Genomic DNA, 132,913 nt, shown 5'->3' with positions numbered 1-132,913 from the left:
CATGCAGTGTACGGCTTCTCCTTACAGTTTCTAGCCACATCTTTGTTATGTAACATGGCTCTGGCCATTGTTGAATAAACCTATTCTTCCTTTCTACCACACCATTTTGCTAAGGCGTAATAGGAGCAGAGAATTCTTGAGATATACCTGATTTATGCAGAAAGACTCCATGTATGAGTTTTAAATTCTTTACCATGGTCACTTCTAATTTGATCAATCTTTAAGCTCTTTTCATTCTGCAGTCTTGTGCATAAAGCCTCAATGTGCTCAAAAGCATCAGACTTGGATCGTAGTAGAATGACCCAAGTGTATCTGGTAAAGTCGTTTATCACAACCATGATGTATCTCTTACCACCAAGAGACTCAGTTCTGGTTGACCCATAAGATCTAAATGTAAAAGCTCCAATGGCCTTGATGTAACTGATGTCTGAGTACTTGGATGCTTAGCTTTCATCTATTTCCCAAGCTGACATGGTCCACACACCACATTGCTCATTCTACTAAGCCTTGGTATCCCCAAGACTGATTCATGCTTAGATACAATAGATAGATGCTTGTAACTAGCATGTCCCATTCATTGATGTCATAGATCTTCATTAGGCAAAAGAATGCTATTACAGACAATATCAGCATCAGGAACCAATCCATAACAATTGTCCAAAGTGCGAACCCCACTAATGAGCTTCTTTTCAGACTCATCCATGACAAGATACTTTCCCTTTGAGAATAGTACTATGAAGTCTTGATCACATATCTGGCTTATGCTCAATAGGTTCACTCTTAGACCTTCTACATAAAGAACATTTTAATGTCTGGTAATCCTGGTAGAGATATGATTCCTTTCCCTTTAATCTGTGACTTACTTCCATCACCAAAAGTAACATTGCCACCTTTCTTAGACTCGAAAACCTTGAAGAGAGATTGATCTTTAGTCATGTGTCTTGAGTAACCACTGTCAAGGTACCACAGACATGTGTCCATAACTTTGTATGCAGACTTCATCATGAAACACACTTCATGTTTAGATGACAAATCAGAGGAATGGTTCTTTCACTCAACTGCCTTTTATGAGCTAAGCCTTAACTTTCACTATTCTCAGATGAACTCTTTGCACATTTTCATTCTGAGACAGTCTAGTTTCTTCTTAGTTAAACTGAGATATTTCCAATAGTCATCATAAGAGAATTCAAATAACTTTTAGACTTGTATTTTCTGAGACACTCAACAAATAGTGATTAGAAAAATAAGATGTATTTGAGAACAAAGATCTTTTCAAGCCGGTTACAGCCATGACGACAGGGGTCAATGGATCAACACAGCAAAGATTGAACCTAATCAGAGTGTGCCTGCTCTTATACCACTTGATAGGCCACGAACTGAATGACTCCTTGTGATTAAACCAATTAATTAATTAGTCAAGTTATTAATTAATCAATTTAACATGCAAACGTGTGGAAGCACAAACAAATCCTCAATAAACTAATTATGCAGCGAAAAAAAAAAGACACAGTGATTTGTTTACAAATGGAGAAAACCCTACGGCAAAAACCCTACCGGGTGATTTTTAGGTCACCACTCCCGAAACTCCACTATTATCACAACAAGCAGTTACAAGTAAATGAATCCCAAGTACTTTACCAACCTATAGTTGAACCCTTACCCCAATAACCAATTGGACTTGTTCTGTAGTGATAGTTCCCCCTTTGATGCACGACTCCCAAGTACGTGACTAATCAATATGTGAATCCCAGTACGCGACTTCAAACACCAACTGAAAGAGAGGTTGGCTGCAAAGTTCTTCAATTCATCTTACACGATGAAGATTAAGAAGATGCTTGGTCACAAAACCCAAAAGTGCAAATACACAACAACTTCTTCAGAAGAGATGAATTAGGGTAAGAACTTCGTCTTTGATCACAATTTGCTTCAACAGAGTTTTCTCAATATTTGTGCAACTTGTGTACTATTTGAGGCCCTAAAAACAATCCTTTTATATGTCTAGGGTTAGAAGAAAAGAAGGCCAAAGACACATTCACCTAATAAATCATATCAGAATTCTGAATTTCTTAAATCTTGACAGATAGGAGGTGTCAAGAAGTTGTTGAGCAGGTGTCGAGCTTACGAGCTTGAGCATCTTTCTTAAAACTCGATAGATGTAGCTGTCGAGCTTTAATGAAATTGTACTATCAGCTTGTTTTCCTTGGACAGACTTGATGACTTCAACACTTGATCTTGAAACCTTATTTCTTGAAGTATTAAAAACACCTAGAACTACCCAATTACAAGTAAAGTGCGTTTTGTCAAAGGATTAGCCAATTACATAAAAGAATGACATATGTTCTTAATGAGTGAACTATATATGTCCTAACAAATATATTCAAGTTTTTTTTATTATTAAATTTTGTTTAATTTAGGTTTCTTAATGACCACCGTGAAAAATATTTCTAGAGCTGTCACTATTTAGAATACATAGTATCAACGTGCTAGCACTCACACAAGTCACTTCAATCCTGTAGACCTATTGCATTTTCTTTTTCTTTTCCATATTGCTTTTTTTTTTTCTCCTTCTTGACATCACTTTGCATTGTAACTAACTAGACCTAAACTAAGTTTCTTTAAGACCTTCTCCCCTCTCTCTATGTGTATGTATGTTAAAAATATTTAGTATTCTCGAAAAAGAAAAAATAAAATGAAAAAGAAAAAGAAAAACTAGACCTAAACTTCAAAATATCACACGTGCTTGTCATCACAAGACACATACCTACACTAAACTCACACCACTCCATAAATTTTTAGATATTTTTTCTTGTTCCTAACATATCCTTTACTTCACATTTTAAAAAATATTTTAACTTTTCCCACCCTAATACCATTTTTTAGGTTTTTATTTTAATAGATCCTTTAATTATGCTAATTTAGGAGTCATTGTTGGTTCCAGCCTTGTTGATTCTTGATCCTCTTTTCTTTTACTCTGAAAGAGAAGTACAAACAAGTTTAGTCTATGTAGTTCTATTTGATATAGACAAAGCACCATTAATTCCTATATCCGAGTAGCCCATTAACAAAATCCAGAGAATGCAAATACTTTTTAATTAACAAAAGTAGTTTTTGACTCAGTGCCACCGTTCAATCTCTCCCATAAATAGAATTTGGGTAAAAATACCCCCTTTGGCCCTCCTGCTTGTCTTAAGGGAGAAAAAAACAAGCAATTGATTTTAGGCAAAAATGCAAAACTGACCTTCTAACTTTTACCTTTTTTCATTTCAGTCCTCTAACTTTCAATTTTATCATTTCAGTTTTCTAACTTTCAATTTTTGTCAATGCAGAACTCCGTTAGAACTCAGCTAGTGGCTGTCGTTAGAACTCCTGGAACGACGCCGTTTTGCATTTTTTTTTTTTAATTTGGAATTGAAAGAAAATACAAAAAATCTTTATAAAAAAAAAAAAAAAAATTCACCTCCCTTCCCTGTTCTTCATCTTCTCCCTTGTGTACTTCGCCTTCGTTGACTTCTAGATCTACATCAGCTTCACCAACAAGCACTCTGTTCACCAAATCCATCTGCTCATGGTCAGTTTGCTGCTCATGAAGGCTCTCAATCTGATCTGTGCCACCGAGGACAAGCATTACATTAAGGTCACTGTCACGCCTCACGGTTGGGACGTGTTGTTCTATATCTTCCAGTTCATTAGGGTTGTGTTGCTATTCACTGGAAATGCTTTTGCTGGGTGAGTCCTTGCCGTCTTTGTCCCTCTCAACTTAGTCTCTCTCTCTCTCTCTCTCAAACCGGCTCTCTCTCTCTCTCTCTCTCTCTCTCTCTCTCTCTCTCTCTCAAACAAACCCCTAAATTTACACAGTTAGGGATTTGGGTGTTCTTTAGATTTTTTTTTTTTTTTAATAGATTTTTCTTATTTTCTTTTAATTCCGAATTAAAAAAAAAATAAAATACAAAACAGTGTCGTTTCAGGAGTTCTAACGGCAACCACTAACTGAGTTGTAACAAAGTCCTACATTGACAAAAATTAAAAGTTAGAGGATTGAAATGACAAAACTCAAAATTAAAGAACTGAAATGAAAAAATGTGAAAGTTAGAGGGCCAGTTTTGCATTTTTGCCTTGATTTTATCTTTTTAGCGATATTTTTTCCCCTCACAATGGAACTGGGTGAATTGTGGAGTCATTCCCTAGTTTGAGCCTCATAAATAAGCTGGGTCATCAAGCCAAGGCTATTGGGCATATGCATAGATTTAGCATTTAAAGTATAGATGGTCTGATATCCAATGATATTGTGGGAGTGTACCACGAAATAAATTTAGCTACAGTTTTGTGCAAATTATTCTTCCAAATCGTCCCATATTTGGGTTCTGAAAGGGATACAACTACAAACACATTTTGCCAATGGCCTTAATACTAGCTGAATAAATATACTTCCTTGTCTAATGGAGGGACATATCCAGCTCAAGTCCCCTCAATAACTTTTCCTATACAAAAAAAAAAAAAAAAAAAAAGGAAGCAAACAAACAAGTTTTATATAGTACTAAGAAGAGAAGTCGGACTTGGAGGGATTGGAATATCTACAGTCCCTTCTTGCATTAATAGAACATTTTTATTGAAGGACGAAGAGATCAATCATCATGAATGCACCAGAGTCCCACTTTAACCATTCTCTCCAATTGTTTTTGTCAACTTCCTTACCACTCACTAGTTTGCTTAACTCGTGAGCCTCAAAGCAATAGTATGCCAATTCCTCAAGAATGACCTCTTCTTCTAGAAGATCCCAAGGAACACTCTACTTTGATTGTCTCTGGCTGGTTTCAATGCCACTCTAGTACAACATATATACCCCTTTGTTTCTCGAATGGCTGTATTCGTATTGGTTTAGTCTGGTTTTAGCAGCTTCGCCATTCCAAAGTCAGAGATTGTTCCTCAGCATCGCCTTCAAATTCGACTTACACACTCCAATTTCCTATGCCAACATTACTGCCCCCTTGCTAGCGCTGCTTAATATAGTTTCCACCGTTTCAACACAGAGAGGGTATTGGATCCTTTTGAGTCTAGGCTAGCCATGACCTCTTCATTTGAACAGCGAATTACAATTAGGAAAATAATTCTATATAACATTGAATCAAATTTTTATGAAGAAGCTACTTCCATAAAATATATATATATATATATATATATATATATTTTTTTATCAGAGCCTATTTCTGTCATTAGCACTGTATTCGTACGTATTTTGAATAGTAGCACTCTTCTTTAAATATTGAACTTGATTGATTAATCATTAATGCAAGTATTTAATTATATGTTCCTCATATAAAGATATCGATAATGAAATGGGAAGCGTGGAATCCTTGCAATTCGACTTTGGCACTATTAGAGATGCGACAGATGACTTTTCTGAAGCAAATAAGCTTGGATAAGGTAATTTTATGGTATAATATTGTGGAGAATTGTATCATTCATCCATAAAAAATCTTCAAATTCTCTAACAGTGATAAGAACTTTATTCTTATATATCTTCAGGGTATGTTCTATAATGGCCAAGTTATTGCAGTTAAAAGCCTATCAACAAATTCTGGACAAGGAAATCTATAATTTAAGAATGAGTTCCTATTGGTTGCCAAACGTCCGCATCATAATTTAGTCAGACTCTTACTGTTTTGCATAAAAAAGAATGAAAGGCTTTTGATATTCGAGTTTGTACCAAATACAAGCCTTGATCACTTCCTTTTAGGTATGTATGCATTTCTCTTTATTAAGCTGTGTTCATAAATTTTCTTTTGGGTCGCATGTCTTATCAAAAAATTTCTCGACATATTTTAATTAATTAAATCAAATGCTTGATTTGTTACATAGGCCTTATCAAGCGTGTACTTTTAAATTGGGAAAAACGTTACAAAATTATAGGAGACATTGCTCAAGGGCTTCTCTAACTTCATGAAGACTCACGGTTTCAAATTATTTATCGTGATCTTAAAGCTAGCAACATACTTTTAGATGTAGAGATGAATCCCAAGATTTCAGATTTTGACATGGCAAAACTGTTTTTACTAGACCAAACTCAAGCAAATACAAGTAAAATTGTGGGGACTTAGGCTGTTTTTGGTTCCCGTAAAATATTTTCTGAAAAATAGCCTATTTTCCGAAAATGTTATTTTCGGGAAAGGAAAATATTTTCAAATGTTGCATTATGAAAATGCTATTTTCCTCCACCATCCACACAAAACCCACCACCACACAACAGGAAAACCACCAAAACACCACCACCCACACCACCACAACAACAACAAAAATCAAAATCACACACACAGAGAGATCGGTTCGTGGGTTTCCGGCGAAGTTGAAGGCTCTGGGTCGCTGGCGAAGTGGGTCAAAGATCGGTGGGTCGTAGGTGATGGGTTTGGGTCAAAGGCTTTGGGTTCGTGGGTTCGTTGCGATGGGTCTGGGTCGAAGGTCGAAGGCAATGGGTTCGTGGGTTCGTGGTGATGGGTTTGGGTTTGGGTCGAAGGTCGAAGGCTCTGGGTTTGTGGGTTCGTGGGTCGAAGGTCGCTGGCGATGGGCTCTCTCTCACCGTCGCGTGGAGGGGTGCTCGTGCGGTTGCTCTGGGCTTGGAGCGGCGATTCCAGCTTGCGGCTTGTTCTCTCTCTCTCTCTCTCTCTCTCTCTCTCTCTCTCTTCGTGCTCTCTCTCTCTATCTATTTTCCGAAAAATGATATTTGAAGGTAAAATAAAAACAGAAGTGATTTTCACCCTTGACTCACGGTCAACTGAAAAGAATTTTCGGAAAATTTATTTTTCATGCGCAGCCAAACACCTACATTTACAGAAAAGCATTTCCGAAAGTGATTTTCACCCAAAACAAATACAGCCTTAGTAAATATCTTGAGTGAGGAGATTTAGGCCCCGTTTGGTTTAGAGCTAACTCAAACTCAGTTCTCATAACTCTAACTTAAAACTTATAACTCAATTTTCACACTCAGGTTCACTCAAAAATTGTAAAACACATGTTTGGGTTGAGTTCTCAGCTACATATCTCTACCACTTTTCCCTAAACCCGTGGACCCCACCACTGACACTACCCACTGTTGCGTCTGTTGCTACCCGCATCTCTCCGTCTCTATCTCTCTATCTTCTCCCTCCCTTCAACCCACAGCCACTCACCGGCGCCATCAACCACTACCAATCCACCACCACTAACCTAGCCACTAGCCACCATCAACCACTACAAACTAATCCACCACCACAAACCTAGCAACCATCAACAAAACCCATTCATCAACAAAACCCAACAACCATCAAAACCCATCCATCAAAATCAAAATAAAATCGAAGCCCATTCATGAAAATCAAAATAAAACCCATCAACCGTCAACAAAACCTATTCATCAACCATCAACAAAACCAAAACCCATTCATCAAAATAAAAATAAAACCCAGCACTGGCAACAAAATCAAAACCCAGCTACGGTGATCATGGTTTTGGTGTTTCGAGGCTCTCGCTTTGATGGTGGCAGCAGAACCAGGCTAAACCAACACCAGCGATCATAATCTCGTGGTTTTCCTTTTCTGGGTCATTGACTAGTGGCGGCAAAACTGGGCTGAACCGATCTCTGGTCTCTGGTCTTGGCTCAGTTCGATTCACCGGCGTCCCTTTTCTTTTTTTGGTCTTGCTCTCTCTCTGGGTCAGTGAGAAGAGAGAGCTCTTGGTAAAAGAAAAAAAAATGAAGAAGGAGAAGTGACAGAGAACGGGTTGGAGAGAGAGACGTTATTTGATGGGAAAAGTCATATGGGTGGGCTCCACGTGGTCAAAAGATTTACGGAAATGCCACTAAACTCAAACTCAGTTTGAGGGGTTAAAACAGAAAACATTGCTGTTTTCGGTTTTCATGTTTTTCACTCAACTTAAACTGAGTTTGAGTTATGAAAATTGGTAGAGGAAATCAAGCCAAACATTCTAGTATTTAGTGGGTCCCACACAATTCTCAGTTTGAGTGATGAGAACTCAGTTTGAGTGATGAAAACAGGCTAAACCAAACGGGGCCTTAATGTTTATTTTCAAGAAATATAATCAAACTAATATTATTAATGTCCACCATGCAGTGGATATATGGCTCCAAAATATGTAATGCATGGCCAGTTTTCAGTGAAGTCTGATGTCTTTAGTTTTGGTGTGTAAGTATTGGAGATAGTGAATGGATAGAGGAACATTTTCTTTTGAAATGGAGAGAATGTGGAAGACCTTCCAAGCTACGTAAGTAAAATCAATTTGAGCACATTTCCTCTTTCTTGTGAGTGTAGCACTTGTGTACATACTACATACCGGTGAAATTGGAAAAATAAAAATAGCGATTAAGTGTGTTTCTCCCTCTTACATATGGTGCAGTTATAAGGTTTCCTCTAATTTTAAAGCCGAGCAATGTTTCTCCTTTGCCACTTTTTGTTAGAAATTCTATCAAATTTTATGGAAAAAGCCAAATTTTGTTAAGTATTTAATAGAAGTTTGAATTTTTGGTTAACAATATTGATAGAAATCCTAATCACAGGTGGTACTATACTTATTACCACTAGTTCAGTTAACTAAATTTTTAGTTTGTATTTTAGGAGGGACATTGCCGCTTCACCTTAGTTAAGGGAAGAAAAGTACGATTTGCTCATGAAATATTTGTTTTCTAATATCGTTCTTGCCCATTTAATTATATCTTGCAGGTATGGAAAAAATGGACGGAGGGAACTGCTTCGCATATTATAGATCCAACATTGAGACATAGCTCGACAACTAAAATAATGAGATGCATCCACATTGGTTTACTATGCGTTCAAGAAAGTGTAATTAATAGGCCAACTATGACCATGATTGTTCTTAATTAATAGCTACTCTATCACTCTTCAATTACCATCACAACCTGCATTCTTTATGCATAGTAATATTGAATTAGACCATAATTTGGAGGTAACCAGGTCAAATCATTCCAGAGGCAACTATGTCCAACACTCAACCAATGAGGCTCCAATTACTGAGCTATATCCTCGTTAGTGGTTTAAAGAAGCTACAATTGAGAAGGCATATATACGCCAATCGTTTAACTGGCAACTTAGGGTGCATTTGGTAGAGTTATTAAACAATTCATTTTTAGTTTTTAAACAACATTACACACTTTTTCACACACCTTTTTACTCACACATATTTCTAAATGCTACAAACAATATTACTCAAACTTTTTTACTAAACAAGCCCTTATTGATTGATTTTGTTGTATCCAAAGAAAATAAAATCCTTGGCACGTATACTCGACCCATTTTTCAAGGTGGCGCAACCCAATACACTTTTAACAACATAGCTGTGTATGATCATTTTAATATTGTTTTCGACTGTTTCAGTTTAATTAGCAATGTTTGATAGAATCTTTTATTGTAATTGAGAGATAAGTTTGTCTATACATGTCATGTAGTTTAGTTTAATTTAAAAATAAAAAATTTTCAAAATTTCTTTTTTTTATAAATATTGAGGTTGCAAATTCTTAATAGTAAAATCCAAAATGAGAATTAACTAAAACTTGTCAATTTCATTCACATTGTTGTGAAAAATATTGGTACCACACAATCATCTATTATGAAATATATCCAATTTCAAGTTAGTCTATGAAAAACCAATACATTCCTAGCCTCTGTCAAGCTTCTTTTTTTTTTTTTTTTTTTTTTTTTTTTTCCCTGTGGAAAAATTATATTTTAACCCCTAAAATTTAAATGCTATAATTTTGAATGTTAAAGATTATTTTTTTTTTTTTCCCTGTGGAAAAATTATATTTTAACCCCTAAAATTTAAATGCTATAATTTTGAATGTTAAAGATTAAATCTAATAAAAAAAATAGATTAATCATTGACTTATTTTAAAATCCAACACAATATCCTATCACTTAAAATACGGAGTTTTAATTTGTTAATTTTTAAAACCTTATGGGTTTAATTGATTACTTTTTCAATATTAAAACAATCTAGTTTATTATTTTTGAGATTACAAGATTTAATCTGCTACACTCTCAAAATATAGGGTTTAAACTTTAAATTCCATTTTCAAATCTTCAATTATTTTTATTTTGGTCTTAAATTTTTGTGAAACTATCATTCATTAAAAAGTAAAAACTAAGAATAAACATTAAATGTGCTGTATATCTCATGTATATGTTTATGTAAACGTAATTTTTTTTTTTTTAGAGATAATTTCAACCCAAATTTCTTATTTCACAATATTAAAAAATTAGTTGAGTTAACTGAAACTTATATACATTTTTTAAAATTAAATATTGTACTATATGTCTCCCTTTAAAATTACTGAATAATTTCACCCCAAGTTACCTAATTATCTTGCCAGTAATAATTACGCTTGCGTAAGACCAGCTCTCTCCATGAAAGAAGTCATTTGACAGAGCTTACAGCTTTTATTATTTCAAATTTTTTTTTCCTTGCCACAGGGAGTCAGGGACCAGAAATTCCCCGAAAATACTCTAGTTAACGCCAAAATGACTTGAGAGTTGAGACCTTGCCACGGCATTCTTAACTTTTGAATTTTTCAAATTTAGGGATGAATCTAAATACTAATCAGTTTAGAAATTATTTCTTATGGATAATCAGCCATAACATAAGCATACGTTCATGAACAAATTTTCTGTTGAAGCTTAGGGAGTATTATGTTTTTATTAGTCTTTCCTTTGTTATTATTTGCATTCTTTACGCTTAGCAGCTACATTAATTAATTTAATTCCCACCAAACGGTCCCAACCTGGCCTACAAGAAATTGCCACTTTTGTTCAGATCAATCAATGAAACTGCCAACGCCAACTACAAATTGGCCTCACAGTCCTGTTGGATTCTCTATCCTCTAAACCATTCCATAACTACAGCTTCTACAACGATAGCTCTAAAATTGGAATTTATTATTACGGCCTCTTCAGTCTTCATGTGGAATTTTCTGAATACTTTTTCTTCTGAGCTACCTAATTTTTACGCTCCAACGGGTTTATAATTTTCATCTTGAGAATGTTTGAATCTAGACCTTGACTCATGACTCATGACTCAAATTAATAATAATATCTCTCATCAAAAGTCTCGTAATTTAACTAATTAATAACTCCTAGTATGTCTATCACATCTAGGGTTTAAATCTTTCCTCCCATTGTAATTATTGAATTATCCATGATTTTGGAAAAACTAGATGGTGGACAAGATTTTGGGCACCCATGAGCTTTACTTTACTAGAACTACACTTTCTTGGAGAAAACTAGACACTATCAGTCTATAACGTGTGGAAAGTTTACACTTTCTTGGAAAAACTAGGCGGTGGACAAGATTTTGAAGACCCATGAGCTTTACTTTACTAGAACTACACATTTTGGAAAAACTATACAGTGGAGAAAACTAGACACTAACATGTGGAAAGTTTTGTCCAACGTAAAGCAAGCTTTAAAGACTTTAGAAAAGAAAAACCAATTCTCCAAAACACTCTTTTAAGACTTTAGATGTTCAAAGTCTTTGGATTATAAATTTGTAATTTTCAAAATATATATATATATATATTGAATCATCATTATTTGAACAATTAAGAGTTTAGAATTATCATTTTGTATTTTGATTTTGATCACAATAGTGGCAACATAACAGCCCCATTATGATTAGGAGGCATTTGATCTAAATTGGGTTTTCGAATAAGAGTCTTTCAACTAAAATTATTAACATTTGCGTTTATAGGTGTTATGTTGATTGTGTCAACTAATTTAGGTAATTGAGAAGAGACTTGGGGAATTCGCTACCCTAAGTGCTGAATTCCACAAAAATTTGGCATTGGTGGTTCCGAATTAGGGAGAAGAGAGGAGAGAAACTTTGATAGCAAATTTAGTACTTCCTTTCATATTACTATGCAAACTAGAGGTCTCCTTTTAACACACACACACACACACAAGTCCTAAGTCATCAATTAATTTGTTAAAAAATAAATAAATAAATAAACCATCAATGAATCTCTCATTTTCCAGATTCAAACTAATGACTTAGTTTAATGAAGGACTCTCCCTAATCACTTGTATTACTCAAATTCTTCCACACACACACAAACACAAATAAATAAATAAAATAATAAATAATAAAAACTTGTGTTACTTAAGAAGAATTCAAATAAGTCTAATGCCACACACACACACAAATTACAACTATTGAAAAGACAAATTATTATTAATAATTTGATAAGTGAAAACATGATATTGATGACATGCTCAGCTAAAAATCGATAAAAATTTGTCTAATCAGCTATTGTAAAAACTGCTGTGTTTAGAATATTCCTCATGCAATTAATGTCTTTAAAAATGAAAAACTTGCTTTTTATAGTGGAAGACTTCTTTTTTTGTAGTGGAAGACTATGCAAAAGGGTTTATGTTTTGTGACTTGTGAGAAAGATGATTGTGGTTGCTTTTTGCAGTCTAAACTCTATGAACATGAATCATGAATTGATTTAGAAATTTTGAATGCTTTCGATAAGACAAAATTATTATTATTATTTACTTTTCAATAAAACCCATCTTAATTACCGAATCTTAGGGTAGAAAAATAAGATCCAATAGATGATCCCTTTCAAATTAGTGTAGATCTTATGTGTGCATGACTCACATGTAGAGTGCACCGTTAGAGAAGAATTGCAAAGGTTAAAATCTCTGCCTTTTTTTTTTTTTTTTTGGTGAAAAAGAAAAGGAAAAGAAGAAGATATATATATATATATATATATCTTTGTTATGTTATTCTATATTCTATATTCTACAAGTAGTAATCGATGGCATTAATGTAAACGTGTTACGGGGTTTGGTCCGCGGAGGCAATAATTGAGTCGTGCATGGACTAAAGCGAGGAAGTCTTCATCTTTCGTTGTCATGGCTTCTCCTTAATTACTCGTCTCTGTCTCAGTCAAATTAACATATTTTATTTTTCTTTTTCTTTTTTTTTTAAAGAAAATTGATATATTTTATTTTCGAACCCTGACGGTACGGAAGTCAAAATAAGTTATGCATTATGTCCCTCTAACCCAAAAAAAAAAAAAAAAAGACTAATAAATAATACCTCATTGCATTCAGCACAACTTTTCAATTTTCCAAATTCAGCGATGAAATTTGTACCTGCAAAAAAAAAGAAAAAAAGGTCTCTATTTCATCGCTTCAAAAACAGCGGTATAGCTCCTTGACAATTTGTTTTTCTTAGAAAAATACAGTAACATAATTTTTGGGTTACAATTTTTGTTATAAGTGGCTAATTATGAGTAGTGAAGAAAAATTGATGGTTTATAAAAGTGATGGTATTGTGAAATGATAATATATATATATATATATAAAACAAAGTAATAAGAAACAAGAAATATATATTGATAAACTCTTATATTCAAGTGGTCATCTACAATTCTTTTGATCTCTCTTAGATGTCTATCTCATAACGGTAACGTAATCTCACATATATATAGGACCTTATAATGCTTGTAGAGTTTAAGGAATAAGGTTGTAATAATGAATACACTTATGGATATACATCTCCCCTATATGCTCAATACATTTCACCTTTTACACATCCTAAGTAACTTTTTCATTCCCCAAAGTTTACACATTCCAATCAGACTTTATTTCTAACACTCCCCCTTGGATGACCACTTTCTACGAATATGCCTCATTAAAACCTTGCCAAATAAAAACCCTGTGGGAAAAAATTTTGGCTAAGGAAAAAGAGTACAATATTTTTGTATATCTTCTAGTGCCTTAGGATTGCCTCATAAAAACCTTGCATAGGAAAACCCAGTGAGAAAAAATCTTAGCAAAGGAAAAAGAGTACAATCAAAACACATCTTTTAGAAACTTTACTCCCCCTCATGAGTATATCGAATATCCTTAAGTCGACACATATCAATGTTGTGCACCATCTTCTTAAAATTCGCAGTTGATAATGGCTTAGTGAACATATTGGCCAAATTATCACATGATCATATCTGCTTAACATCAATATCGCCACTCTTTTAGAGCTCATGTGTATAAAAGAATTTTGGTGCAATATGCTTGTTTCTATTACCCTTGATATATCCTCCCCTAATTTGAGTGATACAAGCGGCATTATCTTCGTATAATATCGTTGGACTTTTTATGATTGATGATAATCTACAGTTGTCACGAATATGTTGAATTACCGATCTCAACCAAATACATTCATGACTTGCTTTACGAATTGCGATAATCTCTGCATGATTTGAGGAAGTAGTAGAAATTGTTTGCTTAACAGATCTCCATGAAATAGCAGTATTTCCATAAGTAAATAAATATCCTGTTTGTGATGGGCCTTTGTGTGGATCAGAAAGATAACCTGCATCAGCATATTCAACTAACTGTGGTTTTGATCTATTTTGATAAAATAATACCAAATCAGTAGTCCCACGAAGATAACGTAAAATATGTTTAATTCCATTCCAATGTCTTCGAGTTGGTGCAGAACTATACTTTGCTAGTAAGTTAACTGCAAATGCTATATCAGGTCGTGTGTAATTTGCAAGATACATCAAAACACCGATTGCACTAAGATATGGTACTTCAGGACCAAGAGTTTCTTCATCATCTTCTTGTGGTCGAAACGGATCTTTCTTGGCATCAAGTGACCGACCCACCATTGGAGTGCTCAAAGGATGAGCTTTATCCATGTAAAATTGCTTTAGGACTTTTTCTGTGTACGTTGATTGATAAACAAAAATTCCAATTGGAAGATGTTCAATTTGCAGGCCAAGACAAAATTTTGCCTTATCAAGATCTTTCATTTCAAATTCATTCTTTAAACAATTTGTTGTTTTTGTTAACTCTTTTAGAGTCCCTACAAGATTTAAATCATCAACATATACTACAACAATAGCAAATCCGAATTCTGATTTTTTGATAAAAACACATGGACAAATTGGATTATTCTCAAATCCTTCTTTCAAAAGATATTCACTGAGACGATTATACCACATGCGTCCGGATTGCTTTAACCCATATAAGGATCTTTGTAGCTTGATAGAATACATACTTCGGGATGTAGGATTATATGTTTTAGGCATTTTATATCCTTCAGGGATTTTCATGTAGATATCATTATCTAATGATCCATATAGATATGCTGTAACAACATCCATTAATCGCATATCCAAATTTTCTTTTGCTACCAAACTAATCAAGAATTTGAATGTAATTGCATCCATTACAAGAGCATATGTTTCTTCATAATCAATACCAGGTCTCTGCGAGAAACCTTGTGCTACAAGTCGCGCTTTGTACCTTATAATTTTATTTTTCTCATTTTGTTTACGTACAAATACCCATTTGTATCCAACAGGCATTACACCTTTAGGTGTTCGGACTACAGGTCCAAAAACTTCATGTTTACTTAGTGAATTTAATTATGCTTGAATTGCCTCTTTCCACATTAGCCAATCATTTCTATGTTGACATTCATCAACGGTTCGTGGTTCATATTCATTATTATTACTTTTGGTAATATCAAGGGCAACTTTATATGAAAATATGTTGTCAACAACAATTTTATTTCTATCCCATATTTCTCCTGTATGTACATAATGTATCGAGATCTCGTTATTTTCAGGTACTTGATCCTCTTCAGGGGATAACTCTTCAAGAGGTTTATTTTCAAGAGATTTTTGTGCATAAGTTTTGGATAGATCAATTATTTCTATGACCTGTTTCCTGGGTATAGCCTCTTTATTGGTTGCAACTTGTTTTTCCTGTACTTTTCTCTTCTGGAGAATTTTATCTTTAACACCGATAGGTCGTTCACGCTTCAAGTATGGCTTTGATTCATTTGCTACAGGGACTTCAATTCGTGCTAGAGTATTAGTAGCTGGAATGTGAGATTTCACTATTCTCTTATTGTCGGTGAATATATCCAGTAATTGATTTGCAATTCCTTGCAAGTGAATAATCCTTTGAACTTCCAGCTCACATTGATTTGTACGAGGATCAAGATGAGATAACGTTGAAACATTCCAAGTAATCTCACGTCGTGCTTCAGGCAACAACTTTTCTCCCCCTAATGGTAGGAAGATTGTTTCATTAAAATGAAAATCCTCAAAACGTGCTGTAGAGAGGGAAAATTCCGGACCTATCACAAGTTGACACGTCACACTACCAAGTCTACAAAATATAGCCAATTACAAAGCGCCACATACTGCTGCTAGGTTTTACTATCACTATTCATAAGCCAACAGAAATTTGCCAAGTGTCATGCAAGAACCAATCACGCATTAGCTCGTATAAGCGATAGCATAAGCAACCTCGCACGTGTAAGTGATGATATAAGCAGCCTCGCACGTGTAAGTGATGACATAAGCGGACCAATCAAATTGTGACCAATCAGATTGTGACGTGTGTCACCAATCAAACTCTGCCACGTGTCACTCATCCACCCCAAAACTCCTATAAATAGAAGCATTCCTAAGACATTTAGAAGTCCAGAAGCTCTGCCGGAACCAAGCTCTAAAACCTCCAAGAACTTCAACTTCAAATACGAAGAACATTTGAAGAGAAATCATCCAAATCATCCGCCTAGATCCAAAAGTTTGCGGGAATCAAGCCTAAAGTGTCCAAAAGACATCAACAAATCACAAATCAGTGAAGCTCTATGGATCCAAGCTCTTAAAGCCCCGAAGAACTTCCACCATAAACCTTCAAAGACGAAGAACACACGAAGCACACGAAGAACGTGAAGAACAAAGGATTTCTAACAAGCTCATAGCCAGAGATTCATTGTAATTCCGTTTCAGCAATCTTCAATCCATCCTTCAACCAAATTGAAGGATATTTTGTGTTCAAGTCACAATCACATTACCACAAATCCAAATCAATAAGTCTTGCAAGGAGATCGAATCAGAGGATCACTCTTTTGTAATCACAGAGAATTATACCACACATATTCAATACAAATTCACATTTGTGCAACTATTTAACTTGTTTGATTTATTTCGAACTAGAAATTTAGTCGTCTACACATGCCTTAAAAACGTCACCAGTTTGAGGTTCAAGATATCTAACGATAGATGGGGAATCAAAATCCATATAAATTCCAAGTCTACATTGAGGACCCATCTTAGTGCGTTGTGGGGGTGCAATAGGTACATATACAACACAACCAAATGTGCGTAAGTGAAAAATATTTGGTTGTTGGCCAAGTACAAGTTGCAATTGTGAAAATTTATGATAAGCAGTTGGCCTAATACGAACTAATGATACAGCATGTAAAATAGCATAACCCCAAGTAGAAACTGGTAATTTTGATTTCATAAGCAAAGGTCGAGCAATAATTTGAAGTCTCTTGATAAGTGATTCAACTAAACCATTTTGAGTATGTGTATGGGCAACATGATGTTCAACATCAATTCCAATTGACATGCAATAGTCATTAAAATCTTGAGATGTGAATTCACCAGCATTATCTAAACAAATTTTCCTAATTGGATAATCAGGAAATTGTTCTCGCAACCTAATTATTTGAGCAAGAAGCCTAGCAAATGCAACATTTCTAGTAGAGAGTAAACATACATGTGACCATCTAGTTGATGCATCAATTAAAACCATAAAATACTTGAATGGACCACAAGGTGGGTGTACTGGTCCACATATATCACCCTGAATTCTTCCTAAGAAAGATAGACACTCAACAACAATCTTTGAATGTGATGGTTTGGTAATTAATTTACCTTGAGAACATACACTACATGGATAATCACTAGTTAAAAGAATCTTCTGGTTCTTTAAGGGATGTCCGTGGGAGTTTTCAATAATTCGTCACATCATTATTGATTCTGGATGACCTAGACAATCATGCCAAAGCATAAAAACTTTTGGTTCCGAACACTTCTGGTGTATTGCAACATTTGTTTCAATTGTTCTCATTGTAGTATAATATAACCTAGAAGAGAAAATAGATAGTTTTTCTAATATGAGCTTCTAGCCCGATACTGTTAAAGTAATATAAAGAAATTCTTCACTCCCTTCGTTATTGGTTTCAATATGATAACCATTATAATGTATATCCTTAAAACTGAGTAAATTTCTACTTGATTTAGAAGAATACAAAGCATCATCAATACAAAATTTTGTGCCCTTTGGCAACATGATAATCGCTCTTCCAGAGCCTTCAATTAAGTTGATGAACCTAATATGGTATTGACATTGACTTTGCATAATTTTAAAATTTGAAAATATTTTTCATCTTTAAGGATCGTATGAGTTGTTGCACTGTCTGCTAGATAGAAATCTTCTTTATTCATCTTGGAATTGATTTTACCAGTAGAACCCATGCATCTTCATATATGCAAAAAATAAATTAAACTTTATTACTTTAAACATAAATAAAACATATAAAAATACTTATTACAATGCCATTATATAATGAAAGAAAAATAATTAATTGGTATGGACATCTCCATCATCAATCATACTTATTAGAATATGATAATATAATAAAAAAAATAATTAATTGGTATGGACATTTCCATCACCAATCAAATTATCAAATTTTCCATCAACATCCTCAAAGAAATCAGAGACATCAAGATGAGTCATATCCACTCCATTTGGAAGGTCAAGATAATTCATAGGATCTTCAAGACCATTATGTTTAGCAAAGTTCATTTCAATTCCCTTTTCCTTTTCTTTAATGGAGGCTTGGTACAAATCTACCAAATGTTTAGGAGTACTACAGGTACATGACTAATGACCTTCCATACCACACCTATAACACTTAATTTCGTGGCCCTTCAATGGCTTTCAGCAACAACTCATTATTTTGTTCAGCCATTAGAAGATTAAACATTAGTTCATAACACTTTATGAACATATGCATTCGATATTGCTACTACAAGAGCACATTCGAAACATGATATATGTGTCTTCTATTATATAATTTTAAAGTGCCAGATTAACTCACTTGCACCTTTAGTTTATTGCAACTTTAGTCATACTAAGCTTTCAGGATGATCAAGTTCGTCTAGAGCTTGTAATTCTCATAAGGGGTCTTTTATATTAAAGTACTCAATTTTTATGTAAATAATAACAAATAAAACTTATTGCTTTTGAAGGATCCTTCTAGGATACTCTGTTGCCTTCCATAATAATATCTTCAGGATTTATTACATCAACATAGATCTCATCAAGATTCATTGCTTCCAGATGAATCTTAGTATCAAGGATCCATGATAAGGAATTATTGCCTAAGATGTCAAGGGCAACAAATTCAAGCTTTGTAAGGTTTGACATTTATATCAAATATATAATTACGTAAGTAATTAAATAAACAAATATTTTTATCATACAAAATTCTAATGAAAGAATGCTACATAGACATATATATTCAAAGTTGATTCATGCACGCTACATATAACTATTATTAAGTTGCTTTATCACAAACCATTTTTAACAAAATATTTTTAATCTATTAAAAGTGAATCTCATAACGTGCATCTCATAACAATATATAATAATAGAATAATGTGAATCTCATAAATTTTTTTAATCAATTAAAAATCACTAGAATTATCAGCATAAAATATAAAGACAAACAAATAGGATAATTACTAATTCCTTAAAAAGAAAACTTATAGTGAGATGAAAGAACTACACAAATAATCTTTGATGGTTGAAGAACAATGTGAGGACAACTTCCTTTCCAAAAATTGGGTAGAAGCTCGTGCTGATAACGTGTTGTGAAATGATAGAAATATATATACAACAAAGTAAGAAGAAACAAGAAATATATATTGATAAACTCTTATATTCATGTGGTCATTCACAATTCTTTTGATCTCTCTTAGATGTCTATCTCATAACAGTAAAGTAATCCCACATATATATAAGACCTTATAATGCTTGTAGAGTTTAAGGAATAAGGTTGTAATAATGAATACACTTATGGATATACATCTCCCCTGTAGGCTTAATACATTTCACCCTTTACACATCCCAAGTAACCTTTTCATTCCCCAAAGTTTACACATTCCAATCAGACTTTATTTTTAACAGATAGGTAGTTTAATCACAATATATCACATTAAAGTTGTGACAAGATTAAGGAAGCTATTTATTCAATATAATATCATGTAATTTTTTTCAAGTGTTTGAATTTTTTGGGTAAATTACAAATTTGGTCTCTTATCTTTCAAATGTGTTAGTTTAATCCCCCCTTTGGGTATTGTATCAAAATATTCCTTGCCATTAAATAATGAATAGAAAATGCTAACATAGTTAACAGTTAAAATAAAAATATTATTTTTATGCAACATCAGATGACACATGTATTGCCACATAGAATAAAGAAATTAAAATTAAATTAAAGAATTTGTTGAACTGTCAACAATAATTCAATTTATATTGTTGGTAATTCATTTGAGAGAGAGAGAGAGAGAGAGAGAGGAAAAAGAACAAGATCTGATAAAGTGCACAAACGAATTGAAGGGCCCAAGCTATTTTGAATATTGGATGCTCAAAAGTCAAGAAACAAAAGTTAAGGGCTTTCTAAAGGAATTTGAACAATGAACTTGAGGCTAACCAAATCAACTTTGTTAGGTTCTAAAAGTTTAGAACAATTGGTAAATCATGAATACAAACTTGTCTAGATATAGATCCTAGAGTCTACAGGTATTATTAGACAATACTTAAGGCGATTCAAGTCAAGATTCAAGAACAAGTAAGCTGCAAAAAGAAGACTTCAAAATTTTCCTAGTTCGACCGATTGAAAAGTAGGCTCGACCAATCGAAACATGTATCTGCAGAATTTTAAGCTGGCCCAAATAGCAGTTCAAGCCTATTAAGGATTAGGGTTTTAGATCTACTTCTTTTAGTATATAAAGGAAACTCTAAGCACGTTTTATTGTGACTTTGGAGGTGCTCTTGTGAGATCTAAAAGGTTTTGTGCCTTCTTCTATCAAAGTCACTACCGGATATCACTCTCATATCTTTAGAATTGGTAGATCTGAAGTCGTTGCATCAAGGTCAACAATAGTTGAAAATCTAAACCTTCAAGGGTGGTCTTGGAGTCACAAACAGGAGTGTTTGTGTTTTGCAAAGGCTAAGGAAAGAAGTAGTCCGTGGACTCGGAGCTATCATGAGGTCATGGTAGTAAGTTTTCTACTCGAGGTAGCAATAGGATGTTCGTGGTCTAAGTTCTATTGTACAAACTTCAATTCTTTCATAGTAGATTTTCCTTTTACCTTGAGGATAGTTAGGTTAAATTCTTTCCTAGTTTTTTACCAGTTTGGTTTTCCTAGGTCATCATATCATTGTGTTATTTATTTCCCGCTACTTTACATGATGTGATTGTTTTGTTTTAACCTAGATCTGAACAATAAACCTAAGTATTCACTTGGTTAATTAATTAGGTTAAACAATCTAGTTTACAGGGGTCTAAAAACTAACAGACTTTGTGCTTCCTGTGTCTAAGCTTCAACAACGCTTGACCATGTTGGATATGGCCACTTTAGCCATTAAAGGACAAGGACTAACTTCGTAGTTTACCCATTTTTATTTACTATTCAAAGATATCCTATTAATTAGGTATAAATTTCACTAAATTCATTTAATAGTGCCCAATTTATATGTACCCTTTTTTATAGTGCCTTATGCACATATTCCCTTAATTTGTTTGTCCGTCTTATAAATCTTAACGTTAAGAAATTATTTTATATATATATTGTTTGTTTGTTTTTTTGTTTAGATCCCATAGATTAGTTTAACCTAATGACTTAGTCAAGTATTTACTTAGGTTAATTATGAAATCTAGGTTAAACACATGCAAACATATTACTTGGTGCGGAAAAGTAAATTAGACAGTAATATAATAATCTGGGAAAACCTATAAAACCAACCGATTCAAGGTAAAAACTTGGGGAGGATTTAACCTAGTTATCCTTAAGGTAAACAAATCCACTATGATAGAATGAAAGATTACAATAGATTTAAACCCTAAATCTAAAGCAAACTCATGTAGAATTTACTAACACGACCATGTGCAGCTTCAACTCCACATACTCTTCTATCTTGGATTTTCTAGAACACAAACACCCATCTTTATGACTTTGAGATCCCACTCAAAGGTTTCAAATCATCAACTGTTGTTGATCTTGTAGTAGCAACTTTAGATCTACCAATTCTAATGATATAAGAATGATTTCCAGTAGTGACTTTGAAAGGAGAAGGCACAGTTCCTTTTAGACGTCACAAGAGCACATCAAAAGACATCACAAAATGTGTCTCAGGGTTTCCTTTAAATACTATGTGAAATAGATCTAAAACCCTAATCAATTAATGGGCTTGATGGGATGCTGGGCTTTAATTAAATTTTGTTGAACCCGTCTTTCGATCAGTCGAACTTGTTCTCTCGATCGATCAAAGCTGGCATGTTTTGAATTCCTAAACCTACAGTTTCCTTATTCTTGTACTAAGATCTATATATTTAGACAAGTTTGTGCTTACAATTTGTCAATTGTTCTAAACTTTTAGAACCTAAAAATCTCCCCATTTGGCAATTCGTGACAAAACTTATATACAAAATAAAATGCTCAAATACAAGAACAACCCAATTACAATAAAATGCCCAAATACATCACAAATTCCAATCTAAATACTTCTAACCCAAAAGTTGTAAGAAGTGGCAGAAGGTTTTGATCGGAATATACCTGTTTTTCTTGAAACACTCAAAAGAGCGCATCAACACATGTGCAGAAATAAAGACAGATAAACAACAAATAGCAAATATGCAATAGCAGCAAATAAAACATGCAAACTAACTCTCTCCCTAAGTTAGATATTTGACAGGAATTTAGACCCCTTAAACAACCAGATTGCGTAGCCTAGATTAATTAGCCAAGTTGTTACTTAGTCAAATTAAGCAATTCTAGGTTAAAACAATCCAAACAATCATATCAAGAATATAAAACAGCGGAAAATAAATAACACAAGATATGATCACCCAGGAAACCACACGGTAAAAACCTGGGGAGGATTTGACCCACCGATCCTCAAGGCTAACCTGAATTCACTATGAAAGAATTGAAGTTCATACAAAAGGACTACAAGCTCCCCGCTCGACTTCCTATTGCTCTTGTGAGATCTAAAAGGTTTTGTGCCTTCTTCTATCAAAGTCACTACCGGATATCACTCTCATATCTTTAGAATTGGTAGATCTGAAGTCGTTGCATCAAGATCAACAATAGTTGAAAATCTAAACCTTCAAGGGTGGTCTTGGAGTCACAAACAGGAGTGTTTGTGTTTTGCAAAGGCTAAGGAAAGAAGTAGTCCGTGGACTCGGAGCTATCATGAGGTCATGGTAGTAAGTTTTCTACTCGAGGTAGCAATAGGATGTTCGTGGTCTAAGTTCTATTGTACAAACTTCAATTCTTTCATAGTAGATTTTCCTTTTACCTTGAGGATAGTTAGGTTAAATTCTTTCCTAGTTTTTTACCAGTTTGGTTTTCCTAAGTCATCATATCATTGTGTTATTTATTTCCCGCTACTTTACATGATGTGATTGTTTTGTTTTAACCTAGATCTGAACAATAAACCTAAGTATTCACTTGGTTAATTAATTAGGTTAAACAATCTAGTTTACAGGGGTCTAAAAACTAACAAACTTTGTGCTTCCTGTGTCTAAGCTTCAACAACGCTTGACCATGTTGGATATGGCCACTTTAGCCATTAAAGGACAAGGACTAACTTTGTAGTTTACCCATTTTTATTTACTATTCAAAGATATCCTATTAATTAGGTATAAATTTCACTAAATTCATTTAATAGTGCCCAATTTATATGTACCCTTTTTTATAGTGCCTTATGCACATATTCCCTTAATTTGTTTGTCCGTCTTATAAATCTTAACGTTAAGAAATTATTTTATATATATATTGTTTGTTTGTTTTTTTGTTTAGATCCCATAGATTAGTTTAACCTAATGACTTAGTCAAGTATTTACTTAGGTTAATTATGAAATCTAGGTTAAACACATGCAAACATATTACTTGGTGCAGAAAAGTAAATTAGACAGTAATATAATAATCTAGGAAAACCTATAAAACCAACCGATTCAAGGTAAAAACTTGGGGAGGATTTAACCTAGTTATCCTTAAGGTAAACAAATCCACTATGATAGAATGAAAGATTACAATAGATTTAAACCCTAAATCTAAAGCAAACTCATGTAGAATTTACTAACACGACCATGTGCAGCTTCAACTCCACATACTCTTCTATCTTGGATTTTCTAGAACACAAACACCCATCTTTATGACTTTGAGATCCCACTCAAAGGTTTCAAATCATCAACTGTTGTTGATCTTGTAGTAGCAACTTTAGATCTACCAATTCTAATGATATAAGAATGATTTCCAGTAGTGACTTTGAAAGGAGAAGGCACAGTTCCTTTTAGACCTCACAAGAGCACATCAAAAGACATCACAAAATGTGTCTCAGGGTTTCCTTTAAATACTATGTGAAATAGATCTAAAACCCTAATCAATTAATGGGCTTGATGGGATGCTGGGCTTTAATTAAATTTTGTTGAACCCGTCTTTCGATCAGTCGAACTTGTTCTCTCGATCGATCAAAGCTGGCATGTTTTGAATTCCTAAACCTACAGTTTCCTTATTCTTGTACTAAGATCTATATATTTAGACAAGTTTGTGCTTACAATTTGTCAATTGTTCTAAACTTTTAGAACCTAAAAATCTCCCCATTTGGCAATTCGTGACAAAACTTACATACAAAATAAAATGCTCAAATACAAGAACAACCCAATTACAATAAAATGCCCAAATACATCACAAATTCCAATCTAAATACTTCTAACCCAAAAGTTGTAAGAAGAGGCAGAAGGTTTTGATCGGAATGTACCTGTTTTTCTTGAAACCTTCAAAAGAGCACATCAACACATGTGCAGAAATAAAGACAGATAAACAACAAATAGCAAATATGCAATAGCAGCAAATAAAACATGCAAACTAACTCTCTCCCTAAGTTAGATACTTTAAAAAAATAAAATAAAATAAAATAAAAACTTTTATTCTCTCCCCTTTTCAAAATCAATTTCATCTCCCCCTAAAAAAAAACAGTTAAAAACCTTTTCAACATGATTCCCAAATTTCATCTATTTTTCCCACTTTTTGTCATGTATTGACAATGGCAACTCAAAAAAAGAGTAGATAGAAAACATACACAATAGAGGATAAGAAAAAATAGAGAACCAAGGGAACACAAAAGAATTAAGCTCTATAGAAAATAAAGGCAACTCCCCCTATGAAAAGTTACAACTTCTCCTAAGAACAACATAGGTTTAGAAAATAGGTTTGGGGAAAATTTAGAAGGTGGGGAAAACCAAAAAGACACAAACTAAGCTTAAAAAATAATTTGAGGATACACATGAATACAAATATTCTCTCTTTGACCCATTAAAAAAATGCATGCAAACACTCTAGACACAATCAATTAAGACTATACAATATAGATCTCAATGATATAAAAATCTAGCATGCAATGTGATGATGCCAAAATCATCAGTTGGGTCACTCATCCAATCCGGAGCATTAAATGATCTCGTAATACCTGCAAAATAAAGAAAAGATTAATCGAAGTGACCACCAGGATGTACCTAGTGGGGGAGCCTCTAATGCTGAAGTTAGTATCAACCCATATCTTCTGTATATAAAAAGTATTTTATAGTAGTTTTTGACGTACCTTAGCTAGTGAGACAAATTGTCCCTTTTATAGGTGACTTAGGTAGCTATTGTACATAAATTATGGTGATTATTACCTTAATTGTAACGTTCTTCGTCTTGTGAAATTTTAAGACCTTTGATGGTCGTTATTGAATGTGTTGAATGGTTACTAATCTATCTTTGATGGCCTACTAATGACGCAATGATCGTCCATTAAGATGGATGATCTTAATGGTTTTTATGGACTCATCAATTGCCCCCTATTCCCAAGTCTAATTTTGCTTTATGCTAGTCAAGCTTAGGAAATGCTCTTGACTTGTTTAGATTCAGACTTCTTTATCTTCAACTACTTTCTTCTTCAGGAATGGTATTATTTCTGTGACGACTTCTAAGTATCTGCCTTTTGAAGATCTTTTTGGATGTTCAAGGGATCATAGCTTGATATTGAAAGTAAGCTGATTTCTTTGGGTGACATGTGTGAGGTTTAATGGCCTTATTGGATCTCTTCATCATTCTTTTGTAGCTTGAAGAATTTTGATATTTGGATAATATTATTCTTCCATGATTTTATATTCTTGTGTGAAGAATTTATATCATCCATTGATTGCACAATTTTATTCTTTCATGAAGAATGTATCGTAGAATATTAATTTCACTTTTTCACACAAATTAAATTTTAATGCTAAAGTGTTTATATTACCTTAGCCACGCCATTTGTTGTTTTGACGATGAGACTTTAGGGAAGACTTGATGTTTTTTCATTGTTGTTTGTCGAGTGATTGCATTTTGTGGAAGGACTGTCACTCGTCATATGATTTATATTCTCATTGGGAGAATTTGTATCATTTGCTTGTTGTATGATTTATATTCTTATTGGGAGAATTTGCATCATCTTGCTCTTTGTATGATTTATATTCCCACTTGGGGAATTGGTATCGTTTTGCTCATCGTATGATTAATATTCCTGCTTGGGGAATTTGTATCATTTTGTTCATTGTATGATTTGTATGTTTTTAGACCCCTTAAAACACAACTGGATTAACCTAGTTAATTAACCAAGTTATTACTTAGTCCAAATTCCAGATCTAGGTTATCATAATCAAACAATCATATCATGTATAGTAGCAGAAATATAAATAACACAAAGATATGATCACCCAAGAAAACCAAACCAATAAAAAACCTTGGAAGTATTTAACCTAGCTATCCTCAAGGTAAACTTGAATCCATTATGAAAGAATCGAAATTTTACAATAGCGACTTAAACCACTAACATCCTATTGCTACCCACCAGTAGAAACTTACTGACACGACCACGTGCAAACTTCGAGATCACGAACTCCTTTTTTCTTGGATTCTCTAGTAAGTACAAGCACACCCGCTTGCGTATTTTTAAGCTCTTATGGTAGCAACTGAATGATCATCAAGTTCTTGAATAAATCTCCTTCTTGATAATCCTAAACTTGTGTGAAGGAAAGCTACTCTCAAATCTCACAAGAGATTTACACAAATAGCAATATGAGCAACTGGAACTACATTAAAAAACGTGGCTAGGGTTTTCTTTATATACTAGGAGAATTAGATCTAAAACCCTAACCCTTAATAGGCTTGGGTTAAGTTGGAAATTCTGCAGAAAATTATTCTGCCCGAGATTCGATCGATCGAGTCTAAGCTTCGATCGATCGAGCCAGGCCAAATGTCACTAATACTTCTGCAGCCACTCGATTTCAACTTTACATAAACGCACACACTTTGAGTAAGACTAAATAAGAATAACAACTTGTTTTGATCATGGTTTGCCAACATTACACATTAGAGTTCTAAATACATAAATTCCTAAATCTTTAGAACCTAACAAACTCACCCTTTGGCAATCTGTGACAAAACACAAACTAAAAGCTCAAAGTTTACAAATAAACTCAAAGTATACAAATAAAAGCCCTTTACAAAAAAAAAAAAAAATGCTCATTACAACAAATCTAATCCTAACTACTATCCAGCAGTTGCAAATGTAGACAGCAGCTCAATTGGATCAACCTGTATTTTTCCTGAAATACTAAACAAGACGCATAAATGCATGTGTGACAGAAAAACAATAAATCAACAAATCTGCAAACTAACTCTCCACCTAAGTTAGATACATCAAAAAGAATGTTAACTCCCCCTAAACAGAACATTCTTGTATTTTCCACACATATTCCCACATTTCATCTAAATCTCCCTCTTTTTGTCATGTATTGACAAAGATAACTCAAACAAAGAGTAACAACTCAACGGAGATTAAGAGGAAATAGAGAACAAAGGGAACACAAAACAATTTAACTTTGTAGAAAATAGAGACAACTCCCCTTATGAACAACGAAGGGTAAAAACAACATTTCTCCCATTATATAAAAATTAAAAAAAAAAAAAAAAAGGAAAAACAAAACATGTTTAGAAAAAAGAGACAACTCCCCTTATGAACAACGAAGGGTAAAAACAACATTTCTCCCATTATATAAAAATTAAAAAAAAAAAAAAAAAGGAAAAACAAAACATGTTTTGGGAAAAAGTGTTTTGGGGAAACTTTAGGAGGAGGGGATAAAAAACACACAAACCAAAGTTAAAAACTAAGGTGAAAATACACATGAAGAAAAATATTCTCTTTTTCAATAAATGCAAACTTGACATTATGTGACCCATAAATAGTTACACGAGTTGAGAATATATTAGCACATTGATTTTTGAAAAATGGAGCAATTTTATGCAGAAACTTTTCAAAGCACAATATTTCATAAATGAAATACATGAGTATGAGTTTAAATTTTTTTAAAAAACACATGAATTCACCCCAGATCTTTCAAAAAACAAGTTTTTCAACCAATTTGTCCTTAAATCTCAAAGTGTAGACAAAATTTGCATTAAAATCAAATAATTCTTCAACCTTGGTTGGCCAAACCAAAATCACACACAATAACATGTACAAAGTTTAGCAAAGAGTAACTTGTGTAGTGTTTGCAACTAGCAAAATCTTGAGATATATGTGAGGTGATATGTGAATAGAAATCAAACACAAAGTCTACAAAATTCATCACATAGAATTTGAAAGACTATCACCTAAAGAGTTACATCATATAACTCCCACATCTCCTAGATCATAAGCTTGCAATCATGTAAGTTTCTTGAATTTGCCTCATATTGTACACACCAATTTTAGTAGTTCAGAAACTTATTAAAATAGTTGGGATAATGTACACACCAATTTTAATTATTTGATTTAGCTTTAAGTCCAATAATGTACACACCAATTTTAAGCATTTAACTGAGGCTACACCTTATTTTCTTTTTGTACATGTGCTACACTTTCTCGAGTACAAAATCTTATGATATGCACTAAGGTGTTCATGATTGGTTAGTGAACAGTGGTGAGATGGTTATTTGTGCCTTTCTCAAAAGACTCAAGTCTGACAGTCAAAGACATGTGACTTCAAGATCAAGACAAAGTGATCAAAAACCATAAACATCTTTCCCACACAACATGTACTACAAAGCTTCAACTAGTAAAGTGCAATAAATAAACTCATCAAAACTAAACAAGGTACATAAACATATTATGTAAAGATAAGGTGGCCAACCTTGATTACAAATTCAAGATATATAATACAAAACAAATATCAATCTTTTTGGTTTAAAAATTATTTTATGACCAAAAACAAAAAGCACACATTATGCTAAATGAACAATGCAAAGCAATGCATGATAGTGCTTAACTAAGCTATAGAGGGTACACATACAAGAAATATCAATTTCTTAATTAACCTATGAGTACATGTACAAACTAGTACATACTCAAACAAAATCATAAATAGCTCAGCACTTATACAACACATACTATTCAAATTTCTCTACAATGTCAAGCATTTTCAAAATCAAGAGAGAGATATCATAATTCATGTAATCCTCAAGAAAAATAAAACTAGACATAAAATAAAATATTTTTGTCTTTTTGAAAATATTTAAAAAAAAACAACAAAAAATAGAAACAAAACATGTCCACTAAGAATTGAAAGAATTAAATCAGGGACAAGTCAACAACACACACCTTAAAGAATCTTTTCTTACCCATATAGCACGAGTCTTCAGTTTTGTAGCTGAAAATCCATGAGAAGCAGAGTGTATTTGAGGGATTACACCAATCTTCTGAGAAAGACTAAAATCCTACAATTTCCTTTCACAAGCCAACAAGCTTAAATTTTTCAAAAGCATATGAAACAATTTATTTGGACTTATGACAGGAGAAATATCGTCACATGTCCTAGATTGAAATACAGAATTTTTGAATTTCAATTTATGACAATTAGGACGAATGTGACTGGAGACACCACAAAAGTGACAAACAGGAACAAATTTAGGAACAAAAACAGATTTATTATGCTCTCTAACAATAGGTTTAGACATAGGTTTAGAAACTTCAGCATCTACATCACAACTTTTACCTTTGTCTAACCTAGCACAGTAAGCCTTTTCTTTATTATTCCTCTTGAAATGAGGGATATAAACTTTCTCAATTTTAGGCTTAAGAGAAACAGAAACACTTTTGTTATCAACAGCAAGCTTGGTACTAGCCAAATTTTCAATTTTAACTTTAGATTCAACTAACTCTTGTTTCGAGCTTTTCATCTTCTCATCTTAAGATGAAATTTGATTTCTCAAAAATTCATTTTTTTTATTAGATTCATCTAATCTAACAATCAATTCCTATTTTTCAAGATTAGCCAATTTTAACTCTTACTTAAATTTCTTAGAAATTTTCATAGATTTCAATAATTCCTTACAGAGAGTTTCACAGGCATAAATAAAATCAACAGAAGCAACAATGTCCTTTTTATTCAAATAATCACAAACATGAGCAGAAAGACACTTCAAATTATCCATGATAATATGAGTCAATGATCAGCTCTTAGATCAAAAGATCTAAAAGAAAAGAGCTACTTGCTCTAATACCACTTGAATGTTTTTAGACTCCTTAAAACACAACTGGATTAACCTAGTTAATTAACCAAGTTATTACTTAGTCCAAATTCTAGATCTAGGTTATCACAATCAAACAATCATATCATGTATAGCAGCAGAAATATAAATTACACAAAGATATGATCACCTAGGAAAACCAAACCGGTAAAAAATCTGGAGAGGATTTAACCTATATATCCTCAAGGTAAACTTGAATCTACTATAAAAGAATCGAAGTTTTACAATGACGACTTAGACCACTGACATCCTATTGCTACCCACTGACAACGCCTTAAAATGTGTACTTGTTATATATTTATGTGGGTGTTATCTCCTTATTACTATGCTTAATTTGTATAATTAAGCCATGATTTGTATTAGTCCCTATTATTTATCTTTACATAATTTCTTAAATAAGATGCTATTCATTGTGTGTAATTTTCTACTTTCAGGAAATCATGTGAGAAAGATGAGTTTACAGAAATTTGTGAGAGAATGGAGGCCAAACTAGAATTAAAGTGGAGCTAAAGGACCATGCCTAAATGTCTAAGGAGGTGCAACTGGAGTGCTTGGATCATCTAACATGATTGGAAGCTTCAAATAAGGAAAGAAATCAAAGAGGCAGAATCTGAAAAGGAAAAATCTGATTTGAGTACTGATCAGTATTTTGGGCGTATCTCTCTCCTCAAAAATCCAATTGACACAAGGCTAGAGGGTTGCAACCGTGACTTAAATATATACAACTTTCCAGTTTTGAGTGTTTCGAAATTCTCAATTTTTGAAGGCCAAAATTAACTCACAAGTTACTGCTGTAAACCTGGACGGAAATATAAATAGTGAAAAGTTTTATTTTCTTTGGACACTTAGACATTAGGGTTTTAGAAGGGAGGCTATGAGAACGAATTTTGGCAAAGAAAACCTTGTATTTTTCTTTCTCTAATGGCAGCCTAAACTCTTTGCTAGGGCTAGGGGTTATGTTTCTTCTCTACGGTATGAATATTCAATGTGATTCTTTTTAGGATTTTATCAATGACATATTTGATTGTTCAATTAGAGTTCTTTTGATGTATTAGTTCTTCCATGCTTTCAATAAGTTCAATCATGTTTTTCTTATTGTTTAGAGGAATTTCTAATAGTTTCAAATAGAAATCATGTTTTAAAGTGAATGGGTTTTTCTGAAAACTTTTCTAACCGCATTATTAATCGAGGTTATCATGCATTCTTGAATTGTCTCAGTTCAACCGAATCATAAGTTTTTAATTGTATAAGAAAAATCAATTATGAAATATATATTTTCTTAGATCACAAAGAATTTCATATCGATATAGGGAAACACCTCGATGCCCTAGTATTCACATTATTGATTTAAATTAGTTTTTATTATTATTCTTGTTAACAATCACCAAGCAAAAGTATTTTTCTTCTTCACCCAAATTACTATTTATTTATATTGTCTTTGAATTTACCTTGCTCCTTGTGGTTCGACCTCGGTACTCCGACAATTATATTGCTACGATCTCCTGCACTTGGGAGTGAGCAAGCAATTTTAGCGCCGTTGCCGGGGAGCTGCTGCGTGTTCAGAGGCAATTTTTGGGAGCAAAGCACAGCCAGTGGAAATTCTTCTATTGGTAACTTCGTTCCATTTTTTTTCCTTATTTTGTTTTTATTTTTCTGTTTGTTTTTAATTTATTTTATTTGATTAGCATTCATTGTTGCATGAGCATTTGGGTTAGAAACGAGAGAGGCAGATTAGAAATTTTTGAAACTTATTTTGGTAATCTTTTTGACACACCTTTGCCTTCACCTTCTTCATCAATCATGGGTGATGAAACACGTAATAATCATGAGGAGAATAGAAGAACTACGTATGAATTGTTGCATCCCACACAAAATTCTATTCCTTCATGCATCATGTTTCCACCTAATGCACCACATGTAGAACTGAAACAAGATTTATTAGCAATACTTCCTGACTTTAGGGGACAAGAAAATGAAAATCTTTATGTCCATGTTAGAGCTTTTGAAGAGGTAATTAGTAGTTTCTATGCACAAAATGTTATTGAGACTGCTAAGTTACGTTTCTTTCCTTTTTCTCTTAAGGATAAGGCAAGAAGTTGGCTTTACACTTTGAAACCTAGGTCTATAGGTAGTCGGGGGGAGATGGCCAAAGAGTTTTTTAAGAAACATTTTCCTCCCCACAAAGTCCAGCAAGTAAAAAGAAGGATAGCTAGTTTTGTCCAAGGAGAAAATGAGACCTTATACCAAGCTTGGGAAAGGTACAAAGATCTTTTCAATTTCTGCCCAACTCATGGGTATGAAGATTGGAGGTTGGTTAGCTATTTTTATGAAGGACTTACACCTAGGGACCGGCAGTTTGTTCAACTCTCATGCGGAGGGGACTTTTTACAAAAAAAACCCAAAGATGCAATGGATTATCTTGATGAGATAGCTGAAAACTCTAACACATGGACTGGACCTAGCCCTATGGACTCCACTGATAGGACTAGAACTAACACTACCACTTCTAGTGGAAGTGTTTTCAAGTTAAGGGAAGATGATAACATGAGTGCAAAAATCAGCATGTTAACTAAAGAAATAGAGGCACTCAAAATGAAAGGAAGTAAGAGTGTTAGTGCTACCTTTAGAGAGGACCCAATGGAGGTGTGTAAAATCTGTCATGAGATAAACCATGCTACAAATGAATGTGCATCACTTTCATCATTCTTAAATGTGCCAGAAGAACAAGTACATGCATTTAATTCATACAGGCCAAATAATTCTTCATATTCTAACAATTATAACCCAAATATACGAAACTATTCGTATTTGAGTTATAAGTGTGACAATGTGTTGAATACTCCTGCCCCAAGGAATTTTAATTCACCACATGCATCATCATCATCATCATCACCATCTACACCTTCCTTGGAGGATGCACTTAGTACTTTCCTTCAAAGGCAAAGTGAGCAAAATCAAAAGTTTGAATCCATGCTCACTAGGCTAGATGAAGACGTAAGAGAGACCAAGAGTCATATAACAAGGCTTACAAATTCATTGAGTGGGACAAAGAGAGGGAAGTTTCCTTCCCAAACTCAACCCAATCCCATCATTCAAAATCTAAAAATTGGCTCTAAGGATAAACATGATGAAGTAAAAGTTGTGACCACTTTGAGGAGTGGTAAAGAGATTGATAAAAGTGCTCCTTTAATAACTAAGAACTCTAAGGAGACCCCAGTTGAAGAAAGGAAGGATGAAACTGAGTCACTTGGGCTTGATGACATTGAACAATGCCCAATCTCTCCACCATTTCCACAAGCCTTAAAATTACCTAGGAAATTGGACACCACATCTGAGATATTAGAGCATTTGCATCAAGTCAAGATAAATTTGCCATTATTGCATGTTATCAAGCAAGTGCCTGCATATGCCAAGGTAATTAAGGACTTATGCACCATCAAGAGAAAGCATCATGTGAAGAAGACTGCATTCCTAACAGAACAGGTAAGTGCAGCTATTCAACATAAGACCCCACCAAAGTATAAGGATCCAGGTTGTCCTACAATCTCTTGTACTATTGGAGATTACATCATGGAGCATGCATTGCTAGATCTTGGGGCAAGTGCTAATTTGATCTCATTCAGTGTATATCAAAAACTTGGACTTGGTGAGTTAAAACCTACTTCAGTAACTTTACAGCTAGCTGACCACTCTGTAAGGGAGCCGAGGGGGATGGTTGAGGATGTGTTGGTAAAAATTGAACACTTTTATTATCCAGTTGATTTTATTGTTCTAGATTACCAACCTGTTTTACATCCTAATGCTCATACCCCTATTATTTTGGGTAGACCTTTCCTTGCCACAGCTAATGCTTTAATTAATTGCATGAATGGAAGGATGCAACTCACTTTTGGTTCCATGACTTTGGAGCTAAACATATTTCATGTGGCTAAACAACCACATGAAGATAATGAATGTGCTTATGTGAGCCTCATTGAGGCTGTGGTTCAAGAAGAGTTTAATAAGAATTGTTTTTCTAATCCTCTTGAAGCTCTTCTTAATAATTTTGTTGATTCTTATGATTTAAAAAGCAATATTCATTTATCTGAAATTTGTTCTTTGTTGGATTCCTCACAGGTTTTGGAAGAACAATAGGTGATGGCAATTAATAAAGGATGGAGACCTCGCTTTGAGGAGCTACCAAAGAGTGACAAAAAGCCTGTGCCTTCAAGTGAAGAGGCACCATAGCTAGAACTTAAGCCGTTGCCCAGTGGTCTTAAGCATGCATATTTGGGTCCAGGTGAAACTTTTCCTATAGTTATTTCTTCTGCATTAAATGAGGAACAGGAAGGAAAGTTGTTGAATGTTTTAAGAGACCATAAATCAGCCCTAGGATGGACCATAGCTGATATCAAGGGCATTAGCCCATTGATTTGCACACATAAAATTTACCTAGAGGATGATTGTGAGACTTCTAGAGAACCCCAACGTCGGCTTAACCCAACAATGAAAGATGTTGTTAAAAATGAGGTAATTAAATTGTTAGATGTAGGTATCATATACCCTATTTCTGATAGTAAGTGGGTAAGCCCAACACAGGTGGTTCCTAAGAAGTCTGGAATGACTATGGTCAAGAATGAAAACAATGAGATGATCCCAACCCAATTAATTACAGGTTGGAGAATGTGTGTAGACTATAGGAAGCTTAATGCTGTAACTAGGAAAGACCACTTCCCCTTACCTTTCATTGACCAAATATTGGAAAGGGTAGCTGGCCATATGTTCTATTGCTTCCTAGATGGCTATTCAGGCTATTACCAGATAGAGATTGCCTTAGAAGATCAGGGAAAGACCATTTTCACTTGCCTTTTGGTACCTTTGCCTTTCGAAGAATGCCATTTGGGCTATGTAATGCACCAGCCACTTTTCAAAGATGCATGGTTAGTATTTTTAGTGACATGGTTGAGAAATTTTTGGAAGTGTTTATGGATGACTTGTCTGTCTTTGGTGACTCTTTTGATGATTGTCTTAATAACTTAAAATTGGTTTTAGCCCATTGTGAAGAAAAAGGCTTAGTTCTTAATTGGGAAAAGTGTCATTTTATGGTCACTTCAGGAATTGTTCTTGGGCATGTAGTGTCTTCTAGAGGCATAGAGGTGGACAAAGCTAAAATAGACTTAATTCTTAATCTACCAACCCCTAAGACAGTGAAAGATGTTAGATCCCTTTTAGGGCATGCTGGCTTCTATAGGAGATTTATAAAGAATTTTAGTTCTATAACTAGACCTCTTTGTAATCTCCTACTTAAGGAGTCCAATTTTGAGTGGATGGAAGAGTGTGAAGTAGCCTTCAAAAAGCTAGTCCACATGCTTACGTCTGCCCCTATAATGTAAGCCCCAGATTGGTCTCTACCTTTTGAAATCATGTGTGATGCTAGTGATTATGCAATAGGGGCAGTCCTTGGACAAAGAAAAGATAAAAAGCCTTATGTGATATACTATGCTAGTTGAACTCCAAATAGTGCACAAATGAACTACACCACCACAGAAAAAGAGTTACTAGCTGTAGTATTTGCTCTAGATAAATTTCGCTCATATTTGATTGGTGCTCCCATTGTTGTTTTTACAGATCATGCCGCCCTTAAATACCTTCTTTCTAAGAAGGATGCTAAGGCACGATTAATACGTTGGATTTTACTCTTGCAGGAATTCAACATTGAGATCAAAGATAAGAAAGGAGTGGAGAATGTAGTGGCAGATCATCTATCTCGACTTACTTTTGATGAGGGTCTAAAAGAAATGCCTATTCGAGACTCATTCCCAGGTGAGCAACTTTATGCTGTTACTGAGCTACCATGGTATGCACATATAGTGAATTACCTAGTCATGAATGCCATTCCTGAGCACTGGACTGCGCAAGATAGGCGAAAATTCTTTGTTGAGGTAAGTAACTTTTATTGGGATGACACTTATTTATTTAAATATTGCCCTGATCAAATCTTGAGAAGATGCATTCCTAATAATGAGTCCCATAATGTTACGAAATTTTGCCATTCAGAAGCTTGTGGTGGCCACTTTTCTATGAGAAAAACCGCTGCAAAAATCTTGCAGTGTGGATTTTATTGGCCTACTATGTTTAAGGACACTTACAACTTTTGTAAGATGTGTATAGAGTGCCAAAAGTTAGGGCGTATCACACATAGGAACATGATGCCGATGTCCCCTATCCTTGAGATAGAAGTTTTTGATTGTTGGGGAATTGACTTCATGGGACCTTTTCCCCAATCTTTTGGTAATCTATATATTCTCTTGGCAGTAGATTATGTATCTAGATGGGTTGAGGCCATAGCATGCAAGGTTAATGACCATAAAACGGTTTTGAAATTTTTGAGAGAACACATTCTCTCACGATTTGGAATGCCAAAGGCTATAATTAGTGATAATGGTAGCCATTTTTGTAACCGTTATTTTCAAGCATTGTTGAAAAAGTATGGAGTGGTGCACCGGTTGTCCACCCCGTACCACCCTTAAACTTGTGGGCAAGTTGAGCTTGCCAATAGGGAGATTAAGCAAATTTTAGAGAAAACGGTCAGTCCAAACCGTAAAGATTGGTCTTTAAGGCTAGTTGATGCATTATGGGCTTACCAAACAGCCTATAAAGGACCCTTAGGAATATCTCCCTATCGTCTTGTTTATGGGAAACCTTGTCATTTGCCTATAGAGATGGAACATAAAGCTTATTAGGCTATTAAAGCCTTTAACTTTGATATACAAGGGGCTGAAAAATTGGGGAAATTCCAATTGAATGAGCTAGAAGAGCTTAGGAATGAGGCTTATGTGAGCACTCGCAATTATAAAGAAAGGATGAAATTATTTCATGATAAAAGCATTGTGAGGAAAATTTTTGAGAAAAATCAGCAAGTCCTTCTCTATGATTCGAGGCTTCATAAATTTCCAGGTAAACTAAAAACTAGGTGGGATGGCCCTTTCATTGTAAGGGAAGTGTTTAACCATGGAGCTGTAGTAGTTGAGGATCCTAGGGATGGTAGGATTTTGAAAGTAAATGGACAAAGGTTAAAACCATACTTAGGGGGGTTATACCAGAGGAGGAGACTATGTCACTAGAGATCCCTGCCTATTGGGATGCTAAGTGAACTTTGAAAAAGCCTTATGAAGTTGTACCATATTTGTTTTAATTTTTTTTTTGCCTTTTCTTTTCTTTTTCTTTTTGTTTATGTTTTTTTTCTTTGTGAGCTAACATTTGCAGGTGTGCAAGAAATTTCAAAAAAAAAAAAAAAAAAAATCAAATGCTTAAGGTAACTTCTTCCCTTTATACTTGAATTTATTTTGGCTTTGATACATTGAGGACAATGCAATATTTTAGTTGGGGGGAGAGGTCTACACATTTTGCTGCACCTTGCATGATTTTTTTTCTTCTTTCTTTTTGGTTGCAACTTTTCAATTAAAAAAAAAAAAAACCCTTGAATTTGAATGCATAAGAGTTATAAGCTTTATTTTTATATCATGTGATGGAATGAATAATGCTGAGCTGGTTATACTATTTGTTATATTAAGACTCTTTCATGAAGAGCACAATTGGAAACTTTTGAGCACAATAGCCAGGTTAGCGAACGGTTGGATGTTGGATATGCATGGATCATGAACAAGCTAGATATAAGCTGAAACTCAACCCATATGGAAAGTTCTTGAGCCTTACTTTTCTTTGTGGAGTATATCTTTGTTTGAACTCTTAAATTTCTGTCATATGCTTCAATTTTTGTAAAAGATCTCTATATTTTTTGGTTGACTACTGGAAACATTATGGGGAGATATACCATGATCTTACTTATTTTTGTCCTTAGGCATGCTGGTTTATGTGGAATTTTAGGAGATGAGAGCCTAAGGCCATTGTCACCAGCTAAACAAATATTCAGCCTACCTTGACATTAACCATTGTCACCATCATTTGAGCCATGAGAAATATTTTCACAATACCACAAAACATTTTTGTTTATGGGTGTTCTCTTGGGGGTTCAAGTTTTGAGCAATTGATGTGTTTAGATACCACCATTGTCTCTCTTTTCTTTCAAAAAAAAAAATCCAAAAAAACAAAAAAAAAAAAAAAAAAGAGAAAAGAAAGAAAAAGAAAGAGAAGACATACATATAAATCATTGGTGTCTTACACATCTTTCATGTATTTCAGAAAGGTTATATGGTTAAGTAAAGGTTGTTTTGATTCAAGTTGGTTGTTATTGCTATGAGTTGGGTTTGGCTTGAATTTTTTGCATTTGATTCATATACCTCATATTTCAAAGAGAGCAGTTTGCCTTTACCTAGCCTAAAGATTATACTACCATTGAGCCTAATGTCCTACTTGATCCTAAAGGTGCATGGCTGGTATGTGTTTGGAATAAAAACTAAGGATGAGAATGGTATTAACCTCATGTTTCCAAGAATTCAACGTCCTTTCCAAGAGATCTTTTCCCGTTGTTTTAGTGGCTGTTTTTGTATACACATGTGATATTCTTAAAACTTCTTCTTTCCTTTTTGTTCACATGTGATTTGAAGAGAGCAACCATTACTTCTATGTGTGTTCTTTCAGAGTGTTGATAACCTAAGAGAGGTTTTGGAGTAGAGGCTCTAATCTAGATTATTCTTGGTCTATGCATGTTTGGAAAAGCTGGTTTGACTGGATGGGCTATGCACACACACACTCCAAAAGTGAAGCTAGTGAAAGCTCTTTAATATGATGAATAGTATCCCAACTCAAAAATTGAAAGTTTATTTGTATGATATAATGATAAAGAAGACTAACATTTGCTGCAGGAATTTTTAGGGAACCTTTGACTTTTGTGGGTAGAGTCACTGCAAACCCTCACGAGAGTAAACTCATCCACTAGGTTGACCTAGGGGTTCAAAGACTTACTGTACATGGGAAATGCAGTCGTGTAGCCTACGAAAGTGGCTTGTATTTTAGTTTTAATTTTTCACTTTTAGTAGACATGGGTGCTTTGTGGATTGCTAGGGACTAGCAAGATTTAAGTTGGGGGGTGTGATAACGCCTTAAAATGTGTACTTGTTATATATTTATGTGGGTATTATCTCCTTATTACTATGCTTAATTTGTATAATTAAGCCATGATTTGTATTAGTCCCTATTATTTATCTTTACATAATTTTTTGAATAAGATGCTATTCATTGTGTGTAATTTTCTACTTTCAGGAAATCATGTGAGAAAGATGAGTTTACAAAAATTTGTGAGAGAATGGAGGCCAAACTAGAATTAAAGTGGAGCTAAAGGACCATGCCTAAATGTCTAAGGAGGTGCAGCTGGAGTGCTTGGATCATCTAACATGATTGGAAGCTTCAAATAAGGAAAGAAATCAAAGAGGCAGAATCTGAAAAGGAAAAATCTGATTTGAGCACTGATCAGTATTTTGGACGTATCTCTCTCCTCAAAAATCCAATTGACACACGGCCAGATGGGTTGGAACCGTGACTTAAATATCTACAACTTTCCAGTTTTGAGTTTTTCGAAATTCTCAATATTTGAAGGCTGAAATTAACTCACAAGTTACTGCTGTAAACCTGGACGGAAATTTAAATAGTGAAAAGTTTTATTTTCTTTGGACACTTAGACATTAGGGTTTTAGAAGGGAGGTGGTGAGAATGAATTTTGGCAAAGAAAACCTTGTATTTTTCTTTCTCTAATGGCAGCCTAAACTCTTTGCTAGGGCTAGGGGTTATGTTTCTTCTCTACGGTATGAATATTCAATGTGATTCTTTCTAGGATTTTATCAATGACATATTTGATTGTTCAATTAGAGTTCTTTTGATGTATTAGTTCTTCTACGCTTTCAATAAGTTCAATCATGTTTTTCTTATTATTTAGAGGAATTTCTAATAGTTTCAAATAGAAATCATGTTTTAAAGTGAATGGGTTTTCTAAAAACTTTTTTAACCGCATTATTAATCGAGGTTATCACGCGCTCTTGAATTGTCTCAATTCAACCGAATCATAAGTTTTTAATTGTCTAAGAACAATCAATTATGAAATATATGTTTTCTTAGATCACAAAGAATTTCATATCGATATAGGGAAACACACCGATGCCCTAGTATTTACATTATTGATTTAAATCAGTTTTTATTATTATTCTTGTTAACAATCACCAAGCAAAAGTATTTTTCTTCTTCACCCAAATTACTGTTTAATTATATTGTCTTTGAATTTACCCTGCTCCTTGTGGTTCGACCTCGGTACTCCGAGAATTATATTGCTACGATCTCCTGCACTTGGGAGTGAGCAAGCACCCACCAGTAAAAACTTACTGACACGACCACATGCAAGCTCCGAGACCACGGGCTTCTTCTTTCTTGGATTCTCCAGCAAGTACAAGCACACCCGCTTACGTATCTTTAAGCTCTTATGGCAGCAATTGAATGATCATCAAGTTCTTGAATGAATCTCCTTCTTAATAATCCTAAGCTTATGTGAAGGAAAGCTCATCTCAGATATCACGAGAGATTCACACAAATAGCAATATAAGCAACTGGAACTGCATTAAAAAACGTGGCTAGGGTTTTCTTCATATACTAGGAGAATTAGATCTGAAACCCTAATCCTTAATGGGCTTGGGCTAAGTTGGAAATTCTGTAGAAAAAACATTCAGCCCGAGATTCGATCGATCGAGTCTAAGCTTCGATCGATCGAGTCAAGCCAAAAGTCACTAATACTTCTGCAACCACTTGATTCTAACTTTACATAAACGCACACACTTTGAGCAAGACTAAAGAAGACTAACAACTTGTTTTGATCATGTTTTGCCAACATTACACATTAGAGTTCTAAATACATAAATTCCTAAATCTTTAGAACCTAACATGATTTATATTCCCACTTAGGGAATTTGTATCATTTTGTCCGTTGCATGATTTATATTCTCATTGGAAGAATTTGTATCATCTTACTCGTCGAATGATTTATATTCCCACTTGGGGAATTTGTATTATTTTGCCCGTCGCCTGATTTATATTCTCATTAGGAGAATTTGTTTCATCTTACTCATCATATGATTTATATTCCTGGTTGAGGAATTTGTATCATTTTGCCCGTCGCATGATTTATATTCTCATTGGGAGAATTTTTATCATCTTGGTCATCGTATGATTTGTATTCTCGCTTGGGGAATTTGTATCATTTGTTGCTGAAAAGATTCTTTGACGCTATATCGTTTTTGGACCTTCTTGAGGCCATATTGATATTAGCATTAAGTAGCACAGGCACTTGCCGAGATTTGGTTAAACAAAAATTTTAGAACAATTCATGCATGAATAATAAGTTGCCAATGGCCTAGGTGGGCCTTTTTCTTATTTTCTTGTAATCCTAGAGTTTTACCTCTTTTGTGATCTATCTAGTAGTACATACACTTTTGCATGAAACCTTACTAGGTGTAAATTTTTATAGATGAATATAAAAGAGACAGAAATAAATGTACTACCTTAAATGATGACATTATTTTGTTACATACCTTGATCTTTTTATTACTGGGATCTTTTTGGCAAGCTCTTCTCTTTTTATGATGATGGGCTCTTTGCCTTTCAAGATTTTTTAAACTCAACATGATACTTCGTGTCTAAGGCCTAGATCTCTTTTGCTTCAATTTTTTGAAGGCATAAAAACTAGGCCACATTGGTGCGCCCGTTCAAACATGAAAAATGCACTTCTCGTTTGTTGACGACTAGAGGAATGGTTTATCATGATTGGAACCCTTTTTTTTTTTTTTTTGCGTCCTTTGGCGACTATGGTCATTGCTGTTAGTCATAGAGATTTCCTCTTCCTTCTTCTTTAATTATAAGTCACTTCAATAGTGCTAGCTGCATGACAATGTACAAATATACAATTGCATGCTATACAATTATGGATGTCATTTGATGAAGTGCATTCTATATGAATCATAGAGAAGTATTATATGATATATAAAAATTGAGGCTATTTGACTATATGCTTCTTTGAAATGGTCTTTGTTAGGTGCTTGCACCATATATAATTTTTAAAGCAAGTTAAAAAGATTTGGTGAGTTGATGGAGATAGTGGAAATTTATTGAGACTTAAACTCATGACCATATTGTGACCATATTGTAACAATTTTATAGCAATATTTTCAACATGTTCCATATACACATTTGTAATAATCATGCAAGCTTGTTGTTTATTTAGTTTCAATAAAATACTCTCTTGCATGGATAATTAAAAAGAAAGAAAGAAATGAGTTACCTCAATAGAAAACCTTAAATCTTGATACTATTTTGTACATACCTCGATCTTTTCTTTGTTGTAGTCTTCTTGATGAAATCTTTGTCATTGAACTCTTACTTATAGAGCTCTTCTTTGTTGGATTTAGATAACTCCATAATTTACAGAAGTTAAACTCGGCATTTGTGATGTAGATAGAATTTTCACAACTTTTAGCTATATCTTTATTTTCTTCATAAAGGTTTTTCTTCGTCAAATTATGACATCTCCTTAGAAAATTTGGAATTTTTGCTCCTTGCATATCTGAAGCTAGTAATCTAGCAAATCTCTTATAGGTTTACATATTATACAAAATTTTGGGTGAACTGATATAGCCTATGTCCAAACAATATCATTTCGTGGAACAGTATGAAAACTTAGTGAGGATTAAAGCCACACTTAATGCCATGTGATCAAATAGAATTGTCTTATTTTATGTATGAAGTGCATGCTCTATAGGTAATTCAACCATTTCCACATTTTTCTTTGTTATGGCAATAGTAGAATAGCAAAAGAAATGGATGAACTTAAGATCATTTGATCGGTTAGAGATCAAAAGTCTAAAATAGGTCACACTAGCTGGAGTAGATATTACTAATCAAGCCTTTTAACTTTAGCAAGAAATTATCTAGCCTTTTGTGTCAATTGTGCGTGTTTGTACTAATCTTGTAATTTAGCAATTTGCCTTTCCAACAATCATTTTCATAACTATTACCCTATTCCCGTGCAACTAAATAACACTTGGAAAGTGTTTAAAGAGTGTTGGAATTCAGTGTGTTTAATGATATTTACCATTATGATAAACGGTCATTATATTTATCATGGTAAACGGTTATGATCTTGTTTTCAATTTCGTAAACAGCTAGTTTTTTATTTGGCAATAATGATATTTGTCATTATACCTAAAACTTGACTTCAATCGTTGTTGCAAATACTTGGAGAGCTAAAAGGGAAAGAAATGTTTAAATTTGACCTTAAGGGCCAATAATTGGGCTGTATCGTTGCTATATTTTGTTCCTACTATTTGGAGATGTAGATATATCCAGAGGATTTGCCCCTATTTAAACATGAAAGGTACATTCATTGTTGGATGAGGACCAAACGATTGGAATGTCATGGTTTGTACCTAATTGAGAAACAAGTTTGATTGTACACATCATGTACTTTGGTTTGATTTAAAAATCACAAATTTTCACAAAATATTTTTACAACTATTGAGTTAACAAGTTCTTAATAATAAAATCCATATGGAAACTGACTAAAACTTGTCAATTTAGCTGTTGTTAAAAATATTATGTGTATCATTACTGAATTCAAAAATATTCTATGAAATTTGGTATTTTTAAATCTTGTGGTACCTTGCAATCACCTATTATGAAACATATATATATATATATATAATTTATGGTTAGTCTATGAAAAAAATACAATAGTAGCCGCTGCAAGTTTCATTTTATTTTATATTTTGGAATAATTTATATTTTAATTCTAAAAATTGAAGGGGTAACAAATTAAAGTTTGTAATTTTTTTTTTTTGAAGGCGAACCAATTAATCATTCATTGCAATGTAAAGAATCTTAATACAAAGCATCTGCCACAGGCGTTGGAGTATCTTCAATCCAAAATAAATCATTGATTAAATTCCTAGTATGTTTTGCTAATGTATGAGCAACCATGTTTCCACCTGTCTTTACCCAGTTGATGGATAGGACCTACATTTCTCTAAGATTGAACTTGATGTCTTCATAGATGTGGCCAAGCAGTGAGCTATTCTCTATAGAAACAGATAGAGCCCACATCACATTTAGGCAATCTCCTTCAATAATCACCCGAGAAAAGCCAACTTCCCTTGAGAATTCCACAGCTCTCCGGTAGGCCAACACCTCAGCCTCTTCACTGCTATTCACGTAAGGACCCTTCACTGACATACCCGCCGTAACCTCACCTGAAGAGTTTTTGATTATAGCACCAAAACCCGAGCAATGTTGGTTAGAAAATACAGCAGCATCAAAGTTCAGTTTGAACCTCCTCTGCTGGTGGAGCACGCCAAATACAACTACTAGCCCTTTTGTTTAGCCAACCCGGTTCCCTGAAATGTCCACCATGTATCATGGCATTCCGTTGGTTCCATATCAGCCACGTCCGCACCAGAAAAAGTTCCAGTTCTTCCTTCTGTATTCTGTCCATCAAGGACTCAAATAAATCCCTAAAATCATGGCAACACGTGGACCATTTCTGCAATGAAGTAATACTCCCAGCCCACACATCTTGCGCAGCTCCACAGTCCCACACAGCATGTAATGCAGTTTCAGGAAATCTCTTACAGCAATGGCACATAACATCATCTAATATTTTTCGCTTTGCAAGGTTCACTCTAGTCGGTAGAATTTCATGGCAAGCTCTCCACCCAAATACTTTTAATTTATTAGAAATCTTCAAGCCCCACAAAACCTTCCATATCTGCTGCCCCTCTGCACTACTTGAACTCTCTACCCAAGACTCATTTATCATTACCTTCCTAGCTTATGATAACCTGACTGGACTGAATATACCCCATTTTTTGTGTGCAGCCAAACCACAGAATCCACTCCCCTTCTTTGACTTAATGGGATGTTGTAGATTGCCTTGGCATCATTTATGTGAAATGTCTCCAGTATAAAATCACGCCTCCATCAGTGTAAATCCGGGTCAATGAGATCAGCCACCATACATTCCTCTACATCCTTAGCCACCAGGTGCAACACCATATTTGCAGGATAATTGGGGATCCATTTGTCCTTCCTAATCCGAATCTCATCACCACTACCCACCCTCCAACAACAACCATTCTTTAAAATTGGCATGGCCGCCATTATACTTCTCCAAACAAACGAGCTATTAGGAGAAACAGTTGCATCAAGAAAATGGCACCGAGGGATATACCAGGCTTTAAAACATTTATAAATAAGTGAATCCTTCTCATGCATTAATCTTTGTAAGGTTGAATTTAATCAACCATTTTGTTGGCTTTATTTCATGCCAATTTGCTTGTATTTTAGCACGTAGAAACCCTTGTATTTAGGTGGGTTTCATGTAAGGGTAGTGAGTGAGAGAGTGTGAAGAAATGCTCAAGATTGTGCAAGGATGCAAGGATTTGCAGCTGGGACTTGGGGTGACTTGCGACTAGTAAGTCGCCAACTGCAGCACACGAGTGAAGCGTGCGAGAAGATGAACAGTCACGCCAGCTAGTGCACTGCAAGACAAAAGGTCCAGCATGGCTGTTCTGTTATCTCGCGGATTGAACTCGCGACTCAATCAATTCGCGAGGCCAAGCCGCCAACTAGCTCTATTTTGAAAAATCTGACTCTTCGCATTCCTATCTCACCCTAGTATAAATACCCCTTGTACCTACGAAATGTAGAGAGGTTCTAGAGAGAATTTTGAAAGAGAAACCCTAGAGAAAAATAAGATTGATTCATCCACAATCTTCACATAGTGACTCTTCAAATTCCTCTATTCTCACCCTCTCCATTGATACATTCTTGAGAGGTTCTTGACCAAATCCTTTTCTCACCATACCCACGTTTGTGAGAAGGTCTTTTGATGCTAAGGGAAGTAGTTTGGAAGGGACCAATGGTTATTGGTTGATGCTATGGGTTATAGCGGAATCCGGTAAGCTAGAAAAGACAAAAGTTCGGCACAACCTCGTTGGAGCAAGAAGCTTGGGGGGCTTAGGTACCTGGGTAGATTAGGCTTGGAGGGTCTATTGCTGTTCATGTATCCCAACTTCATTTTCTAGTGGATTATTGACCGTTTGGAGGGCGGCGGAGAGGTTTTATGCTAAGAGCTTCGGTTTCCTCTTCGATAACACATCGCCGTGTTGTCTTTGTGTTTGCATCTCTATTCCCTTAATCTTTACCATTTAATTTATGTTGTGGATGTGATTTTAAATTGGTTTAGATTGTTTATCAATTTTGTCATTAGCTTATGTTCATGTTCCGCACATTTATTGTTTGATAACAAGCTTGAATTGATAATTTGTAATTTGGGAGTCTAAACGTTCTTAATGTTTTCAACGCTATTTGAACTTTCAATCTCCACCCTTGTTTTCCTAGCATTGCAAGGCTAAAAGATCTCAAACCTCTAAATCCCATCCCACCTTCATTTTTTGGTTGAGAGAGAGAGGTCCAACTATTCCAATGGATCTTCCCTTCATTTCCCACTTGTCCCCACCAAAATTTAGCACAAAGAGCATTCAATTCATCACACAATTTCACAGGCAACTGGAACACACCCATGGTGTAAGTCGGGATAGCTTGAGCAACAGCCTTTATGAGTACTTCCTTTCCGGCTTTTGACAACAAGCATCCTTTCCATCCCTGCAATTTCTTCCAAACCCTATCCTTCAAATAGGAGAAAGTCTGATACTTCGCCCTTCCCACTGGGGTAGGTAACCCCAAATATGTTTCAAATCGCTCCACCTCCTTCACTTTAAGTATAGAAACAATCTCAACTCTATGATTAGCTTGAGTATTGTTGCTAAAGAATACCGAAGATTTTTCCATATTAATACATTGGCCTGATGCATTGGCATATGATCTCAAAACCTCATTAATTACCTCAATTTCCCCCATAGTAGCTCGGCAAAAAAGAAGAGAGTCATCTACAAACATTAAATTTGTAACAGATGGTGCCCTTCTACAAACAGAGACCTCTTTAATACGACCTTCCATTTCAGCCCAAAGAAGTAGTGAATTGAACCCCTTTGCACACAATAAAAATAAATATGGCGAAAGAGGACCACCTTGACAGATTCCCCTCGAAGGTGTGATATTCCCAAATGGTTTCCCATTAATTAAAACAGAGAAAGAGGGTGTAGTCACACATCCCATTACCGAATTGATCCATACCTCTGGGAACCCTAACTTGGTCATAATACCCTTCAAGAATGGCCACTCCACCCTATCATACACCTTATTGATATCAAGCTTCAAAGCAAGAGAGCCTTTTTTGCCTTTCTTCCTGGATTGCATAGTATGTAGTAACTCATATGCCACCAACACATTATCAGTTATAAGCATGCCTAGAACAAAAGCACTCTGAGTAGTTGAGATGACACTTGGGAGGATTTGCTTCAACCTGTTAGCCAATACCTTTGAAATAATTTTGTAAATGACATTACATAGGCTAATAAGTCAAAAATTAGACATCTTTTCCTGTTGCTTTACTTTAGGGATCAATACAATATTAGTATTGTTAATATCAGTTGCCATAAAACTCAAATGCAAATAATCCATAACAGCAACAATAACACTATCAACCACAACATGCCAAAATTTTCGGTAGAAAAGTGCATTCATACCATTAGGTCCAGGTGCCTTTGTTGGTCATTTGGAACACTACAGTCTTGATTTCATCAGCGGTAAACTCACTGGACAGCATCTGTTGCATATCAGGGGTAACTTTGCTCATCACCGTGTCAAGACATTCCTCCATCTGAGAGCATGTACTTGCAGTAAACAAACTATCAAAATAGTTAGTTGCCACCCTAGCAATGTCTTCTATCTCCTCCACCCAATTTCCATCCCTATCTTTATTTCTCTGAATATGATTTCTCCTCCTTCTTTGTGATGCTTTAGCATGGAAAAATTTAGTATTTTTATCCCCATGCTTTAGCCATGAAACCCTCGATCTCTGAGCCCAATAAATCTCTTGCTTCATCAGTAAATCATCTAAGTTCTTGCTTGCTTCCAAAAATTCAGCCCTAGACTCCTCAGTGACCACCCCACTATTTAATACTTCAAGTTTCTTCTGGAGAATTTTTATTTCCTCAGCATTAGGCTTTGTTTTGGACAGCCCCCACATCCTCAAATTCTCCCCACAAACCCGGATTCTATCCTTGATACCCTCCAACTTGTGGCCACCATTCACAACACCCTCCCAAGAATTCTTAACTACCTCCTCACATTCCTCCCATAAAATTACAAACTTTAATTTTCTTCAATTAAAGTTTGTAATTTTAAATGTACCAAATAAAGCTAATAAAAAAAAATAATCAGTAACTTAGATTAAACTTAAACACAATATTCTTTCACTTAAATAAGCTAAGGCTTAATTTGTTAATTTTTAAAACCTTATGGGTTTACTTGATTACTTTTTAAAATCTCAAGATAATTTAGTTTATTATTTTTGAGATTATAGGATTTTATCTGTTACACTCTCAAAGTATAGGGTTTAAACTTTAAATTACATTTTCAACCCTTCAATTATTATTATTTTTTTTATTTGACTTAACTATTTATGAAACCAGCATTCACTAAAAATTAAAACTAAGAATAAGCATTAAATGATCTCATGTATGCAGGATGTGAGCGTAAAGTACATCTTTGTTTTTTAGATGTACTATATCTACCTTTAAAATTACTGAATAATTTCAACCCAAGTTACCCAATTATCTTGCCAGTACTAATAACGCTCGCACAAGACCAGCTTCCTCCGTGAAAGGAAGTCATTTTATCAATAAATGGAGTTTAATAGTTAACAGGGAAAATTATTAGGTATTTTTGGAGTACCATAAATGCGTAGTCTCTCCTTTCACATAAATGGTGGGTCTCACAATAAATTTAATTAGTGGAACTTACTATTCATGTGAGATGAGAGAGTACACATTTATGGTACTTTAAGAGTACACAAATTGACATGTTTTACCAATCACAATTTGTCATGTATTTATTTATTTTAAATTTTGGTTATTTTATAAAGAAAATTAAACAAATACGTGACAAGTTATAATTGGTGAAACATAAAATAGAATACAAAAAGTGGTACAAAAGATTTATATTTCACACCATCCCAATGGATTCTTTATTCTCTTAAAAGCTTTCCAAAACTACAGCTTCTACGACATATAGGCTAATAAAATTGGCATATACAGCCTCCTCATGTGGAATTTTCTGAATTCTTCTTCTTCTTCACCTAATTTTTACGCTCCAACAAGTTAAATGATGGGTCCGCGAAAAGTTTTGGGTTGGCGCATTGCACTAGAGATGTGGATGGTGGTTCGTGCTGGCCAGTGCTTAAGCGAGTAGGTAAATAAGCCCGGGCAGAACCGTTGCATATCAGGACCAAGTTGCAATCTGGACTATAAATAATTGGAAACCGAATTTTGTTTTGGACGTTTTAGACTTTGGATTACTTGATTTGATAGACAAATACAGCTTCAATAGAGGTTCATGCGGGCCAGTGCTTAAGCAAGCTGGTGAATACACCCAGAACTGGTGTTTATAAGGCCCATCTTTCAATCTGAGGTATGAAATTAGCTCTTTCAATGTGGAAGCTAGCACAAGCCTCGTGCCAATCCAAAATATATTTGTTTGAAGATAAAACTCCTAATTAATATGTTATTTATAAGATCAATCCCCAGTATAAAATCCTACTACAGTATTTTTTTTTTATTATTATTATTATTTTTTTTTTTGGGTTGGAATTTGTTCATTATATATATGTTGCCTTTCTTCCTGGATTGCATAGTATGTAGTAACTCATATGCCACCAACACATTATCAGTTATAAGCATGCCTAGAACAAAAGCACTCTGAGTAGTTGAGATGACACTTGGGAGGATTTGCTTCAACCTGTTAGCCAATACCTTTGAAATAATTTTGTAAATGACATTACATAGGCTAATAAGTCAAAAATTAGACATCTTTTCCTGTTGCTTTACTTTAGGGATCAATACAATATTAGTATTGTTAATATCAGTTGCCATAAAACTCAAATGCAAATAATCCATAACAGCAACAATAACACTATCAACCACAACATGCCAAAATTTTCGGTAGAAAAGTGCATTCATACCATTAGGTCCAGGTGCCTTTGTTGGTCATTTGGAACACTACAGTCTTGATTTCATCAGCGGTAAACTCACTGGACAGCATCTGTTGCATATCAGGGGTAACTTTGCTCATCACCGTGTCAAGACATTCCTCCATCTGAGAGCATGTACTTGCAGTAAACAAACTATCAAAATAGTTAGTTGCCACCCTAGCAATGTCTTCTATCTCCTCCACCCAATTTCCATCCCTATCTTTATTTCTCTGAATATGATTTCTCCTCCTTCTTTGTGATGCTTTAGCATGGAAAAATTTAGTATTTTTATCCCCATGCTTTAGCCATGAAACCCTCGATCTCTGAGCCCAATAAATCTCTTGCTTCATCAGTAAATCATCTAAGTTCTTGCTTGCTTCCAAAAATTCAGCCCTAGACTCCTCAGTGACCACCCCACTATTTAATACTTCAAGTTTCTTCTGGAGAATTTTTATTTCCTCAGCATTAGGCTTTGTTTTGGACAGCCCCCACATCCTCAAATTCTCCCCACAAACCCGGATTCTATCCTTGATACCCTCCAACCTGTGGCCACCATTCACAACACCCTCCCAAGAATTCTTAACTACCTCCTCACATTCCTCCCATAAAATTACAAACTTTAATTTTCTTCAATTAAAGTTTGTAATTTTAAATGTACCAAATAAAGCTAATAAAAAAAAATAATCAGTAACTTAGATTAAACTTAAACACAATATTCTTTCACTTAAATAAGCTAAGGCTTAATTTGTTAATTTTTAAAACCTTATGGGTTTACTTGATTACTTTTTAAAATCTCAAGATAATTTAGTTTATTATTTTTGAGATTATAGGATTTTATCTGTTACACTCTCAAAGTATAGGGTTTAAACTTTAAATTACATTTTCAACCCTTCAATTATTATTATTATTTTTATTTGACTTAACTATTTATGAAACCAGCATTCACTAAAAATTAAAACTAAGAATAAGCATTAAATGATCTCATGTATGCAGGATGTGAGCGTAAAGTACATCTTTGTTTTTTAGATGTACTATATCTACCTTTAAAATTACTGAATAATTTCAACCCAAGTTACCCAATTATCTTGCCAGTACTAATAACGCTCGCACAAGACCAGCTTCCTCCGTGAAAGGAAGTCATTTTATCAATAAATGGAGTTTAATAGTTAACAGGGAAAATTATTAGGTATTTTTGGAGTACCATAAATGCGTAGTCTCTCCTTTCACATAAATGGTGGGTCTCACAATAAATTTAATTAGTGGAACTTACTATTCATGTGAGATGAGAGAGTACACATTTATGGTACTTTAAGAGTACACAAATTGACATGTTTTACCAATCACAATTTGTCATGTATTTATTTATTTTAAATTTTGGTTATTTTATAAAGAAAATTAAACAAATACGTGACAAGTTATAATTGGTGAAACATAAAATAGAATACAAAAAGTGGTACAAAAGATTTATATTTCACACCATCCCAATGGATTCTTTATTCTCTTAAAAGCTTTCCAAAACTACAGCTTCTACGACATATAGGCTAATAAAATTGGCATATACAGCCTCCTCATGTGGAATTTTCTGAATTCTTCTTCTTCTTCACCTAATTTTTACGCTCCAACAAGTTAAATGATGGGTCCGCGAAAAGTTTTGGGTTGGCGCATTGCACTAGAGATGCGGATGGTGGTTCGTGCTGGCCAGTGCTTAAGCGAGTAGGTAAATAAGCCCGGCCAGAACTGTTGCATATCAGGACCAAGTTGCAATCTGGACTAAAAATAATTGGAAACGTGCTTAAGCGAGTAGGTAAATAAGCCCGGCCAGAACTGTTGCATATCAGGACCAAGTTGCAATCTGGACTAAAAATAATTGGAAACCGAATTTTGTTTTGGACGTTTTAGACTTTGGATTACTTGATTTGACAGACAAATACAGCTTCAACAGAGGTTCATGCGGGCCAGTGCTTAAGCAAGCTGGTGAATACACCCAGAACTGGTGTTTATAAGGCCCATCTTTCAAACTGAGGTATGAAATTAGCTCTTTCAATGTGGAAGCTAGCACAAGCCTCGTGCCAATCCAAAATATATTTGTTTGAAGATAAAACTCCTAATTAATATGTTATTTATAAGATCAATCCCCAGTATAAAATCCCACTACAGTATTTTTTTTATTTTTTATTATTATTATTATTATTATTATTTTTTGGGTTGGAATTTGTTCATTAGATATATGTTTGAGAGCTGGGAAAGTATAGTACATAAGAAAACTTTTTCATAGAATTTTCAAGAACACAACAAAACACCAAAAAATGTATTCTTGATTATTTTAAGAATGCAACTAAATGCCTGAAAATACTTTACAATTGAAAAATATTTTCAAGTGAAAAAAAAAATGCAATCTGGATGAAAAAAATTTCTTATGTTTATAATTGATAAAGCAGAATATCTCTCAAACTATTAACCATAAAAATCACAACATCATTTTCTTCTTGTAAAAAAAATTCAATGAAATCTTATATTCCTAAATCTCTAAAGACAATGAAAAAGAGTTCAAGACTTCCAAAAAAAAAAAAAAAAAAATCTATGTTTAGAAGAATGGTGTATTTTGGCAAAAAGTTTTGAGTTGTGAATTGAAAGAGCAATCTTTGCCATGTTTATTGAGCTTTGTTACCTATTTTCCCTCCTGTTTAGGGTCGATACTTTGAATTCCACGTTAGGATCACCTACTATGCGATACTATACTCCTCATTCAGAATGCAACATTCCTATACTTGGCATAATAACTAGGTAATGGGGTCCGCTAAAAGTTTTGGCGCAGCGCAAAAAATCCATGACATGAAGAATAGTATGATAAGAGAATTAGTTGATGACATACAAAGGGAGTCAAATATAGTATCAGAGGTCATTTTGGTTTGACAAGGAAACTAAATATTGCGGTATTATTTTGTTTTATATATATATATAAAACACATGTTCATAAAATTTTATATAACAATTATTTATTTATTTATATATTTATCAGTCAAAATATTTAATTTGTTATTAAGGGTCACAACCCCATGTGTTAATTTTTTAAAAATAAAATTCATATGAGGTTATGACCCATTGATTTTTTTCTTTTAAATTTTTTTTTTGAGAGAATATGAATTAATCTTTAACTCAATATATTTGCCCATTAATTCCAGCGAGATATCTAATAAGAAAGGAATGAAAAATAATTAGACTTATCTTAATCTTTTTTTTAGAAGAATCGTCATGTTAATTTGATAAGGAAAGTTTGGTCCCAAAAAAAAAAAAAAAAAAAAAAAATCTGAATAATAAAGGAAAAATGTGAAGGGGAAAATCTCTTAATGGTCGGTTTTTTGAGGGGTGGAAAAGTGGAAGGATAGAAAAGATTTTAATTTCCTTCTTTTTTGTTTGGTTGGAAGTAGAAAAGTTGAGGGATGAAAAAAGTGAATTTGTAAATTTAGGCATATACCATTGTTAAAAATGATGCCAATTAAAACCAAAAAAGTGATAAAAAACCTAAATTTATTAAAAAATAAAAATCAAGTCAAGGGAAAAAAAAAAAAAAACACAAGAGAAAGCAAAAAATAAAAAGAAAAAAGAATATGAGCACTGGATGAAGCCTACCCAATAAAAAAAAAAAACAAAAAACAAAAAACAAAACAAAAAAAAAAAAAAAAAACAAAACAAAACCAAAGGCCCAAGAAAAATTATATTTAACTACAATTTGAAAGAGATGTAGCTTGTACCATTGATAATGAGACTGTTATGCAACAGTTTCAAAATAAGAAAATTCATAAAAATAAATTGTAAAACTTTATGTATTTACTTTTTTTTTGGTCAATATATGAAGTTTTATTTTTATTAGATTTTGTATGATTTAAATTTCTTAATAATCATTTAAAAAAAAAAAAATCCTAAACCACCACCGCCACAAACACGTTTAAAGGAGTGGAAAGGTACCTAGAGGTTCGTCAGTGGTGTGCCAATTAGTGACTCTTGAATGCTTAAATTAACAAAAGTCCTTTTGAAGATGAAAAGTTTTCTAAGGATATTTTTCATAGAGTAATGTCATACCATTCCTAATGACCTTTTCTTTTACGCTTGTCTAAAGAGTGGAGTGCTCTGCCATTCGAGGATGTCATTAGAAATTAGAATCATCACACCCTTTGGAAACGGAATTGAATGAAAATTTGATATTTAAATGACTTAATTGAATGAAAATAAAGTTAGAAAACTGAAATAAATTTATATTTTAGCCTTTGCATTACCATGTAAAAGGATAAAAAAAAGACTATTAGAAGATCATGAGGTTGATTTTTTCCAAAAGTAAATTTGGTTGTTCTTTTCCCATTGAAAGATACACAATTCTTTTATAAGATAGGGATTTCCTACACGCAAGCCTGCAAGGCTGCAACAGTTGCTACAAACAAGAATAGGTGTCAAAAAAAGAGAGACATGCAAAGGTCATGTGCAATGTACCTGATCCATCTTAAGAGAAAATAGTTAACCTAATGTTAACAGTTTCTCTCTCTCCTTCATCTAAATCTATAGATGACGGCACCCACACAAGGCCAGAACTTGTTGGGCTTTGTGGAGCCTAGTTTATTTTTTGGCCTAGCCCATTATAACCCTGTAAGTAGGATATAAAAGCCGCTTTTATAATTAGGGTTTGTTATCACTATTGTTGTTGTGTTTTTTTAGGGAGAGAGAAAAAACACTGTAGCCGCACTTTGTATTTTTTCCCTGATAATAGTGAAATTCCTGCAACTCCGTGGACGTAGGCAAATTGCCGAACCACGTAAATACTGTCTTGTGCATGTGATTATTTTTCTTTGGCGTGTGTTTTTCTCTATTTTTATTGTTTCTCACAAGTTGGAATTTTGGTTCAATTCCCAACAACTGGTATCAGAGCCTAGGGTTAGGTTTGAGTGGGAGCAATGGCAGAGGAAGCAGGAAAGGCGTCTGGAATAGAAAAGTTTGATGGCACAGACTTCGCGTATTGGAGGATGCAGATTGAAGATTATCTCTATGGGAGGAAATTGCATCTGCCTCTTTTGGGGACAAAACCTGAGGCGATGAAGGCTGATGAATGGGCTCTTCTTGACAGACAAGTACTGGGAGTTATCAGGTTAACTCTGTCTAGGTCTGTTGCACATAATGTTGTAAAGGAGAAGACCACAGCAGATTTGATGAAGGCTTTGTCTGGTATGTATGAAAAGCCGTCAGCAAACAACAAGGTGCATCTGATGAAGAAACTGTTCAATCTGAAGATGGCAGAAAACGCATCAGTAGCACAACATCTGAATGAATTTAACACTATTACAAATCAATTGTCGTCTGTAGAAATTGATTTTGATGATGAGATTTGTGCTTTGATCATCTTGGCCTCTTTGCCAAACAGTTGGGAGGCAATGAGGATGGCAGTAAGCAATTCTACAGGAAAGGAAAAACTCAAGTACAATGATATATGAGATTTAATTCTAGCTGAGGAGATTCGCAGAAGAGATGCAGGTGAAACCTCAAGATCTGGTTCTGCCCTAAACCTTGAGACAAGAGGCAGAGGTAATAACAAAAATTCAAATCGAGGCAGATCAAAATCCAGAAATACTAATCAGAACAGAAGTAAATCTAGATCAGGCCAACAAGTACAATGCTGGAATTGTGGGAAAACAGGTCACTTTAGGAACCAATGCAAAAGTCCTAAGAAGAAGAATGAAGATGATTCTGCTAATGCCGTAACAGAAGAGGTACAGGATGCATTACTTCTTGCAGTAGACAGTCCACTTGATGATTGGGTTTTGGATTCAAGAGCCTCGTTTCATACCACTCCACACCGAGAAATCATACAGAACTATGCTGCAGGTGATTTTGGTAAGGTGTATTTCGCTGATGGTTCAGCCTTGGATGTTGTAGGTATGGGAGATGTCCGGATATTGTTACCCAATGGGTCTGTTTGGTTACTGGAGAAGGTTCGACATATTCCTGACCTAAGGAGAAATCTGATTTCTGTTGGACAACTTGATGATGAAGGGCATGCAATACTATTTGTTGGTGGTACTTGGAAGGTTACAAAGGGAGCTAGAGTATTGGCTCGTGGAAAGAAGACTGGCACTCTCTATATGACCTCAAGTCTAAGAGACACAATTGTAGTTGCTGATGCAAGTACTGATACAAGCCTATGGCACCGCAGGCTTGGTCACATGAGTGAGAAAGGGATGAAGATGCTGCTGTCAAAAGGAAAACTACCAGAATTGAAGTCTATTGATTTTGACATGTGTGAAAGCTGCATCTTAGGAAAGCAGAACAAGGTGAGTTTTTTGAAAACTGGCAGGACACCGAAGGCAGAAAAATTAGAGTTAGTACACACTGATTTGTGGGGGCCTTCTCCGGTTGCATCCCTTGGAGGTTCCAGGTACTACATCACTTTCATTGATGATTCAAGCAGAAAGGTATGGGTTTATTTTCTGAAAAATAAATCTGATGTATTTGAAAATTTTAAGAAGTGGAAAGCCATGGTTGAGATAGAAACAGGTTTAAAACTAAAATGTTTGAGGTCTGATAATAGAGGAAAGTACATAGATGAAGGGTTCAGTGAGTATTGTGTTGCACAGGGAATTAGGATGGAAAAGACCATTCCTGGGACACCATAGCAGAATGGTGTGGCTGAGCGCATGAACAGAACTCTTAATGAGCGTGCTAGGAGTATGAGGTTGCATGCTAGACTACCAAAAACTTTCTGGGCTGATGCTGTTAGCACTGCAGCTTACCTGATAAACCGAGGGCCATTCGTTCCCATGGAGTTCAAACTTCCTGAGGAGGTTTGGAGCGGTAAAGAGGTAAAATTTTCCCATTTAAAAGTTTTTGGTTGTGTTTCTTATGTTCATATTGATTCTGATGCTCGTAGTAAACTTGATGCTAAGTCTAAAATATGCTTTTTCATTGGCTATGGTGATGAGAAATTTGGCTATAGGTTTTGGGATGAACAAAACAGGAAAATCATCAGAAGTAGAAATGTGATATTTAATGAACAGGTTATGTACAAGGACAGGTCAACTGTAGTCTCAGATATTGCAGAGATAGATCAAAAGAANTATTTTATATTCAACAAAATACTACATACAAAATAAGTATTTCTTAAACATTTCATATTATAAAGCATATCAACAAAGTATAACATACAAAATAATTGTTTCTTATTTTGTGCGCGATTTTTGTTAATTCATATTTATTTTTTTATTTTGTTTTTGTAGTTAAAGGGGCATGGATTTTATTTATTTTCTTGTAGGTTAATATCTAAATATTTTAGAAGAGAGACAAATATTTATATATATATATATATTAAAGGGCAAGTCTTAATTTTTTTTATACTATTTTTTTTTTTTTTTAATTTGGGGGGGGTGGGGGTGGGCAATGGCCCCCTCTGCCCCAACGTGGGTCCGTCCCTTACTATACTCCTCATTCAGAATGCAACATTCCTATACTTGGCATAATAACTAGGTAATGGGGTCCGCTAAAAGTTTTGGCGCAGCGCAAAAAATCCATGACATGAAGAATAGTATGATAAGAGAATTAGTTGATGACATACAAAGGGAGTCAAATATAGTATCAGAGGTCATTTTGGTTTGACAAGGAAACTAAATATTGCGGTATTATTTTGTTTTATAAATATATAAAACACATGTTCATAAAATTTTATATAACAATTATTTATTTATTTATATATATTATCAGTCAAAATATTTAATTTGTTATTAAGGGTCACAACCTCATGTGTTAATTTTTAAAAATAAAATTCATATGAGGTTATGACCCATTTGATTTTTTTCTTTAAATTTTTTTTTTTTGAGAGAGATATGAATTAATATTTAACTCAATATATTTGCCCATTAATTCCAGCGAGATATCTAATAAGAAAGGAATGAAAAATAATTAGACTTATCTTAATCTTTTTTTTAGAAGAATCGTCATGTTAATTTGATAAGGAAAGTTTGGTCCCAAAAAAAAAAAAAAATCTGATAATAAAGGAAAAATGTGAAGGGGAAAATCTCTTAATGGTCCGGTTTTTTGAGGGGTGGAAAAGTGGAAGGATAGAAAAGATTTTAATTTTCTCTTTTTTGTTTGGTTGGAAGTAGAAAAGTTGAGGGATGAAAAAAGTGAATTTGTATAAATTTAGGCATATACCATTGTTAAAAAATGATGCCAATTAAAACCAAAAAAGTGATAAAAAACCTAAATTTATTAAAAAATAAAAATCAAGGGAAAAAAAAAACACAAACACAAGAGAAAGCAAAAAATAAAAAGAAAAAAGAATATGAGCACTGGACGAAGCCTACCCAATAATCAAAAAAAAAAAAAAATGAAGAAGAGTCAACATCCAACAAGAAAAAAAAGAAAAAAAAAAAAAAAAAAAGTGAAGAAGAGCAATGTGGACATGGCTATGTGCAGTTGCACATGGGCTTGTAAATGAACATTTTCATCCAAAAATAATGCCCAACTTCTCCCTTCAATTTTCGTCCAAAAAAGACTTGAAGTTTCAATGACAAAAACAACACATGGTGTGGGTAGGTGGTATTAATTATTTTGTTGTTGGCTGCATGCAACGGCATCGGCCTTTGGCTTTGCTGTTTAGCTGCTTCAAGTTTTTTTTTTTTTTTTTTTTTAAGTGTCTTTGATGAATATTACTGAGTAAGAAAAAAAATTATTTTATTTAAATTTTTTTTAAAAGCTCGGTTGTTTTTTGTGTAAAATTGGTTGATTATAGTCTTGTAAACTAAGGTTACAACTCCACCCATTTTTTTTTTTTATTGGATGTGAATTTTGACAAATCCACTATTAAATTTCATTTTTTTCTTATATTCTCCATACTTGAAAATTTTCAAGAAGATTAAAGAATAATAGCTAGGTTATCAATCAAATGTTTAAATATTGAGTTTTTGTAATTTAGAATTATACATAAAAAATAAGTTTATAGATCGAATAATAAATAACATCTAATTATCATAAAATTTGACATATGTTTTAAAAATATAAAGAACATGCAATTTAATGGTTATATTTTCAAAATATGTAATCTTAGACTACAACTAAATTTGTAGCCAAACTTTGTCCTTAATCATTGGTTCCCTTAACAATATTACAAAAAAACAAAACAAAAACACAAAAAAAAAAAAAAAAAAAAACAAAACAAAACAAAAAAACAAAACAAAACAAAACCAAAGGCCCAAGAAAAATTATATTTAACTACAATTTGAAAGAGATGTAGCTCGTACCATTGATAATGAGACTGTTATGCAACAGTTTCAAAATAAGAAAATTCGTAAAAATAAATTGTAAAACTTTATGTATTTACTTTTTTTTTTGGTCAATATATGAAGTTTTATTTTTATTAGATTTTGTATGATTTAAATTTCTTAATAATCATTTAAAAAAAAAAAAAATCCTAAACCACCACCGCCACAAACACGTTTAAAGGAGTGGAAAGGTACCTAGAGGTTCGTCAGTGGTGTGCCAATGAGTGACTCTTGAATGCTTAAATTAACAAAAGTCCTTTTGAAGATGAAAAGTTTTCTAAGGATATTTTTCATAGAGTAATGTCATACCATTCCTAATGACCTTTTCTTTTACGCTTGTCTAAAGAGTGGAGTGCTCTGCCATTCGAGGATGTCATTAGAAATTAGAATCATCACACCCTTTGGAAACGGAATTGAATGAAAATTTTGAATTGAATGAAAATTTGATATTTAAATGACTTAATTGAATGAAAATAAAGTTAGAAAACTGAAATAAATTTATATTTTCGCCTTTGCATTAATGTAAAAGGATAAAAAAAAAAGACTATTAGAAGATCATGAGGTTGATTTTTTCCAAAAGTAAATTTGGTTGTTCTTTTCCCATTGAAAGATATACAATTCTTTTATAGGGTAGGGATTTCCTACACACAAGCCTGCAAGGCTGCAACAGTTGCTACAAACAAGAATAGGTGTCAAAAAAAGAGAGAGACATGCAAAGGTCATGTGCAATGTACCTGATCCATCTTAAGAGAAAATAGTTAACCTAACGTTAACAGTTCCTCTCTCTCCTTCATCTAAATCTACAGATGACGGCACCCACACAAGGCCAGAACTCTCTCTCTCTCTCTCTCTCTCTCATCCCCCTCATCCTCCTTTGTTTCTTTTAGGAACCCCAAACTAGCAAAGAACCATTGCCTTTGTGCCATGGATTGTAGGCACTTTGAAAAGAAAAATGCTATTGATAGTACGTGTCCTTCATACTTGCATTTTCTTTTCTCTCATTAGCCAATATGAAGCCATTCAGACGTACAGGACTATTAGACAGTGTGAGAACTTATAACAAAGTAAAGCGCCCAAATAAGAACATTTCTTTCCAATGGATTAAAATTATTGATCGTAGGATTGATGTTTAGGATGTTGATTTTGCTCTCTTCTGCTTATTCAACTGCTCCAATAAAATACATACAATAACAATTTTCATTTGGGGTTCTTGAAAATAAATAATTAAAAAAAAAAAAAAGGAGGAGGACTATGAGAGAGAAAGAGAGAGAGAGAAGAGAGAGAGGTCTGACCTTGTGTAGCTGCCGTTAGCTTTAGATGAGAGAGAGAGAGAAACTGTTAACGTTAGGTTAACAGTTTTCTCTTTTTTTGACACTTGTCTTTGGTTGGAGCAACTACTGCAGGCTTGTGTGCATGAAATCTCTATCCATAATATTATATATACTGCCTATACTCCCTTATATGTACTGCCTCGATTTAATTTGATTTTCCATCTTAAAAATCTACGTTCTTAGAAAATTCTGAACAAAATATCATTTAATACTAGTGTTTTCAATTTTAATATAGTGTTTCTAAATAAAAACGTTTTGAGCTTTTAATATTCCATTCCATAATTTGAACTCAAATAAAACAAAAGAAAAGGTACTATTGAATTTGTCAATTAAGAACAAGTAGCATTTAGCAAGTAAAATAAAAGAAGCAGAGTACGTAAAAATAAAAAATAAAAATAAAAACATACAAATTGAAAGATATAGATATTTAAAGTACAAGCCTTGTATTTTAGTGATATCATTTAATCTTTTTATAAGGAGAATCAGAGTTCAAACTTATAATTTTCTTACTTATTTAGACAAATCAATTAATAATAGGTGAGGACAATTTTGAAATATAACGAAATAATACACGTACAAACAATGCAAGACATACACCTCTTCTCGCGTCAAAATTTTCACACTACTAATTAAATGTTAACTTGTAATTAATGCATAAGTTTACATAATATAATGTAGGCGTAAAACCCATTTTTGTCTCTACATTTTCATTCGATTCTCACTTTGATTCCTAACTTTTTTTTCACCGCTTTTAGTCCTTATCTTAGAAAATGCATCTCGTTTTTGTCATTGCCGTTACATCAGAGACGAAAATTGCACAGGTGGCAAATGGCATAAGTTAAGAACATTAAAATAATAATAATAATTTTATTTTAGCATTAAAAATTGCCACGTCAGCGTCTAAATTAAAAAAATTAATTTATTAATTTTAACTAAATAAAAAAATTAAAAACAGAAATAAAAACCAAAAACTACATTAATTAAGATCTAAGTGTGTCTTGGACAAGAACAACAAAAACACAAACCTGGATCTAAGAACACAAAATTAAAATCGAAAAATCACAAACCTAGAATCACAAACACAAAAACAACAGATCTTCCTTGTCAACCAAACACAAAAGCAACAAACACAAACCTAGCAACTGATTTTTCTTGTCAACCAAACACAAAAACAACAAACACAACCCCAAACATTAGTAAGAATACAAACACAAACCCAGCAATCCCACCAATTCATCTTTACCCTAGAAGATAAATTGGTCTCAGCACCCACATCCCCATATTCGTCAAACAAGCTTTCTAGGATAGGGGCCAAGCTCTGAGGCACTAAATTGAGAGCGAAGTCCCCGCAAGGCTTGGGCTCATCGTCGACCCATCTCGACTTCCTCTTCCGCGGCCCGTGGCCCGATTTGCCACTGTTGTTGCCATTCTGGTTGCTGCTATCGACATCGTAGACAACAATGTTGTTATTGTTTTTAGAATCAGGCTATGGGTCCCATTGGCTGTGGTGACGACTATTTAGGTTGGTGGTTTCCTCTTCGCCGCGGGAACAATCATTGCGATGGTGCCGGTGCCACTGTGGGTGTTGTTGGTCAAGCCGTTTTCGGAAAGCAAGGGTTTGTTGGTTGGAAAAGAGGAATTATTATTGTCGTCGAGGGTATTTTGGGGAAAATCGTTGCAAGGGTTTTGATTTGGGATTAGGGTTTCAAAGTGAGGAGGTGGTGGTTGTGGTTGGTTTTGGTGGTCGTAAGAGGATTCTAGGGTTTCCGGTGGAGGAGGAAGAGGAGGGTCTAGGGTTTCGATTTGTGCTTTGTTGATGTTTGCTGTTTCTGCTGCTTCCATGATTTGTGTTTGAGCTGGCCAAGCAGATCAACGAGCAGCCTCAGGTGATTTGTGTTCTGGGTTTGTGATTTTTGGATTTTAATTTTGTGTTCTTATATCTGGGTTTGTGTTCTTGTCTAAAACACACTTAGATATCAATTAATGTAATTTTTGGTTTTTATTTTTGTTTTTAATTTTTTTATTTAGTTAAAATTAATTTTTTTAATTTAGATGCTGACATGGCATTTTTTAATGCTAAAATAAAAAATTTTATTATTATTTTATTATGCCGTTTGCCACCTGTGCAATTTTCGTCTCTGATGTAACGATAGAGAAAAAAAAGAGATGCGTTTTCCAGGATAGGAACTAGTGGTAAAAAAAAAAAAAAAAAAAAAAAGTTAGAGATCAAAGTGTGAATCGTGTGAAAATATAGGAACGAAAATGGGTTTTAGGCCTATATATATATATATATATACATTTTTTATGACTTACACATTTTTTAAGTTATGAATTTCTAAAATATGTAATGATTTCTCATTATTACATACTAATTATTTTTTAAAACCAGACTCATAATTTCATAATCATTCATTGCTAAAGATGGCCAAGTCAAAGTACAAAGTCTCTAGAGTTATGCATGAGATTACACACTAATTATTTTTTAAAAACCAGACTCATATAATCATTCATTGCTAAAGATGAACCAAGTCAAAATACAAAACCTCTCTAGTTATGCACAAGATTACATGTTAGTAATTTTTAAAAGCAAACTTATAATTTCATAATCATTTATTGCTAAAGATGGACCAAGTAGAGAGCCTCTATAGCCAGAGGCTGAAAAACCTCAATCCGAAAAACATCATAAAAATGTGCTTTGTATAACGAGCTAAAAAATAAGCAACTTTTCAGCAAAAAAATAAATAAATAAATAAAATAAGCAACTAAATTTGCCTCTCTCTATACACTGCTTACTTTTACTTTAACTTCGTTGGAATTTATATTTATATTTTTTTTCAAAGACTTGTAGTTTAATAACAATATTATCCAATTTACATTTATCCGACTTTTGTCTTTGTTTTCGGAACTTAGAAAACTGCTTTTTAAAATTTGCATTTGAAACTAGTTTCAAAACATAATTTTGACATGATTTGTGCATGGCTCCTATCTTAAAAATAAACTTTTCAAGAAGAAAATACAAAAAAAAAAAAAAAATGTTTAGGTGATATTTTCATCAATTTTATGGAAAAGTGTATTTTTTTGAGTTTGATTAAGAGTTAAGACAACACATGGTGTGGACCTCACAACTTCTCAATTTATTTACGACTTCTTCAGTTCTAATTATTATATTCCCACTTCATAAAATAATTTGTAATATATTCCTGATACTGTTATTTGTAGTCTCTTCGCTTTCCATTGGTTCCCAGTCTCCTCCCTCACTATTGTTATCCGGCAACCAAAACCGCCAACGCCGCTTACAAATCCAATCTCACAGTCCTGTTGGAATCTTTATCATCTAAAGCTTTCAAGAATTACAGCTTCTACAACGATAGCTTTAATACGCCCTCTTCCTCTACCGCGCGAGGTGATGTTTCTAATGAAGCCTGCAAAAACTGTGTCGGCAATGCGACCCAAGATATCACAACTTTGTGTTCATCTAATAGAAGTGCCATCATATGGCATGATTATTGCCTGTTACGATATGCCAATCAAACAGTTGTGATTCCAAGAATTTTTTTTTTTTTTTTTTTTTAAGAGAGTCATTAAAAAATTTAAATTAAATAAAATCTAATAGGAAAAAAAACTTGAATATATAGAGTCAAAGAAAAATACAAATATATAAAATTTTACAAGTTCTTTAAGTTTTCATATTTTAAAATCGTTATATAAAATTTCATTATCAGTTTTTATATAGTTCATTATCAGTTTTTATTATCTATTGTCAATGTGACTAGGTATGACTATTTTATTTTGTTAAGTTTGTATAACATTTATTTATTTTTATGTAGTAGTCATTTTTTTATAAAATATTTTAAACTAAAATGACAAAATGCAACCCACTAATAGTCTGATACTATATTATTTATTAACCCATTCATCCATATTTATCCATACATAAATTTATATTAAGTGTCTACTTAACCAATCAAATATTTAAACAATTGATAACTTTACTAATTTTTTTCTTCAAATATATATGTATCAACATAAATAATATACTAAATGTCTAATTGTTGTTTAGTTTTAGGTTGTACTAAACCTACACATTTGTTTGGAGAATTATTAAAAGTCTTGAGCTTTTTAACTCAATTTCAGGAGAATTCTAATTCTTCTATGTCCTTTAGTAGACATACTAGGACACGTGCCTTTTCATCTTCACGGCCAAAGACTCGTGCTGTGTGGGTGAGAAAGGAGCCTAAGACTTAATTGTCTTTTCTGTTTGTCCTCTGCTTTAATTCTTTCTATCTAAAGTAGGATTCTCTTTGCTTGATTTCTTATTTGCTTTTGAAATCATGTTTTCATGCATTTGCACCCTTTTATCATACCTTCATGCATATGCATCTTTCTTTCTTCACGGCCAAAGACTCGTGCTGTGTGGGTGAGAAAGGAGCCTAAGACTTAATTGTCTTTTCTGTTTGTCCTCTGCTTTAATTCTTTCTATCTAAAGTAGGATTCTCTTTGCTTGATTTCTTATTTGCTTTTGAAATCATGTTTTCATGCATTTGCACCCTTTTATCATACCTTCATGCATATGCATCTTTCTTTCATGCTCTCATATTGTTTGTCTGTTTTTGTTTGGTTGTTTAGTTTTTATTTTGTTTTGTTTTCAAAATAAAAATAAAATAAAATAAGGAAAAATCAGAAAATACAAAAACAGTGTATTTTGTGTACTTTGGTACTTGTGTACCTTGGATGACTATTGAAATAAAGTTTCTAAATTTTGTATCTTTTGTAGCTTAGATGAGCATCTCTATGCATAACTAAGCAAGTGAGCTTTGTGGCTCTTGTTTGTAATGAGTAAGATTAAGTTATCTCTTAAACTTAACACTTATATTACTCTTTTTGACCGGTAGGACTAGAAAATCCTAAGAGAAAGGCATAAATAATCACCTCACCACTGTTGCTCGCCAATCATAAATGACACATGTATGCTTCGGCATAGCAAAAGTACAGTGTCATAGACACCTGTATACTTCGGCATAGCAAAAGTGCAATGTTAAAGACATTCGTATGCTTTAGCATAGCAAAGTGCGATGTCAAATGCTTAACATCTTGGGTATTTCTTTTCTCTCTTTTATATGCTTATGCATGATATGCTAAAAATAAAAGAAAATATGAAAAGAAAAATAAAAAGCAAAAAGGTAAAAAATACTTTAAATATGGTTGCAAGCGTGTATTCTAGGAGATGTGGGAGTTATAAGATGTACCTCGAAGGTGATAGTTCCCATCAAACAGTTATGATTGTGTGTGAGTTAAAGTTATTTTCTCATATCTCAGATCGTCATAACATGTATACACATATGCAATCTTGCGATGTTTTTCACACACAACACGCAATATTCTTTGCTACTCTTGATACATATGCAGGTACAATATGATTTGGTCATCACAAAGGTTTTACATGTGCTATTGTATACTCACTAAACTGTCTTGACTTGGAAGATTAGTAGCATTGAGAGGAGGCGTTCTTCCTCTTTAGTCTTTACCCCTATGGACTCAAACTTGACTTGACATTTATTTTCGATTAACTCATACTATCACTTAATCTTTTATTTCTCTTGTAAAAGCCATTGTTATTACTGCCATTGCTATTACTGTGATTGTTATAGAAAAAAAAATAGAGATTACTTGGTCATTTTTTCATTAAAAAAAGGTCACTGTATTCTGTTTCTTTGTTGTTATTATATCTGCCTGCCGTAAATCATTTGTAACAGTTCTGCCTGCCGCAAGAATATTCCCGGCAGACGAGACCTAGTTTACGTACAAGCCGAACCAAAGTGAGTTATAGTTGGGTCGGTCTCAGCTCTCCTACTCTGAACACTTGGGCCGATCATCGCAGAAGGCAACCCAGCTCAATTCGCAACAAAAAAAGGCCCCTATATTTTGTAATGACAATCTTTCCTTTTCAATGCACGGCTCCCAGTATGTGACTAAACAATCGATGCAGGGATCCAAGTACTTGACTAACCATCAACTTGAGAAAGATGTTGGCTGCAAAGTTTTTTAGTTTATCAATATGATGAATATCATGAAACTCCTTGGTTACAAAGCCCTACAGCGTAAAACGCTGCAGCTTCTTCAAGAGAAAGATGAACTAGGGCAAATTTGTCTCCGGTCACAATTTGCTTAAACAAAACCTTTGCATCAAGTTTTCATCAACTGAGATAGCCCTTAAAATAATCTTTAGATATGTTTAGGGTTGTGAGAAAAGAAAGCCTAAATATATTTACACAGATATGTGTAAAATCAGATCTAAAAAAGTGATTTTCATAAATCTTGATGGATAGGTTATCTATCGAGCAGCTGTCGAGCATTGGGCTAAACATGCTTTTTAAAATACAACACTTTTCTACTTGATTCTTAGACAGATTTGCATGACTTTAACACTTGGACTTGAACTCTTGTTCATTGAAGTATTAAACACATCCTAAATCTATCCAAGTATAAGTAAAATGCGTTTTGTCAAAGTATAAGCCAATTCTAAATGACATATGTTCTTAACATGATTTACATATGTCCTAATAATAATGATAAGAAGAATGAGTAATTAATATAATATAATTGAGCACATACCTATTAGACTTATGCCTTTTGGGTTAAAATATGTCTCTATATGTTATATTAATTATTTAAGAAAATTTTTAAGCTATTTATCTCCCCCAACAAGGAGAATCTTCACAATATAGATCATAAAAGACCTTGTGGCTACCAAATTTATATCATGTTGTCCTAATTCAAGGGAGATACATGAATGGAAAGCCCACTCATATAGATTTGTTTACACAAAATTGGAAAATATAATTTCAAATGTTCATGAAAATAGTTGTACATTTGCAAGGCTTTTGCACCCACATACATAATTATGTGAAGTCAGATGTGCTTGAATTTTTTTATTTTTTTATTTTTTATTATTTATTTATTTATTTTTTTTGATGGGAGATGTGCTTGAATTTGGACATGCAAAGTGTGTGAGTGAGGTGCTTTTACGCAGTACTGAAGATCAACTTGCATTGGTGTGAGTTGGTCATACTTCTTTACACTCTATAGTTACAAGATGTCATATATATATATATATATATCACACACAACTATGGGTAGTTATACTACAAAAATGAACAGTTGGAGAAGGTTTCACTTCCAAGTTCCAACTCCTTCCTTCTCATCGTAATCTTTCTCCTCTTCTCAGTCATTTTTCAGAACTTTCGGTATAAGATCTTTATGCTGTGACTAAACTATTTTTGAATTGGACTAAACATGGAAGATGAAAACTGCTCCACCTGATTATTTTCCTCAAATAAATCTCAAGCCAAGTCAATAACAATTTTCCTCACTTCTTTAATAAATAAAATCTATTTAAATACAAGATATTTGATAGAAAAACAAATATTTTTTTAATATCACTAGATCTATTCTATTAAATAAATCCTTACTTGTAATCAAATTTATAATATTGTTATATTGTACTTCATTGAAATGTGCAAGTCTTGTTTCTCAAAAAAAAAAAAAAAAAAAAAAAGAAAAAAAAAATGTGCAAGTCTCTTCTCTCTCTAAAATCTATTTACAAATTCAAATTTTTTTTTTTTTTTAAACATTGACTTTGAAAATCATCAAGAAAAATTACCATAGCTAGCAACTAACACCGATCAAATTAGATATCAAACAAATGAGATGTGAACACTTTTATTTTAGGATGTATAAAGCTTGAGAACATAATAAGTGCAGAATAAAAACCTGTTAGGTCTTTTCTCCTTTTCATTTGATGTTTAAATTTTTGTTCGTTTTGTTTTTGAACTCACATGTGGACATTGTAGCAGAGATAAATTCGTATTTTCTAATGTAATTTATTGTAGTATCAACTATCAACCTACAACAAGCTTTTTAATAGTGTTTTTTTTTTTTTTTAAATAATTTTCTTGCTGACAAATAAGTTGATACCGATGAGCCATGACTTCCGGTCCATGGACTACGTTGATTACAATAAATTAATAAATAAATAAATAAATAAAGAGGAAGGTATAATTTCAACTGGTTATTGCCTAAAATGTTTATGCACTGAAGAAAAAAGTCTTTAATTAAACATTTATTTTTTAATTACTTTAAAAACTATAATTCTGTTGTGCTTTTGTGCTTCACATTTTCTTATTGATACTTATTTTCTTATTCTTTCAATATGATTTTTCAAATTCATACTTTATATTTTACAATGATAATGAATTAAGTGGGAGTTTTAAGCATTGAGTATGACATTATCACAATACTTTCACAACAAATTCTAAGTGACAAGTTATTACAGGTTTTTAATTTTAATTTGTTAAGTTCTAAAGATTTAGGATTTTATGTATTTAGAACTCTAATTTGTATTGTTGGCAAACCATATCAAAAAAAGTTGTTTAGTCTTATTTAGGCTTGCTCAAGTTGGGTCTTCATGTAAAGTTGAATCGAATGGCTGCAAATGCATTGTGCATTTGGCCTGGCTTATCGATCGAAGGAAAGACTCGATCGATCGAATCTCGGCAGAATGTTTTTCTTAGAATATTCCACTCAGCCCTAACTCATTAAACGTTTTGGGTTTTTTTTTTACCCTAGGTATATAAAGAAAAACCCTAAGCCACTTTTTGAGAGCTTTTTAGAGAGAGAGAAGAGAGTGCCTCTTTTGTATCTAAGGTTTTGTACCCAAACCTCTCTAAGCCTTGTTCTCATATTTCGGTTTATTGAATCTCTTGTGAGATCTAGAGGAGCTTTCCTTCACATAAACTTAGTTTTCAAGGTAGAGATATTATCTACATCTTGATGATCAACAAGGTTGCTGTATTGAGCTTAAAGAAAAACAAGGGGGAGTGCTGTATCTTGATTGAGAATCAAGAAAGAAGGAGTCGTGATTCGAGTTGCAGTGTGTCGTGTCAGTAAGTTCTACTGTAGGTAGCATTAGAAGTCAAGCGGGGAGCTTGTAAGTCCTTTTGTATGAACTTCGATTCTTTTGCATAGTGATTCAGGTTTACTTGAAGATAGCTAGGTCAAATCCTCCCAGGTTTTTACCTGTGGTTTCCTTGGTCATCATATCATTGTGTCTTTTATATTTCCGCTGCTTTACACTTTTGATATGATTTTGTTTGTGATAACCTAGAATTGCTTAAATTTACTAAGTTAATCATTGTGCTAATTAACTAGGTTAATCTGGTTGTTTTAAGGGGCTAAAACCGTTCAAGTGATATCAGAGCAGGTAGCTCTTTTGTTAGAAATTTTTTGATCTCTGAGCTGATCCTTGACCCCTGTTGTCCTTGAGCATGGACACTCTCTTATTGTTCCTCCTCACTTTGATAGGAATAACTATACTTATTGGAAAGTAATGATGAAAGAATTCCTAAAATCTATTGATGAGAGGGTTTGGAATTCCGTTGAATACGGATGGCAGAAGCCCACTACTCCTGTGAGTGAGTGGCAAACTTCTGAAAAGAAGCAGTAGGTTTCAATAGCAAAGCTATGAATGCATCTTCAATGTTGTTTCTATGGAGGAATTTAAGAGAATCTCTAATGTTAAGGTTGCTCACACAGCTTGAAAAATCCTCCAAACTGTGCATGAAGGCACAAAAGCAGTTAAGATTAATAAAATGCAGCAATTGACTTCTAGATCTGAAAGCATTAGAATGTCTGATGATGAATCTTTTGATGAATTCTATGCTAAATTAAATGATATTGTTAATTTTTCCTTTAATTTGGGTGAAATCTATGATCAACCTAAAATTGTTAGAAAGATTCTTAGATCTTTAACTGAAAACTTTAGACCTAAAGTGACTGCCATTACTGAGAACAAGGATGCGGACATCATCCCTATTGATGAGCTTGTAGGATCTCTTCAGTCCTATGAGTCTGACCTACCAAAAGTGAACAAATCCAAATCAATAGCTCTTAAGTAGTTGATGATGTTGATGTTGGTGGATTTGATGATAAGCTCTCTGCTACAGAGATTGCGTACCTTGCCAAGAACTTTAGAAACTTTCTTAGGAATAACAATAGAAAGGGAAGAGGTACAAACACTGTTGAACCTAGAAACTTTAGGAAGAATGATCCCACTAAGGTTAATAATTTTGGAAAACCCAGAGAAAAAGTTGGTCAATCTTCAAACAATCCTTTGGGTGCTCAGTGTTTTGGCTGTCAAGGGTATGGTCATGTGAAATCTGAATGTCCTACATTCTTAAGATCTAAGGGTAAAGCTATGGCTGTAACCTTATGATAATGAGGTTTCTGATGATGAGTCTGATTGACGAGGATGGAAACTTCATTCTTTCACTGCTACTGCAGTAGTAAATGAAAGCATATCTGTTGAAAGAACCCTTCTGATGGGGAACTCTCTGAGGATGCAGATCTTCAAGAGGCCTACAATAAATTTGCAAAATTACTACAAAAGATGCTATAATGTTAAACTTGGCCTGAAGAAAATTGAATCTCTTGAGCTTGAAAAGAAGAATTTGTTGTTAACTTGTTTGATGCTAATGATCTTTTGAACAATGTTAAATCTGAGAACATGCTCTTGCTTGATAAAGTTAAAACTTTGGAACATGATTTATCTGTTGCTAGATCTGCTAGTTCTAAACTAAATCACATGTTGAATGTTCAAAAGTATCCTTCTGATAAATCTGGTTTAGGATATGTTGAAAGCATCTTTGATTTTGCACCAATTCCACAAACTTTGTTCCTCCATCTTCTTCTGAACCTTCTGCAGTGAGGTTGTGAGTGAAACTGTTAAGTCCTCTGTGAGTGAGGTTGTTAAACCCATAGAAGTTTCACCACCTAGGAAGATTAGGGTTGATCTAGGAGAGTCTAAACCTAAGGATCTACCCATCTAAGGACAAGATACATGGTAAACCTGCTTGGGTTTGTCACTATTGTGAAAAATCTGGACACATTCGTCCTAAATGTTACAAGTTTCAAGCTGCTAAGAGAGCAAACAAACCAAAGGTGCCTGTGCCTCAAGCACAAGATCCTATGACACTCATTGGTAATTGGTAAAGGCGTTGAACCTTTATTCCAATCCTGGAGTTGGAAATCAGTCAAATGTGAATAAGAACTCCAATGCTCGTGGTGCATCTAAAAGGTTTTGGATGCAAAAGACTCGATCTAATTGAGTCTTTCTGACATGGTCCTTGTGGTTTATTGCTCATTCCTTTGTGACCATTGTTATTTGTTTTTTTTTTTTTGTGTTTTTCTTTGTTCTAGGACTTGCATTGCATTACATTCATGCATTTCATTCTAGGATTTATTGGGTTTCTCTTTTAATAAATAAAAAAAATATAAAAAATAAAAAAGGAGAAAAGCAAAATATGTAAGCACTATGTTTCTTGGTTTTTGAAAACAAGGTTGGTCAATTTAGTTACACATAACATGTCTTATGTACCTTGTTTAGCTTTGATGAGCTTATTTATTGCACTTGACTAGTTGAAACTTTGTAGTGCATGTTGTGTGGGAAAGATGTTTATGGTTTTTGATCACTTTGTCTTGATCTTGAAATCACATGTTATTTGACTGTCAGACTTGATCCTTTTGAGAAATGCATAAATAACCATCTCACCACTGTTCACTAGCCAATCATGAACACCTTAGTGCATATCATAAGATTCTGTGCTCGAGAAAGTGTAGCACATACACAAAAAGAACATAAGGTGATACCTCAGCTTAATTGCTTAATGCTTAAAATTGGTGTGTACTATTAGGCTTGATGCATCTCACATAATTAAAATTGGTGTGTATTATTAGGTTTGATGCATCTCACATAATAATGAGGCAAAAATACAAGAAACTTATATGATTGCAAGCTTTTGTTCTAGGAGATGTGGGAGTTATAGGATATAACTTTTTAGATGACAGTCTCTTTTAAATTCTGTGTGATGAATTTTGTAGATTTTGTAATTGATTTCTATTCATATATCACCTCACATGTATCTCAAGTTTGTGCTAGTTTGCACACACTACACAAGTTACTCTTTGCTAAACACTGTACATGTTATTGTGTGTGTTTTTGGTCTGCCAACCAAATTTGAAAAATACCTTGAGTATTATGCAAAACATTTTTTTTTGCTTGTGAATTTAAAGGAAGAACCGGCTGAAACTTTACCTTGGAGAATCTGGGATTATAAATTTGGGTTTTGAAAAAGTTTCCATTTCATCTCATACTCATGCATTGTGTTTCATTGTTTTAATGCTTTGAGGAGTTATTTTCAAAAATTGGTTTGAGTTTTTCAAAACTGAAATTTTTCTCAAAATACTGTGATCCACTACCTATTTCGATCGATCGAAAATATTTAAAATCCTTTTAAAACTTTCGAACTGATTCGATCAATCGAATGTAATTTTCAATCAATCAAAAGTCGTGAATCAGGTTTTTTAAACAGTACTCTTTGATTGATTCCACTCCTTTTTCAAAAGACTTTTTCAAACTTTCTTTTCTCTCTCCAACTAGGCAAGGATCTACAGCGATTTTTTGTCATTTTCCTCCAAAATTTTGCAAGAATTCTCTTTCCTCAAGCCGGTAAGTCTCTTTTGCCCCTCATTTTTGAGTTTATTTGCATTTTTCATGCATTTTATCTCATAATTTCGGACCTCTTTCTTTTTGGATTTTTGATNTTGATTTATATTCTATGAGTTATTCATTTGATATATGTCTTTATTGTGTGTTGTATGAATCATACAAGAATGTTATACCTGTTTATATATTATTCTCTGTCATAATGCGTTTATGCGTTTGTTGAGTATTTAAGAAATAAACAGGATGATTCAATTAAGCTACCGTCTACACTTGCAACTGATGGATAGTAATTATGACTGAATTTTGGTTTATGAACATTATTTTTGTAAAGGGCTTTTTAAATTGTAAACTTTGGGCTTAGTATTTGTGTTTTGTCACGGATTGCCAAAGGAGGAGTTTGTTAGGTTCTAAAGATTTAGGATTTTATGTATTTAGAACTCTAATTTGTATTGTTGGCAAACCATGATCAAAACAGGTTGTTTAGTCTTATTTAGGCTTGCTCCAAGTTGGGTCTTTCATGTAAAGTTGGAATCGAGTGGCTGCAGATGCATTAGTGCATTTTGGCCTGGCTCGATCGATCGAAGGAAAGACTCGATCGATCGAATCTCGGGCAGAATGTTTTTCTGCAGAATATTCCAACTCAGCCCTAACTCATTAAACGTTTTGGGTTTTTTGTTTTTACCCTAGGTATATAAGGAAAAACCCTAAGCCACGTTTTTGAGAGCTTTTTAGAGAGAGAGAAGAGAGTGCCTCTTTTGTATCTAAGGTTTTGTACCCAAACCTCTCTAAGCCTTTGTTGCTCATATTTGCAGTTTATTTGAATCTCTTGTGAGATCTAGAGGAGCTTTCCTTCACATAAACTTAGGGTTTTCAAGGTAGAGATATTATCTACATCTTGATGATCAACAAGGTTGCTGCTATTGGAGCTTAAAGAAAAACAAGTGGGAGTGCTTGTATCTTGATTGAGAATCCAAGAAAGAAGGAGTTCGTGGATTCGGAGTTTGCATGTGATCGTGTCAGTAAGTTCTACTGGTAGGTAGCATTAGGAAGTCAAGCGGGGAGCTTGTAAGTCATTTTGTATGAACTTCGATTCTTTCGCATAGTGGATTCAGGTTTACCTTGAGGATAGCTAGGTCAAATCCTCCCTAGGTTTTTACCGTGTGGTTTCCTGGGTCATCATATCATTGTGTCTTTTATATTTCCGCTGCTTTACACTTTTGATATGATTTTTTGTTTGTGATAACCTAGAATTGCTTAAATTGACTAAGTTAATCATTTGACTAATTAACTAGGTTAATCTGGTTGTTTTAAGGGGTCTAAAACTGTTCATAATCCATCACTGAAATTACTTTCTCGCCCACTAGTATTAGCCCGAAACAACCTGCCACCTAAGATTTTTTGTGATAGTGCTGTGAAAATATTGTGGATGTAGCATTTTTCTTAGGGTATTTGGTTTATGTCTACTACATGTGTGGTACTCAAAAATTAAACATGTACAATGTAAAAAGATAATAATAGAGATCCACATATGATGTGAGACTTAGTGCATGCCCACACAAAAGATACTCAAAATTTAATTAGATCTCAAATTATAGTCTAATTTTATGCCATGTGCCATCCAATTTTTTTTAGTTTTGGTGCAGCTATTTACTACAGTACAAAAATTGAGAGGTCTAATTTTATTTTTTTGTGTTGAATGAGTTATTAAGTGAGAAAACCATCTTCTTCTAAAAAAAGTCAAAATTAATAAATTTTTTAAAATATCATCGTCAATGATTTTATTATTATTATTATTATTATACAAATAGTGGTTGGACAAACTAAAATTGAGAATTTCATGGATTACAATATAAACAATTTTTTTTTTTTTTTTTTTTACACTTGTTTCAAATAAACTTATATTTATTTTATCAGTATCTATTTTATATTTTCAAATATAAAAATATTATATATTTTACATAAACTTGATAAAATTTTAATATGCGTTTAGTAATGCTTGTTTGTAAATGTATCACATGCATATGCATTGGGGTTATAGTACTATCTAATGTTAGGAGAGCAAATCACTATTTTAAAACTTTAGAGGGCATCAAAATTACCCCAAACTTTAAAGATGCATTTTGTAAAATACTCATAAAAAAATAAAAAAAATAAAACTCAAATCTAACTGCTAAAGTTGTGATCAATGCAACAAATTGAGGGTGCAAATTGGACTCCAAATTAAAATTTGGCCTAAAAACTTCAACCAAAAAAAAAAAAAAAAATTTGTAATCTACCCTTTTGTTTTTTTTTGGCTGAAGAAAAAGGGGGCAGGGGTGACCACTGTGATTCACCACCTTGGGCGTGACCATAAGGGCACCCCCTCACTAGAAAATGTTGGATTGAGCCATAATTACTATGATCGGGAATGATCACAAATATCACCCTAGGCCCGCGAGAAAGCTAGAGGCCTAGATTAGTTTTAGGCAGAATCCCACAGTTCGCTCATTGGGAATCAAACATGGAACCTAGTGCTCTTGCATTCACACCAAGACCACTAGGCCATCTCTCTCGGTGGTGTAATCTACCTCATTCTTGTGGCTATTGCCCCTAACCCTTTTATGTACAAATCCATGGGTGTTACCAATATCAACTTGCTGGACATATTCCATAAAGTAAAATAAAAAATTGTTCGATATATGCGTGTGTTGAAATTATTGTGTTTTCCTTTGTTTTTTTTGTTTTCGAAATGAAAATATCTTTGACATTTTGGTGGTTTGCTATGTTGGGATCCAGATTCAAAATTTTGGTACATTCATATTCTTGTGTTATCACTTACCATCCCACCTAAACAATTTGTTTATGTTTTTTAAAAAAATATATATATATAATAATAATAATATTTAAAGTTAACTTGGCAACATGTTAGAAGAATATTGGACATATTAATATAAAATATAATGGCAATAATTTTTTTTGATAAATCAATAATTATATCTATGGGCTTGTAATTCTTGGGCCCATATTGCTAGGTAACAAATAGGATTGTAAATAAAATAGTAGTATATAATGCCAAAGCCGAATGGGGCCTACTCCAATTTATGGGCCCCAATAGAAGTCAATTATATATATATATATATATGAAAGAGATCAAGACTTAGATTTACTTTCAAATGTCTTCTTCTTCACTCTTACTCGCACTCGCACTCGCACTCTTTTATAGACATGTGAAACTCTCTTAGGTATGGACAGTTTCTTTGATTAATTGATTTTGAGTTTGGATAGCATAATACAATGGTATTAAGTAACTGAGAGAGAGAGAGAGAGAGAGAGAGAGAGAGAGAGATTCATTGAAGATAGATTGAAATTATTTTCATTGTATTTATTTAGGTTAATTGATTATCAATTTAATTGTGATGATTCACAGAAAATCAGTAAGCTGAATGCTTTGGACTTCGATGATCTAGAAGGCCTGAAAAGGAAAACAAACGATCAAAAGAGACCAGGGCTCACCGGCCAAAAACCCTCCGATGCCAAAGTTAGTTTCTCTCTTAAATTCTAGAGTTCCTACACAACATCTTTTCTACCCATTCTTCTTCTTTACTGGTATTATGTTGGATAGCCAGTGCGGGTGTTGAATAGGGTTGATGAATCCTGCGGCCAACAACTTATGTACTTCTTTAACTATTTGCCCTTCTATTTCCTGTGGAATATCCTAGCAAGCTGGGCTACTGGCTTGGCCTCTAGGTCCACATTTAACGTATGTGCAACTAGCTCAAGGTCTAATCCTGGCATTTCACTGTAGTCCCATGCGAAGACATCTTTAAATTCTTTCAACAACAGTACCAATTTTTATTTTTCTTTTTCTGTTAGACTTGCACTAATTGAGATGGGCCTTGGTCCTTACGAAACTGACCCTAGGTCAACTTCCTTCATTTCTTCTTCTGCCGCAACCTGTACCTCTTTTTCTACCACAACTTCTTCACTTTTCTCTTTATTATCTTCTTCCTCTAAACTTTCTTGAACCCTGCAACAGGCCAAACTCTCGTGCTGCCATTCCTAGGTGGGGCCTGTCTGTGTTTCAATCGCAGGCCTTGCTTGGCTTCATAATTTGTACACTAGCCTGCTGTCAGGACCTCGGACCCTGACACAGTGTGGTGTATCATCCAATTCTACGGTGGTTGCTTCTTTCCTTTTCTTTTTTTGTCCTAGCAACTCCCTTAGATCAGGTTCCGAATCACTTTAGATGTCTTCCCACTTAGGTACAAAGGTACCTTGTGGTTTTGATATCCAGCTTTTCCCAGATGGAGACCATTGGTCGTAGAACATGGTTTCCACTAGATGAGCCTTTATCTACTCAAATGGCGAGGGATTTGCTGCTATACGTATCATTCTGCCATTCAACCTTCCTTTCATACACTGGTGGTATATGGATGGGACTAGCCAGTGTTTGTGCAGCCATGGTCTCCCTAAAAGCACATGGTACGAGACCTTTGTTTTCACCACGTGGAATTGAGTAAAAGAAGCTATGGGTCCCACCTTTAACCACAGCTAGATATGGCTTGCGGTGTATTTGCGCCTTCCGCCAAATCTTGTTACTTCCATTAGGCATCCTTGGATCTTTCTTTCTGAAATTCCTATGGCGTGTAAAGTGCTCAATGGAATGACGTTTATGGAAGCACGTGTATCTACCAAGGCCTTCTTTATGGGGATTTGATTTATGGATGCTGCCAAGTAAAGGGGCTTCTTGTGGTATGGGTATCCCACCTCCATATCCTCGTTACTAAAAGTGATTTCAATTAACTCCTGCAACGGGGCTCTGTCATCTGGGGTTTTTGCTGATAATCATTCTACTCCTGCCCCGGAGGTAATGCTCACCAGAGCCTCCGTGGCTATCTTCCTTTCCTTTATTGTAAGCCTCAGTTGGTCGAAAAAATTTTTAAACTTGGAGCTTTACTGTAAAGTGGTAATTGCTATGGCAAGCAGGGCTGAATTCTTTTCTTCATCCTTCCCTGGATCCACGCAAATTACTACTGCTACTACACCCTTCCCTTTGTGGTTTGGGAGTGGGTTTCTTTGAACCTCTTGCTGGAATAGTTCTAGAGTCCCCTCTTTGATCTTGCAATGCACCAATCTGTGGAGCGCCCAACATTCCACGATAGGATGTTGTACGTAGTTGTGTAAATGGCAGAAGCGTGGGTCCCTCTGCTCCTCTTCTATGGGTTCTCTAGAAACTTGATTGGGTTTGAAAACTCCGTCTACTATCCACTTGTTTAGCAGCACGTCTAACTTTTTCAGATTGCATGGAATTGGTGGGGGAGTATCATATTCCCTTCCATCAGTCTTCCTCCTCCGCTCACCAATAGATACCACCATAGCCTGCGAAACGCTTCTTTTGTCCATGCTTGGTTTTACAGATTGGGCAGTCTTCCTGGCCTTTTGCAGTAACTATGCAAACTAGGAAATTTCTAAGTTTTCCAAGACTGCCCTATACTCCCTTATCATGTTTGTCATACACATTTCCACCAATGTTCTTTCTTGACAATGATCATAGCAATTGAGTGCTATGTCCCTAAACCTTGTGATGTATTTCATCAAGTCTTCACCACTTCTTTGCTTGGTTGCTTGCAGAGTTGCAAGTGTTACTATTTCTTCTTTGTGGAAGTACTTAGTGCAAAATACATCCACCATGTCATCCCAAGTTGGAATGGATCCTAGCTTTAGGCCAATGTACCAAGTGTATACCTAGTCACATAGTGATTTGGAAAACTCTCGAAGACACAAGTCTTCGTCTGCGACGTAAGGGCCAAAAGTATCAATGAACTTACTTACGTGCTCAACGACACTTCCCTTCCTGCCATCGTACTATGCAAAGGCCCACAGCTCATACCTCTCGAGGAACAGTTTATTGAGTACCTTCAGTGGGTGAAGAGGCCTTCGTGAATAGAATCTCTCCCTAGGTGCTCTAACTCTCTCTTATTCCAAGAGAGCCGCTACTTCGGCCATGGTGATGAAACATTGTTCTGCATTTTATGGGACACCTCCTGCTAATGTCTCCGCTTTGTCTGCCGCATGTTCCAAGTCATGTTGGCTTACTTTCCCTTTTGTTTTGTCTATTTTCAGTTGACAGATTTCTTCCATAATTTGTTGTTGTGAGTGTTGCAGGGACTGCAAGACTTCAATAAAGATGTTGGCATTATCAGTAGGAATTCTCGGTGGTGGTTGGGGTTCAGCCCCCATTCTGTTAGCGCCTTCCACCTGGTTAGGTTGCTGTTAGTAAGGCATCATCAGCCTAGGCTCTACTTGTGAGTATACAACACTCATATTTCACATTGTCCTGGACTTTGGAGGCATTTGTTTGCGAGGGATTTCGTCCTTATCTGCTTCTCAACTCCCTAGTGAAGTCACCAATTTAATGTAGCGGGCCTTTTTGTTATATTAGGCTGGACTGCCTCCTGCGGTACTAGGCCCAAATGTTCTAAGTAAGGGAGTTGAGACCGGTCCAACTGCAACTCAACTTGATCCCGCTTGTGTGCAAATTATGTCTTGTCTGCCAAGAACATACTTACGGCAGGCATAGCTATTCCAGATGAGTTATGCCAGGTAGACATGATAATAAAACAAAAAGAGAATACTTCGACTTCTCAATTAAAGTAAACAATTAATCCTTAATTAAAAGAGATAATCACAATAATGATAATTACTTTTATAAAGAAAGCAAGTTAATAAGTGGTCAACACATAGGTCATTTAAGAGAAGAATGAAATCAGAGCAAATCTAGCCCGCAAGACCAAGACTAAAGAGGGAAGAACACTTCTTCTCAATGCAATCAACCTCCCAGGGAAAATCCTACCGTGGAAGTTAATTACTTTGAGGGAAACAGATCTGAATGATTGGTGCCCAGAGGAAAACCCCTTTTCGCTTTTGGCAAAGAGCAAGATTTTGAGAGGGAGAGAGGGAATCAACCTATTGGTGCATGCTTGCTGATCTAACTCTTTTTTTTTTTTTCCTTTCTTCTTTCTTTGTTTTTTAGTTTTCCTCTTATCTTTTCTTTCTTTTCATTTACAATTGTTTTCTATTTCGTGGTTCCTCAAAGACGATTCTTACTATGATCCTTCCATCCCCATTCTGGGCACGACAAGGGTCTCCTTTTATAGTGCCTGCCGTGACCAGATTTACTATTTTAGCCCTTAACCACCTTTGTCTAGTTTGGGTGTACTTGTCGACTACCACTGGTTTGTCTGTGTGTTCCTCAGAGACGATTCTTACTATGATCCTTCCATCCCCCTTCCGGGCACGGCAAGGGTCTCCTTTTATAATGCCTACCGTGACCAGATTTTACTATTTTAGCCTTTAACTACCTTTGTCTGGTCTGAGTGTACTTGTCGACTACCACTGGTCTGTCTATATGCCACTCCCCATTTCCAGACAAAGGAAAGCTATTTTATTTATTAGTCTGTCGTGGCACCCATTCCTGCCACAATGTGGATGCTTTCTCTCTATCCCTTATGGTATGCACCTAGTGGTTCTAACTCAGTCTTGCTTCTTTTAAATGGTATTTCATCCCAGTAGGACGTACCCCCAAAAGAGCTTGAGCAGGAACTGCAGAGTAGGTTTTTCCCTTTCCTCACTGCCAAACCATGCCCTCTTACCTCTGACCCATGACCATATTGGCTGGGTACAAGCTAGTGGTGCTTGGGCCTTGCGCGTGTCTCCCTTTCATGTATATCCAAAATCCGCCTGCTACTCATGTGCTCGCCGCGGTCTGGAGGTTTACCTGCATAGTCTGCCGTCCTTCCTTGACCTTTTATGTGGGTTGCTTTATGATTTCTCACTCCCCTTAGGTGCTGGGCTTTGTTTAATGTTGGGCTCAGTCCGCCCCTTTGACTGCTATCATTTTCTATCATGTCACTCTGTTATTCCTGCAGTGACATTTATTTGATTCAATCCTGTTAGACCTTTTTAGGCCTGCCGTTTATTCTTTCCCCAATGGCTCAGTATGGCCATTGGTTTTTCATCACATTACTTGCAGGCCCCTGTGTCCCATTTGTTTTCTCTCGGGCATCCTTGGCCCATTTGCTTTCCTTGAGCTCACTTGGCCTTTTTCCTAACTCTATGTTCCCATGGGCTTTTACTAACTTCATTGGGCTTCCCCGATCCAATTACCTTGTCCTTATCTTTGGGGTTTATGGGCTTGCCATCAACCCCTTACTTTCTTTGCTTGCATTACTTTAGGCCTTACCGTGGCCCATTTTTACTATTCTACATCATATACTTCCCATGAGTTTGCTATTTCTCTCTTTTCGGGCTCCTTTAAGCCCATTTGCTTCCTCAAGACCCATTTGTTTATTTTATGGACCTGTGACCCATTATTCCTACCTCTTGGGCTTAATAGTTTTTTCTATCTATTTACCAACTCCTTTGCCTGTGTCTTTGGGCTCCTTTCTCATTTGTCTTCCAAAATGACCATCAATAATATGTTTTTTTTTTTTTTTTAACAGAACTCTTTAATCACTTGTGTAGGCCATGTCAAAGTTCATAGTTGCGTCCAGGCAGGCCATGAAGATGGACAAGATGAGGATCCTACTTGATAAGTGGATCTAAAAGGTCAAGGACGACTACAAGGGTTAGGCTGAAGTGGCAGCTAAGGCCAATGAGTTGCAAAATCTGGTTAAGGAGTTGAAAGCTGATGTTGTTGAGAAGGATACTTGTCTTGACCACCTTCAAAAGAGGAATGACGAGTTGAGTACCCTTCTTACCAAGGCAAAAGAAGATGTAGTAGTGGAGTTCAGAGCATCTAAATAGTTCACTGATTTGCTGGACACCAATTTCGCAACAGGTTTTGAAGATTTTTGAATGGACGCTATAGAAAACTTCCCTGAAGTTGACTTTAGCTCCATCAAACTCAACCTTGCTGCTGTTGCAAGCTCTCTCATTCAGACAAACTCTGAGGATATCAATATTGAAGACAATGCCACTACTCAACTTGCCTAAGACGTTGAAAATAACCCCCCACAGTGAATTTAGTTTCCCTTCGTCTTTATGTTTGTTTGTTTTCTTTTGTTTTTTTTTTGTTTTTTTTTTTTTAATTTTTTTTATGAGGTCCATTGTTTAGGACCATTTAAAATTATGTTAAGTACATTTCACTCGTCTATATCACTTAGGACGAGCTTTCAAACAATTGTCTTTCAGGCTTTTTATTTTATAAGGGTTTTTGGACAGTGGTCGTCTACCCTTTTCTAAACTTTATGAATGAATATTTTATTTTCATTACTCTTTCATTTACTATTAAACATGTTGTTGTATGGACGAACATTTTTTTTTTAAATCATCCAATATATTGGTTTCAAGTATGGCTTGTCCATGATAAGGATTCTTTCATGTTTAATATCCTTTACCATTCTTTGAATTTTGCAACTATGCCTGCGTTTGGATAGCAATTTTTCTTACTCAAAGTAAAGTTGCGTTTTGTGTAAAAAAAAAAAAAAAAAAAACCGGCCGAAAAAACTGAAACCCCCTGTTAATTTACTGTGCATGTACTGTGCATGCACTGTTCACGTACTGTTCATGCACTGTTCACACATTAAAAATATTAAAAATAGGTCCCACGGTACTATTCATATATTTAAAAATTATTTTGCTACAGTGTTTTCAGCAACAATCAGTTTTTAGCAACTTTCAGCAACAATAAGTGCTATCCAAACAGACCCTATAACTCGTCTTGTGAATGACACTGGTTTTTCCAGCTTTACTTGTCCTTAGACTTGGCAGCTAGTTCTATTTTTCACCCATAGGAATCATTTTTATGTAAGGCATTTTCAGCTTTTTACTCGTCCAAAGATTGGATTGTTTTAGCTGGCTATCTATCCATGGACCTTGAATATTGTTATGCATGTATTTCCTCGTCAATGGGCTGGAATAATACGCTTCAAGCTTTACTTCGTCTATTGTTTGGACAAATATGCCTTGAGCTTGTTTTTCTTTGCTTTATCCTTATTTTGAGGAAAACTTATATACGTTACATCCTTGCGTCTAAGGATTTGTACTCGTCTTAGGCCTTAGCCTTCTTGTGGGTGAAATTATGGAGATTAGATTTATACATCACATATATTGAAAATCCAAACTACATATTCACAATATAAATATCATCCACAAGTATATAAATATCGTCCACAAGTATGGTACATGCTTAGAAGCTAATGCCTTTTAGGGAATTATAAATACAAACAAATATCCAAGTTCATGACTTCGTCCATAGTTAGTTTAAAAACTAATACACCCTTAAGGAGTTAAAAACATAACATATAATGTTAACAACACATAAAAGCAACATAAATTTTGGCTTGTCCAGAGTGACAACATCTTGGGTCTTCTCGTCCAAGATAATGCTCGTCTAGGCTGATATTTTACTGATAATACCTTCTTAGGTGCTCAACATTCCAAGGGTGCTCCAACTTTTTCCCGTTTAGGGCTTCCAAGTAATACGACCCTTGTCTTTTGCAATTGATAACCCTATAGGGTCCTTCCTAATTAGGTCTCAATTTCCCATGAGCTAGGTTTTTGGTTGCCAAAGAGACCCTTTTCAAGACAAGGTCCACTATGTTGAAGTGCCTGAGTTTCACCATTGCATCATATTGTCTGGCCATAAGGTTTTTATACCTTTTTGTTCTTTGCTCCGTGTCCATTCTTACCTCATCTATTAGATCAAGGTTAAGGCGGAATTTCTCTTTATTATCCTTCTCTTCATACTTCATCAACCTATAGTTGGTCATATGCATTTTTGCAAGTATCACTACACTTCCATAGGCTAACTTGAAAGGAGTTTCTTCTGTGAGGGTTCTCACAGTCGTCCTATAGGCCCATAAAACTCCTAGTAACTCGTCTGGCCACACTCCCTTTGCCCCCTCAAGCCTAGTCTTGATGATTTTCAATCAAGATCGGTTTGCCACTTCTACTTGACCATTTGCTTGCAAGTTGGTAGGTGAGGAATAATGATTTTGAATTCCAAAGTGTTCGCAGAAGTCCCTGAAAAGTGTGTTATCAAATTGCACACACACTCACTCAAGGTTTCAAATCATCAATAGTTTGATTGATTTAGGGTTTATTTAGGTTAGTTGATTGTCAATTTAGTGGCACATCCTTACTCATAGCAATTTATTTTGTAATTTAGGGTTTCAATTCTATTGCCTTAAATAAATGATCAGTAAGGTTTATTTACATTAGTTGGTATTGTCAATTTAGTGGCACGTGCTTACTCATAGCGTAGTAATATTTGAGACATAACTATTAATATTTGATTTTCTTAAAATTTTGCAAGCATAGATGATATGATGAAAATATGTAAACCAACGATTAGATTTCAAAATTCACATCCAAGATACCTTTTCCTTTTCACATATTGGGTATATTGGTATTTTTGGAGGCAGTTAGGCTAGTTTAGGCCAAACCAATTAATAGAAACATATGGTATTGCTTCTAAAAAGAAAAAGATGGTATTAATTAATTATTAAAGATTAAAGATAATGGTGAGTTCCAGTTAACTCAACTAGTAAAGTTTGATGATTGAATAAGAGATTTGGGATTCAATCTCTGCCTAAACCAAAAACTGATTAGTGTCTTGGTCTGATGATAAAGAGCTATAGTCAAGAGTAGATAAGCGTGTTCCAAAGGCTTCCAGGTTGTCACCACCTGTGATGGTGATGCATTCTCCTCCTCGGCCTATGACTGTGAAGGACCAAGAAGATTGGAAAATCCCACATTGCGCTTCTAATTGGAAGAATCTGAAAGGTTATACCATTCCGCTTGATAAGGTCTTGCAGTTGATGGTAGAGGTCTTCAAGATGTCCAAATTGATGATCATTTTGGAGAGCTTTCGGAGGCATTGTATGTTACGGAGCAGAAGGCCCAAGAAGCTGTAGTCATGAGGTCGATGATTCAAAAGGAGTTGATGATGAAGGAGAAGGAAAGCAAAGAACGTGAACTGAGGGCATTGGCTCGAAAGGCATGTTCTAAGAGAACTGGTGTGGCACCCCCTACTGCTGCCATGGATAGTTCTGATATGATAATTGATGATGAGCATGAAAGGGAAGATGAGAAGGATAATCTGCCTAAGGAGACAATGGAGGAAAAGGGAAGAACGTATGCTGCATGAGAAAATGCTTGAGGAGCAACGCCAAGAAAGAGAGAGGGAGAGAAGGTTGGAGGCCAAGGATGCTGCCATGGAGACAAAGAAGAGCAAGATCACAAGAGATAGTGATCAAGATATTAGTGAGAAGGTTGCTCTTTGCATGGCTTCTTCTGCTGGAGGAGCAGGAAGTGGACGAATGGACTCCGGATTTGCAACTGATGACCATTACAATGTGTATGACAAGGCCTTGTTTACTGCTCAGCCAACACTTTCAACCCTATACAGTAGGCCAAACAAAAATGTTGATTCCAAGATACATGGAGCCACAGAACAGTTGGGGATGACTAGTCCAAGAGATGGACCACTTGAATTTGAGGAGGATTATTTTGGACTGGATCAGTTCTTGACAGAGGTGAATGAGGGTAAGAAAGCCCTTGAGAAAGTTGGTCCTGAAGAGTCTACGAAAGCAAGTGCTGAATCTTCAATGTGAGATGGCTATGAAAGAGGTTCAAGTAGAACTTGCATTGGATTTGAAAGAGATACTAAATAGCTTTTTTTCTTTTTCTTTTTTTTCTTTTTTTTTTTTTTAGTTGGGCTTACTGTGAATGAAAGAATTTTGTAGCTGCAAAACAAATCCTAGATCCTTGAAGTGGTTTGTGAAGGACTTGCATTTCAGTTCATAAGTTTGATGTCTTGTTTTCCTTTAGAAGTTGCCGAAAAGCTATCAATTTTTCTTCTATTTGTTGCTGCCACGCTTGATGTGCGTATATTACTTCTTTTTTTTTTTCCTTTGAGATTATCTGTTATCCTTTTCTTAAATTTCAGTTTTCTTGTTATATGATTTAAGTTAAAGCTTTCATAGCAGATAAATTTCATGCATTGATTCTGATCATAGTCTTCTGCATTTCCAGAGAATCAAATCCTAATCAAACTTGTTTTAATGGAATTTTTATGGTACTAGGATGTTTGTGTGATTTGTGTAAAGTTGCATGTGAGGAATTTGACTTTGTAACTGCTTTTAGGTGCTTAAAGTAATGTAATTTCCTGTAGGTTTTGCTTTAGTTATGACTAAAGATGCTGGGGATGCAATTACTTTGTTGCAATCCCTTGCTGGCTCAACATTTTATAGCAGTCAGCTTCTTTTGACTGCTTGTATGGGTTTTTCGGGTGTAACTGATGCTAGATTGCTAGAACTGAGAAAAAAAAAAAAAAAAAAAAAAGCACAAATCCAAGGTGCTGTCCCTCTATTCTTTTTTTTTAAAAATTATCTTTTGTTAGCACATCAATCTATAAGTAAATTTTAATTTAACATATATATATATATATATATATGTGTGTGTGTGTGCGCGTGTGGGGTAAGTACACAACTCACACATCATGTGACATAACCCTCCAGCCCTTTTTTATGGCTGAATGAGATGCATCTGATACAAGGCCATTGAAAGCATTTATATTCTCTCTCTCTCTCTCTCTCTGTCTCTCTCTCTCTCTCACATATATAAATTATATTTTTTTTCTTAGATGGTTCGGTTCTGTGATCCTAGCTGCCAGTGACCTTGCAACAATTGTGCTCATGGGGTTAATGTCCCGTCTAGGTTTGCTGATTTGATTAGAAGTAAGAGGAAACCTAAAAACATAACCTTTAAACTTTAAAGGCTGTCGGGTCACACTGTGGACACTGCTTTTAGAGATGTTCTAGGATCTCTAACTCTTGCAAGTCATGATATATCAAATACATTATAATGTATTTGTTACTCTTAAATAATCCAGAGCTAGGCCACTTAGATAAGTTAGCTTAAGGAATGGATACCATTATTACAATTGTAGCCATACAGTAATTGAAGTTTATCCTAGTTGCAGTAAGTTTTGTTGGTGATTAGGATCATTTGATGCGTCATTTCAAAAACTTGTTCCCTGATTCATTTTTATAGACAACGGAATGTACTACGCTATTTCCATCTCTACCAACATGCTGGAATTTTACATGATTAACTCGCAATGCCAAGTCTTGTGCCTCTTTTATCAGCAAGCCAAAGGGAGCTAAATTTTGCACCTGATCTGTGAGGCTTGTGATGACTGAGGTGGAATCGCCTTCAAAAATAACTCTATCAAAGCCAAGTTCTGCAGCAAGTTCTAAAGCCCGTGTTGCTGCCAAGGCTTCCATCTCTGCCTCGGAGCTAGCAAGTTGTATATTCTGGGCTAAAGAGACCAAAGCTAATCCTTGGCTATCACGGAGTATCACCCCAAGTCCAACTCGACCAACATCCTGGAAAATAGCCGCATCGAAGTTTGCTTTGAACCAGCCAACAGGTGGTGGAGACCACCTTGCATGTGGTCTGACAGTAGGAGCTGCCACTGTCTTCTTTGGCTGTGCAGACCGGTACTCCATCAACGCCTCAAATGCTCGTTGCACTATAAGATTTAGAGGGAAACCAAGTGGGGCTGTCCTGACCTTATTTCTCCGATACCAAATCGTCCAAGTCTGCATTGCGAACATTTCAGCATTACAACCCGTTTCAAAAACATGGGGGAGCAGATGGGGAAAGTCTTGGAATGCTTTGTGGTCTCTGAAGTTCCACTGGGGGTCTTCGTTCCACACCTGTGCAAGGGCTGAGCAAGACCATAAAGCATGGAGAGCATCTTCATCATGTTGTGCACAAAGGGAATAGCTAGAATCCTCCACCACACAGCGACGTTTCAGGTTCTTCAGAGTTGGGATAGCATCTTTGCAAGCTCTCCAAAGGAAGTTCCTGATTTTACACGGTACTGAAAGGCTCCAAATTCTCTTCCATAGAGGTTTCATCAGCTCGGCATGGGTAGAAGTCTGTGAGGTGGCCATTTTAGCTTCAGTTTTTAGGAAGTAGTAACCTGACTTGGTAGTATATTGGCCGCTCTAAACATATGGCCAAAATAGAGAATCCTCTAATGCGGTTCGGCCTAAAGGGATTTGTGTAATCAGGTTAGCTTCCATCTGAGTAAAATGATTAGGCAGCAATTGTACATCCCATTGTCTAGTTGTGGGGTTAATAAGATGACTTACCATGGCATTTTGTAATTCAGCTATGAGAGGGCTTTGAAGGCTTGGATTTTGCAATGAAGGCAGCCACTTATCACCCTACAACTTAATTGATTCTCCATTGCCCACTCTCCATTTTGCTCCTCTCCTTAAAACCTCCCTACCTTTCAAAATACTCCTCCAAGCATATGACCCTCCATAACCCTTCTTAGCTTCCATAATAGAACAATGTGGAAAGAATTTGGATTTAAACACTATATAAAACAAAGAGTTTGTATTATGCAGCAACCTCCATGTTTGTTTGGCTAAGAGGGCATCATTGAACAAAGATAGTTCTTTGAAACCCATGCCACCTTCGGATTTTGGTTCACACATGTTCTCCCACTTAATCCAATGAATTTTCTTGCGGTTTCCTCTTTGACCCCACCAAAAGCCACGAATGATTTTTTCTATTTCATGACAAAGGCCAATTGGTAGCTTGAAACAACACATGGTATATGTTGGAATAGCTTGGACAACTGCCTTAATTAAAACTTCTCGCCCCACTTGTGATAGTGGGCTTTCTTCCCATCCTTGAAGCTTCCTCCAAACCCTCTCTTTAATGTAATCAAAGCTAGCCTTTTTGTGCTTGCCCACAAGTGATGGTAATCCCAAATACTTGTCATACTGCAAAATTTCAGGAACCCCCAAAGCTTCTTTGATTTCAATCCTTATAGCAGGAGTGGTAGATTTGCTAAAGAAGATTGCTGTTTTGCCTCTATTTATTTGCTGTCTCGACATGCTTTCATAGGCGGCAAGAAGATCAAGCACCTTTTGACATTCTTCTCCAGTGGACCTGCAAAACAATAAGCTATCATCTGCAAAAAGCAAATGGGCTAGTTTCGGGCTTCTTCTACTCAAAGCAAATCCATGTATGGATCCCTCACTTGCTGCCTTCAAGATTAAAGTATTTAGGCCTTCTGTACACAACAAAAATAGAAAGGGCGATAAAGGATCACCTTGGTGAATCCCCCTTGTAGGTTTTATCAAACCCTTTGGCTCACCATTCACCAACACCGAGTATGAAACTGTTTTTGCACAAACCATCATAAGTGCTATCCATCTTTCGTTAAACCCCAAATTTCTCGTCACCTCCTCCAAGAAACACCATTCCACTCTATCATATGCCTTACTCATGTCTAGTTTTAATGCCATATAACCAAACTTCTTCGAATTGTGATTATTCATGGTATGCAATGTTTCGAAAGCCACAAGAATATTATTCGAAATCAATCTATTTTTTGTGAATGCACTTTGGTGTTCGGTTATGATTGAGGGTAGGATTTTTTTTAACCTATTTGCAAGGACCTTTGAAAAAAATTTTGTAAAGGACATTGCAAAGGCTAATGGGGCGATAATCAGTGACAGCAATAGGGTTTTTTATTTTTGGAATTAAGGTTATGAAAGTATGGTTTAGGGGATGGGGTAGTGTGGTAGAATTTAAGTATGATAGTATGGTATTGGTGACATCATTAGCTACAAGATTCCAATAGTTTTGGTAGATGAAAGGAGGCATACCATCAGGGCCAAGAGCTTTTAATGGAGCCATCTATTTTAGTGCAGCTTTTACCTCCCATTCCACGAAATCTTGTGCCAATTGTGCATTCATATCCTCGGTAACCACCTTCTCCATTGAAATCAGCCCCAAACTCGAATTGGAAGACTCAAAGAGTTGTTGGTAGAATGTTGTAAATGCCTCAGCAATACCCTCAGGTTGGCTTACCCAAGTACCCAAATAATCTTGGACCCCCAAAATCGTATTTCTTCGATGCCTTTGAGTAGCCCTACTATGGAAATACCTTGAATTTTTATCACCATCAACCAACCAAAAGGCCTTAGCTCGCTACCTCCACATCTGATTTCCTTCACCAACAAGTCATTAATCTCCTTTTTCAAGCTCCTTACTCGGGCATTACCCCCATTTTGTATTGCTCTTTGTTCGGCTTTCACCAACCACTTCCTTTTTTCGACTAATTCTCTCCTAACATGGCCAAAGTTCTTACGGCTCCATTGTGATAACTCATTCCCACATTTTTCAATCTTTTTGATCACTTGTCTTTCGGCTTCACAAGGGAATGAACCTTTCCATACTACTTCAATCACCCTTCCACACCCCTTATCTGACATCCACATTTCTTCGAAGCGAAATGGTCTTAAACTTGGAGGGGGGTCTATACCACTTGGAACAATCCATAGAGGGGAATGATCCGAAGTAGTACAAGTGAGGTGAACAACCTTGGTGCCAGCAAAGTGGTTGAGCCAATCTGTTGTACATAAAGCTCTATCTAATCTTTCCCATATTGATTGACCCGAGGTATAATGTTTACTCCAAGTGAACCTTGAACCTAAATACCCTAGGTCCACAAATCCACATGCATCGATTGCTTTTGATTGTGACTTTGTCTACTTCCCCCCAATTTTTCTTCCCCTCTTACCAACTCGTTGAAATCCCCCGCACACAACCATGGACTTTGAAATTTCCTTTTTAGAGTTCGTAGCAAATCCCAAGACTCAATCCTCTTTTGAGTACCCAGTTCACCATAAAATCCTGTGAAACACCACTCGGTGTCTTTGTTCTTATTTATGATTGCATTAATATGGTTCTTGTTCGACCCCTCCACTAAAATATCAATTGATGATCTCCAAAATAGCACTAACCCTCCTCCCCTACTTGTTCTTGGTGATACGAACATGTTTTCAAATTGAATTTTCCTTTTTACATCTTTTAGCCTTGCTTCATCTACCCATGTTTCGGCTAAAAACACGATAGAGGAATCTTTTGCCCGCACCATCTCAGCAAGCTCGTTCACTATACATGGGTTCCCAAGCCCACGACAGTTCCACACTAAGCAACTCATTGTGTTTGGCGGGGCTGAGCATCAGCCTCCACCATTGAAAAAATTTTGTTACTCTCATCTTCTCAAACCCGCCTATGTTTGCTTGGTAACTCCGGATGAGCATCCCCACTCCTCTTCCTACAAAGTGTCCTCCCCTCTCCTGAATTGCCTTCTGACTTTGATTGATCCCGGCTATAGGGTATTCTTCTGTTTCTTGGTTTGTTGTTGGGTGCTGGTTTGGACTTGGAGGAAGGAATTTTTTTTCATGTTGCCCTAGTTCCAGCAAGCCGTGCTCCTTGATTCTCAGCTGACGTGGCATGCTGATTACGGTAAGGAAAATCCCCCTTAATTGCTACCTCATTAATCTGCCTTGACTCAATTAAGGTGTCATAAACAATTCCCATTACCTCCTCATTAATCCCTTTAATTGGGATTTCAAATAGCTTTCCTGTTGGAATCTGATTTGGAATGGATTTCTTTGCACCATTAATTTCCTCCATTAATTTAGGCTCATTAATAGGAGTTTTAACAGGATCAGATATTATTGGTGTAAGGTTGAAAATTATCAACCATCGTGTTAGCTTTATTCTGTGCCAATTTGCCTGTAAATTAAGCACTTAGTAACCCTGTATTTAGGTGGGATTATTGTAAGGGTAGTGTGTGAGAAGTTGTGAAGAAAAGCTTAAGTATGTGCAAAGAAGCAGAGCTTCGCGGCTAGGACTCGCGGGTGGCTCGCGGCTGCAAGTCGCCAACTTCAGGCATGTGAGATGCACGCAGGGAAGCTGAAGGGTCATGCCAGCTCTCGCACTACAGGACAAAAGTCCCAGGCTAGCCAGGTTGTTACGTCACGACTTGGACAAGCCGCGAGACCAAGCCGCCAATTTACCCTGTTTGGCAAAAATGTGTCTCTTCGTAATCTCATACCACCTCACTATATATAGACCCTTATACCCATTAAATGTGTAGAGCTTCTAGAGAGAATTTTGTGAGAGAAAACCCTAGAGAAAAACAAGATTGCCTCATCCCCAATCTTCATCTAAGAAACTTTACAAATTCCTCTACTCTCTTCCTCTCCATTGTCATACCCTTGAGAGGTATTTTACCAAATCCTTATCTCACCACATCCACGTCTGTGAGAAGGTTTATTTGGTGCTAAGGGAAGTAGTTTGGAAGGAACCAATATACATTGGTTGATGCTATAGTCAAGTAGCGGAATCCGAGAAGCTAAAGAAGAAATAGGTTCGGCGTAACCTCGTTGGAGCAAGAAGCTTGGAGGACTTAGGTACTTGGGTAGATTAGGCTTGGAGTGTCTTCTGCTATTCATATATCCCAACTACATTCTTTAGTGGATTATTTACCGCTTGGAGGGCGGCGGAGAGGTTTTACGCCGAGAACTTTGGTTTCCTCTTCGATAACACATCGTGTATTGTCCGTGTGTTTGCATCGTTCTTCCCTTTATCTTTGCCTTATATTTACTGCTGTGGATGTGTTTATATTTGGCTTAGGTTGTCTATCAATTCTGTTATTGGCTTATTATCATGTTCCGCACATTAATTGTTTGATATAAAGCTTGAATTGGTATTTTTATATTTTGGGGTCTAAACGTTCAAGGGTGTTTCATACCCATATTGAACTTTCATTTGGTATCAGAGCGGGTACACTTATTATGGTTTTAATACCTGAGTGTGATCCTTGACCCCGTGTTGAAATGGATAGGTCTCAATCTCTCACTGTTCCACCATTTTTTGATGGTAATAATTATGCATTTTAGAAAGTCCAAATGAGACCATTTCTATGCTCTATAGATGATGCTGTTTGGGATGCTGTTGAGATTGGTTGGACCAAGCCGACGGATCCTAAGTCCACTTGGGATAAGGCAGCTTTCACTGCAGCCAATGCTAATAGTAATGCATTAAACGCTATTTTTTGTGGTGTGTCCCTTGATGAATTCCACAAGATCTCTCATACGACGGTAGCCAAGGAAGCTTGGGAGATTTTGGAGACGACATATGAGGGTACAAAGAAAGTTAAGGACACAAAGCTTCAGATACTTACCACTAAATTTAAAGAGCTCAAGATGGGTGAAGATGAATCGTTTGATTCGTTCTATGGGAAGCTCAACGAAATTGTCATTGCTAAGCTCAATCTTGGTGAGAAGATTGAAGATACTAAGGTGGTGAGAAAAATTTTAAGGTCCTTGCCTAAAAGTTTTAGAGCAAAAGTCACAACCATAGAGGAGAGTAAAGACTTGGATGAGATCAAAATGCAAGAGCTGATTGGGTCTCTCCAAACATATGAACTTGGACTGCCTTCCCACCAGGCGAGTAAATCACTTGCTCTCAAAACCATTACCGAAAGAATGGATGATCCCTCCGAAGAAGATGGAGTGGAGAAGAAAGTAGCGTATCTTGCGAAAAAATTTCACAAATTTCTGAAGATGAAGAACGGTGGGAGACCATTTAACAGAGGGAAATTTTCATCTTCAAAAGGTGATAGAAAAGAGTTTACGAGGAAAGAAGGGAAGGAGTCTCAATCTTCTTCAGACATTGTGTGTTATGAGTGCAATGGCCATGGACATCTAAAGAAGGAGTGTCCAAATTTTCTGAGAGGAAAAGGCAAGGCTTATGCCATGACACTCAGTGATTCAGAATCTTCCGATTCTGACTTGGGAGAGAGCTGTGACGGAGAGGAAAACTACTCCGCCTTCATGACCATTGCTCACGTGGAGTCATTAGATGATTTGGGTGCACTTGTGAAGGAGCTTGGTGAGCATTCTGATTCAGACTCTATTGGGATTGTGGAAGAATCAGATGCTGAAGAGGAAGAGAATACAGCTAATCTTCAAGAAAATTACACCTTACTTCTTGAGAAGTCAAGAGAGTATTCCAGAGTAACCAAGACAGCTATAAGGAAAATGAAGAAAGTTGAGGAAGATTACAGAAGTCTCTTGATCAAATATAAAGAGGCTAAGTGTGAGATTGAAACACTAAATGGCGAGCTGTCTAAAGCATATACAAAGGTGAGATTTCTTGAACAAGAGGTTGTACAAGCTCATGCTAAGATAGAGAAAGTCTCCTCTCAGAAGTTAGAAGATGTTATTTCATCTCAAAAACCTTCTTCGGACAAGTCCGGATTGGGATACACCGGAGGAAGCTGCTCATCAGACAAAGTCACCAAAGGAGTAAAGTTTGTAAAGGCAAACAAGACGGTTGTTGAAAGGTCCATTCTTGAGAAAGATGAGGATGAAAAAAAAAAGGAGAATATGGCTGAGCAACGAATGGTGAATAAGCCCCGAAATTAGTCTGTGGCCAGAAATGAAACTAGAGGAAGATCTTTCCCAAGATCACAACGAAGTCCCAGAACAGATTATGTGTGTCATTATTGCGGATTGCAAGGACATACCAGACCTAATTGTCAAAAGCTAAGATCAGACAACAATGCAAGTGCACCTCGGTCATGAGGAAAGAGAAATGATATGAGGACTTGGGGTGGTGAGCAACCAAGAAGACAAAAACGTGATCCAAGAATGATGGACGTGATGAAGATGATCGGTGAGTTCACAAATTGCTTGGAAAGCTTCACACGAAGGTTTGACAGCCCTAACTCTCGTACCCGATCCGTCAAGGATATCACCCCAAACGCACGTGATGTGTGGGTGACAAAGGGTACTCATGCATAAGCATTAAAATGTGTCCATGCATCAATACTTCCCATGTTTGTGTATATGCTTGGTTGTGTGCTTATTGCTAGTCTTTAGATTTTTTTTGTTCAAATGTTTTACATTGTCCTTTATGTTATGTTTTTGATCAATCTTTTACTGTTTTTGTGTCAAAAATCCAAAAACACATAAAAATAGAAAATCCAAAAAGTTTGATTACTTTGATTGAGTTTTTGTCTCATAGCATGTTTTGCTTTGTACCTTTGTACTTATGGCTCTGTGCATTCAACAAGCTTAGCTTGTCTCTCATGCACTCATATCATTGTGGAAGAAATTCTGAAATCTATGTGACTGTTGTAAATAGATCTTCAACCTTGTCATGAATGATTAGTGAATGATTTTGTTGATCTTGAGACATGCATAGACTCATGCCTATATATCTTCCCACTTTTTATTTTTTTTTCTTAAAAGAGCTCTCTAAATGTAAATCTCCAAATGAAAAGACATATAGAGTTGCAAAAGTCTGTCGCATAAACTAGTATTCGACTAGGAAAAAGGGAAAGCGACCAAAATAAAATGTATGAATGATGCCCAAAAAGCCAAAGGCTAACACATCAATTGAAATATCAAAAATTTCAGACATCTATCTCACAATGAGATTTTCTTTGCACAAAAATGGCAAATGATATGTTGAATATGGAGCCAAATGAAAAGCCTCATCAAATTATTATCAAGTACTTGTCGGAGATCATATATGCATGTTTCTATAATTGAGATAGATCACATTATCTAGTGCTAGTTGTGTATGTCTTGATTGAATTGATCATTGAAGCTTCACATTGGACTAAGGACTATCTCATTTTTGATATCCACACACAACATACAAGTCTATGTTCAATGAATGTCTTATTCATCTGTGTGATTGTACTTGATTAAATGTGTTCTCACATGCTCAATCTTTGTTGGTCAAACACAAAAAGATTTTTGAGTGTTTTGATTTGTTTTTGGAAAGTACTTTGTTTTTACAAAAAGGTAAAAATTTTCAAAAACAGTGTTGCCCTGTTTTGGCGACTAAGTTGCAGGTTGGCCTAGTCGCATGTCCCAGTCGTGAAATCACTCAAAGACTTTTCGCGGCTAACTGGCAAGTAAATGCCCTAATCACAAAAAAGACTTAGAAATTTTTTCCAAAATTTGAATTTTCCTGTTTTCGCAGGTTAGTGTGGCGATTGGTTCACAGGTGGAAGGTCCAATCGCGAGAAGTACTCAGAGAATTTCGTGGCTATCTCGCGGGTAGATCATCCAATTGCGAAAAACACTTAGAGAAATTTCTCAAGTTTTGTCTCTTCACAGTGTTTCGCGGCTTAACCTGGCAACTTACTAACGACTTGATCCAGTCACGAAAAACGCATGTTTTGCGTTTTAAAGACAAATTTTAAAACTGTTTTTCAGTTTTTTCCCTCGAAGTTCAGTGTCTGTTCATCTTCTCCTCAATATCTTTTCTCTACACTCCATAGTTCTTTGGAATAGCCCTCGTTTTCTGCATCATGTCTTCATCAAACATCAAGAAAAAGGTAGGGGCTTTCTTGTCCTCACTTTATTCATCATGATTTTATAATTGTTCTCTTGAATCTGTGTGTTGAATTGTTGGGTTGTGATTTTAAGGGGTTCGACCATAGGTTTGCATATTTTGTTGAGTTTGGGTGTGTGATGCTAATTGCTCTTATTGCATTGACTATTTTGGAATCTTTGTTTGCAACTGGTCACTAATCCTGAGTCTGAGCCTTGATTTTTGTTAGTTTGTTGTTAGGCATATGAATGTGGGGTTTTCTGCATTTTTTTACAGTGGTTCTAAATTTATATGTTTGATTGTGGTTTTGGTGCTTATGGCTACCATTTTTTTACTCTTATGACAACTTATCGTGTAGGTGCTACTCCATTGTTTTTACACTATTCATACCAAATAAGTCTTGACGCATTGTTTTTGAACAAATTTATCTGATTTTGTCTGCATTTTCCAGTTTAACCTTGGCTAAGTTGATATATCCAATGTTTGGTTATCAACTGTGCTTATTCTATGTTTGTGTCTGGTCACTATGTTTATCACTGTGTAACTAACTTGTTACTAATGTGTGTGCTTTTCCCCATTCTGTGCTATGTCTTGTGTGTGGACCTTTCTGCTTGCTTACAGATGGTTGAACTTCCTTCAAAGAAGAAGACAACTGCTAAGAAAGCTGATAAAAGAATGAAGATAGACCCTAATTTATTTAGGTCTGTCAAGCATTTTGAGAGATACAGAGACTTCTTTATGAAGAGTACCATTATCCAGGAAAGATTTGTTGATTTACATGATTTGAAGGACACTTTCATTCCAGGATGTTTTAAGGGAAGAGGATGGGAGAAGTTGTTGAGTGATCTACTGCAGTCTATGATCCCTTGATAAGGGAATTCTATGCAAATGTAATCATAAAGGATGAAGAGATGAACTGCTGGGTCAGAGGACATGAATTCACCTTAGATGCACATGACATTGATGACGTCCTTGGTCTTGAGGGTCTAGAGGAGTATGAATTCATCAACTACAAAGACAGGATGATGTCCCTAGATACAGTCCAGGCTCGGATTGGTGGTACTAAGGAAGGGAAATGTCTCAACACTAATTCTTTTCCTGCAAACATGAGATGTTTAACCACCATCATGATGTTCAATTTGTATCCCATAAGAAAGATGACTACTCTTACCAATTCCAGAGCTATATTTCTCATGGAGCTCAAGGAGAAAGTCATCATTGACATCAACTCACACATTTATGACACCATCTTGGACAAGACTAAAACTACTACCAGGGCAAAGTTGGTCTTTCCTAGTCTCCTCATAAGGATCTTTAGAAAGAAAGGTGTTAGGATTCCTCAAGATATTAGTCCCCTGACTAAACAAATTCACCATCACAAGGATACAAAGTCGTCTTCCGGGTGGTGAAGAGCAAGGGGATCCAATGGAAACTAAAGCAGAAGATGCAGAACAAGTAGTCACACCCAGGAGCAGAAGAAAGAGAAGTAGAGCCTCAACTTCATCGGCAGCACCTCCTCCCGATGCATTTCAAATCATCATGGAAAGACTTGATGGACTTAGAGAAGTTCAAAGTCAACAGACTGAAAGGATGATAGCAATGCAGGATCAAATTGATGTGCTTTCAGCTAAGATTAACAGCCTCTCCACTAACCAGGGGCAGTGACCCTTTGGCCATTCCGGTCAAAAAGGGGGAGAACTTTTGAGGAGGACAGTTCCTAAGGGGGAGTGCCTATTTTGAGGGGAAGTCTCACTATTATACAATGTGCTTATTATTTTAATACTATGCTTGGATAACTACTGCTGTTATAGTGTTGATACACTGTGGTTTAAGTTTGGTTTAATTATTATATATTGATGTTGTTTTTATTTGGTAGTTGTTTTATTTCAGCATATATTATATGATGTTATTCTGTTTCAGCACTTTATGTTTTTGTGTTTTGTACCCATGTTACTTCTGTAAGTTTTAAGAGTTTGTTTAGGCACATTTTGTAGGCCTTTGTGGTTTGTGTAGGGGGAGAACTTTTGAGGAGGACAGTTCCTAAGGGGGAGTGCCTATTTTGAGGGGAAGTCTCACTATTATACAATGTGCTTATTATTTTAATACTATGCTTGGATAACTACTGCTGTTATAGTGTTGATACACTGTGGTTTAAGTTTGGTTTAATTATTATATATTGATGTTGTTTTTATTTGGTAGTTGTTTTATTTCAGCATATATTATATGATGTTATTCTGTTTCAGCACTTTATGTTTTTGTGTTTTGTACCCATGTTACTTCTGTAAGTTTTAAGAGTTTGTTTAGGCACATTTTGTAGGCCTTTGTGGTTTGTGCCATGCTTTACGCAGCCTTTGTGCTTTGTTAAATCAGTACTTCCAACTAAATGTCTTGCATTTTCTTCTAAGTACTGTCACTCTTGTGCCCGTTGTAGGATTGTTCCTTGATGCACATACTTCATGTACTGTGCATTGGTTGAGTGTTGGTCATTCAAGCAATTTTACCTTGCGTTTATTATCTTGAATGTCCGGATGTTCATTCCAAGTATGAATGAGCATTGTGATCACTTGGCTATAGTGATTACTTGTTTTGGTCTTGCCATGGTTTATTGCTTTATTCCATTGTGCATGATCGCATTATGCTTGCTCCATATGCATTACAAGTTTCTGTATACAATGAACTTATTGTGTTGTTGTGTTTCAGGAGTTACTTGTTCTTATGGTTCTAAAGCTTTGCAGATTCTAGAGTTAGGTGTGAGTGAGTTTTCCAACTGTTCCCAACTCACGCGTTAAGTCTAGAGTTTGTTTTAGGGTTTTGTCACAGAATAGCCAAAGGGGGAGATTGTAAGGTTGAAAATCATCAACCATAGTGTTGGCTTTATTCCGTGCCAATTTGCTTGTAAATTAAGCACTTAGTAACCATGTATTTAGGTGGGATTATTGTAAGGGTAGTGTGTGAGAAGTAGTGAAGAAAAGCTCAAGTATGTGCAAAGAAGCAGAGCTTCACGGCTAGGACTCACGGGTGGCTTGCGGCTGCAAGTCGCCAACTTCAGGCATGTGAGATGCATGCAGGGAAGCTAAAGAGTTGCGCCAGCTGTCGCACTACAGGACAAAAATCCCATGCTGGCCAGGCCGTTACGTCGCGACTTGATTTCGCGACTTGGACAAGCCGCGAGACGAAGCCGCCAATTTACCCTGTTTAGCAAAAATGTGTCTTCGTATTCTCATACCACCTCACTATATATAGACCCTTATACCCACTAAATGTGTAGAGCTTCTAGAGAGAATTTTGTGAGAGAAAACCCTAGAGAAAAACAAGATTGCCTCATCCCCAATCTTCATCTAAGAAACTCTACAAATTCTTCTACTCTCTTCCTCTCCATTGTCATACCCTTGAGAGGTCTTTTACCAAATCCTTATCTCACCACATCCACGTCTGTGAGAAGTTTTATTTGGTGCTAAGGGAAGCAGTTTGGAAGGAACCAATATACATTGATTGATGCTATGGTTAAGTAGCGGAATCCGGGAAGCTAAAGAAGAAATAGGTTTGGCGTAACCTCGTTGGAGCAAGAAGCTTAGAGGGCTTAGGTACTAGGGTAGATTAGGCTTGGAGGGTCTTCTGCTGTTCATGTATCCCAACTATATTCTTTAGTGGATTATTTACCGTTTGGAGGGCGGCGGAGAGATTTTACGTCGAGTACTTCAGTTTGCTCTTCGATAACACATCGTGTGTTGTCCGTGTGTTTGCACCATTCTTCCCTTTATCTTTGCCTTATATTTACTGCTGTGGATGTGTTTATATTTGGCTTAGATTGTCTATCAATTCTGTTGTTGGCTTATTATCATGTTCCGCACATTAATTGTTTGATATAAAGTTTGAATTGGTATTTTTATATTTTGGGGTCTAAACGTTCAAGGGTGTTTCATACTCATATTGAATTTTCAATTGGGATTGAGTCCATTTCTGTCTGTACCTCTATTTCAACCCCGTGTAACGCCTCTTCCACATTAAATTCCTCACGCTGCATGCAATCAATGCTCTCATCACTACTTGTACTCGTTGCCATGGATGAGTGGGGCGCTTCCACTAGACCTCCATTCCCCGCCTGCCCCTCCGCTGCACCTGGTTGTGGATTGTTAACCTGAACCGAGGAATGCACTCTAGGTTTCTACCTCTCATAATACCCAGGAATGTAAATAACATACTTGCCTGATGATGTATACGGTGCTGCCTTTAAAGATGAGTCAAATTGTTGTTGCTCCGGTGTAAGTGTACCCTTACTGTCAATCCAGAGTTCACAATTCTTATCACTGTGATTCAGACGTCCACACCAAAAACAAACATTAGGCAGTCGCTCATACTTGAATTTCACCCAAACTTTTTCTCCATTCTCCATTGTAATCAACCTTCCTCGACAGAGAGGGAGAGAAATATCTATAAGGACTCGAACTCGTATAAAAAGTCCCCCATCATCATCAACTGCCCCAGTTGATTTTTGCACCTCACCGACTATGTCACAGATTTCTTCAGCCACTCGCCTATTCATATAGCGAACTAGAATATCATGAACTTGAACCCAGAATAGAGTAGTTTTGAAGATCAGTTCACGCACTGGTACGTCGGAATTGTATCTCTGCAGCATGACTAAATGCTTGTCAAAACTCCACAGTTGGTGTTGTAAGATCCTATCCACATCGCCAAGATTGTCAAATACAAATAAAACTCATTGATCCTTGCGATTACGGATTTTAAATCCATTAGTGGATCTCCATAGCTGCTTGAAAGTCCTCACCATTGCTTCCATATTTAAAAATCAGGGAGTTAAAAATTGTGTTGCTAGCAGAAATTCCCCTGATCGTTGGTCTCGTTGAAGAACAAGACCTGTGGTCTCCCTCTCTGACAGAGAAAAATTTCTCTATCTGGCTGCCAGATCCTCCATGATACAATTTGGAGAAGAAGACAACCTAACTTGTGTTTCCCTTAACCCTACAAAAAAAAACCCAACTAGCTCTAATGACAAACTTGTTGCCTTAGAGGACAAAACTCTCCTTCTTAGGAAGGGACAAAACACTACTACTGCCGTAGGAAAAGAGAGAGAGCTCACTCACCTAGCAACAGAGAGACTTCTTAACTTCAATAAGATGTATGTAGTTGTGCAGCTTATCAAAAAATGTATGTACCTGTGCAGCTAGTGTAACTGAACACTTCACTCTGTTCATAACTAAGTGAATTGAATGTCCATTACGAGTAATACGTTATTGATTTCTGACCCATTACGAGTAGGAGATGTAATCTTGTTGCAAAAGAAGTGCAGTGCTTCCGGCTCTTATTGTCATGAGTGGATCTCACACCAAAATAAAAAATAAAAACACTTTTCCCAGGTGTACTGATGCACTTGCTAGACTAGGAGCAAATATGGAGGAGGTTTTCGTTGTTTTTGATTCCCATCCCCCTGATATTGTATACCTGTTGCATTTTGACAAATTGGGATTGACCCAGGATCCTTTTTGTAATTCTGTGGCAGCTGCCACTTAGCCTTAATATATTATCTTTTCTACCAAAATAAATAAATAAATACTAACGCGCACTTGTTATTGAACACAACCGTGCACAATTAACGGTTCAATGCAAAAAGCGTGTATATCGACAGTTGTGTTCAATAACTAGTGTGAACTAAACACCGCACTTTCCTAATTGTTAAGGTAATATATATTGTGATGTATGTAAAAGTACTATCTTTAATTATATCTTCACATTTGAATAATATTGTATTAATCACGACTTATGAACTCAACAAATTATAAAAATAGTTATAATATATATTTTTTTTTCTTTTTATTTTATTTTATAATTTGATAGTTACAATGGAGGGGGAGAGAAGTAAATCCTCAATGTCACGGTTGAAAACACCAGAAAGTGTCAATTAGACTACATGATTCTTAGCTAGCTGTAAAAAAAAAAAAAAAAAAAAAAACAGAGATTATAATAAGAATACAATTGTACAAAGGAATGAAATAAAAGATTTAGAGAGATAAGAGAGTAAAAACAGGGTTCACATATGACAAAACCCATATTTTTACAAGTCCCTAGTAATTATATTCTTACTTCCATGAAATATGTATTACAAGAACCCAACCTATATGGGTTGGGTTTAAGTTATACTTGGTATAATTCTAAGTAATGTTACACCACCCAATAACTTATTATAAAATTCATATTTTGAAAATCCCACTTTTGAATTACATGTTGTATATATTTTTAACAATCATGTCAATTGGATGTTATTTACCATTTGATCCATAAACTTATCATTTATGCATTATTTTAAACTACAAATGCTTTAATTAAAAAAAAAAATTTGATGACATGGCTATTAATCTTTGATCACCTTGAAATTTTGCAAGTATGGAGAATATACGAAGATAACATAATCTAATGGTAAATTTGTCAAAATTTGCATTTAATTAAAAAATATTGAGTGGTATAATATTGCCTAAAGTTATATTAGCTGTAATTTGAACCAAATCCACCCAATATAGGCTATATACACATAATGATTGACCTATAGGGATTATTGAGTATGCTTGACCTAAGGATAATGATATATCTTGATTCAACCATTAAGGGTATAATAAGATACATAGTCTCTAAAACATAGAGCATGGATACAATTTTTTTTTGGTTCTAAAAACAAAACAGCTAGGTGAATATAGTAAGACAAACGCAAGACAACTAGAACAAAACTGAAACAACATTAAAATAAAGGGATATGACCTAGGAGTCAGCACCTAGGTCTAGCTTAGAGTCAGCACCAAGCGAGGAAACCACTAGAAGTCAGCACCTAGGGTAGACCTAGAATCAGAACTAATCCAAAAGAGAGACCAAACGGCCATTTTTTTCATTCATCAAAATATCAACTCCCTCAACGGGTACAATAGGTTGCTTATAAAGGATTGCTAAACCCTAGTTCTAATTGACTAGAGAACCTTAATTGCCTTATTACAAAAATAACCCAAATTAAAATACTAATAGCCCAATAAACTACTAGGACCTAAAACATAAAAATACAATTGACTTGCAAACATAAATAATACTAAATAATAATCTTCTTGCGTCTCTTGCATCATTCTCCTCTGGTTAGAGAAAACTCGACCTTAAGTTCTAATTTCTAAAGCGTTGAATGATTACAATGCTAACAAATAACACTTGCTTTAATTCTAGAATCACCTTAGGGAGCACAGAGAAAAGAAAAGCCTTGAATTCCACCATGTCAAACTCTTCTAGAATAACAAAATTAATGTGTGTAATCAACACAATCTTATCTTGAACCACTAGAAGCAATATGTTATACATTTTCTCCACTTTAGCAAACTATTTGTCTTCATGCACCATGAAAGGCTGATCAAAAGTAGATTCATTAGCTTCCAATATCACATCATGTGCACTCTCTTTAGAAATCATCACCTTGTTGCGCTTCAATAGATTCATTTCCTTGCATGCATGTTAAAGCAACAACACTTGCCAAGGCATGTATGTCTTTGTCAACATTAGGCTTTGGTGTCACTTAAGGTTTCTCCACTACCAACATATCATCATCAATGTTGTCTTCTATGGGGGCAGCAATAATTTCATTGTGATCAATTATCCTTGGTTTCCCTATTGATCAGTTTGAGTCCTTATTTGCTTCCTTTGTGCAATTTTGTCTTGAACATCTTTCATGAGCTTTTCAGATAATTCCTTTAATTCCTTGGTAGATTGTTCAAAAGTGCACCAAGGATATGAAATGAGATGAGAATTCATCCTATTTGCTTCAACTTGAAAAGTACCACATTGAGATTGTGGTAGATACTTAGCTCAAAAGTATGGTAACAAATACTCACCACAAAGCTTTTCTTTCATATCTTCCCACACATTAATGGCAGGTTCATACTTTAGATAGCGGAAATATTCAAGATTCTATGAAAACATGTGTGCTCCACCTCTTAACTTCAACTTTGCATACCTAACCTTTTTGTTATTTGCAAAATTTGCTTGCTCAATGAATTGCTCCATCCCATTCATCTAGTTGACAAAATCCCATGGATTAGTTTTACAACCATCAAAATAATGTGCTTCTGATATTACCATGATTCTCTAAAATAGTGCTTCAACAAATAATTGGTAGTTGGAACAAGAACCTAGGTTGCTATGATGTTCTCTAGACAGATATTTGCTGGGACTAGGATGGTTGACAGGTTTGGATTTCATGGGTTGGATCTTGTATTTTTTTTTTAAAAGAAAACTGTTGTTGTAAAATGTGGGCTTTGGGCTTGTTAACAAATGGGTTGGGCAAGGGTTTCTTTATGTTACTAGTGGCGATATGGCTTGTGTGACAGTGTATAATGAGTTTGTTGTTTTGGCTGGGTCAAGTATTTTAATGGGTTTCAATTTGAGTTCTTTATTTCAGATGGGCTGAGTAGAGTTGTTCTTAGTGGGAAAACACTATGGGGTTGCAAATTAAAAATGATCGAGAAGAGTTTGAACAGAAAATAAAGTGTTGGGTTTTTTTTTTTTCAAATTAAATAAAAGGCAAGTTATTGTTACCTTTGAGATGGAATCGCTAGTTTATGGAGAGATTGCGGAGGCATGGTGCTGGGCAATTGAGGGTCATGGTGGCGCAATATCAAGAAGAGGATGGCGGTGGGGCTCACTGTGGTGCGATATGACAGACGAGGGATGGCAGCATTGGCTTTCCAATGGGTGGTGGCATGCAAGGAAACTTCTTGAAAGACCTTGACTAGGTCTGGTTATGGGGTTTGTTGGGTAACCTTCTGGTGGCAGAAAAAATACAGTGAATGGAGTTTTTCTTTTTTTTGGTGATATTTTTTTGGTTCAAGATTGACTACAACAATGCTTCAAATAGATCGGTGTTTGCTCTAATACCAAAACTGACGCAGGACAACCAAAACAAAACTGAAACAACAATAAAATAAAGGAATATGACCTAGGAGGTAGCACTTAGGCCTGGCTTGGAGTTAGCACCAAACGAGAAAACCACTAGGAGTCAGCACCTAGGGTAGACCTAGAGTCAACACTAGACCAAAAGAGAGACCAAACAGCCATTTTTTTCATTCATCAAAATATCAACTCACTCAAGGAGTACAATAGGTTGCTTATAAAGGATTGTTAAACCTTAGTTCTAATTGGCTAGAAAATACTAATTGCCTTATTACAAAAATAACCTTGCTTCCAAATTAAAATACTAATCGCCCAATAAACTACTAGGACCTAAAATATAAAAATACAATTGACTTGCAAACATAAATAATTATAAATAATAATCTTCTTGCGTCTCCCACATCAAAGACAATAAGGTTATTCAATTATATTTGCCCAAAGATAAAATAGCATAGCTTCAAATGCTATGTAAACCTGCAAATGAAAGAGTTCATGCAATGGAGATGATGAATTGATGATCGACCAAATAAAACTAAAAGTAGACACTAGAAGTCCCCACTCTAAGTCAAGGAAACTTTTATGATTTTGTTAGACATACAAATGCCTTGGCCAATAGCCTAATGAATCTCCTTCACGTGGCCTTTGATACTCCAAAATTTAGCAATTTCCTTTAAGAGAATAAATTGGGTCAAGAGCTAGCATAAAAAGTGTGTTTTACGCCAGCCTTAGGACTGGGTGGTACAGTGGTTGGAAAAAAAAAAAAAAAAAAAAATTTAAAGTAAAAAAGATTAAGCCTTAAGCCTTAAGCCTCCCTCCCTCTCTTCATCTCTGAATCAAACCCACAACCTCTATGGCTGGAGCTTCAAAGCTTTGCTTTATACCCACTAATACCCTACATCGATAAGCCCTCATTGATATCTAAATCAACTTGCTTCAAAGACCCATTTGCTCCACCATCTTCCACACATTTTTCGTCAATATCTTTCTTTTAGATTTCTACAACAATCTCAAAAGATTCAGTAGCCTTAAGCACAACTCCACCATCACCATCTGCATCCTTAATTTCCTCACAAACCTCCAAATTCAAATCAAAATCACATTCCCTCTTCTGGTTTCCCAAACATGAAACACCCAAATTTCCACCACCCAAATCATCATCTAAATCACCATTGACATCCAAATTCAAATCAATACAATCCCTTTTCCTCACATTGTCCTTAGGCTTAACACAGGTATCATCAAACCCATCACTATTCAAATCCACCTCCTCATTCAAATTAAACTCAGTATTCAAATTAAACCCATCATTTCTATTCGAATTCTCCCCAATCCCAATCACAATTCCACTTCCACTCCCCTTCCCTAGGGTTTGTGCTTCTTCAACATTAACATTCAAATTCTTATTAATCTCCACACACACACACACACTCTCTCTCTCCTCCTTCCCTACAAACCCATCTCCCATTTCCAAATTCCCAACGCAAAAACATAGCCACACCCAAGCCAAAAATCCAACCTTTTGAACACCCAAAACTCAAAACGAAAATCCCTTCTTTCATACACCCCCAAACCCAAATCAAAATCCTTTTTTTTTTTTTCCAAATCACTAAACCCCAAAAAGAAACCAAATCCCCAAACCCACAAACATGCAGGCAATAAAAAGAGAAACTTTCGGCCATAAATCAAAGAACAACAACAGAAAAATATAAAGATAAAGAGAGAGAGAGAGAGAGAGAGAGAGAAGCCGAGGGAAAATTAGGCCACCCAGCGTGGCTTGCAGCGGCGGCTATTGGTTGAGCCATGGAGTTTTGGCCATGGTAGTTTTGGCCAAGGAAGAGATAGAGAGGGAGAGAGACTTAAGGCTTAAGACTTAATCTTTTTTGCTAGGGGAAAAAAAAATGTTGGTGATGTGGCAGGTTAGGATTGGCTGGCATAAAACACACATTTTACATCAGCTCTTAACCCAATTTATTCTCTTCCTTTAAGGCCTTGAAAGATCCAATGATGCCTTTTTAGAGTAGCTAGTCCTTTGAATGGATGAGAGTTTGGAACTGAATTCTGAAAAGCTCACATGGAAAACACTTAATATATTTAGTAGAATCGCGAAATAATTCAAAACTATAGTGTGATTTTAAATATCAAGCAATCACATCAATGTTGCAGCATGGTATAAGTTTGATGAATTTGTAATAATAAATGCTATTTTTAAGTACAAATTAAGTCATTCTCAAAAAAAAAAAGTACAAATTAAGTGGTCACAGTCACTGTCAGTGTCAGTGTGATGTATAACCATGACAAAAATAATTTGAATTTTCTACACACATTAGCCTAAGCAATTCACATCATTCTTCGTTTGATAACTTCATGTCGATTTATGCAAGTCTATTTGAATCCTTGATTCTGGCATTAATGAGATAATCAATTCTTATGTTCATGAAGTACCGATTATTCCCTCAAGTTCATCAAAAAAAAAAAAAAAAAAAAATCCCTTAAAGAAAACTTCAATCATTTTCTTAACCCAATTTATTCTCTTCCTTTAAAACCTTGAAAGATCCAATGATGCCTTTTTAGAGTAGCTAGTCCTTTGAATGGATGAGAGTTTGGAACTGAATTCTGAAAAGCTCACATGGAAAACACTTAATATTTTAGTAGAATCGCGAAATAATTCAAAACTATAGTGTGATTTTAAATATCAAGCAATCACATCAATGTTGCAGCATGGTATAAGTTTGATGAATTTGTAATAATAAATGCTATTTTTAAGTACAAATTAAGTCATTCTCAAAAAAAAAAAGTACAAATTAAGTGGTCACAGTCACTGTCAGTGTCAGTGTGGTGTATAACCATGACAAAAATAATTTGAATTTTCTACACACATTAGCCTAAGCAATTCACATCATTCTTCGTTTGATAACTTCATGTCGATTTATGCAAGTCTATTTGAATCCTTGATTCTGGCATTAATGAGATAATCAATTCTTATGTTCATGAAGCACCGATTATTCCCTCAAGTTCATCAAAAAAAAAAAAAAAATCCCTTAAAGAAAACTTCAATCATTTGAGAGTGCCTACTTTTCGCTCAGGAAAATTAAAAATAAAATAAAGGCTCTTTGAATCTTTTAAGTGACCCAAATATCTTAACATTCACATCACTGCGCAAATCGTGTATAATTTTTCTCTCTCTCTTTTTGCCCCAATTACTGTACATAATAACAAAATGACCATTATTAGTTTTATTCATATGGCAAATAAGCTGCTGTGAATTTAAAATTTTGTCAAAAGTGTCCTACTCCTAGATACTAAAGTTATTTTTAAGTATTTCTCAAAAAACAAAAAATTAAGTGCTCACAATCTATCAATTTTAAAAGAGTGTCTCGTGTCCATTATGTAGTAGATAAAGTTCAGCTACAAATTCCACTAAAAAAATTAACATGTCTATATAATTTAAAAATATAATCGTCAAATTGTATGTTCTCTGTGTTCTCAACACATATATCAAATTTCATATCAATCGAATATTATTTATTATTTAATTCATAAACTTATTTTTTATGCACAATATTAGACCACAAAACTTTGAATTTAAATATTTAATTGATGACATAACTATTAATTTTGGATCTTCTAGAAATTTTGTAAGTATAAAGAATATACAAATATAATGTAATCCAATGACGAATTTGTAAAAATTCACATCTAACAGAAAGATATTGGGTGCAGTTGTAGCCATTAAATACAACTAAGTTTATAACCAAACTTTATATATAGAGAGAGCAAAACTTAGGTACAGCACTTCGGTGCTGTTTCTTAGATTTTTTCCTTTTTAAGATTCTGCCATGTGAATTTTTTCTCATAGGATGGAAGTGTATTTTTTTTTAGTTAAATAGCCACATAGCTAAATCATAAGAAGGGAACTTAAGGAATAATACCTAAGATACTATACCTAAATTTTGTCCATATATATATATATATATATATAACAATAAAATAGTACCGATTATTCCCTCAAGTTCATCAAAAAAAAAAAAAAAAAAAATCCCTTAAAGAAAACTTCAATCATTTGAGAGTGCCTACTTTTCGCTCAGGAAAATTAAAAATAAAATAAAGGCTCTTTGAATCTTTTAAGTGACCCAAATATGTTAACATTCACATCACTGCGCAAATCGTGTATAATTTTTCTCTCTCTCTTTTTGCCCCAATTACTGTACATAATAACAAAATGACCATTATTAGTTTTATTCGTATGGCAAATAAGCTGCTGTGAATTTAAAATTTTGTCAAAAGTGTTCTACTCCTAGATACTAAAGTTATTTTTAAGTATTTCTAAAAAAACAAAAAATTAAGTGTTCACAATCTATCAATTTTAAAAGAGTGTCTCGTGTCCATTATGTAGTAGATAAAGTTCAGCTACAAATTCCACTAAAAAAATTAACATGTCTATATAATTTAAAAATATAGTCGTCAAATTGTATGTTCTCTGTGTTCTCAACACATATATCAAATTTCATATCAATCGAATATTATTTATTATTTAATTCATAAACTTATTTTTTATGCATAATATTAGACCACAAAACTTTGAATTTAAATATTTAATTGATGACATAACTATTAATTTTGGATCTTTTAGAAATTTTGTAAGTATAAAGAATATACAAATATAATGTAATCCAATGACGAATTTGTAAAAATTCACATCTAACAGAAAGATATTGGGTGCAGTTGTAGCCATTAAATACAACTAAGTTTATAACCAAACTTTATATATAGAGAGAGCAAAACTTAGGTACAGCACTTCGGTGCTGTTTCTTAGGTTTTTTCCTTTTTAAGATTCTGCCATGTGAATTTTTTCTCATAGGATGGAAGTGTATTTTTTTTAGTTAAATAGCCACATAGCTGAATCATAAGAAGGGAACTTAAGGAACAACACCTAAGATACTATACCTAAATTTTGTCCATATATATATATATATATATAACAATAAAAATCCATTACATATTTTAAAAATGTATGATTAAAAAAAAAAGTATAACTAATACCATGTATAATTTGAACTTCTTCTAAAATAAATGTATAATTTGAATCGTATAATTGTAATTTTTTAAAATTGTGATCATGCATACGCACAAAACTCCACGCTAATAATTATTAATGTTAGGATCACATTCTTGAAAAAACATATAATGAATGATTTCTTTTTATTACTTTATTTTTTGAGAATGAAGCTATGATTTAAATTAAAGAAAGGTCAAATCGGCTTGAAATATATCGTTCACGTGAAGAAATAGAATTGACCTAGCAACATTATAAGAAATAGAATTGACATAACGTCATACATGTGAAAAAACTAATAAAACTAAACAATTCTGCAATTAGCTTTGCATCTAAGGCCAAGTGTCCAAATGAAGCTAGAAAGTCGTTAAGAATGATTTGATGTTTATATTTGGTTCATGTGATGGATTATATATAAAGTAAGGATTTTATTAATTAATGTGTGCCCTAAGGGCACACATTATTTTTCATTTTTGGAAAAGTTTTTTTCGAGAATTGAAAAAGTATTGACAACTTTTTCAATTTCCAAGAAAATGTTTCTAAAAAGTATTGATAGTTAGTTGAGACGTACCAGTCCATTTGGTCTCAGGTACCTTTTTCCTGGCCTTCATTAAATCCCTCAAGCTTGCCGTGTCCTCCTCTTCTTCTGAAAAATCATCTGGAAGGGCAGTAATTAAAACTGGATTGCGAACACTGGACTGCCTGTCAATTTCCTCCTCAGCGTCCGAAACTTGAATGACTGGAACCCTTCCTGAAGCCTCTCCAAATTTGAACTTATCAATCTGCTCCTCAAGTGAAGAAGTTGAGGAAGCAACCCTTTCACCCACTACTACTAGTTCGAGGGGAACCTGCTGAATTGGTTGGATGAGTAATGGTACCGCTTGCGGATTTGGATGTGACACGGGGGCAAGATTGAACGGCGCTAGAAAATTACACCGAGAAACGTCTATTTGGTTCATCCGATAGTCTCCTTGCGTTATAGCATTGCCGACGGGCTGAAAATTGCTCGATTTTGGTGTGTAACCGAGAATAAGATTTGCAGCCCAAAGTTGTCCATCTTCACTTACTAAAATCTCTAATCTCAGTAGATAGTTGAGTGCGTCAGTATTAGTCAGGCTGAGTCGAAGAGCAACTTGCCTTTTATCTGTTAACATCACAACGAAATTAACAATAATCAGAAACTCAAAGATGCTGATATGGAGAAAAGAAAAATAATGTTAGGCAAGAAGTAGCCTAAGTCTATTGTTAGGAAAACTAAATCTGGGATATCCCACCTAGCTCTCCTGGTTGGGTTAGGCAATGAAGACCGTCACGTCATGCGCCCAAGACGATCAGATAGTCATCTTTCATCCCTTTATTAGACTTGGGTAGGCAAGAAATGAGCCTAACGATGTCGGATCGGGATTTAAGATAATATCCTGCTCCCTTTTGGCTATGACATTCGTACATGTGTACTACGTCAAGCCAGGTGATCCTCAGTCCTAAATGACGATTCAAAGCGTCAATTGCCCCTAAGATCCTAAACATATTAAGTGCGCATTGATCAAGAGAAAGCCTATGGTTACGAAGATAATTTTTGGTAACTAGATTCATAGGGAGAGTCATTCCTCCTTCTATGAATGCTATCATAAGGATTATGACTTCTCCCTCTCTTCGATCGGATAATATCTTTTCTGGGGGACAATACCTCAAGTTTACTCCCTGTGGTATGCCATATGTTTCCTTAAATGCCTCTATTAAGGCAGGACTATCGACCAGGTACTGAAATTTACCCATTTTTGGTTAAATAGAGAGAGGCACAGAATAGTAACTGAGAAATGAGAGTTTGAGGGCCAAGAACGTTGGCCGAGAGGAAAATGAAGGGTTCGAGGAGATTAAAACTTACACAAACAGGGTTGGAGAGTTATAGGGAGAGTCATTCCTCCTTCTATGAATGCTATCATAAGGATTATGACTTCTCCCTCTCTTCGATCGGATAATATCTTTTCTGGGGGACAATACCTCAAGTTTACTCCCTGTGGTATGCCATATGTTTCCTTAAATGCCTCTATTAAGGCAGGAATATCGACCAGGTACTGAAATTTACCCATTTTTGGTTAAATAGAGAGAGGCACAGAATAGTAACTGAGAAATGAGAGTTTGAGGGCCAAGAACGTTGGCCGAGAGGAAAATGAAGGGTTCGAGGAGATTAAAACTTACACAAACAGGGTTGGAGAGTGATCCTTAAATCCTTGGAAGGATTTATGTGAATTTTTGCAGAAATGAGATGGATGATTTGAAAAAGTTGATGAGCTTGAACGTTTGGGTTCGCTGGAGAGTAAGAAATCGCAAAGTAAAAGAGATAGAGTCTTCTTTGAGGCTTCATATAGGGGCCAAAAAGTGAGTGGGAGTTATCCCGCCCAAATTCTGAGGAGAAACATCATTCGTAGGATCAATAATCTACCGTTGGATACAAGAGACAAAACACCGCCTGGAGCAATTAATACCACTTCATAAATATCGAAACAACAGCGGCAATGATGAAGCGCCTAGATCTATGCTCACGCACGTGTAAACTCAGGTATTCTTCGCGTTTTTATCTTTTATTTTCTGTAACAAATCAAAATCCTATTTTTTCTCCTCAAATGCGAGGGAAAAATTAAAATTTTGAGGGGCTATTGTGGGGATAAAAGCCCAAACTTATGTATTGGGCCTAAGGCCCTATTTGAAGACTAAAAGTTTGTCCGAAGAGAAATAAACGATTGAGAAAGACCCCAGGTGGGGGAGATATACCTAGAAATGATCGAGGAATATAGTCCGAAGAGAGCATCAGTAGTCCGAAGAGTGTGTTATCCTCGAGTATAAAGAATCTCAGTTAAGCTAGTATCTGGGAGGTTCAAATAACCTTCCTAGCAATTCCAATGATAAGGATAAACTTCAGGCATGTATGGAGATGAGAAGAACAGAGAAATATATAAAGGAAAAGCTGCTAACACCGCATTAAATGCACTGCAACAACTTTTCTTGTCGCATTAATGTAGAGGAGACTTCTGAACAGTACAATCTCAACTACTGCCACTCATGGAGAACTGACGAAGTTACCTGATGGGACGGGTACTCAAGTGAACGTTTAGATGAAGACAAGTGGACGATTAAAATAGTCTAAAAGAACACTATATAAATGTAAGGGACCTCGTATAGAAGGGGGATGGGGGAGGGAAGAAAAAGGTGGATGATAATTCTAAGAGTGATATATACAATAGTTTGTCTCTTTGAACAGGAATGCATTGAAGTTTCAAGTCTGTTCTTACATTAATTAATCAATAAAATCCCTGTTGAACGTTGTTTCATTCTCAACATGCCCAGCTCTTTCACCCACTCTCTACAAATTCATTGTTTTGGGCTTATTAGGCTCATACTCCAAATCTTTTGTACTTGGGCTACAAATATGTACCCTACAGCTATATTCACAAATTATTTTATAAAATTTTTATAAAATGTTGATGTGACCAACGTTTTATTGGTTTTCATCTAGGCCCACCATTATTATTACTTTTTCATTTACCAATAATCACTCACTATATCATCATTTTGTAAAAATTTTTGTAAAATAGTTTATATCTCTAACATTATTTATATATATAAGAAACATTTTGTCTTTGTCGATGTAATCTTTCATCCACCATTTACTCTTAGTATTCTTTATCACAGTATAGGGGTTAGGTATCCTCCTTTATAAGAATATAATTACAGTTTTTAACTTGGTTTGGATATTTTTCTTAGGGTACAATTGGCATATATATATATATATATACATACAATGGGAGAAGAGGGATTTAAATCCTGAATATCTTAGAAACATTAGGAATGTCAACTAGTAAAACTACAAAACTCTTAACAAAGATAAAAGTGCACATAATAATGAATTTCATTGTAAATGGGTATTTGATACCATTTCATCTCAAGTACTTAATTCTTACCACAAAAGTGTGAAACTAGAAATACTAATATCATGGTGCATGCTTCAATAAAATCTCTCTTCTCTAGGTGATTGGAACAATTCAAAATCAATTATCTAAATCCCGCTTGGTCTATGATATCAAAATTCTTGAGAGATAGAGCTTAATTTCATGATTTATTAGTAACAATAAGTATCTATACATTCGATATATGCAACATCTTTTTCAAAATTGTGGGATTTACATGCTTTGAGAAGAATGTTTCATATGTTAGAGCATGAGATACTACGCACAAACCAAACAGTTTTACCAAAAGCTCGTGCTAATACACTTGCAAGAAGAATATATAGAGATGGAATGATGGATTTTAAAATAAAAAATAAATAAATAAATAAAAGGAAATTAAATAAAAACACAATTTATTTACTATGAACTCCAAGTAAATTTGTTGCTACATAAAATACCACTAGTAAATTTCTATAGTAACTAAACACTTTCTAGTTCCTAGAAATACGGACAAAACATATTGAGGGTAAGGCTTATAACCTCCTCCTTATGATCTCAAATAACAAACCTCTATTTTAAACAAACAAACAAACACAAAGTAATGTCAAGAGCTGAGCACATGGAAGCCCCCATGCTTTGCTCTGCTAGCCCCATGTGAAGTTGAAAGTACTTGGAATCTTTAATTTCTATTCAGGAGTTCCTCAATCATCTGCAATGCAACCCTCTCCTCCTCATTTATCCCATCACCACCTTCAGGCTGCCCAGCCTCTATTTCGGCTGTGTTTGATACTGCAGGCAAGTTTTTCTCAGGCACAACTTGTCCACTTTTCTCTCCTAGTTCAACCATCATCACCCAATTGGAATCAGAAGAAGTACCTGCACGTTTTTGCCAAACCCCAATATGGGAATTCTCTGTGTCAAGCCTGAGGCAAGTGAGAGATGGTGATGGGAATTTGCAACATTTGCGAAGCTTTGCACTAAGGACTTTAGAGAGTGCATTATTGGATGATGTATTAGAGTTGTTGTCATTGCCTATTTGATTTGTGACCACAGGGAAGTTTGTTTTGGCATTACAGCCACTCATCAAAATGGCTGCCTCATCATAGGCTCGCGCTGCTTCTTCTGCAGTTTCAAACGTCCCAAGCCATACCCTTCTTTTCCTACAACACATGAAAAACATAAGAGTCAATATGGATAGTTTATAAATATGTCGCACATAGAATGTGCTCATGTTATAATAATAAAGTTTTAGGATATACATGATAACCAAATATATGCAACTATAAAATTGAATATATACTTGAGAGTTCTACTTATCCAGTTTCTATAAGAAGAAATTTACACAAAGACATACAAATGATCCGGTATTTTATGACAGCCGCAGAAAATTTAGCCTCTAATGTACTTATTCATGGTATATCCGGAATTCGGATTGTTGGAAGCAAAGTGTACTACAAACTAGTAAAAGTTGGAAGAGGGAAGAAAAGAAAAGAAAGTGAAATTTTGAATAGCATGTGTTATATGCATGTTGTGAGAAGATATATAGCAAGAGTTTGTTGAGAATACAGTAAGGGATGACGAATCTCAGCTACCCATGAGCCCCAGTGGCGTTGCCTGACACCTCTGAACTTCTTTGATTGTACCATAGTTGCAAAGCCTGGCAGAGAGAGAGAGGAGAGGGGGGAGGGGTGTAAAGTTCCTTGAAATGAAGGAGCTGGTGCTTGAGATTTATGAGAATTGATCATGGTATGTACGTATAGACATTTAACAACTATTTACAAAAGCGTATATCACACTATCATGTGCTTAACAGCCTAACAATTACACCACTTGAGTTTAACCAAATGACAATTCATTTGTAAGACTTCACAGAATGACTTTTTAACTAATTTAGTCCTTTTGTGGTCCAGTAACATTAATATAGCCACATTGTGTGCCCAACATATGGGCTCTAAGGAGTCAACCTCATAAAGAACTTTCTTAACTAGCATATATCGCTATTTACACAAATTTAGTGAGGTTGCTTTTGCACTCTCACCCTCAGCGCTACACTATAGGAAAGAAAGTAATAATCAAAGTCATTAATGAGTATTTCTGCATATCCAAGATATGAATCACATACAGATAATCCGTAGAGTCTTTACTCCTGATGAGTCTTTTCTCCTGATGGACCCTTCACAGCGTGATTCATAACATTGTATTATTGTTACTTTGCTTATTTTGAAAATCACTTACTGAAGTGAACATTCTAAGCTCAATATTTATACTGTAAATGTAGGCAATCCTCAAGTTCATGAAAGGTGGCAGGCTGGCAGCTTTAGTTCTCATCATTGACAGATGATTCGAATACATACATTGAAGTGGCAATTTATAATTCTTCTCATCAAACGTGCTAGAAATCAAGCAACTTTTGGTATGTCTTCTGAAACTATTTTGAATAAGAAAACTAAAAATTGTAGCGTAGTTGGATTTCTGATTTGTCGCAATAAAACATAATGCAAGAACTTAGCTTTATAATTTACAGTCGTACTTGGAGTAGTAGTAGTCAGTCTGTGTTGATGATGCGTAAATCATTAGTAATGTAGGTTCGTCCAGATAAAGCCGAATTCTTGTCACTATTCCTGCAAACATAAGAAAAAGGCTCTCCTAAGGTGGTCACTAGTGTGATGCCTACCACAATGTCGAGCCTACGACGAGCTTTGAATTCCCCCTTTATCTTCTTATTTATTCAAAGTGGTTTCCAAATTAGTCTTAGGAGCTAATTTAATTACTAAACAATACGCAATTGAGTATGAGAAATTCATCCCAAAAAAGAACAGAATTGTTATTACAAAACAATTACAAAGAAAGAGAGACAAATTAAACTCTCTTTCTTTAAGTTAATTTAGATCATTGATGACACTACTACAACTATAGCACATGATGGGATCGACGAACTCTCTTTGCCTAGACAACCTCATCAAGCGTATTCGTCCATCTTGCCACGACATGGACGAAGGAAAGCAAGTCATTAATAAAAGGATTCAATGCCTTGGATAGTTACCAACTAGCTATTAGACCGTTGGAGGCTCATCAAAGCCCGCGTTAATAAGCCTTAAGGTGTTAGAGGCTGGGATCGTTAAGGACCTGCCTTCGTCATTCAAATACTAGAAGTCCCGTGTTTGGGGATAAGTGGGAAATACCTTTTGACGAAGTTTGGGGTGATCTCTTTAGGTTGCTTCGTTAATGGAGGACCCCAGATTGAGGTGCATTGTCTTTCTTACTAGTCCTTCGTCCTTTGTCTCTTTTTGTATATATTCTGTCATTGCTAACTCTTTCGCTTGTTGTCTCATGCAATTAAGAGACGGCCAAAACTTAAGAGCAGATACAAGTAACGTGTTGAAGTAGCCATTGAGTATGCGAGGACGATTGAAGACTTTGATGATCTAGTCGACGCACGGACTCTAGCTCTTCATTACCTTGGTCCAGAGCCTTCTGCTTAAGTCTTGCGAACTATAGAAATTGAGGAGAAGAAGAGTAAGTGTTTGTAAATTTGTCGTTGCTCCTTTTTTCATCTTCTCTCTTTTTTTTTTTTTTTTTGACAAGTGTTTTTTGCAAGGATGACGACCAATTAACTAGGAGATGTATGCAAAGATGAGAAGTAAGAAGAACGAGCCCCTTTCTAGCCTCGGAAAGAGGATGGTGCGGGTTATGGAGAAGGGTGTCTTTGTCACTCCTCCTGCCCCGTCATTGAGCCTTTGAAGATGGCCTCCTCGGCTACCTCAATGGAAGAAATTACGCCTCTTTGGAAGAAGCCCACATGGACGACAAGCGGAAGGACAAGGTTGATTCCTCTTCATCCATTGTTTTTGACGACACTGGCCTTATGCTAGTGAGGGAAAAAGAGGCTTTCACTACTGAGGAGTTGAAGGTCTTCTCAGGTGTTCCTCTAACAAGGTTGTGGGTCATCACATCCATAAACTCGTCCAGGTAGTGTACTTGTGCAATTTCACCCTTTCTCTTTCTTTTTTTTTTGCACTGTCCTGAATGTTGGATTTTATTTTCAGGTGCTAGGGAGAGTCTTCACATTACTTTGGAGTACTTTACTCACGAAGCAAAGATTGCATTGGCAGTATCTAGTGTGGAGGCTTTGGAGGCAAAAAATTCTAAACTGAAGAAGGATCTTATTTTTGTCATGACAAGACCAACACCATCAAGAGAATGTNCCTGGGGATGCTCCTCTGCCTCCTCCTGATGGTGATGATGCATCCACTGCTTGAACCTACTTTATGTTCATCTTCCTCTTTTTTTTTTTTTTTTTTTTTTGGGTGCCCAGTATGTTTTTGGGTTTTGATTCTACTTCCAGAACAATATTTTCTTTGCCCATTGTTTATGGGCCTTTAATTATAATGTTGAAACAATGTTGGTTGTCTTTGTTGGCCTTAATTATATTTGTAATTCTATACTTATTAGTTTACTTCCTACCTTGCATGATACGTTGTGACTATATGTGATCCCTGTTTGCTTCGTTCATTTAGTCATCATTCTCTTTTTTTTAGTAAGTTGCATCCACCTATGCGAGTTGTTGTTACTTAGTCAAAAAATTTGTTGTGACTCATACCCATTGAAGGGACCTTGCCATTTTTGGCTTCGTCAGTAACTTACATCTAGGCAGAATCTTGTTACTTAGCCAATTTTTTTGTGACTTACACCCATTGAAGGGATTTTCTCGTTTTTGGCTTCTTCAGTAATTTACACCCGTCTAGGTGAAATCTTGTTATTTAGCCAATTTTTGTGATTTACACCTATTGAATGGACCTTGCCATTTTGGCTTCGTCAGTAACTTACATCCATCTAGGCGGAATCTTGTTACTTAGTCAATTTGTTGTGACTTACACCCATTGAAGGGATTTTGTCATTTTTTTATATATGCATCACACTGACTGAATAGTTCTTTTATTGCTTTATTTCAAACATGAATACATTCATTCACTACATCTACTGATGGTATTGTTTCAAATGCTTGATATTCCATGGTTGTGGCAATTTTCTCCCGTCCAACGTCTCCAGGTAATAGCTGCTTTGCTTGAAATAATGGGTGACTTTGTAGGGTCTTTCCTAGGTTGGACCGAGCTTCCCCTGAGTTGGGTTCTTGGTGGCAAGTGTGACCTTACGTAGGACAAGGTCTCCAATATTAAGTCATCTGAGTTTCACCCTTTTTGTTATAGTACTTGGACATCTTCTGTTGGTACTCCGCCATCTTGCGGATGCTCTGTCTCTAGATTCATCTAAGCAATCCAAGTTGACTCTTAGTTGATCGTCATTGCTGCCTTCGTGGAAAGCTTCTCGTCTCAAGCTGGTGATTCCTACTTCAACTGGAATTACTACTTTGGTGCCATAGGTGAGATTGAAGGGGGTATCTCCTGTTGGGGTTCTTATTATAGTCTTGTATGCCCACAAAACATTGGGCAGCTTTTCCGGCCATATGCCTTTTGCCTTGTCCAGCCAAGCCTTGATGATCATGAGCAAGGTCTGGTTTGTCACTTCTATCTGGCCATTAGCTTAAGGTTGACCAGGGGATAGAATTGGTTCTTGATTCCTAGCCTCGAGTAGAATTCCCTAAAACCTTGACTATCAAACTGCCACCTGTTATCTGATATGATCTCCATGGTATCCGAATCGGCAGACTATGTTCTTCCACACAAAGTTCTGGACCTTCGCTTCTGTTGATAATGCTTTTGCTTCAACCCATTTTGTGAATAATCAATGGCAACTAGTAAAAATTTTACCTGTCTTTTACCTTGGGGTAATGGGTAACGATGTTAAGTCCCCATTGAGCAAATGGCCATGAGGAGGCTATTATCATTAGTTTCTCAGGCGGTATGCGTTGGACGTTTCCAAAACTCTGGCATTTGTCGCACTTCTTGAAAACTCTTTTGATCCTTCTACAGGGTAGTCCAAAAGTAACCTATTTGGATAACTTTGCTGATCAAGGATCTTGGCCTGCATAATCTTCACAAATCCCTTCATGGATCTCCTCCAGAATATATTTGGCTTCCTCCTCATTGATGCACCTCAGGTAGGGCATGGAGAAGCCTCTTTTATATAGGGTATCATTCAAGATCATGAACCATGCTGCCCTCTTCCTGACCTTCCTTCTTCTTCAAGTCTTGTGGAAGCCGTCCGTCTTGAAGGAAGGATAGGATTGGGGTCATCCAGCTACTTCCGCATTGGATTGTGAAGGTATGGACTTCTTCAATGCTGGGGCATCTCTGGACTTCAATCTTCAGGTCTATACTCGTTGGTCCTACTTCTAACGACGACTGTTTTGCTAACTCATTTGCCCCCATATTCTGGCTTCTGGGATCTGTGTGAACTTTATTTGATCAAACTCTTGTGTCAAAAGCTTCGACAACTTTAGGTATTTTTGCATCCTTTCCTCATTTGCTTTGAATTCCCCCTTTATCAGGCCTACAACGAGCTTTGAATCGCTCTAGAGGAGCAAGTTTTTGACTTCTAGTGCTTTCCCGACCCTTAATCCTATCAGTACTCTTTCTTATTTAGCTTCATTGTTGGTGGCTGGGAATGCTAGCTGAACTCCGTATTTGAGTGTTCCTCCTTTGGGGGTAATGATAATGACCTCTACTCCGCCCTCTTTTGGATTGGCGAATTGTCAGTCTGAATCGTCCATCTTTCCATTTCATCTGTATCTCCCTCCTCATTGGGAATTGTAAATTTAGCGATGAATCTGCCAACGCTTGTGGCTTAATAGCTGTCCTGGTGTGGTACTTAATGTCGAATTGGCTGAGCTCAATAGCCGACTAGATCATCCTTCCTACAACCTTGAGCTTGTTCATCGCCTTCTTTATAGGTTGGTCTGTCATCACTAAGATAGGATTCACTTGGAAATAAGGGCGTTGCTTGCGTGAAGCTACAATTAAAGCAAATGCAATCTTCTTTATTCATGGGTATTTAGCTTCTGCCCCTTAGAAGGCGTGGCTGACATAGCAGACTAGGAGCTGTCTTCTGTCTTCTTCTCAAATCAAGCCAGCACTCACAGCTATAGCTGACACTGCCAAGTATAAATATAGGTTTTCTCCTTCCTTGGATGGACTCAGGGGGGTGGATTGCTCAGGTATTAGTTGAGTTCCTGGAAGGCTTTCTCACACTCATCCGTCTAAACGAAGGTTTGCTTCAATGTCTTGAAGAAGGGCAGACATTTGTCTGTTTCTTTCGAGACGAACCCATTGAGCGTTGCTATCCTTCCTATGAGCTTCTAGACTTCTCTCGCAGTCTTGGGTGACACCATCTCTAGTATGGCTTGTACCTTCTCTGGGTTTGCCTCTATTCCCCTCTAAGACACCATAAACCCTAAGAACTTCCTTGACGCCACCCCAAAGGCGCACTTGCTGGGGTTTAAGTGATATTGTCTGAGAGTTGTGAACGTCTCTTGGAGGTCGTCCAGGTGAGTAGACTCTTCTTTACTCTTGACGAGCATGTCGTCCACGTACACTTCCATGTTCCTTCCAATCTGTTTACTGAACATCCTGTTTACTAACTTTTGGTAAGTTGCTCCTGTATTTTTCAACCCGAAGGGCATCACCTTGTAGCAGTAGAGCCCTCGACTTATGATAAAGGTAGTTTTCTCCTAGTCTTCCTCTGCCAGTTTTATCTGGTTGTACTCCAGGAATGCATCCATAAAAGTCAGGAGCTTGTGCCATGCTGTGGAATCCACTATCTGATTTATCCTCGGAAGAGGGAAGCTATCATTTGGGCAGGTCTTGTTCAAGTTTGTGAAGTCCACACACATCCTCCATTTCCTGTTTGCCTTCTTTACGAGTATGACGTTGGCCAGCCAGTCTGGGTAGTAGACCTCACGAATGAAACCCGTTGCTAGTAGTTTATTTACTTCATCCATGATCGCCTGGTTTTGTTCTAGAACAAACACTTGTCGTCTCTGCTAGACGGGATTTTTCTCGGGATCCACATCTAACTTATGTTAGATAATATTCGTGGATATGTCTGGCAAGTTCTCATGGCTCTAGGCAAAAATGTCCAGGTTCTCCTTAAGGAATTGGACTAGCTTCTTCTTTGTGTCGCACTCATGGTCATCCCTACCCTGGTAGTCTTCATTGGTTCCCTGTCTACCAGCTTCATAGTTTCCAGGGCTTCCACCTTCTCCTCTTCTTTTTCCTCAATCATTCACATATGGTTTTCCTTGGCTGCCAACACTGCTTGGTAGCACTCCCTAACCAATACTTGATTTCCTTTTACATCACCTATACTGTTTTTTGTTGGAAATTTTACCTTCAGACAATAGGTGGATGTGGCTACCTTCCAGCATGTGAGTGTGGGTCTTCCAATGATCACATTGTATGAAGAAAGGCAATCTACCACTAGGAAATCCAACTGACGAGTAAGTAGTTGCAGATAAAATCCTACTATGATCGTTAACGTCACTATGCCATTGCGATATACCCTGTCCTCACTGAAGCTGACGAGGGGGGACTCAAAAGGGCATAACCTTCTCGGGTCTAGTTTCAACTGTTGGAAAGCAAAGAGGTAGATGATGTTTGTGGAGCTGCCATTATCCACGAAGATTCTTCTAGTATTGAATCCTTCTATCATGAGCATTATGACCAAGGGGTCGTCATGAGGCTGCTTCACTCTTTTGGTGTCTTCTTTCGAGAAAAACATGTATCTATCCGTTCGTCTTTGCTTCAAGAGGGTATTCTGTGGACGCTTTTCACCTGCCTTTGATATGATTTCTTGAGGATCTGAACGACCCACCTGTGGATGGCCCACCTGTGATTGTCTTTATCTCCCCAATCACACTTGGCGGACGTTGGGATGTGTGATCCTCGTCCCTTGGTGAGGCTTCGCGCTTGTCCTTGTTATCATCCCTGGACCTACTGGGTTCTCCCTTCTTCACAAACCTTTTCATATGAGTTCCTCTATCTGCTCTTTCAGGTCCCTACAATCCTCTAGGAAGTGGTCGTGATCATTGTGGAAACGGCAATACTTCTTCTTGTCATGCAGGTTGGGCGACGAATGTAATGGCATTGGCCATTTGAGATAGTACTCATCTTTAATCTAAGCCAAAATTTTGTCAACAAGCATAATTAAAGAAGTAAATTTTACCGTTCGAGGAGCTTTTTCGTCTTTCCTTTTACCCCCATCGCTAATCTGACGATCTAAATGCTCCTTTTTTTGTCCTCTTTGGTCGTCTTCCTTCCTTCCCTTTTCACTGGTCTTTTCTATGTCTTTTATCACGGCTAAGGCGTGTTCAGCGTTCATGTATTTCTGTGCCTTCAAGAGCATCTTTGCCATCATCTTTGGAGGATTCTTCGTAAGTAAGACCATGAACTCCCTGGATTTTAATCCAGCTTTAAAGTTGTTAACTGCACCTTGTCATCAGCTTCGTCTACCTCTAAAGTTTTTCAAGTGAAACTCTTCATGTAAGACCTCAGGGTTTCATTCTTTCCTTGCCTGATGGTTAGTAAATGGTCTGTTGGCCTCCTCGAGCGCTGTCCTTCGACGAAGTGGCATAGAAAGGAATTGCCCAACTGCTCGAAGCTATTGATGGACGATGTTGGTAATTTCATGAATCACTTCCTTGCAGCTCCTTTGAGAGTGGTGGGGAAAAAGCGGCACAGTATTTCGTCAGGGGGCTGTTGGAGGCCTAGTGTCGTCTTGAAAGTGTTGAGGTGGTCCAGGGGGTCCTTAAGTCCGTCAAACGGTTCAAGTTGAGGCAGGCAAAATTTTGATGGCATTGGGCATTTCAGGATCGCTGCCGTAAAAGGTGAATCCGTCATCCTAACCATTCTATCTAGGCTTCAATCTATTTTCCCTTTAATGGCGTTCTTTAACTCGTCCATTTCCTTTCTCATTTCCTGGAAAAGATCCGAGCTCTGTCCATTTGGAGTGGTTAGTCTTCGACGGTCACTCATTCTTTAACTATCTCCCTCGTCTTCTTGATTAGTCCTAGACCGGTTCTCTTCTTATTGAAGCCACAGCCTCATCTCCTAGTTCTGTCTGGTAAGTTCTTCCATGCTAGCTGTAAGTGTCTGGATTTGTAGGGCTAATACTACAAAATCTTGGTTGGACTCCATCTGAATTTGGGAATTAACTGGAACTATGCTTTTGAACCTAAGTGTGAAAATGTTGTCCCCACAGATAGCACCAAATTGATGATGCGTAAATCGTCAGTACTATAGGTTCGTCCAGATGAAGCTAAATCCTCGTCACTATTCTTGCAAATGTAGGAAAAAGGCTCTCCTAAGGTGGTCACTGATGTGGTGCCTGCCATAACGTCTTTGATGCCAAAGTCAGTGTATAGTAGCTTTTTGAGAGAAATAATAAAGCTCTGAAAATCAGATATATTTATATAAGAGTTTTTTTTTTTTTTGGTGTGTATGTACCTTGTCTGGTTCTGATGAGTGTGTGTATATAGCTTCATAGTTTCTAGCCGTTGGGGCCTCAATTGTGGCTTTAGTGCTCTTTCTACTTACCCAAGGCATCAACTCAAAGTACCCATACTCCTTAAACTCCTTTAAATAATACAAATATGCAAACTCGTCCATCTTGATCATATCTGCTTCAGTGGCAGCCAACCATATCTCTATACAGCTAATCATTACCCTCCACGAGTTTGGCATAAGCTGCCCGGGAGCAATATTTAAATGACCTAGAAGCTCTATGATGAAGGGATGGACGGGGAATCTAAACCCGCACAGGAAGGCGGCCTCATAGAAGCACACCTCCCTAAGCGAGAAGTGACAAGCTCATTCCTCCCCATATGGAAGACAAACCCTGACCCTCTCAGGGAATTGAAACCTATCCCTAAACATGGAGAGCGCCTCAGTGTCTAGGCCACATACTTCCCCAAGGGCATGAAAAGCCCTAACCTCTCGAGGGACGGAGATCGCGGTGTCCTCCTCCACCTCCACAGGATCGTTGCTAGACGACAAGCCTGTCTCAAAGCCGAATTGTCAGTACTGTAGGTTCATCCAGATGAAGCTGAATCCTCATCACTATTCCTACAAATGTAGGAAAAAGACTCCTAAAGTGGTCACCAGTGTGATGCCTGCCACAACGTCTCCAATGCCAAAGTTAGTGTATAGAAGCTTTTTGAGAGAAATAATAAAGCACTGAATATCAGATATATCTATATAAGAGTATTTTTTTTTTTTTGGGTGTGTGTATGTACCTTGTCTGGTTCTGATGAGTGTGTATATATAGTTTCATAGTTTCTAGCCGTTGGGGCCTTAATTGTGGCTTTAGTGCTCTTTTTGTAACGCCTTAGGGCTTATTAACAAGGGCTTTGATGAGCCTCCAACAGTTTGATAGCTAATTGGTAACTGTTTAAGGCATTGAATCCTCTTATTAATGACTTGCTTTCCTTCGTCCATGTCTAGGCAAGATGGACGAATACGCTTGTAGTAGTGTCATCAATGATCTAAATTAACTTAAAGAAGAGAGTTTAATTTGTCTCTATTTCTTTGTAATTGTTTTGTAATAACAATTCTGTTCTTTGTTGGGGATGAATTTCTCATACTCCATTGCGTATTGTTTAGTAATTAAATTAGCTCCTAAGACTAATTTGGAAACCACTTTGAACAAATAAGAAGATAAGCAAAGTAATGAATAACACCCTCTTTTTGGCATATAACACCTTATTTTAAACATTCACTATAAGGTTAAGGATCCTTTATATCCGGCATGGCTATTATGCCATTAAAGATGACCTTTTCAAGGCAATCCTTCTAGGAGATTTGTGATCTGCAAGAATAGCCTAAATTAACATATTTATTTTAGCAAATTTTGGCTGTTTTTTTGGGGATATTTTGTGCATCAAAAGCAATAATTTCTATGTCGACCAAACCATAATGCACCGAGCTCAGTTTTGGTGGTGGCATAGTAGAATATTTATGGTAATGTAAAGTCAGGATCATATTTTCTCATCACAAACAGCAACATATTGTGGAAAAAAATTGACACCGTACTATGGTTGTACCAATGATCATCTCATAATAAAAAGGTTGTACTAATGAATTTGGGTTATTCACGCCTTTGCCATACCTTTATGACTTGGTAGTTGGAACCATGGCGAATTCGATGCCCCGACCATAAAACGCCCATCGCATATAATAAGTAGGTATATTATGAGCATTATCTTGAAAATCCACGGAAATTTTATTTACATCAATTTCATAAATTTATTAGCTTAACTGTTTAATATATCTCCTTTTTTTTTATACAGAGAGACTAGAATTTTGTTAAATAGAACAAAAAGAAATTACATCATTTGAGAGAACAAGTTATAAGGAAGAAGAACTCTCCCATTTAGATGTAGTATTTGCTTTGTATCAGTTCTGGTTGCTTTGAGCTTATGGTCTACATGTAATCGTGCTATGGGCTGTCATTCTTGACTCCACTTCTAATGCAAATTTCCATGTTCATGAATCATGATTAATAAGCAGCTCATGATATTCCCATTAAAAAATCACTCTTCCTTTTTAGTAATAGTTTTGTACTTGAAATATTATTTTGAAAATATTTCTAACTCATCATCAATATCAATCAATCAATCAATATATATATATATATATAAGCAGAGACCTTATGTGGGAGAGCATGAGGCTTTGACATGTGGCACTCTATTTGACAAGGAATTTGTTCTCATAAATTCTTTACTCAAGTGTCACAATAGAGATGAAGACTAATTAAAATTCAAAATGTAATTCCCATGAAAAAAATATTCAAAAGATAAGAATTCTTTATTTTCTTAAATTTATTATATCAGGACATTTCTCAAGTGCTACATTATAGATAAGGACTTTTTATTTTCTTAAGTTCATTATTTCAAGACTTTCCTCTCTCTCACAAAGTACAAAACTTTTCGTGTTTGCACTCACCCTTTAATTTGGAGTTTTCTTTGTTGTGTATCAAGATTATCTCAACTTTAGTTGCAGCCTCAAGTTTAGTTGTAGCTATTCAAGAATAGTGTGAAACGGTGTACAAATCACAATCATATTGTTAGTTCTCTCCATCAAACCTACAAATAGGTTGTTCTTCACATAATTTTTATGTTATTTCTCATGTATTTTTCACATATAGTACTTATCCACCTATATTTTGTTGATTACTTTTGTTAGTGCTGTAAATTATAGTTGTTGTGGTTTGTTAGGATTAGTTTCAAGTGATTTAATTTGTTGTTACGGTTTTAATGTACGATTGTAAGTTAATTAGTGTGCTCTACTTCTCTATATAAAAACAAAGCTCATGTGTAAAATTAATAATACAAGATTAGTTCTCTCATTTTTAGCTTATAATTTTCTTGAATTTTAATATTCTCTTCATTTTTTTTTTTTAAAGGAAATAAAAGCCATATTAGAGGCGATTAAATATTGATAATTGGAAGTATATTTAGCCAATTTTTCTTTGTTTGATTATGTTCTCTTTATGTTGGTACACAAATAATTTTGTTTCATTTAGATTATGAACAAAGATTTTGAGATTGGGGTCCTGGGATTTGGTAGTGAAAATGAAGTGGTTGAAGAAGTGTTCGGTTTTAAAAATAAAGTCTACCTTTTATCTAAATGTTATTTTATTATTTTAAATATTAAATTTATAATATGGTGTAAACTCCTAGAAATTTCTAATAACTATGTAATTACAATATATATATATATATATATTAGTAAAGAAAATCCACTCAATAGTTAAAAACTACTTCTAAGAGATAAGGAAAAATTATAAAATATGAATTAAGAAAATTAAGTTTCAAAGCATTCAATAATATTATGGGAAACATCATTAATACTATATAACAAAATGATTATTATATATGGGTCTTAAAAAATAAAAATTATTTTCAAATGAGATTACCAAGTATCCGCGCGATGCACGGGAAATTATCTGGTTTAATATAATCAAGAGAAAAGCTCGTTTGTGTACAATGTGTAGCCTTAAAGTTACAAAATGTTATATTATCACAGCATTCCAACCAATGTGTCACATTTTTTTGGTTGTGTTTTCTTTAATTCTTCTGCAATCCTTTACAATAAACACAACATAGGATGGAGTGAATAAAAATTAATACTTTTATGTTGCTTTAAATCTATTTTAAAAAATAAGTCATACATAGACCATTTGAAAAAAAAAATTGGTATATTATCATACTTTTAATGCTTCTATGTTAATTTATTTTTCAATTTACTTTTAAGTAATAAAATGATTTGTTTGATATCTTATATTTAGATTTATCTTTTAACTTCGTAGAAAAATGACTATATGTTGATTATTTTATTTATTTCTTTATAGTCACCTATGAAATATCTTAAGTACAACAACAATTACACTAAATCTAATGTTAGGCGCACAAAAATTAATTTAACTCTTGCATTATATTTTATATGTTTATCAAACTTTTTGTTTAATTAGTTAACTGTTTATTAATTATACTAATTAAATATTTTTGGAATAAAATTTGTCTTTACTACCCTTTTATTTTCATCTTGCCCCCTAAACAAAAATCTTGACTCTACCGTTGTCAATAAAATATATGTCTAAAAATAATAATAAATATATAAATAATGTAGTTTAATTATCTAAGAGATAAATAAACTGTCTATACATAAAAATAAATAGCCAAATGAGGAAATATAAAGTGGAATACATATATATATATATATATATATATTGTATATTGTTGAATGAAAGAATCAAGTGCTATCATTGATCATGATAAGATTCATAATAGGACATTAATGAGTTAATCAAAGATACATTGATAACAATATTAATTTAGTGTTTTATAGAAAACCTTCTGATTTGGTTCATTCTCAAATTTCAATAGACATAACATGAGGATTCAAATCAGGTGCTATTGCAACGTGCAATTGTCAATCTCATGCAATGATTGGGTCTATTGCAATCTCATGCAATGAGTGGGGCTATTGCAACGTGCAATACATTGTCAATCTCATGTGAGATGTAAAAGTTGATTAGGTTTTTTTTTTTTTTAAACCTTCTAACTTTCTAACTTTTTTATGTGATTAATTTTTATATCTCACATGGGAGTGATAATTACATGGGCTATTGAACCAGAACTAAATCCATAACATGATGATTTTAAACTGATCAATCCTTTTGTCAACAAATTCTTTGCTAAACTAGTCGTGTCTTAAGGATTATGCTAAGTTATATTTAATCAGTTTCAATTGATCCCTTGTTAAGGTTATTACTCATAAGATAAGTACTAGGGAAAGATAGTAGGATTTGAACCTTTGACATTTTTTACCCAAAGCAAACACGCTGCAAAGGGAAATTGATTTACCCTACAACTTTTATATATAGATTATATAAGTAAGATGTTAGCATTATTCAGTAATGTAAATTGTAAAGTGGGGTAGAATTAATATTACATAGATTGCGTTGGTTGAGTCTGAGAATGCTTCTGGTATTGTATGTTTATGCTGCATAAGTGAAGGAAATAACTGATGTAACTTAGAGAATCACCAATGGAGAAGGACCACTTGGCCCCAAGCATGAGCCAACGTGCACATTACTTCACGTACTGCTTCCAGTAAAAGACCAGTTCCTTATTATTTGGTAGAGATAGCATCGCATGTGTATAACCAAAGTTGGCTAATGACAAAAGCTGTACCAACCAATAACAATTGCTTGTGCTGGTTAGTTACAAAGGTATGGAATGTATCATTAAAGTTTTCAATATGGTTTCATTTCCACATGATCTAATTTTCATTCAGATAATTGAAGTAAAAAAAAACACTTCTTTCAAATAGTGGATTTTAGCAGGTTGAAATGAATTTCTAATCAATTGAGAGGTCATTTGATTCCATTGATAATGAGGATTTGAAATATTTTACAATAATCAATTAAATAGAAATTTAAGAATTCAAAGAAAGATGGATTTTTAAAATCCTTCATATATTCAAACACAAATACAGATAAAATAAATCTTATCTTCTGTTCTTTAAAATGAAAAGATTGATTGGTGAAGACTATATATCAGGCTAGTGAAAATGGGAAAAGTTTTCGTCTAAGATATTTGAGTAACGAACATGACGCAAGGATGATACGTGTGTAGAGAAGGAAAATTCCCGACCTATCACAAGCTGACACATCACACTACCAAGTCCACAAAATGTAGCCAATTACAAAGCGCCACATGCTACTGCTAGGTTTTACTATTGCTATTCAGAAGCCAACAGAAATTCGCCAAATGTCATACAAGAACCAATCATGCATCAGCTCGTGTAAGCGATGACATAAGCAACCTCGCACGTGTAAGCGATGACACAATCATTCCAGCATGTGCAAGCGATGACATAAACGGACCAATCAAGCTCTGCCATGTGTCACCAATCAGACTCCGCCACGTGTCGTTTACCTATCCCAAAACTCCTATAAATAGAAGCCTTCCTAAGCCATTAGGAGGACACCAAAAACCATTTGAAGCACTCAGAAGTCTAGAAGCTCTACCAGAACCAAGCTCTAAAGCCTCCAAGAACTTCAAGAACTTCAACTTTGAATACGAAGAACATTCGAAGGAAAATCACCCAAATCATCCGCCTAGATCCAAAAGTCTGCGGGAATCAAGCCTAAAGTGTCCGAAAACACCAACAAAGCACAAATCAGTGAAGCTCTACGGATTCAAGCCTCTAAAGCCCTGAAGAACTTCCACCACAAATCCAAGAACACGAAGAACACACGAAGAACACGAAGAACAAAGAATTTCTAACAAGCTCATAGCCAGAAATTCATTGTAATTCTGTTTTAGCAATCTTCGATCCATCCCTCAACCAAATTGAAGGATATTTTGTGTTCAAGTCACAATCACATTACCATAAATCCAATTAACAAATCTTTCAAGGAGATCGAATCAGAGGATCACTCTTTTGTAATTACAGAGAATTATACCACAATCATCAATACAAATTCGCATTTGTACAACTATTTTACTTGTTTGATTTATTTCGAACTAAGAAATTTAGTCGTCTACATATTCTGGCACGCCCGGTGGGACATTTCTGCCTCTCATCTCTTTCTCCTTCAAAAGAAATTCGACATCATTTTGCTACCAACTTCAATGGCCTCTAGCAAGAATGTTCGAAAATCAGCCGTTGATGCTTCCAGTACTGGTGGTTATGCCGGCCCAGTCACTCGCAGTCGATCCAAAGCTCTTGATTGACTTCAACCTCAACCAACCAAAGAGGGCGAACTTTCTACTGTCATCTCTCTAGACTTTCTTGCAAAGAGGAAAGCTACTAATAAGGATTCATCTGTCTCGAAAGATTTAGAGAATAGTAATGAATCATCCCCAACAAGGACCTTTTCTATCAACTCTTCACCTGTGATAAGAAACTTAAGAAATGAAGTACCTTTCATTCATCCTATTTCATCATTTTCTCCATCATCTCTAGAGGTCATGCCAGTAATGATGACTAACACCTCTACCATGGAAGAAAAGATGGCTGAACTGGAACAACGGATCATCCTCCTCACAAAATCACTTGAAGAAAAGGACGTCAAAATTGCAACCCTAATGAACAAGCTGGAGGTAGAAGATTCGGGTGAATCAAGTCATGGCCTTGAGCGCCCACCTGGCTTTACCTTGAAAGGAGAAAATGCTAAGGGTGATAAGGGAAAAGGAGGTGAAGGCACTTCTCAACACGGACATTC

General features: G+C 35.4%; 2 protein-coding genes and 2 pseudogenes across 2 annotated transcripts; 2 read left to right on the top strand and 2 right to left on the bottom strand.

Moving 5' to 3' along the window:
* Positions 1-32,566: 32,566 nt before the first annotated feature.
* Positions 32,567-38,427, top strand: LOC112005763 (uncharacterized; annotated as a pseudogene).
* A 7,285-nt stretch (positions 38,428-45,712) lies between these two features.
* On the bottom strand, positions 45,713-48,379 carry LOC136071393 (uncharacterized). Its single transcript, XM_065782613.1, has 4 exons — positions 48,263-48,379; positions 47,930-48,172; positions 47,161-47,782; positions 45,713-45,966 (listed from the first exon to the last, which is right to left on the bottom strand). Exons 1-4 carry the CDS (start codon positions 48,377-48,379, stop codon positions 45,713-45,715), a joined length of 1,236 nt encoding a protein of 411 aa, XP_065638685.1.
* A 7,782-nt stretch (positions 48,380-56,161) lies between these two features.
* On the top strand, positions 56,162-86,796 carry LOC112040709 (SNW/SKI-interacting protein A-like; annotated as a pseudogene).
* Positions 86,797-115,904: 29,108 nt separating this feature from the next.
* Positions 115,905-116,871, bottom strand: LOC111985562 (ethylene-responsive transcription factor WIN1). Its single transcript, XM_024017247.2, has 2 exons — positions 116,792-116,871; positions 115,905-116,385 (listed from the first exon to the last, which is right to left on the bottom strand). Exons 1-2 carry the CDS (start codon positions 116,869-116,871, stop codon positions 115,905-115,907), a joined length of 561 nt encoding a protein of 186 aa, XP_023873015.2.
* Between the last annotated feature and the right edge of the window lie 16,042 nt (positions 116,872-132,913).

The sequence above is a fragment of the Quercus suber genome, unplaced genomic scaffold, assembly GCF_002906115.3.
Source record: "Quercus suber isolate HL8 unplaced genomic scaffold, Cork oak 2.0 scaffold_308, whole genome shotgun sequence".
Taxonomy (NCBI): domain Eukaryota; kingdom Viridiplantae; phylum Streptophyta; class Magnoliopsida; order Fagales; family Fagaceae; genus Quercus; species Quercus suber.
The sequence above is the reverse complement of the archived record's forward strand: the minus strand, read 5'-3'. Positions and strand labels throughout refer to the sequence as shown.

Coding starts and splice junctions, on each gene's coding strand:
- LOC136071393 (XM_065782613.1), bottom strand. CDS start 48,379: ATGAATGCACTTTTCTACCGAAAATTTTGGCATGTTGTGGTTGATAGT. Junction 47,783..47,929: donor CCAAGTTAGGGTTCCCAGAG/GTATGGATCAAT, acceptor TTGTGTGCAAAG/GGGTTCAATTCACTACTTCT. Junction 45,967..47,160: donor AGGTGGGATGGGATTTAGAG/GTTTGAGATCTT, acceptor AATGTTTTAAAG/CCTGGTATATCCCTCGGTGC.
- LOC111985562 (XM_024017247.2), bottom strand. CDS start 116,871: ATGGTACAATCAAAGAAGTTCAGAGGTGTCAGGCAACGCCACTGGGGC. Junction 116,386..116,791: donor GAGATTCGTCATCCCTTACT/GTATTCTCAACA, acceptor CATGTGTTGTAG/GAAAAGAAGGGTATGGCTTG.